Source organism: Impatiens glandulifera, chromosome 7, assembly GCF_907164915.1.
Source record: "Impatiens glandulifera chromosome 7, dImpGla2.1, whole genome shotgun sequence".
In the NCBI taxonomy this organism is placed as follows: Eukaryota; Viridiplantae; Streptophyta; class Magnoliopsida; order Ericales; family Balsaminaceae; genus Impatiens; species Impatiens glandulifera.
In genome coordinates this window covers 49,090,142-49,210,239 of record NC_061868.1, presented here as the reverse complement: position 1 = coordinate 49,210,239, position 120,098 = coordinate 49,090,142, and the positions used below count along the sequence as shown (strand labels likewise).

General features: G+C 30.6%; 17 protein-coding genes, 1 non-coding gene and 1 pseudogene across 18 annotated transcripts; 10 read left to right on the top strand and 9 right to left on the bottom strand.

The window, feature by feature from the left end:
• Positions 1–8,311: 8,311 nt before the first annotated feature.
• On the bottom strand, positions 8,312–9,716 carry LOC124910399 (pathogenesis-related genes transcriptional activator PTI6-like). The gene has a single exon (XM_047451031.1). It carries the CDS (start codon positions 9,294–9,296, stop codon positions 8,457–8,459), a length of 840 nt encoding a protein of 279 aa, XP_047306987.1. The 5' UTR covers positions 9,297–9,716; the 3' UTR covers positions 8,312–8,456.
• Positions 9,717–14,094: 4,378 nt separating this feature from the next.
• Positions 14,095–16,919, bottom strand: LOC124944430 (ubiquitin-conjugating enzyme E2 10-like). Its single transcript, XM_047484681.1, has 5 exons — positions 16,819–16,919; positions 16,639–16,731; positions 15,059–15,186; positions 14,599–14,703; positions 14,095–14,514 (listed from the first exon to the last, which is right to left on the bottom strand). The coding sequence occupies exons 2-5, from the start codon at positions 16,706–16,708 to the stop codon at positions 14,371–14,373; spliced, it is 447 nt and encodes a 148-aa protein (XP_047340637.1). The 5' UTR covers positions 16,709–16,731; positions 16,819–16,919; the 3' UTR covers positions 14,095–14,370.
• Positions 16,920–18,445: 1,526 nt separating this feature from the next.
• LOC124944429 (probable inactive receptor kinase At4g23740) lies at positions 18,446–20,866 on the bottom strand. Its single transcript, XM_047484680.1, has 2 exons — positions 19,346–20,866; positions 18,446–19,263 (listed from the first exon to the last, which is right to left on the bottom strand). The coding sequence occupies exons 1-2, from the start codon at positions 20,595–20,597 to the stop codon at positions 18,605–18,607; spliced, it is 1,911 nt and encodes a 636-aa protein (XP_047340636.1). The 5' UTR covers positions 20,598–20,866; the 3' UTR covers positions 18,446–18,604.
• Positions 20,867–25,252: 4,386 nt separating this feature from the next.
• Positions 25,253–27,403, top strand: LOC124910585 (V-type proton ATPase subunit E-like). Its single transcript, XM_047451256.1, has 6 exons — positions 25,253–25,483; positions 25,562–25,662; positions 26,362–26,518; positions 26,604–26,797; positions 26,882–26,981; positions 27,076–27,403. The coding sequence occupies exons 1-6, from the start codon at positions 25,382–25,384 to the stop codon at positions 27,109–27,111; spliced, it is 690 nt and encodes a 229-aa protein (XP_047307212.1). The 5' UTR covers positions 25,253–25,381; the 3' UTR covers positions 27,112–27,403.
• Positions 27,404–27,502: 99 nt separating this feature from the next.
• LOC124910135 lies at positions 27,503–28,407 on the bottom strand. The gene has a single exon (XM_047450751.1). The coding sequence runs from the start codon at positions 28,405–28,407 to the stop codon at positions 27,535–27,537; it is 873 nt and encodes a 290-aa protein (XP_047306707.1). The 3' UTR covers positions 27,503–27,534.
• An 833-nt stretch (positions 28,408–29,240) lies between these two features.
• LOC124945797 lies at positions 29,241–31,000 on the top strand. The gene is made up of 6 exons (XM_047486295.1): positions 29,241–29,579; positions 29,648–29,814; positions 29,885–30,104; positions 30,181–30,354; positions 30,431–30,554; positions 30,625–31,000. The coding sequence occupies exons 1-6, from the start codon at positions 29,304–29,306 to the stop codon at positions 30,747–30,749; spliced, it is 1,086 nt and encodes a 361-aa protein (XP_047342251.1). The 5' UTR covers positions 29,241–29,303; the 3' UTR covers positions 30,750–31,000.
• A 2,117-nt stretch (positions 31,001–33,117) lies between these two features.
• LOC124910366 (disease resistance response protein 206-like) lies at positions 33,118–33,840 on the top strand. The gene has a single exon (XM_047451000.1). The coding sequence runs from the start codon at positions 33,142–33,144 to the stop codon at positions 33,715–33,717; it is 576 nt and encodes a 191-aa protein (XP_047306956.1). The 5' UTR covers positions 33,118–33,141; the 3' UTR covers positions 33,718–33,840.
• Positions 33,841–40,880: 7,040 nt separating this feature from the next.
• LOC124945187 lies at positions 40,881–44,113 on the top strand. Its single transcript, XM_047485575.1, has 2 exons — positions 40,881–41,020; positions 41,767–44,113. Exon 2 carries the CDS (start codon positions 42,026–42,028, stop codon positions 43,787–43,789), a length of 1,764 nt encoding a protein of 587 aa, XP_047341531.1. The 5' UTR covers positions 40,881–41,020; positions 41,767–42,025; the 3' UTR covers positions 43,790–44,113.
• A 257-nt stretch (positions 44,114–44,370) lies between these two features.
• LOC124945188 (calcium-dependent protein kinase 1-like) lies at positions 44,371–46,578 on the top strand. Its single transcript, XM_047485576.1, has 6 exons — positions 44,371–45,090; positions 45,161–45,304; positions 45,387–45,539; positions 45,619–46,030; positions 46,112–46,211; positions 46,287–46,578. Exons 1-6 carry the CDS (start codon positions 44,412–44,414, stop codon positions 46,368–46,370), a joined length of 1,572 nt encoding a protein of 523 aa, XP_047341532.1. The 5' UTR covers positions 44,371–44,411; the 3' UTR covers positions 46,371–46,578.
• A 1,195-nt stretch (positions 46,579–47,773) lies between these two features.
• On the top strand, positions 47,774–51,778 carry LOC124944628 (peroxisomal biogenesis factor 6-like). Its single transcript, XM_047484929.1, has 16 exons — positions 47,774–47,898; positions 47,976–48,226; positions 48,313–48,434; positions 48,528–48,616; positions 48,695–48,730; positions 48,821–48,914; positions 48,998–49,040; positions 49,122–49,219; positions 49,294–49,358; positions 49,428–49,924; positions 50,004–50,079; positions 50,149–50,274; positions 50,378–50,943; positions 51,015–51,222; positions 51,286–51,393; positions 51,470–51,778. The coding sequence occupies exons 2-16, from the start codon at positions 48,009–48,011 to the stop codon at positions 51,581–51,583; spliced, it is 2,460 nt and encodes an 819-aa protein (XP_047340885.1). The 5' UTR covers positions 47,774–47,898; positions 47,976–48,008; the 3' UTR covers positions 51,584–51,778.
• A 316-nt stretch (positions 51,779–52,094) lies between these two features.
• LOC124944629 (reticulon-like protein B1) lies at positions 52,095–53,558 on the bottom strand. The gene is made up of 5 exons (XM_047484931.1): positions 53,267–53,558; positions 52,871–53,051; positions 52,646–52,787; positions 52,486–52,555; positions 52,095–52,413 (listed from the first exon to the last, which is right to left on the bottom strand). The coding sequence occupies exons 1-5, from the start codon at positions 53,436–53,438 to the stop codon at positions 52,244–52,246; spliced, it is 735 nt and encodes a 244-aa protein (XP_047340887.1). The 5' UTR covers positions 53,439–53,558; the 3' UTR covers positions 52,095–52,243.
• Positions 53,559–64,663: 11,105 nt separating this feature from the next.
• Positions 64,664–66,303, top strand: LOC124910134 (glycosyl hydrolase 5 family protein-like). The gene is made up of 2 exons (XM_047450750.1): positions 64,664–65,765; positions 65,861–66,303. Exons 1-2 carry the CDS (start codon positions 64,664–64,666, stop codon positions 66,301–66,303), a joined length of 1,545 nt encoding a protein of 514 aa, XP_047306706.1.
• A 2,962-nt stretch (positions 66,304–69,265) lies between these two features.
• Positions 69,266–71,475, top strand: LOC124945286 (alcohol dehydrogenase 2-like). The gene is made up of 10 exons (XM_047485687.1): positions 69,266–69,378; positions 69,472–69,608; positions 69,681–69,727; positions 69,810–70,135; positions 70,248–70,330; positions 70,404–70,479; positions 70,586–70,647; positions 70,716–70,811; positions 70,917–71,078; positions 71,175–71,475. The coding sequence occupies exons 1-10, from the start codon at positions 69,342–69,344 to the stop codon at positions 71,289–71,291; spliced, it is 1,143 nt and encodes a 380-aa protein (XP_047341643.1). The 5' UTR covers positions 69,266–69,341; the 3' UTR covers positions 71,292–71,475.
• Positions 71,476–75,525: 4,050 nt separating this feature from the next.
• On the top strand, positions 75,526–77,719 carry LOC124945437 (pentatricopeptide repeat-containing protein At1g60770). Its single transcript, XM_047485879.1, has 2 exons — positions 75,526–75,847; positions 76,192–77,719. Exons 1-2 carry the CDS (start codon positions 75,620–75,622, stop codon positions 77,434–77,436), a joined length of 1,473 nt encoding a protein of 490 aa, XP_047341835.1. The 5' UTR covers positions 75,526–75,619; the 3' UTR covers positions 77,437–77,719.
• A 673-nt stretch (positions 77,720–78,392) lies between these two features.
• Positions 78,393–82,803, bottom strand: LOC124945359 (transcription factor GTE1-like). Its single transcript, XM_047485781.1, has 9 exons — positions 82,675–82,803; positions 82,050–82,175; positions 81,548–81,763; positions 80,902–80,982; positions 80,155–80,379; positions 79,911–80,009; positions 79,508–79,566; positions 78,923–79,073; positions 78,393–78,843 (listed from the first exon to the last, which is right to left on the bottom strand). Exons 2-9 carry the CDS (start codon positions 82,164–82,166, stop codon positions 78,544–78,546), a joined length of 1,248 nt encoding a protein of 415 aa, XP_047341737.1. The 5' UTR covers positions 82,167–82,175; positions 82,675–82,803; the 3' UTR covers positions 78,393–78,543.
• A 2,541-nt stretch (positions 82,804–85,344) lies between these two features.
• On the top strand, positions 85,345–86,761 carry LOC124910133 (probable membrane-associated kinase regulator 2). The gene is made up of 2 exons (XM_047450748.1): positions 85,345–86,572; positions 86,652–86,761. Exons 1-2 carry the CDS (start codon positions 85,345–85,347, stop codon positions 86,759–86,761), a joined length of 1,338 nt encoding a protein of 445 aa, XP_047306704.1.
• A 953-nt stretch (positions 86,762–87,714) lies between these two features.
• On the bottom strand, positions 87,715–87,787 carry TRNAE-CUC. Its single transcript has one exon. It is a non-coding gene; the product is annotated as a tRNA-Glu (tRNA).
• A 1,273-nt stretch (positions 87,788–89,060) lies between these two features.
• Positions 89,061–93,749, bottom strand: LOC124945337 (annotated as a pseudogene).
• A 5,515-nt stretch (positions 93,750–99,264) lies between these two features.
• On the bottom strand, positions 99,265–100,022 carry LOC124910132 (probable WRKY transcription factor 24). Its single transcript, XM_047450747.1, has 2 exons — positions 99,529–100,022; positions 99,265–99,442 (listed from the first exon to the last, which is right to left on the bottom strand). The coding sequence occupies exons 1-2, from the start codon at positions 100,020–100,022 to the stop codon at positions 99,265–99,267; spliced, it is 672 nt and encodes a 223-aa protein (XP_047306703.1).
• Positions 100,023–120,098: the final 20,076 nt, after the last annotated feature.

Here is a 120,098-nt window from a genome sequence, read left to right as displayed (position 1 = left end):
TTAAATCGGGTTCGGGTCGGGTATGAGAGAAGGAAGAAGGTACCCGATCAGGTACGGAGTCGATGATAAGGAGTGTGTGAAACCCAAACCAATACCCGACTAAATTAATATTAATATATATATATTTTTTTTATTTATTTATTATTTTTGCTAAATATTAATGTGACCTTTCACATACTCATAATTAACTACATAATAATTACATAATTTATTTTGCTCGATACTTCACTCTTACTCACACATCTGGTTTACCCACACTTCATTTTTTGTTATGAAAAACTTATTTATCTTTAATCACTCTTTTATTTTAACTTCATCAAATATCAAAAAATTTCTTTCTATTTTCTTTTCAATTATAATAATAACGAAGTTGTTATGTTTTTCGACATCTATAACATACTTATATAGGTAAATAATGCTTATATTTTTTTTTATATTTCGATATTATTACTTTAAATTTATCTATTTTTTAGTTATTTTTCAATATATTTTTTTAAATTCTATAATCGGGTAATAGGATATCCGTCGGGGATCGGGTACCCGACGAATCGGGGATGGAGAAAAAATATAGATACCCGTCGGGTTCGAAGTCGAGTAATAAAATTAAAATCGGGTACGAGGATAAGTATTTCACTACTCGACGGGTTGATATCCTTATGTCTAACCTATATTTATTTTAGTTTATAAAATTAACATGTTGAATTAATTTATTTTTTCTAAATGAAAATAGAGCTTTAGAAAAAAAAATCATAAAACTTAGTCTTAAATCAATATTTTAGTAATATAATATATATATTTAAATTATTTTTATTATATATTTTTTTCAAATATAAAAATTAGAATGGTAATTCAATATGAATCTAGTAAGATTGGAACTATAATTCTGATGTAAAATCTATATATATAATGATGCTTAATTTTCAAAGTATCCGAATTGCCGGGTCGAGAGATGTGGTTAATTTCGATATATATGTGAGTAAATAGATATTTGGGTCGAATTGTGGATTGACCCGCCCATAAATTTAAAACGGTTAAAAATAAAATTAAAAATACTATGGGTATGTTTTGAACTTGTAATATAACAAAATAAGTACAACCCTTTAACCAACTAGACTGAGAAGACTTTATATTTTAAATTATACACCAAATTTGATTAACGCGGGACGTTTTAACAATATAAGTTCAACTTTTTTAATTAATTAATATATATATATATATATATAATTATACTTAATTTTAAAAGTGTCTGGATTGTCGGGTCAATAACTGTGGTTAATTTGGATATATATGTGAGAATAAATGAATATTTGGGTCGGATTGTGGGTTGACCTGCCCATAAATTTAAAACGATTAAAAATAAAATTAAAAATACTATGGGTATGTTTCGAACTTGTAACATAACAAAATAAGTACAACTCTTTAACCAACTAGACTAAGAAGACTTTATATTTTAAATTCTACACCAATTTTGATGAACGCGGGACGTTTTAACAATATAAGATCAACTTTTTAACTAACTAATATATATATATATATAATGATGCATAATTTTCAAAGTGTCTGGATTTCCGTGTTAAGAACTGTGGTTAATTTGAATATATATTTGAGAGTAATGAATATTTGGGTCGGATTGTGGGTTGACCCGCCCATAAATTTAAAACGGTTAAAAATAAAGCTAAAAATGTTATATGTATGTTTCGAGAGTAAATTAAAAATGCTATCACATTTTAACCGTAATTATTTTTTTCTCAATTTTTATATTATTAATCGTGGAAATGCACAGGCTAAATTATAATTCATTACAATTTCACTCGTCTATGAGACTTAAAAAGTCATTTAAAATGCTTTAAAAAAAGTATGGTTCATTAGTTTGAGGGTCAATTTAACTTTTTATATTATAAAAACAACACCAAAAAATCACTTTCAAATTTTTGGAAAAAAAGTTCCAAATAAATCAATAATTTTGTTGTGATGTAAAAAAAAAATAGAGAGAATATATTAAATTAAATATGCATACAAGTATAAAAAAATTAAAAATTATATAAGCAAAATGGATACTAATAATTTTTATTTATTTAGATAGCTAGCATGATTTCAATAACTTAAAATGTTACAAATGTAAATCAAATTTTTAATTTTTAATCTCTTAAACTTTTAAAAATGTTACAGTATCTAATTTTTAAAAATGTTTTCAAACTTGAATTTGTATTTCATTGATCCTTCATTCTTTTATCATACCAAACTTATTCGAAAAATCCTGCAAAAATAATTTCTCAATTTTTAAGTAATGTCCATCTGTGTCTTTCTAGATGGGCCTATATATATATATATCGGTCCTTTAGATCCGCTGAGCCAATGTCATCGGTTTGACATTATCTTAGTCAGAGTCTCAGACTATTCATCTTGAATGACCACTCATTAATTTTGCACAATTTTATGATACATATATAGGCTAAGATTTGTTTTACAAATTAAATGGACAATATTAATGAATATTGTCACACTATTTGTTATTCAAATTAAAAAATTACTTTTGTTTTTTTTTTAATTTAGAAAGTTAACACAATAGTTATAGTTTTTATCTCAATTCAATTTTAGACGTTCTAAAAATAACATTTGATCATTTAGTCACGATTTTTAATATTTGAGTTAACATGATAATGTTTTCCTCTCAACTAATCATACATGCCAAAGATTTGAGTGACCAATGAGAACCATAATTATCCATCCTTCCTATCTCAACAAGCCATATGTATTGAAATCTTCTTCAATACAAAATGATAAATTAAGCCCGACATGAAAACAAACAAAACAAGATCGTATATGTCCAGTCTATTCGAAAGAGCATCAAGAAAAAAAAAACAATGTGATCATAAGAATAAGCAACATCACTAGAATGAAGACAAGTTTAAACTAATTCAGTACAATATTATGATATGGTTGTTTGTTTAATTTCTAAGAAAGAAAGAAAAATATATTACTTCTAGTCTCCATTGGTCCTGTAATAATCCAAATTGAGATAATCATCCCTATTTAAATTCATAAAAATTTGTATTTGAACAACTCTTGACTTTCGATTTCTTAGAAACAACTTTGACCACTTAACCTCAGTGAATTCGTAAATTTATAAATTATTTAACGTTTCTCCTCATATTCAAAATCAACCAAAATTCAAATATAAATAGAAGTATTTTTAAATGTACCCAAATATAAATATTAATATAATAACATTAATTTTTAAATAAAATATTCATAAATATAGGTTCAAAAAAAGCTTGTAATTTGATTGGTGGCTAGAGATACTAGTGAGGCTTTTCTATTTTAAGCTATATATTGTTCCTTTTGGGCTTGAATCTGTGAAGTTCACAATTTTGGATGACATTAATTATAGAAAGATAGCATGTATAATTTATACATTATTGAATTTGATATCAATTAAGAATGGAATCTAGTATTTATTTAGTAATTAGTGGTATGTAATGTAAGAACAAATGAAATAGAATAATGGATGGAAATGATAATTAAATAAGATTGAATAATAATGAAAAGTATATAGTAAGGGTAGGTAGGGCAAGTGTTAGAGAATTCTATCCTTTATTTCCCGCCATAAATAAATGTAAATAATAAATAATGTCACGTACATCATCAGCCTTATCAAAAATCTTTGTTGTACGTTGCGCCTCTATCAACAGTACTATTGTCGGTAACTGAATAAGACATTCAGACAAAGAGAGATGCCTAATTTGCCCTAAATTAATATTTTATTTATAATTTATAGTTTTTTTCTATAAACAAATACTAGTTACAATGTACGGTTGAGTATAAAGATCTGGTTACATTCTACGGAAGGCGTTTTGTTGCCATTGCAAAGCCCTCAACAACTTACTCCGACATGGACTCCACAGAAAATTAAGTTCAATATGATTAACTAAATTAAAACGATTATTAAGAGAATAATGTCACGAGCTCGATTCTTACTTAAAACATGTTAAGTTGAAGTGAATCACAAATAAATATGTCAATTATAATATGAGCTGCAGTTTTTATTCGAATTATTCCGTTATGAGCGGTTTGTCTCTGGTCTAACATATAGTTGACCGGTGATAGGGCGAAGATAATATTTGTGTTTCTCATTTCGACTCTACTCCAATCTTACTCCGATTCTTTCCCGAATAACACTAGTAAATACAAATAAATATCTAACATTATTAATATATTATTTTTTTTTTACTTTTTTTTGTAGAATTTTAATTTATTACCATATATATATATATATATTAAAATTGTTGTTTATATAATTTTATCAATATTTTTTTAATATGATATAAAGTTACCCCACTAGAATTTTATAAATAAAAAAGGGATAGAGATGGAGAAAAAGAAAATTTCCGAAATAAAATGAGACGGAATAAATTATAGTAAACGCATTCTCCATCCCCGACCCCCAAATATTAGCGACGACTGCGTTTGTGGGCCCAGTCTGCATTCGGTGCGCCGGGGACCACCGTAACCTTTGCTTTCCCTCCGGCTCTTGTATAGCTAGCTGGCACTAGCATCTACTTTCTTTTTCTTTTCCATTTTTTTTCTTTTTTTTTTAGCTAAATATGATTGACAATTCAATCCGGATTTATCAAGTTAAATAACCATTTCTAAGAAAAACAATTGACCTCTAAAGCTTATATACAAGTACAAACAAATCTCTAAACTTTTAAAATATAAAAAGTAGTCCTTTTTAATTTACAACCTTGTTAAGCAAGCAGCCGAATTATATTTTATTTTAATCATCACCGTTTTAACTTAAAATAAATACTATTATGTGAATTCAAGGCTTAATAATTCCATTTGATTTTCTCATAATTGTACTTTCAATATGTTTTTAGGTAAAGGAATTTTCTTTTATTCATTCCAAACTCCAAAATATTGAATTACAAATCAGAGATCAAATTACACAACATCTCCCAATTATTACGGAAATTAAAATCTAAACAATTAGTAAAAATTCAGATAATAAAATAGATACCTACTTTTCTTTAAACAAAAATTAAGAAAGAAAATCAATTACAATAAAATTTTGTAAACTTAGAATTGGAAATGGGATCAATTTTAAGAATATTAGATTCTTTAATATTAAAAATTAAAATTCAATAGAAATTTTATAATCCTCAATTTCACTTATTTTAGTTCAAAATTTTAATTTCATTTTTTAACTTATTTTATAAAAAATTTAAACAAAATAACTTTTTATTATTTAAAACACAAATAAATCAATCATTTTCTCTTTTTAAATTTAGGACATTAAAATATCAAAAATATGTATTTTTTGTTTTTTTAATTTAGTAAGTTAACTTTTATATATATATATATATATATTTTATTTTTTTAATCTTTGAAGTTTATATGTTGAACTAATATTTTTTTAATGAAAATTGTAACTTAAAATAAATTTTTGACACTTAATATATCTTAATTGGTTGTAATTGTATACGTTTTTTCAAATATAGAAATTGAATTATTATTCAAATAACAATTTTTGTAAAATTGAAATTAGAATTTCATTTTCAATTTCAACGCAAATTACAATTCTAATTTCAATCATTTAAACGTACCCTTAAAGATATGAAACGTACCCTTAAAGATATGAAATGTACATTATTTGTTATAAGTTAATCCTGACGAAAAATAATTTAACTAAAAAAATATTACCTATGAATTAAATATTTCAGTTTCAATTATCGTTTAAAAAAATATTCAAATTAAACAGAGATTGTACAGTATAAATAATATAACCATTCATTAAATAAACTCATGTCACAATAAAAATAATACCTATATTCTTTAAAATGTAAATATAATTATAGTGTAGTTACAATTTTTATTGTAATTTTAATTAATTAAATTTTATTAAAAACAAACAAATTAGTAGTATTGTTTTAATAAGATATAATTAATAGCACTGTTATTTAATTATCAATATTATTTTATTTTTTTCTAAAATTGGTATAATATTAAAAATAATAAAATAGTGTATAAGTATAGCATTACCAATATTATTATATCAATTAAATAACGTCACTTAATGTAATAGACTTCTCTATCAAATAACACAGCTCTAGATATTTGTATATATATATGTTGTTCTTGGATAAGATATTTGATAAGGAAATAAGATATTTTTAAAATTTTTTCTTTTATAATATAATTAAAATTAAATATTATTCTATTAATTTTCTAGTTCAAATCACTTAATTTATTAATTAAACTTATAAAATAGATTATATCTAAAAATGAATTATTTTATAATTATATATTAATAATTTTTTAAATATTTTCAAATAAAGTTTTTTATTTATGAAAATCACAATAAAATCAATATTTTTAAATAATCCAAAAATCAAGTCAGCTATAATTTGCGCAGGTGCCACGTCAGGCAACAAAATAACATGTTTTGTATGACAGACATGATAACTAGGGACCTAAGAAGATTGAGAACATATATACTGTGAAAAGGATAGAAAAAGACCCCTCAAATTCTGTAGATTTGTCAAATTGAGCACCTACAACCCCAAATCCGAACAAAATCTTACTCATTAGCTGGCTGGCCTCATCCTAATTAATTGTTTTGTGGTAGGCCAGAAAACTTCATACCTCTCTAAAGGGCTAACAACCTCTCAAATTGTAATTCCCAGGATAGATTGTATTCGGTAGGGTAGTTTTATTTAACTTACTCGCTCCAATTTATTTGAATAGTTATCGTTTTTTCCAATATCAATGGTTATTGCACATAATTAATACCTAAATTTATTGATTTATACTTGAAAATTAATAAATTCATTTTGAAAAATAGATATTACCTACTTTTTTTTTACATGCATGCTCAGCAGCAGGGTGGGCCAATCATTTGTGTGTGACCTAAGTACTTTTACATGGAGAGCTAGCTTATAGTGTGCTCACTCTTGAGGAACAAATGGAAAAAGCTAAACTTTTTTTTTTTTCTCTTTAAGCTTAAAAAGGAAAAGGGTTCTAAAGGTGATAAATTTGTATAAGTTATTTGAGCATTTTTAATGCAGTTAAATAAATTATAAGAATGATTCTTCGATGGCTTGATAATCGTTGAAGACCTGGTTGTGGTTGGAACAACGAGGCAATAGTTTTTCTCGAGATAATTTGTTCGCGAAAACCGACCATATATATGTAAGATCATGATTTAGGAGGACCACTAGAATTATGAAAGAAGAATTGATTCATGAAGTTGCAGCATTGAGGCGAACCTTTTCATCACTAGCTCCTTCTTATTTCCCTTTATTCACACAACTTGCTTGATCCTTTTTTTTCAATCCTACAAGTTGAAATTATCAAATCATTCTGTACATTATATTTATTTATACAATTCTAAGATAATTTTATAAATTATATCAAAATCTAACTCTAAGAATATACTAATTAATATCTACCTATTATATTATTATTAGTGGATACAAAACTTTTAATGTAATATTCAAAGCTTATAAATATATATATATGTATCTGCTTTAAGAAATATTCAAATTTTAAGATTTGACAAATAAATTCCTAAAGTCCTTTAATTTCTTTTCCCTTTTTGTTCATATTTTAAATCTGGTACATTGTTATTATCTTTTGACGACTTATGCTCACATGGGTGAAATAAAAAAATTTATATATAATACATAGAAATAATTAGTTTTTAATTAAAACATCTCTTCAGCAAATTCAAACCAATTTAATAAATTTATTTATCTTTTTAACACTAAAAGTATCTATTTCGTCTCTAAACTTAGATTTATTTTATTTTATAGGTAGATTTGATGTTGATTTAATTAAAAAATTATTATTATTTAAATTAAATTAAAATATAATTAAACTTTAATATTATATCTTACTAATATTACCAAGATTTCAGAATTCAAAAATAACCATCTAATTTTTTTTTATATTGAAAGTTTTGTTATGATATATAGTAAAATTATTCAAAATATTTTAAATAAGAATCGAATTCTATCAATTTTTTTATCTCGAATTTATAATTTTTAATTTTCAGTGACCCAATTCGATTTAATTTGATATAGAATTTAGAACATTCTAAGTATGAATAGTCTAACCTTAGTTGGATTGAATTATTTTAAAAATCATTTCATACTTTTTATTCAAGTTTTATTAAATCACTTTTGACCTAAAATATTTAGTATTACATTTAATTTTAAAATAATTTTCTATTATAGAACAATCTGAATCCAACAAGAAAATGAATAAAATAAATTGAAAGAGAAAGGAACAAATATAGTAAAAACTGAAATTGGAAAGTTCAAACAGTAGTAATTGCATTGAAAATTACTACATTCTCGCAGGAATTTCTAACATTTTAGAACTGTAAAAAGTAACTAGTAAGCAGTAGTAGTAAAAAGTAAAAACAAAATTCCTCTACACACACAAACCATTGATTAGAAGATCAAATCACCAATATCTTCTTGAATCTCAAAATAATCGTCGTCAGGAAGACGAAACTCCAATTCCCCACCGCCATTAAAAGGAAACAACTGATCTTCACAATCTTCTTCTTCGAAAAAGAAAGAACAACCCGCTTTCTCTGTTGTTTCCCTAAACGGGTCACTAACATTCTGAACCGGGTACGGAAACTCAAAGATATCATCCGGTATCGCCAACAACGATGAAGTAAAAGTAGAAGTAGAAGGCAGCTCTGAATATGTCGCCGGAACTAATTTCCCGTCGCACCGCTCTGGTTCTTCTCCGACGTTGGGACCCCAACGGACCCGTAAAACGGATCTCGGTGAAGAAACGCGGTTGCTTAATGATTCGTCGGCGGAGGTATAAGGTTCGTCGATGGCGGCGGCCGTCGTTTTCGATTTGGGGGTTACGAAATTAGTTAAGGCGTTGGGTCCACGAAGTTTGATTGCGGCATTATCATAAACCATGGCAGCTTCTTCAGCCGTTTCGAATGTACCTAACCAAACCCTAACACGACGAAGTGGGTCTCTGATTTCCGCCGCCCATTTCCCCCATGGCCTCTGTCTAACTCCACGAAACTTCATCCCTTCCCCGGAATTTACAGGAATTTTCCCTCGTCCGTTGGACTTCTTTCGCCGGTTAACCGGCTTAGATATATTTCTTTCCTCTATTGTAACTTCATTAACAAATCTCTTCACCCCATTAACAACACGCTTGGAGAAACCGTTTCCCTCCTCGCCGGACGAGTCAGTCGCGTCGGCGTCAGTCACCGTTATCCGTACAACCCGCTTCGACGGCGGCGATGGCCTGAACATCGTTGTTACAGAGATTACGTGTGAAATTTCATGAAAAGGACAGATTCATCTGAGATATGAGAACTGTATGGGATACTTAAATGGTAGCTGCTGCTGCTCGTGAAAAGAGTTAATAATGAGAGAAATGAAAGGTCAAGTGGGTGGAGAAGGAAGGAAATCGGAAAGGCTTTTTTTGAAGAAGCTAGAAAAAAGGCAACAAGGAATTTCCTTGCCGGAAAAGGGAAAAAGAAGTACGGTTTTTTGTCCGGCGGCGGCCACCGATAACAGAAACTTCCTTTTGCTTCTTCTCCGACTGACAAATGTAAGTTTTTCAGAGAGACAGAGAAGAGAGAGAAAGAGAGAGAGAGAGAAAATGGAGTTTTTTTTAGAGTGAGAAAGGCGGTTGCGGTGCAGACAACGGTTATATACAATTCATAGCCGTAATCTCTCCCCAGCGGTTATATTTTTATATTCTCCACCCAGAAAATTTCATTTTTTCTTATTAATAATAATAATACATATTCTTTATTTTTCAAAATAAATTAGTACAAAACTTAATAAATGATGACTTTCTCCCCCGACAATATAAGCAAAATGAAAAGAGGGGAAGGGGGTCTAAGTTTAATTCATTTATGAAAACTTTAGTTTCACAGGCTGTCACAGGTTTTTTCATGACAAATATTTGTAGACCCAATATATAGAACATGGGTCACCTGTTATGGGGGCTGAATGAAATTCAAATATTATTTTTAAATAAAATGAATTTTTTTTTCTATATTATTTATCATAACAAAAGGAAATTGAAGTTAATTAATAATTTTATTGTTGTAATTTCATGATCATTAATCAGTACTAGGTAGATAGGATATACCACTATATAGCTAGCTATAGGTTGATTATTGAGTGGGTTATGTATCATTATTTCTATTGTGACATATATGTCCACCTTAGAATTGGTGGATTGAATTTTTGTAATTGCTTCTTATATATATTGACTTATAAATGAGTTTAAACAACTACCATTTGTGCAATTGGTAAGTGATGACGTATATATGACATAATAGTTATATGATTACATACATATTGGAACATTTTTTTATATTTTTTTTTAAATGATACATATAATAATATTATGAAATTTAAATCTAAAAAAACAACAAATATGGGGAGAAGTTAATGATGACAATGATCCTCAAGAGGGTAATAAGATCGAACCCTTCATATATTGTTAAGATAATAGTATTATTAATGACTCGTTATTCATCAGAAAATAATATAAGTATAGCCCAATTGTCTTACATCTGCAAATTTAGCCGTCCCAATCCACATATCTAACACATATCATTGATTCCCGGCATAACCTAATGGATGCTAGTAATGCGTCGTCTCAATTTTTTGAGGCACAAACAACATCGACTGACCAAGATAAATTCTTTGCTCATTCATCTATCATTCGTTAGAATCTCACTGTGAATTGCACTCCTTCCGAAAAAAGAGATCTTAATGAGAGACTCCCATAATTTTCCCAGCAAAAAAGTCGGAATAACTCTTTTGAAAAGAAAATAACAATGTCATACATGAAATTTATCAATATCCCTCCGCCACATATTGATTTAACTGAGACAACTTTTTTATATTTTTACAAATAAGAATAAAAACAAACACGGGAATTGTAATATATATAATATATATCAAACTTCAAAATAGAAAGAGAATGAAAGTTGTAATTATTAAGATTTGCAAATAATATAGTAATGACATCCGGATGAGTTACTTCTCACCACAAATGTTCTCTTGAATCTCATCTCCTTTAGATCAGGTTTGTTTTTTTTGTGTCAAAATTCCATGTTTGTGTCCCATTTCGAACTAATGGTATTAATATAATATATATGAATAATCAATTCATTAAATTTGATGTATATATTATGAATTTGTTCAAACTTTGATGTCATCACACAATTATCTATTCCAAATTAGATACCCTAATTAACTAGCTTATAATAATACCTCCTTAAAGTGCTAAATTGTCCCCATGCATGCAAATTAATCGACGTCCAATCACTCATTACGTTATTGGTGGATGTTGGACTCTAGTTAATTAATTAGCATCTGATTCATCAAACTAAACCAAATTAATAATATAATTATGATTTGGAAGTATTATAATAAGAATGAATTAATTCATTAATCTTCAAATCATAGGCACCAATATTTGTTGTTTTCATTGACAATTCGGATTATCTGTTGGCCGATATTTCGCATATTCCTTTCCTATATGCTCTTAATGTTACCACCATCCATATATATAATTATTCAAAGTTTCAATTAAACTTAACATCATAATTAATTAATGAATTTGTCCTTATTATGGAAATAGATCATATAATTAATTATTCAACTTCATGTTTGGAATTCAACTATGAATTCAATATTAATTTAACTGTTTTGAAAAAAAAGTCTCTTTATAATCATGGGTTAGCACAATTAATTCCCACAATAAAAATATTATTTCAACTTAATGCGTTTTTAATGAAAAATGAATATAAGATTATTTACCGGACATAATTTTTTTTTATATCTAAATTGATTAAATTGAATGCAGTTGGACAGAGGGGGCATTCAGTCAAGTTAATTTAGTATAGTCTCACTGGGAGGGTTTTTGTCTTTTGTCTTAACTTAGTATCCTCAGAAATTGTATTATATTTTTCCTTTCATTTTGGGTTGTTGCCTTATAGACTAGTGTTAATGTTTTGTTGTTTTATTCTATGTTTGGTATTTCCTATCAAAATCAAAATACTAGTTTGTTTTTTTCTGTAGATATTTTAAGTCTGAAGTCGATTTGGGCAATAAGAGTCTTGTGAATCCTTTTGGAAATTATTCAAGAGTCCATAATGCAACCGACCGATGCCATTGGTTTCATGTTTCCGTACTTTCGCCAAGATTGTGATCGGGGTTTGCCATGTTATTAAAACTCTCATATAATCATATTCAAAACTATATATATATATATATATATATATATATATATATTATTGAATCCTATATATGAAATGATATTAAGCCTATTTGAAAACGTTAAGGATGACATGCAAATCGATTGTCTTATATTCATTATTCATAAGCATTAATTACTTAATGAGAATAACAAAAATAAATTACATATAGCAAAAAGTGTAAATACCAAAAAAATAAAATCACATTTTTTATTAAATAAAATTAAGTAACACTTATCATACAAAATGTCAAAAAGTTATTTTATTTTGACAATTATGGAATATAAGTATGACTGACACAGAAAAAAATTGAAAGTAAAGTTGGATAATTTAATTATTATTATTATTATATATATGAGAGAAAATTTATTGAGACAAAGAGGGGGAGACCAGGGAAGAAAGTACATTAGAATCGACAAATCATCGGTAGGCTATGATTTGTACTTTATTAAATTAAATCATTATTATTAATAGTTAATTATTTAGCTCAACTTTATGTTAATTAAATAGTTATCATTTTTGTCTGTATCCACTATATAACAAGGCGCATATATATAAAAGGACAATATTTGTGTATCTATTATTTAATTTCATATGTAGTATATTTTAATTCCAACTTAAAAGTTGTATTGTTTGACGACTTTTTTTTATAGTGAATGATAGTTTGATATTATTTGTTGTATGATGCCAATCATCGGGATGAGAATATGTCTTAAATGCTTTCAGTTCTTTTTCATGCTAGTTTTTTATTTTATTTTATGGACTTTTACTTTTAACTTGTGAGATATTGCATAATATTGGTACGTAACCATAGTCGTCTACGTAGTAATAATATTGTGATTGATATTTCGTAATGACTTTCTTTAGAAACTAAAAATCTAAAAAAAAAACAAGATAAAACAAGCTCTAATAGGGTATTTTGACAAAAGATTAAAGAAAATCATTTACATTAATTTGGACTCTTCAATGTCCGGAAATTAAAATATGGGGTTTAAGGCAGCTAATCTGTGCTTTGACCTATTTAGCAAAAAGGTGATATCTATAAATTAATTAATTAACTAAATATTTTGGACTCCAAGAAATTTGATAAAACAATTAAGCAAAATTTGAATATATTTCTCATTAATTTATATGCATATATTTGTTTTTATTTTGAGTCTGGTTTGGTTTTTAAAAACAGACCTTCAAACTAAGATTAGTTTGATATTAGGTTTAAATGGGAGTAAGCTTGTTTTGTTCATTTATTCTAATTTATTGTTCAAACACAGTTTTTTTTTATAATTTATTTATTTAATTCATTATAATTATTTATATTATATATTTAACTATTTATATTTTAATATATATATTTATACATTTGAAAGAAAATAATAAAAAAAAAAACTGAACTTAATCGATTTATAAATAAATAACAAATTAAATTAGTTTGAAAAAGTTGAATCCATTACCTTCTGAACTCACCCCCATTTTATCCTAGAAAGGATTATAGATAAGGAATCCACAAAACTATCATTTTTTATTTTAAATATGAAAATATCTTCAATAATTATTTCAATCTCATATATTTAAAGGGTACAATAGTCATTAAACGTTAAAAAAACTAGTTTTATTTTTTTAATTAAGACGAACAAAAAATTTATCAAAAAATCTAGATAACACACACCACCCCCACCCCCAAAAAAAATAAAAAAAAATAAAAAAACTCAAGATCAAACAAGCTAAATGAACTTCTTTTATTTTCATTCTAAGATAGGAAATGAACTTTGTTAAATAAAAGGGTTGTGTAGTGAAAATCATTATTTGTGGCTCGAATAAGGACACAAGCAAAAACAAAAAGGAGGGCTATAGGATGGTGACAGTAGCATCATTTCTAGGCATTATCTAAAAAAAGGGTGAAATACGGTTATGTTCATCCCCCCTTTCTTTCTTTCTTTTCTTTATATATTTTTATAAATCCTGACTTATTAAATACTCGAATTCATGACCTGTTAAGACATAAATTCATACACTCTATTTTTTTTTATGCATAAAGCAGGTTTAGGACACTAGAATCCCCTTGACAAGTAAATTGAAAACACAAATAAAGTAAAACATTGACCTGTTTAGCCCATGGCATATTTCTGGGTCCAGCTCCTGGCCGCACTCTCGTACTTATTCCTGTCTGTCTTGTACATATGAGCAATCTCCGACACCAATGGGTCATCAGGGTTTGGGTCAGTCAGCATTGAACATATTGACAACAATACCTAAATCAATCTTCTTGTTTATTAATTACTTTCAAACAAATTAATGGTGCAATTCTTTTTTAAGGTTAAAAGTAAAAAAATAACCTTGGAAATAGTGAGAGCAGGGCTCCACTGTTCTTTCAGAATATCAAGGCATATGCTACCATTGCTGTTGATATTGGGATGGAAAACCTTTGTTCTGAATGCAACCTGCAAAAATCACCATACCAAGAAATATGTTTATTTCAAACCCAACCCAACTCCCTATTTTATTGTGACCCGGTCTCGATTAATGTGAACAAACTGTCTAGCAACACTACACTAGTTAGTTTGAGATTCAGCTTATTCATTTGATGATAGTCATCTCGAATAAAATGAATGAACAGAGATTATTATGATTGCCTTGCCCTAGAAAACAATAGCTTTGATCACTAATAATAAGCAAATATCATATTTCATTAAATAAGCTACAATTAGTTAAAACATTGAACTTTTTAACATTTTAAAACTTAGAATTTTCCATATTTAAGATTAATTCGTTATGAATAAAAGTAGTATGCATTACCTTAGGCGGTTTAAATGGATAATCTGGAGGGAAATGAATAGTAACCAGGAAAACTCCTTCAGCATAAGGACTGTCGGGAGGACCCATTATAGTTGCTTGCCAGTGGAACATGTTATCAGATACCGGACCTGTACTCAATGAAAAATGAATGACAGTAAAAACATTCATTTGAATTCCTCTTTGAAGTTCCTGATAGAAAATGTTAATAAATCTAAACTGTTACTGAGCATTTATCTCAAAATTCTCATGTAACCACAACAAATATTAATTAGGATTACAAACAAGTTTTATTCCAACATATCAGTTTTTTGTGTGAGACACCAAACATAGCAACTTCGAGTGAACAGTGGATTGAACAATAAACTAATTTAAGAAGAGAGTATAAGGAAAAACTATTTGTACCCTCAAATGAAGGCCCAGAAGCAAGTTCGAGGTCAAGGGTCTACAACTGTAAAGATCTGGAACATTGAGGGCATCTTGTAAGGAAGTTTTAAAGTGGTAAGGCATGCATTTCCCACAATTAAGAAGTCAGAATAAATTATTGATAAAGAGAATAAGCATAATGGTATAATAATACAGTACTGGTCAAAATTCAGAACACCCACTAAGAACACCAGAATACAGAAGTCACCACATAAGGAAAATTCACTATTGGAATCAATATCCTTTTCTTTCTTGAACCGATGATTAAGACACCATATAACTAATGTCAATCTTCATCCAATACAAAATGTGTACACCTATGCTATTGATATCCACATTATCATCTTGTAGAAAAGGATAGATACACACATGACAACCAAACAAAGATCTCATCCGAATGACTTAAAAGTAATGAGCACAAAGTCTATTCGCTCAAATAATCAGGGCTTATTTAAGTTTAAATTCTAGGACAGCCAAGCAGCAGTTGCCACAACAGTCTATTAGAGGAAGTAGGAACACAATTAAGAGATGAAACTCTTATGGAAACACCTAACTAAGAAAGTATTCACAACCTCAACGCCCTTTCAATAAAAACTGAGGGTGAAACGCAGTTTTACAAATGACGATAGCAAGGAAAGGAAGATGAAAGATTTTCAAAAGGCAACATTTTTTTTCATGATACAACTTCAGGTCATGTACTCAAGCCACCAATGTCTTCACCATCTACCATTTCATATTTCCCTTTCTCCCTTTTGTTCTCTCATCCATATTACTGCCAGACTACTCTCCTAAATCCAGGAGGCAATAATAATCACAGTGATCTCGTTTACCTGAAATTCCTAAATTGTTTTTTTTTCAGAATAATTAAGTTATCCAATGAGTTAATAGTCAAGGAAATCAAAACTACATATGAATCTATAAGCCTAATCAAACGTGTTTAATTTAACACAAGACATAGTTCTAGGTGAGACCTCCAATAACTCAAACATATCAATTAATGCAGATCATTCATTAATTATCCAAAAACTAGATAGCATGATCAATATAGACTACTAATCTGTGATCACAAGAAAAAGGAAACAGGACTAGCATGCAAATAGATTCATACAAAATATCAGACCTCGAAGATCCAAGAGAAGTGATTGAACCGTACGTACCTGCGCTGCATGAGGTAGGAGGATCTTTCTGGAGATCCTTGAGCTCTTTCAAGATACGCTTGGAAGCCATAACAAAGCCCTAGCTCTTTCTATCTATACACTGCAGAGATTAAGTTTCAATCGCGACATACATGACATGATAGAGAGATGAAAGACAACCGATGATATGGAAATTGTTACCTTTTGAGAGAACTCTTCACCTTCTTCTTCTTTGATCAGCAATGGATGAGAAGGAAGAATATCTTGTAAATGTGAGATATCGAAGAAGTATCCCATTTTAAGTAGAAGAAGCATCAGAGTGATAAAGATGGATTCACAACCGCTTACTCAACATACATCTAATAAGTAATTTAACCTTTTCGGTCCCACTTTTTTACGCGCCATTTTTACACGCTGAATTTTTTTATAAAAGTAAAACTAAAAAAAAAAACTAAAAAAAAAAATAAAGCAGTCATTCGAGGAACTCATTTGAGTTTTTAAATGATGACGATTGAATTAGAGGAGACCAAATAAATCTTTATCAAAACTTCTAAGAGACAATTAAAATTATCCGAGAGTGGGTAATAATGCAATAAAAGATCATGCCAAGTGAAAATGAATTATACACGTATATGACTGATATAATAAGAATTTCATACCAATAACTTTCTAGAGGTAGGTATATATTAGAGATGTTTAATATAAAAAATCAAATCGAGTAATTTTTATTGAAAAATGAAAAATAACTACAAATTCGATTATTTTGTTTTTCTGTTAAAATAAATGTACACAGACTCGAGAAATAATTATCAACACAATTAGAGGGTATGAGCAACAAAAGATCAACAAACTATAAAATTTGAGTCGAAAAAACCAATCCGACTAAATATGACGCTATAATGAATAAAATGTAATATCAACTCAAATCTTAATAATAAAAAATCTTAATAATAAAAAAAAGACTATACTACAAAATTATTTGGGATTAAGAAAAAATGACTTTCCTATTTATCTAGAGATCATTTTTTTTTTTTTTGTAGAGATAAAAGAGCAGGAAGAAAGATGATATATTTCAAACTATATTAAATGTAAAAATATATATAATTGTTATTATTATTTGATACCTTCTATTTTTATTTTATAATATTTTATACTCAAATAATTCAGCTAAAATAAGTATTAAATCCAAATATTGCTTGCTAAGAATCTATTTTTTTTGATTAAAAAAAACATATAATAGTTTTTTATATATTATTAAATTTATTCAGTGGAACATTTGATAAAATTAGAATTATTTAGGCTTGAGCAAAGTTAATATTGGATAAATTGTCTAATTTAAAATAAAAATAAAAATAAAAATAAAAATAAAAATAAAAATAAATGATAGTCTTTATCAATTAAGCATGAAAGGATTGCCCGACCCCTGTTACTTGTCTAGTGGTAGTACTAGTGGGTGTCTAATGGGTAGCCAATAATTTATTTATACTTTGGTGTGACCATTTTATTTAAACATGGATTATGGTTTCAAATTAATTTGGAATAAAATTATTATTTCAATAATATACCTTTCAATCAAATTATTAATTATAATACTAAATTATCTCTTTCTTCTTAAAAAAAAACTATTTAATTATGCATAAATTCTTATACATTTTTTTTTAAAATAATCCATAAAATATTACAAAATAAAAATTAACACAATCAAACGAAATATTATGTTACAATTTATCTTTATCTAGTCAATTTTGACTTTTCCCTAAAACATGATATTAAGAAGAAAACATGTATCTCCTAATTAATCTAATAAAGTGGCAATTAAAAACCCTTAAAGTGGAAATTAAAACTTACACAATAAGATAAAAATCAGAATATGTTGGGTTCAACCCTTAAGTGGAAATTAAGGAAGAATTGCATAAAATCAGATTATAATGAAACTCGGTTCACCGAGTCAGTGAAAACAAACAAACAACTCGACTCACTCACTAACTCACTCCGACGGCGACCACTGAGTTCTTCCCACATACGGCGTCGAGCTACCCGACTTCCCCTCGGAAGAAGGCCGGTTCTCATTCTGTATCCGCCGCACATTCTCAATCATACCAACAATCTCACCCATTTTAGGCCGTTGATCCGCCATTCTCGTCACACACGCCAATGCTATCTGCAACATCTCAACCATCTCCTCTTCAATATTACAACACTTGAGCAATTCAACATCGAAAACCTCCGCCGTCCATTCTTCTCGAACCACCGAGTGAACCCATCTAACCAAATGCACCACCTCATCCCCGCCCGCCGCATGAACCGGAGATTTCCCCGTCAGGAGTTCCAAAAGTAAAACACCGAAGCTGTACACATCCGACGGTTGTAACGCTTTCCGTGTATCTGTCACCTCCGGTGCTCGATACCCCGCCGCCCGAGCAATCGGAGAAGATAGCTGTCCCATTATGGCGGACAGGCCGAGGTCCGATACGACACCGTATCGTTCAGGGTTTAGGAAAATGTTAGATGATCTCACGTTGCCATGAACTAGCTTCCCGCCGTTGCCGTCGTGGATATGGGCAATCCCCCTCGCCGCACCGATCGCTACCCTCCATCGTGTTTCCCAATCTAACCCGGGTTTCACTTTTTCATCTCCTTTTTTTCCTGTAATAGAAAATCAACATTCATACAAGAATAAAGAATCAAGATACGTTTTTTATTGATTAAAGATGATTTTAGAGATTACCGTGTAGAATGGCGGCGACGCTACCCTCGCTATAGTAATCGTAAACCAAAAGCTTTTCGTCTTTGGAATAGTAATACGCCCTCAATTCGACCAAATTCTCGTGCTTAATATTCCCGACCAATTCCATATGCTGTTCGAATTCCCGTTTCCCAACTCCGACCTCCTTCAATCTCTTGACGACGACTGTATTTGCATCCTCTAGAATAGCTTTATAAGCCATACCAAAAGTCCCTTTTCCTAGTACCTCGGCGGAAGCTCTCAAAAGGTCCTCCAAATCAAATACATAGCTACAACCCTCGAAGAAGAACAGCCGGTTGTTCGCATCCTGCGACCTAGATATCACTTTCTCCGGCGACATTTCTCCCTTCTCCGTTTTCCCTGAGAATACATTCTCACCTCTCCTTCTCAAGTAGCAAACAACCAGCACAAAGGTAATGACAATTAATCCCAGAATAGAAGCAGCCACTATGATACCCAATAAGGCTGCTTCGCTTATTCTCCTGTCGGTCATGGGTTTTTTCCGGTTGGTACTATTTGAAGGAGAAGAAACAGGGGATTCTCCGGTTACAGGAAGAGATGAATTTCCTAAAGTTAAATTGTTGGACATAAACGCCGATTTGGGAAATTTTCTAAGTGAAGACGGCACATTACCGATGAACTGGTTGTTAGACAAATCTAACTGTTCTAAATTTGGTAAATAAACATCAGGAATTTCACCTGAAAGAGAGTTATTAGCTAGATTGAGAGCAGTAAGCTGAGTTAGATTCGAAATTGAAGCAGGTAAACTCCCATTAAATCCATTATTCGACAGATTAACAATTGTCAAATTCTTCCAAGCCGAAAATTCCGATGGCAAAGGACCTGAAAACTTGTTGAACTGAAGATAGAGATTCGACAAATTCTTGAGATTATACAAGTCCAGAGGAAAACTTCCATAAATACCATTAGATCGGAGACTCAAGATCTGCAACGCCGACAGTTTACCAAGAGTGTCGGCCGGGATAGGGCCATGAAATCCAACAGCCGGAAGGCGGACGGCGATAACCCGGTTCCCGTCCTGGCTGCATGTAACGCCGGTCCAGTGCTTGCAAACAGTGGAGCTCTCGTCCCAGTTGAGAGACCGAGAATGGGGAAGTCTGTTAACGAAATCGAGCAATGCTTGCTTGTCTTCATCGATTAGAGCAGCTCCCACGGGATAGTAAATAAGACCCACAAAGAAGAAGAGAGCAAGAAGAAGATGAAAAGAGTCCATTAACACTATCGAGTTGAAACTGGAAAGAAATTTAGTCTACATATCCCTCTGTTTTTGAGGTAGCAAATGAAAATAGAGAGGATTGTCGAAGAAAGGAAGGAGGGTATCTGCAAATTTGAAATGAGGTAAAGCTATACCCACCTTTCTGCGTGGCTATGTTCTATGCCAAAGCGAAGAATGTTCCCGAGAAAGGAGAGCTCTCTCTTTCTCTCTCTACAGTTGTTGCTTCTGCTACCTCGAATGGCGAGCTGGAAGGGAAGGGAGGGAATTGGGGAAGAAGAAGAAAGAAAAGAGGTCAACATATCTTTAAACTCGGACAGAGTCAACTCACAACTCGGCACTTTTCCCTCATTTCAAATAACCTAACATTTGTTTTCATTATTTTATAAATCACAATAATCGATTCATCCATTAAAATGTTTTTTTATATATTGTTTATCAAAATTATTTAAATAATTCTATATATTTTTTAAATAACCCAAATCAAAAAAACAAGGGCCTACATGTTTGCTGTAGGGAAAGTGGATTTTTGAATGATGGATTTTTGAATTGAAAGGTACTAATAAAATATTTTATTTAAATATCACATAATGGTCTTGTACAGTAATTTTATATTTTAAAAATAGTTGTCTATAATAAATCAGATATAAAAACAAACGGGACCATAAATAATGGGTTGGTAGTTGGTCTATTCATTTGGATTTGTTATATTAAAATTTTGAAGTCTCTCCTCTTCTTGAATCAAAATTAGGCTTTGCAAATTCATACAAATTGTATTTTATTTTAAACTGTTGTTTAAACCTCTCAAATTGTCTTTTTGAAAATTTATTGATAATTATATTATTAAAGTATTAAACATTTAGCACCATCTATATAGTCATAACAATGCGATGTTTTTTTTAATAGGAATTAAATTTAAAAAATATTAAATTTGAGTTATTATTTTGTGTTATCATTTTAAATTATTTAAAAATAATCTCAAACCAACTTTTAATCATTCATTAATCACATTATTTAAATTATCAACTTCATAAATAAACTAATTTTTTTTTTATAATATTATACCTAAATTATTTATTTTTTCGTAACTTTTTAAAATAATTATTAACTTTTATTAAAAAGTGCACAAAAAATTATCGTCCCGTACGAATCATATTTCCAGAATGAAACGAACGTATGTAATATTAATTTTTTGAGACGATCTTCTCATAATTTTTTCCTTCGAAAACTCTTCTCTTTATTTATTTTCAAATTCGTCGACTACATGACGAAAGAAATTAGTTTTTAGTCGTCTGCAATGTTGCTGTAAAAACTTCATTCAATCAATTTTATCTAGAAGTCGACGACATTTGTTGGTGTATTCCATTAAAAATTAAGGAGTTTATATATATATATATATATATATATATATATATATATATATATATATATATATATATATATATATATATATATATATATATATATATATAAGAGCACACATGATCTTGACAAAATCACAATGAAAAAAAATATGATCAATAATTTTTTTCTTTAGTCTTCAAATAAATGTTGTATCTAGATTAAATTATTGATTTTTCAGTTTGCTAGATGTCAAAACTCTTTTATATTCTTTTATTGATAGGTTTCAAAAAAAAATATTTTTAATGAAATTTTTTATTTTCCCACATATAAAAGGGATGAAATCCTCCTTGTAGTGACGCATGAATATAGCTAGTTTTGAAATCGCGAAATTCGGTGAGATAATTTATTTTTTCATAATTAAGAAAAGCACATGATTTGTTCTCATTTTTCTATTCTCCTGTTTCCTCTCACAGTGAGAACAAAATCGTAATAAATATTTTTTTAATTACGATTTTGTCCCTCCCTCTGAATAATAAAAAAGGAAGCATAGAGAAAATTATAGCGGGATCTGTCAAATAAAAAAAAATATGAGGTTGAGTTTAAACTTTTGAGCTATAATCAATCTAATCTCTATACACTTATTTTCTTAAAACTCAGATGGTTGGTAATATGTTTGAGTTTTAGGATAAAAACTAAATTTTATCCTAAAAACATTTTCATAAAAAAGGCCAATGAGTAATGTGGAATAGTAGGTATTATAAAACTTGAGTGTTGACATATTTAAATGGTAATTAATGAGCAGTACTTGTCCAACAACACTTTATAATTGACAATTGACATTTCTAAGAATTAACATGGAATGATTATCCATAAATACATACCACTACATTAATTAATTAATCATAGATATTCATTCATGCTGCTGGGTAGAGCATCTACAACGCATGACCTCTGCCCGCATGGGACAGTGTAGAAAAGGGCAGGTCATTGATTTTTTTCATTTTTTGCATTGGAGATAAAAGTAAAAAGAGGGCAGTGCCCTCTATGCCGGTCATGCCATCTTCTGACTTTTTCATGATTATATAATATAATATATTATATAATATAGGAATATTAATTATATATTTAATTATAATATTTTTCCTACTATTCTTAAGTAACATTATTATAATAACGTTAAATAAATATATATTCTAAAGTTTTACTATAAAATAGGAATATTAATTATATATCGAAAAAAATATTCAAATTCGTGACAAACAAAAATATCGTCAATTACAAACCGATTTGGTGGAGCATATTTCACAATTCCATAATGTCCGTCAAAATGTTTAAAATTTTATGTGTTTTATTGTAGTTCATTATTTTTGTAATATTTTTAATATTATAATATATTTTAAATTATAAAAATATTTTATATTTTCTATTAATTATATTAATATGTTTTAAGGGTGAAATTGTCAAATTCTCCTATAATATATATAATACAGGAATATTACTCATTTAATTAATAAATATAAATTTTAAATAAATTAATATATTTTTTTATTAATTATATTAACACGCGATTTTAAAATCTCAAATTCTCCTATAATATAAGAATATTAGTTATAATATTCTTGTATTATAAATTAGTTATTTATTTAAAATAGTATAAATAAAATTTATTATTTAGATAAGAGGGCGGGCAGAAGCATTGTAGTGTTTTGACCAAGTACAATGTGTGCCCGCTTTCTGCTGATGTGGAATATTGATTTCACAAAAAAAGAGGGCAGAGGTCTTGTGCGCTGCTATGCTCTTACACTCATCTTTAGTCACACCTCATATATATATATATATTTATTGTGACCATGCATTATTATTATTTATTATAATTTTATAATTATGTGTGTGTTTGTGTGTGTGAGAGAGGACCATTATGACATTTTTGAATTGGCTAGCAATTTTGCCATTTGTTTCTGGATGTCACGAATTTGCTAGGGAGATGGATGCGATTGGGTTGTGGGGGTCCATACAAATATATTCAGATTAAATTCAGAGGGTCTGATCTTTAGGCCAATTTGTCATAGAGCCTCTGTTCATTTGGGATAATGACGATCCTATCAGATCAGATCATTTGGGATATATATATTATAATAATTAAACAACCCTCGTGTCAATGAAACCACACATATATGGTCCATACTCCATACCTTTCTCGTCTCATCACTCTATTCCTCTGTCATTTTGCTAAACCCTAATTATATATCCAAATACAATCCAATTCCACATAACACATTAAATTCAACTCATTTTTTTGATTACACTCCTAGCTAGCTCACCTAGCTAGTATATATATTCCAAATATTTATAAGACATAATAAATTTGATTTAATGTCTTAAATATCCCGGTTTCATTCTTATTCTACTACAAACTTCTTTAGTTAGTTTATTAAATACTAAAATGATAAAGGTTACATTTAATTAATTGGCCAACTCTTAATCCATCATCATCCCATTATTGATTTATAATTAATTAGGTGTTATAACCTAATTATTATAAAACAATAATAGCTTGATAGTTGATTATATATAAATATATTCTTTCAAGAATATAGCAATGATGAAACTCACATGCATATCAATCGGTCTAGTTACAGGCGGCAGATAGACGACTGTTTGTTTTTACCTGTTAGGTTGACAACAATATTTATAATTAATATATTTGGCAGTATTTACCATTACCAAAATATTGGACTTTGGCCCAGTTTTGTTAGGGTTTCATTTGGGCCTCTTTTCATACTCATTAACAAATATAAACCTCTAAGTTTTTAAAAAAAAATTATTTTTTAATTTATTATTTATAAGAATTCAATCATTTACAAATAAAAAAAATGTAATTTATATCTAATAAGTGAAAACAATTTATTAATATTTGTTAAATTATATAAAAATATGTCTAGTACAGCCCTATATTAGAGCAATAAGGGTATATAACATATAAACACATATTTCATAAAATAATATATTTTCCTATAAAGTTTTTAATATTAAGAAATCTATAAATGTGAATGTGATAACAATTATTTAAGAGAGATTATATTTTAAAGTTTGTTAAATTAATCCCAAATAAACTAAAACGATCCGGGCCTATAATAAAATAAACAATACTAGAAGACCCAGAGAAAGACCAAGTTTGAAAAAGCCCAAATATTTTTCAAAAAACCAAATAATATAAACAATTTATAATAATAATAATAAAAAATAAAAGATATTGAATAATTGAGTCAATATGACTCCTGCAGTTTCTCATTTCGCAAGAATTTTGTCGGCTTATTAATAAAGATAGATAGAAGAATAGTAGAAGACTCCAGAGAGTCCATCCCTCCCGTATCGCTGTCGTCAATTCTTCTTACCAGATCTAGAATTTGAGATCTTCAACTACGAATCAATCATCGACAATGAACGACGCAGATGTCAGCCGGCAGATCCAGCAGATGGTCAGATTCATCCGCCAAGAGGCGGATGAGAAGTCCAATGAGATCTCCGTTTCCGCCGAGGAGGTAACTGTCCTAAACTATATCAATCTCTCATTTCTCTCATCATTACCCGATCAACTAGCATGTTTCATGTACATATAGGAATTCAACATTGAGAAATTGCAAATGGTAGAAGCAGAGAAGAAGAAGATCAGACAGGAGTATGAGCGTAAAGAGAAGCAAGTAGATATCCGCAGGAAAATGTAAATTCCTCACTCCTTTTCCATCACTGTTTAACGTTTCGTTTGGAATCTAACTATTAGATTTAGCAATAGAGCTGATTTTCAAAATCTTCGATAAGTCTTTGATTGAATCCAGTATATAAGTTACAGCTCAATTGGCATTGGCAATTTACTTATCTTTTGGATCTGTATTCATGATTCCATTTGGATATTTCATTCTATACCAATGATTAGGTGCTTCCGCTCAGCTGAGCGTTTAAATTCTCAACTATAGGTTTTAGTCTCCATTTGTATGAAAACTAGAAGCAATTCTAACACTTGCTAGTTAAAGAGAAGATTATGTGCTTGTATGTTGGAAATAAATCAATAATAGTATAAAGACTTCAGTTATTTGCTGTTTTCATGGAGTTTCATTAATAGTTCATCCTTTGAATGTAATAATGGGAAGGCACCAGATTTCATTCTTTGACAAGTCAGTGCCTCGACTAATTCATCTTGCATTCATGGATTTTCTTGTGCCTTTTATTAGGCAATGGGCTAAGCTTTTTGACATCATTTGGTGGTTGGTTAGGTTATTACAACTGTATACTGCTCAACTAAATCTGGCACATGTTTATCTTCTTCTTATTAATCTTGAATTAAGATATTTTATTTGTCACGTTAAGGATCCATATATATTTAAGAATAATTGCAGTTATAAAGCTGAATTTCTTCTTTCAGTGAGTACTCTATGCAGCTGAATGCTTCACGACTTAAGGTCCTCCAAGCTCAGGATGATGTTGTTAATTCCATGAAAGATGCTGCAGCAAAGGAACTATTGCTTGTGAGCCATAAACATCATGAATACCGAAGGCTTCTGAAAGGACTTATAGTTCAGGTATCTTATTGTTCTTTGGAAACTTTTATTTAACAGATTGATAGTTTGAGTACTTACTTCTTACCAATGCAATAATGGATTGCAGAGTTTGCTTAGGCTGAAGGAACCAGCTATCTTATTGCGCTGTCGTAAGGAAGACTTGCATCATCTGCATCATGCTTTAGAGTCAGCAATAGAGGAATATGCAGAGAAAGCTGTGGTTGATCAACCTGAGGTCATTGTCGACGATATCTACCTTCCTTCTGCTCCTTCCCATCATCATGATCATGGTCTTACTTGGTAATGCATGCCTATTTTATAATATGTAGTTGATCTTGTGATGCACTGAAAGTCATACAAAGCTAATGTCTTCTTCTTTTTCAGCTCGGGTGGTGTAGTGTTGGCTTCTCGAGATGGAAAAATTGTGTTTGAGAACTCCCTTGATGCCCGTTTGGATGTTGTATTCCGCAATAAGCTTCCTGAGGTAAATGACTTGTAGTTTTCTCAACAAGAGATTTGGTCAGGGTTTGGCAATTGAATTGAAACTTGATTTTTTATGCACTTTTGTCCCATTGTAGATCCGTAAGTGGCTATTTGGTCAAGTTGTTGCGTGATGGTCTCGTCTCGAGTTGCAGAAATTGCAATGCGGTTTGTTCACCTCTCCTCTGTTAAAATTATTCTTGTGATATTATTTGTCGGTTTTACTGCAGTTAAGTGAATCTCATCCCCTGCTAGTTTCTACTTCCTTTTACTGTATTTGGGAATGCTGTCGATTGGCTTAAGTAGTATTTAAACTATTGTCATTAATAAAGGTGAATTCATATATGTGAAAAAACACCTCGAATTTGTTTCAATTGATTGTATGATTTGGTGTTGTTCCATTTTTTAATTCAAGTTTTTTTACTAGTCATGCATGCAGCTTTTGAATTCAATTTTTATTTTTAAACATAGAGAAATATATACATTTGAATTTCGATTGGATCAATCATGGAAAAATATCGAATAACTTTAGACACAAACATCTGGTTGGTGAAAGCTCAAGGTGCATTTTCGAGAATAGGGTGAGTTCTTATATTCACGGCAGATGGCATTTTGCTTCCACCAATCCAAACAGTCCTTAGTACCAGTCCATCATCAGCCTCCTTTTCCATCTCATGTATTTTCTTTACCTTCACTATCCAAACTACCATCAACCCGCAAAAGCCAAATAACAGCAACCCGGCAAACCCAATCACCAACCCAACAACAACCCACAACCCGGAATCCACCGTACCTTTAGAAGGTACGACAAGGCAAAAATACCCATCTTTCCCATCACCATAGCACTCCCTTCCCGAGCCCACATCACTCAAATCAATATTCCCTTTCGACCCAAATTTTGCACATTTGATCTTCTTATTATTATCCTCTGAAACCTTGAAGCCCGATAACCGGACCATAATCTTCTGGGTCATGGTGTCGAGCCCCACCTTGGTCGGGCCATTACTAAAATTGGTCGCGTCGTAGGTCCTGAGGCTTACGACGGATGAGACCAACATGAAATCAGTCAAATTCAATTTGAAGAATTCGGATGATCTATTTCCGAAATCCTGGAAGGATATTAGGATTCTCCTGACGTATGGAAAAGGGAGAGTCCTTCTTGGGATGACGAAATCGCAAAAATTCGCCCCTTCACGCCACAATGTATTGCTTCTAAGACGAACCACGGATACCCTCACTCCGGCCAGGATGGAAGGGAGGCTGATATTGAAGAGCTCTCCTGTCATGGGGCGGTGTTGAGCTGCCCTGAATGCCCTGTCCTGGAGAAGAACATCAAGGAGTTGGGTGGTGGAGTTATGATCAGAGGCGACCGCCAAGGACAAGATATGGAGGATTGAGAAGAAGAAGAAGAAGGTTGGTTTGGATTCCATGGAGAAAAAGAGAGAGTGATCGGAGCTTCAAGAAGAAGAAGAAGAAGGCAAATATAATTATAGAGAAAGGCAAAGGAAAGGCATGGTTTGAAGTGGGGTCCGGTTAGAAGAGAAAAAGAAGGAAGCTTTATGGGAAGAACATGCAAATCAAACCCAACCCGTTGATGGCTCCTCTGCTTATGGAAATCTTTTCTCCCTGGAAAAAGGATGTTTGACCTAATACAATACACATCATAGTCATCATCATCGATCAGCTGTTTTGTACAATAAAAACTTTAATCAGAATTAAAAGTGAAGATTAATAATGATTAATCATGTTATAATAATATAAATGGTTTGATTTTCTGGGCGGGCCGTTGACAGCGGAAGCTGGTTGGCTGTCTGGTTTCATAAGCAGCATGTGTTATGTGTAGGCCCTCCTCATGTAAACAAAACGGTTCATAGAATCATTAATTTTCATGTTTTTTTATCTTCATTTTAACTTGTATCATCCTTCCACTTTAACTCTTTTCAAGTTACATAAAAACCAATATAAACATCATAAACAAACATAATTGACCTTATACTATGAACGTGAAAATAATATATCCCATTTGACTCGAAAAGACGGCAAATGAGTCAAGTTTGGTTCATTCATTTTCTATTAACTCGAGCTCAAACAAATTTGTAAATTTGAGTTCGAACTCGACAATTTAACACAAAAAAAAAAAATACCACTAAAAATACTTGAATGTTCGAACTATATGAGCTAAAGAAAAGAAAGAATAAGAATTAATATTTTAACGAAATTAATTTAAATTTCTAAATAGAGAGGATGATGATTGGTCCAAATTCCAATCCCATTGCAGAAAAGATAAAGAAATCAATTCAAACTTTCGTTATTCATTCATTCATTCATGGATATCGGTCTAAGCCGCCTTCCAATGTTCGAAATCGGACCCTGCGATAGCAGCTACCAAATGGGTTTTCAAATTGGCCAGAAATTCTCAAACCAGATCAAAAGCAGAATCGCCGCCGACCTTATCCTCCGCAACCAGCTCCTCCCATTCGCCCAATCCCCCATTTCTCGTCCCCTCATCGGAGCACTCTCCGATTCCAACCGCAAAAAGTTCCCCTCTTACTGGAACGAACTCCAAGGCACTGCCGACGGTAGCGGCGTCCCCATGCTTCATGTAAGTCTACTACCCTGCTACTAGACATTGATTATCTTCAAACCCTTTTTTGAAATTTGTGTTTTTAGTTGCTGTTGCTTAACTTTAGAAAGGAGATACTCCCGTTTGTGCCAAAGTCGAAGCTTTCCGATGAAATTGATTCAGTCGATGACTGCTCCGATGTTCTTGTTGTTAACGATTCCATGGCTGTTGCAGCTCACAATGAAGATGCCAATGTTGCCTTGATTGATCACACGTAATTATAATAGTTATAATATACTTTATCTAAATCAATTGATATGTTAATTTCTCTTTAACGATTACAGATATCTGATAAAATCAACTCTTCCAAGTGGTTTGAGTTTCACTGCTTATACATACGCTGGAGAACTCCCAAGCTGTGCATTTGGTTTCAACAGCCATGGACTTGCATTCACCCTGAACTCAGTTCCTCCATTGGAATCAGAGATTGATGCAGGTGGGATTGGCAGGAATTTCATTTCCCGTGATCTTCTTGAAGCTACAAGCTTGGAGGACGCCTTAGATGTAATTAAACCTGTTATCTTCTTCTTTAGATCAACAATTCATTCGTTGCTTAAAACGTTTTACGGATTTTCTTTAGAGGATTCATTCATCGGCAGCCTCTGTGGGGCACAGTTACAATCTGATCGATGTCAAAACAAGAAGGATTGTAAACGTGGAGACATCATCGAGAAACAGGGTGTCGGTTCATGAGATTGGAGCAGAGCCTTTCTTCCATGCAAATATGTATCTTCACCTTAAGGAGGTTCAGCAGGTAAGAGGGGGACACAAGCAAAAAGAAGATCGAATTTGGGTTTTATTTGAATTTTCTGATTGTTTGTTTGGTTTAGGCTGATGATGAGAGCTCGAAGAGAAGACAAAAGAGAGCAGCAGAGCTATCAAAAAGATGCAAACAAGATTTTCTATCAATACTTGGAGACATGAATGATGCAGAATATCCAATCTACATGACTGGTAATAAATTGTGTTTTTATCAAGCATATTCTTCATGATATGCTGATTGATAGATTGAGATTGATTTCAGGTCCAGTGCTTTACACATTATGTACAGCAGTCATAGATTTGGATGAAAGAACATTATCAATCATTGAAGGAAATCCTAAGAACAGCAATGGTCGAGTGTCATACGTTTTCTCTTTGTTGTCTTAGAAGAACAACAACAATCAAGGTTGAAGCTTTTATATGCTAATATCACTGTATGTTTTACAAGGAAGGGGGCTTTTCCTCTTACTTAAATTTCATTGTTGTTAATCCATTTGGAGCTGTCATAGGACAAGAGACTAAAGGTCTCAAGTTTGATTCAAACTAAAAACGTTTTGATTTAATTAGAGTTACTGTAATGAGGGGATCATGTTAGTTTTCTTGATAAAGATAAAAAATATTCATTGTTGTTTGGGTATTGACTTGTACTCATATGTTTAATCAAATCTTAAGGGGTTATATCACCACAAACCTTGGTGAATGATTGGACCAAAATGAATATATTTGATTCTATATTTAATATGGATTGATTTACAATCATTTCCCACAAGAATATATAAGATCATTCATTTTCTTTCTTATCTTTTTAAGTTTGAATCATTCTTTATTAACGCTGATCTTTAAGAGATTAAAAATCACATTTCGATTCTTATTTAAAACGAATTAAATTAAAGTGAATGTCATTACTACATTGAAGGGTGATACTAATCTCCAATAAAAAAAACATTTCTTAAATCATATTACATTTAGTTTTTACTTATTCTTTGTCTATTTAAATTTGTTTTCCATAATAATGATTGTTCATTTTTATTAATTTTATTTAATTTTGAAAGATCAAGATTGACAAATGCCATAAGATATTTGTTTATGTCTCACACTTAGTTGAAGAAATGGTAAATCAGGACTATGACATCTTAGAAGTAAAAAAAAAAGTCCAAAAAACCTAATATGTTTCTTAGATTATATTCCATTGAGTTTCTACTTATTCTTATGTCCCTATTTGAATATGTTTTTCAAAATAATGGTTGCTCATTTTTATTAATTTTATCTAATTTTGGAAGTTCAAGATTGGTAAACGTCATAAGATTTTTGTTTGTCTCATGCAATCATACTTAGTTGAAGAAATTAAGAGAAGATCATTATTTTCGTCTTACACTTTTTAGTTATACATGTTCAAAATAATGAGATGGATAACTATAGGTGACATGTTTACAATAAACGACTTACAATGAAATAAAAGAAGAATATATCAACATTATGGTTACTTTGTTGAATCATTCTCAACCAAAAATAAAATAAAAAATAAGGTATTGATTGACATATAATAAGTCAAAGGCTTCTTTTCGAACAAATCGAAGAATCAATCCACCACAAATTGTCCTTTTGTCCTTACAATTAAAAAAAAACTACTATTTTGTAAGTTTGTCTTTATGATTCATTGATGAGACAAAAGTTTTTAACATAGTCTAAGAAAATAATTATCATATTCTTAGTTTGTTGTGACATACTTAATTTATCAAATTTATTACAAATTTCAATATATATAATTATATAATGGTAAAAGTGCTGTCACTCTCAATCTTGAATTATTTTTATATGTGACTGTATTTTTGGTTGACTTTCTGTTTGCAGAAAGCAGTTCACCAATCAAGGTTGATTTTATGTCATCTATCCAATTATTATTTCAAAATAATATCTACTAGTTGTTAACCAATATTATTCTAGTGCTCAAATTGATTTTTGAATTAAAAAAATGGTTATATCAAGTGGTAATAGGCTGTAATTTAATTATAATATAAATAATAGGTCTACAATTTATTTGCATTTTTCTCACTAATGAGATGTAATTTGAATCATCGAAAGTTCAATAGCATCTTCAAGCTTTTCAAGCTTTTCAGACAACATTTACTATTTATATTTTTAAATTAATTTAGGAACTAACAAAACTATAATTATAATTTCTCCTTTTTTTTTTATTGAAAATCAAATTAGTGTCAATTCTTAAAATTTTAGGCATAAATATCTCTTTTTAAATATTCATTGAGTGTTATCAATTATTAATATATTATGGTAATTAGTTCTTCTAATCTGTATTAGATTATTGGGTAGTTATGAAATTAATGTCATTTTCAGTGTAGAAAGTCAAATTAGGACAACAACAAAACTTTTATTTTATAGCAATTTGCACATTTTATAGTTGTTCATAGTAGGTATATTTAAACTATAGTTATATATAATTATGGCTTATTTTATTTTAACTTTTTAACGGTGTTTTAAAAAGTATGTTACAACTAGTTAATTATATTATAATCTTACTTCAATCAAGATTCTTTATCATAACATGTTTGTTATAGATTCCTACAATTTTTAAATAGTTTCATTGAATTTTGTTATGTCTCATTATTTAATATACAAAAAAGTAAAGGAAAATAAAATAAAATAAAAAAGACCCACCCAATCCCTTTATGCCACTCTCTATATATATGGCCCTCAAAGACACGAGAAAAGTCACAAGAAGAAGTTTGATTAATTTTACAATCTCATTTCATTTAATAACACCATGACTAAATTTTTGTGCACCGCTTTTCTCCTCTTCTTATTCATGTTTTTATCGGTCTCCTTCGCTACAACATCGCCAAAAGCAAAACCCCGTAGCTACGAGCCATGCAAACGCTTGGTCTTATACTTCCATGATGTCATATACAACGGAAAGAATGCAATGAACGCGACCTCAACTATCGTGGCAGGCCCTGAAAACACCAACAAAACAATCTTGGCCGGAAATTTCCATTTTGGGAATATTGTTGTTTTTGATGATCCTATTACTCTCGATAACAATTTCCATTCCCCACCTGTGGGGCGAGCTCAAGGAATGTATATTTACGACACTAAAAACACTTTCACATCTTGGTTAGGGTTTTCCTTTTATCTCAACTCAACGGATTGTCATGGCACAATTAACTTTTTGGGAGCAGACCCTATCATGGTGAAACAAAGAGATATATCTGTGGTGGGAGGTACTGGCGATTTCTTCATGCATCGAGGAATTGCCACCATCATGACGGATGCATTTGAAGGGGAGGTTTATTTTCGCCTTCAAGTCGATATCAAATTCTACGAGTGCTGGGAAAATTGATAAATTAAGATTAAAACTTCTCATTTCACGCAAAATTAAATAATCTTGTATGTGGTCATAGTTTGGTCACATCTACTTGAATTCAATGTATGTTTTGCTCTTTGATGAAACTGTTTCATTTCAACTAGTGAATTTATTACATCACAATTTGTGACATGTGTGTCCATGATAAACTAACTACCAAAATCGCAACCTTTTTTAAAATATGTAATTTAAAATTTATACTTCTACTATTTGTGACTATTAAAATACAAATAACTAAAAAATGATAACCTAAAAATAAATGAAAGACATAACCTATCAGATAATTCAAGTGACAAGATCTTTGTCTTAAGTTGAGATACAAAATTATAATTGTGAATTAAAATTAGATAGAGATTAACTGATAGATTTTTTTTTTATTTGGACTCCAACAAGATTTTGTCATTATTTTCCATTAATTAAATCTTCTTTGACAATTTTGAATCCTATTTTGAACAAAGTATAAAATATTGATTATGGTGATTAAATTATAGGTTAATTCACAAATCAACTCAATATAATAAAAACTTACAAATCTCAACATTTAAAACCTTATAGACCCATCCTAATTAAAGATCTCATTAATTACAATGAAAGAAAAAAAATATAGAGGTTAATGATAATAGACAATTTTGTATATAGTTATCTCATATTGGATATACTTAAAAACAAATAAATTAATCTAAGGCTAAAGTTGTAAAATTGATGCTCTAAATTAAAATAGGGTATTCAGATAATAAACTCTTATTTAAAATAATAATAATAATCAACTAATGGATTAAATTGAATCATGAAAATTTAAATTTTCATAAAATAAGGAACTAGGCCCATCATCTAAACTAGTTGACCTACTGTAATTGGGTCAATTATTTGGGCCTAAAAGGCTGAAAAACAACAATAGTTATAAAACAAGAGAAGCCCATCTTAGAAAATCTTAAATTGTGACAGCTCATTATATTTTATCTTTATTAAATTTCATTTTAATAAATTAAATTTTGCTAAAAATATTATTTATATTAGAAAAAGAAAGGTATTGAATAAAAATAAAAATAAAAAGCAACAATCACAAATATAAAAGTCGGTACCACTTTTATAGTACGTTGTTTTGGGAGTTGTCGAATGGGACCCACCCCCAAGCACCACGAGCGGTGACGAGTCGCTTCCACACGTCATACGATACATCACATGGACGCGTTTGCATATTAGTTTGTCCCTCTCTTTCTTTTTTATTTTTATTTTTAATAATTAACATAAGATTAAATCATTTTTAATAAAAAATTTCACTAGTTATTTTAAAATAATTTATTAAAGCCATATACAAATTCAAAGCTTTCATTATGTTATTTAAATAACCAAAACAAAAAAACATCATTTCATCTTTCTTCTTATTTATCAATTCAAACAAATTTAAGAATTTTAATTATGTATAAGATCTAAACTAAAAATATATATAATAATTAATAAATAATAATAAAGTAAACCATTTTTTTTATTAAATAGAATAAACGACTTTATGATATTCATTCAGAAATTTCAAATCTTGTAAAATATATTACGTAGCTCGTCACCATTTTTTAGTTTGACGTGTCTTGTTTTGATTTTTTCTCTAGATTATTTTTAATGAAATTTTAGTTTTGATTAGTTATATTTAAACTAATCTCATTTTATAATATTGTATGAATGATTAAAAAAAATAGAATAAATATATTTCCTGTAAAACCACATTCCACTTTCAATTATTTTAAAGAATCTCTTTATATTTAAAATATGATCATCTGTTTTTCTAAAAATAAAAGGCATCTCATCTACAAGTTGACATATAATAAATAATTTTAACTATTTAAAAAAATTATTGAGAAGACAATCATTTGTAGTTTTGTACTATTTAGTCTTATTTTCACATTAAAGTATTATTATTATTTTAAATTTTTTTGTCTTAAATAATTTTTTATCTCAATAAAAACACAAAATTATTTTTATTTTATTTTATATAGTTTAAATATTAAATACAAAATAATATTTTAATCATTTAACTTAAATAATAAAAAATTCAATTAACTAAATATCAAACAAGCTCTTAATTTAAAAGAAAAAAGAAAGGCGGATAAAAGAAACCGCTTTGGTTTGGTTGGCAAGCCGCCATGGGATATAATCAGCAGCATGCTGGACCACCGCATCTTCCTAGTATGCCCCAAATTATGATGAATTCAGACATCTTATTGGTCTATGTTCAAACCCTAATCTCTCAAGCACTTTTGTTTATGAACCACACACGATCATTTTCCATGTGATTTATCTTTTCATTTGTCGGAAGCATATGCTTGAATTTATAGCTTTTTATTTATTTGAAAATTAGGTTAATTTTGTGATTCAATAATATAAATATTCGAAATAAATAAATAAATGTCATTCCAAAAAAAGAAAAAGCAAAGTCAAAATGGAATAAGGAAGGGACAAACACAAAGCATAAAAGGAGAGGACAACCAACTAAAATTGAACAAAATTGGCCCTAGTGCTATGGAAAGATTAATTCAATAATAATAATTAAATCCCAAATAATATAGTTTGATAAGGCCTTAGAATTTTTATTCTGATTTGAACGAATATCCATGTTAAACAACATATTAATCTAGATTTAGTAGTTCATATTTGCTTTTGTTTAGTACATAATTTGTGAATTTGTTTTATATTATATTAAAATAGATAATTATGAATGTATAATGAAATATATAATATACACTCATATTATTATGAAATAAGAACATATTTTTTTAAGGAAAAAAGCTCACTTAGACGTATGTACTTGTACAACTAGTTCATTTAGACGTATGTACTAATAAAAGGTCATTTAAACATATACTATAAAAAATTAGCTCATTTAGCCTTTTTTAATAACCATGGTTAACTTTTATTTTTAAATTTATATATTTATTAATTAAATATTAATATATTTTCTCTCTCTTTCTTTTTCATTAATTAAAGTAGGTAATTTATTTTATTCTTAAATTTTTTATTATTTTAATATTAATTTTTATTTTATATTTTATTTTTTTTTATTAGTTTTTATTTCTTATATTTCTTAAATTCTCATTTTTTTAAAAAAATTTAACAACTTATTTATGAATTTTATGTTTTATTGTAATATTTTTTTTGAAGGGTTTTTTTCTTATTTAATTTAATATAATAAAAATGAAAAAGGGTTTTTTCTTATTTAGTTTAATATAAATATAAATAAAAATAATAATTTTTTATTTAATTTTTATTCACGACTTATATTAATAAATGAATTGTTTTGTCTAATATTTGATTATTACTTTTTTGGTGTTTGATGAATGAATTTTTATTATTATTCAATTCTTAATTATTAATTAATTTATTTTTGTTTTGAAGGATTTTTATTGTTGAAAGAATTTTCATTGTTATATTCAATTATTGGGATAAACAAATTTAAAATAATTAATATAAATATAAAAATATATATATATATATATATATATATATATATATATATATATATATATATATATATATATATATATATATATAAAGAAAAAAAATATAGAGTTAAAATAATTAATGATGAAGGCTCATGTATATATATATAAAATAAAATTAAAATAATCAATCATAAATACTTATATAGAAATAATAAAAAATTATAAAAAATAAAAATAAAAATAAAAGGTTCATTTATTAGTAATAAATAAAATAATAAATGAAAAAAAAATATTAATATTTAATTAATAAATATATAAATTTAAAATAAAAGTTAACCAAGGTTACTAAAAGAGGATAAATGAGCCAATTTTTGAAAATACATATGTTTAAATGACCTTTTATTAGTACATACGTCTAAGTGCTAGTTGAGCTAGTTGTACAAATACATACGTCTAAGTGAGCTTTTTTTCCTTTTTTTAATATAAAAAAAATAGTATAATCATAAATCTGACCTCCACTTAACTTAAAAACATTATAAATAAAATGAATGTATAATAAAATAAAAAATAATATTATTATGAAATAAGAACAATAATATATATATATATAATATTTTTTTAAAAGTCCATAAATATTATAAATGAAAAAAAATCGTTTAAGCATGTAACGACAAAACATGACCTGAAAAAAAATAAAAATAAGAAAAAACCAGTACTCAATAAATTATCGAGGTCGTCGTAAATCATTGAAAATAACGATTAACTATCAAAGAAAACGTCGTAATAATAACATTATGAATGATACACATTGAACGATTACGATTATTGAAAGTTCGGCGTCAACTATGTAGACTTATCATATCAGCTGCATCAATCCAATATTCTCATAAATTATCCAAAGACTTGGGCATCACCCAATGAATCTAAATAATACTCCACAAGAGACTTCAAATACTAGTCACCACTCGACAATACAAAAATAAGTGAGTTGTTGATTCAATCTTTTCGTGACACATATGATTAACCATAATACAATTTTTTCATGCACATATCTTTTGTTAGAATTCCACCATTAAAAACGCTACACTCAAAGAACGAGATCTTAAATGGAATTTTTGACTCTTCAAATTTTTCCCAACAAAAAATATGAAATTATCTTAGCGAACAACTTGTAATAACTCTCACATGGAAACTAATCATATCTTGCAAACGCATAATATCTTGTTCAGATGATGACACTTGTTTGCGTTCTACCAAAAGTAAAACTCTATTATGGAACGAAGTCTCCATAATATTTAATCTTCTTCTATATCTAATTCAGTTAGCAAAACCACTAGATCGATGATCAAACATGTCCTTAAGTACTGTGACATTTCTACAATGGAAGCAATCTCATTATACGTCATAACTAGACTTTTGACTCGTCCCAAAATCTAATCAAATAACTATTCTCACAATGAATCTAGACTCAATCACAAAAAAAATCACATAAAATAAATTCCCACTATATACAACACCCCACTAAATATTTATTTATGTAAATCAACCAGACCAATCTTTACCGTCTTACATCTTATCGATGATTATCTATGTTCAAAAACTATTAAGCTCTATTGATAGAATATATGTTCAAAAACTATTAAGCTCTGTCTTCTAATATTAACTTATGTTTTCTCACTTGTTATATTTTACTTCTTCCTCTACATCTACCCTTCTAATTTTAAATTTCTCACATTTAAACCAATATTTTTTTAAAGGGGTTGTTTCTGTAAAAGAAATTACAAAATATCTCATATCAAAATTTATTAAACATTATACAATATATATATATATATATATATATATTAAAAAACTGATAAAATTGTATAAACACACATAAATAAAACATTAAATAAAAAAAGAAAACAATTTTTTATAAAATATAATAAATTATATAGAAAAAAAAAAAAGACCGCCTGATCAAAGAAACCTATGCATAAAAAAATTATCAAGCACATTAAAAATTTGAGGGTTGGAACTTTCCGTAAAAAGAAAAAGAAATAACACTCTAAATGTTTTTCAAGCTTACTAGCATAACTTGTCAATATTTGGTTTTAACTAAATATTCGACCGAATTTCTGAATTCACCGAATTCGAATTTTATTTTCGTTTTTTAATTAAAACAATTCGAATTCAAATTAGGTTTTCAATTTCGTTTTCGAGTTGGATCTCAACTCGAAAACCGAATTCATTTTCTATTATTTATTTAATTATATATTTAATTATATATTAATTTAGGTTAGTCGCTAGTTTGTATAATCTCTAAAACTCTAATCCTCACTCCAACCGGCCACTCTTGAGTCTTTACCTATCTCTTATTCTTTATCGTTGAAAACACTTATTACCATTATAAACACATCTTCACCATATATGGTCGTGATGACTGTTTTATTTTTACTTTCGTCGTTCAACTGTCAAACATTGACGGTGAATTATAGTTTGGATAATAACTCTTTTAAAAAAGTTTCTTTCATCTTATGAATATGGGGTGTTCAATATTTGGTCTCAACCGAATATCTAATCGAATTTGAATTCATTTAATTCAAATAAACCGAATTTAAATTTATTCAAATCGGTTCGATTTTAAAATTTATTTTAAAAATTAAATAAAAATTCAAAAAACTCTGACCAAAACCTGGAAAAACCCAAAAACACCCCCTACTCCTCACTTGTTATAATCTTGTCAATGGTTTCATTTTCCATAGTAAAATCATAATACAAAGTCTTAAAATTGATATTTTTTTACTACTATCATAATAAAAAAATTTACCGAGAAAGTTAAAAGTGAAACAATTTTGTTTATATTTAATTAAAAATATTATTAAAATAGATGAAAATTTTGTTAGGTGTAAAGTTGAAAAAACAAGTCAAAATTTAATTAAAAAATGAATATTTAATACATATTATATTGATTTTTGAAAAAGTGAGTTATTTAAAAATTAAAAAACTTAATTCTTAAGAAAGTGATTGCTTAAAAGTTCAAAATTTATAAATATTTAATTAAAAAAAGTAAAAAAATTATTTTAAAAATTAATTATTAATTTGAATAATTTTATCAATCAATTAAAGTTTGAGTTAACTTATTAATTTATGATTATTTTAAAAATATTTTATCATATTATCTCTCATTAAATTAATTAATAAAAAAAATTACTTTATTTTTTTAATTTAAAATTAAAATAATATTTTTTATTATCAAACACTACTACTTTTTATTTATTTATTAGAAAAAACAAATCATAGCAATCTGTAATATTTGAGTAATCCAAGCAATTCATAGTACATAGTGCTTGTTTGATTACACGAATAAAATATTAAAATAATTTAGAAGAATAAGTTAAATTAGATGAGTATTAGTAATAATTTTAATGAATAAATTAAATAAATTCGGTATCAATTAAAAAGATTAATAAAGCTAACGAGGAATAATAATCAAACTAAGCTAAACACATTGATTTGAACATGAGGTGATAATCCCAACCAGGAATGAGTTGGACTTTTTAATGACGTGGCAAGAAATAATTGGTTATTAATCTGCACTATCGAAGATTTAAGAAATAATGGTCCGCACTCCGCAGTATATAAACACACGCGACTCACTTTTAAGTTTATGCGCGTGTCTACAATCGCCAATTTTTTATTTATTTATTTTTTATTATTTTCTCTCTCTATCTCCACCCACCCATATATACTTCCTTCCTCCGCATTTTCTCTGCCGCTCTTCTCTGCATCATCTATCCGCCTCGTATCGCCTACGCCGCCGCCGCCGGCGCCTCAAAATTGAACATCTCTTCGTCAAAATCAAGGTAAATAATCAATCTCCAATTGTCGTGTTCGTAGAAACAGTTGAATTTGCTTTTACTTTAAGAACTATGCATCGGAAATTCATCAATTCGTTCCGATTACTCGATTTATCTGTTTTCATATTTCCTTTGCTGAATTTCTTTATCTTATTCGAGTCTTTGATTGTGCGTGCGTTTGCAGCAGCTTTTGTTTTTTAATTTCGTCTTTGGATCTGTTGTAGCATATCAGGTTTTTGTGGTGAGTAGCTTTTTATCTTTGATCTGAATCTAGGTTTTGTATATATCTATGTTTTCTGTTCTTGTTTCTTTTGTTAATTTGATGGTATATATGTGTGTGTTTTCTTTGATTTCATCTGGTTTCTTTCGGATAATTGCAAACTTGTTTTTATCGCATCTGTTAGGACTGTAGTTTAGGGATTGATTTGATGGATAAAACTATTTCAAAACTTAATTGATTTGAGTTTGATCCTAATTCATAAGCCCTAGCTATAACCAGTCGTGGTTTTATATAATCGTAACATTGGCATGGAGATGGAACCTTATTCAATCTGCTATTAGAATCTGAATTTCTTCTTCTTCTGGTAATTGGAAGTATAGGATGTATTGGTTTGGAGATGGAGAAATCTGTAATTCTATATAGGAGAAGAAGCTATCATCTTAACTGTGAATGCTGGGATTTATCTTAATGACAATCTGTTGAATCTTAAGATCTGTTGTAATTCTGATGTTTTTTGCACTGATGTATGCAGGATGATTAACACCTTGGTGAAGTTCAATTCTGGTGTTTCTTTATTTCTTTGGTGATATCAGCTGAAGTTGTGGTTTAAACATCTGTAACAAATGGATAGGTGTGATACTTCTGGATTCGTGAGTGGGGGTGGGGTGTCCTCTTTGGACCTCTAACCGTAGTTAGTTAGTTTTGTTTCAAGTTTAGTTCAACCCGGAAGTCAGGAAGGCTGTTCTTTTGGTAAAGATTTAAGATTGTTGCGTCGTCACTGTTTGTTTTATATGGATGCTAGACGTCTGAATTTAGGTTTTGCTGCAAACCCCACTCAAAATTCATTCATGAATGTGGACAATGATGGTCTCCGTTTAGGGGCTGGAGCTGATCAGTCAACCCTATTGAAGCTCGATTCAACAGGTTGTTCGCTTCCATTTTTTCTCTCCTCAAGAGGAATGAAACGAAAAAGGAACTTGATTGATGTATCGGTGGGACAGGATGTAGGATTATGCCTTGGACTGGGCAACAATTATTCTAGCTCTTCAGATAGTAAGGGCGGGAGTTCAGCAACTGCATGGTCTACCCTTTCTTCTGCAAAAGAAAACGAGGAAGAATCCTCAATGGAACTTGATCTTGATTTCTCTCTTCATCTAGGGAGCAGCAACAACAACAACGACAACACCACATTATCCAGTGCTCCAAAAAAGACGTTTATGCAGCCAATGGTTGATCTCAAGTTAAGTCTCTCCACTGGCACTGGAGTGTCTCATGAATCTGATATGAGTACTATGTGGACCCCGCAATTCTTGGAAGGGACGGTTTCGTCGTCACAATGGAAACCCGAAAGCTTCTTGTTCAATCCTCCACTGCTTCAGCCTGTCTCAGCAAGCGTCGTTGTTACGAAACCACCGCAAAGCTCAATCTCCTGTACTTCCGGGATCTCACAACTTCAACAAACTAATCAGCCGCCGCGTAGTAGTAATAATAATAATAGCAGTAGTACTAAGACATGTCAGTTCAACGGATGTGGAAAAGGAGCAAGAGGCGCCTCCGGTCTCTGCATTGCCCACGGTGGGGGCCGTAGGTGTCAGAAAGCCGGCTGTCAGAAAGGTGCTGAAGGCCGAACCGTCTTCTGCAAGGCCCATGGAGGCGGCAGGAGGTGCGAGTTCCTCGGCTGTACCAAAAGTGCGGAAGGCAGAACTGATTTCTGCATTGCCCACGGCGGCGGCAGAAGGTGCAGCCATGAGAGTTGCACTCGCGCCGCCCGAGGGAAATCCGGTCTATGCATCCGTCACGGGGGAGGGAAAAGATGCCAGAAGGAGAACTGCACTAAAAGTGCGGAAGGCCTCTCGGGTCTCTGCATATCGCACGGGGGAGGCCGTCGCTGTCAATTCATGGACTGCGCGAAAGGAGCTCAAGGCAGCACGATGTTCTGTAAGGCTCACGGCGGAGGGAAAAGATGCTCATTGGAAGGATGCACTCGGGGTGCGGAGGGCAGCACACCTTTCTGTAAAGGACATGGCGGAGGGAAAAGATGCACACACGTTCAGTGTCCTAAGAGCGTTCACGGAGGCACACTGTTTTGCGTTGCTCATGGTGGCGGGAAGAGGTGTGCGGTTCGCGAGTGTACAAAGAGTGCAAGGGGTCGGACAGAGTTTTGCGTTCGACACGGTGGAGGGAAACGTTGTAAGTCAGAAGGGTGCGGGAAGAGTGCGCAAGGGAGTACTGATTTCTGTAAGGCTCACGGTGGGGGTAAGAGGTGTTGTTGGGGACAGGTTGGGTCAGGATATGGGGAAGGAGATGCAGAAGGTTGTGTCTCGTTTGCTAGGAATAAGGCCGGTCTTTGTGCTTCTCACGGGGCTTTGGTGCAAGATAAGCGCGTTCACGGTGGGGCGACTCTCGGTTCTATTATGGTTCAGGATTCAAAAACCGACAACATGAATATTTGGGGAAAGCAGGCTGAAGTGGGTGGTTCGTCGGCTTTGGTTCCAGAAGGGAGGGTGCACGGGGGAAGGCTGATGGCGTTGCTGTCTAAGAATGGATCATCTTAGGGCTAGGGCTGCTGGTGATGCTGGTGGTGGTGCGCATGTTAAGGTCTATTACCTTAAACCATTTAACAAATTTATTATGTTATGTTTTGTGTGTTTTGTTGTTTGTTTGCAATTTGAAACTTATCGTGTCTAGTGGTTTGAGAAAAGTTGCTCCCATTGAATAATTTTATAATGGTGTGTTTGTTGTGAATAGAAGGGGACTTAATGGTTTTGGGGTATTTAAGAATAAGGTAAGAGAGAGTCTCTAGTGTAAGCTGTTAGGACAGCTCTCTCTTTTGTGTCTGTCTCAACTTTGCTCATTCATCTTGTATATATATTTAGACCAAGATAATGGTTTCATATTGGCTGCTGTTTGTAAATAATTTTCAAATAATTCACATCAAAAAAACATTATCTACAAACCAAACCCAAAGACCAGGCAAGGAGTTAGATCCTGCGTGGAAAATGTAAAGAAAGACCTTCTAATGTTCTTCGTCAACACCTTCTAATCAGATTCCAGAGGGCTTTTTTTGTCATTTCACATTTCAGATTCAGACCGGACCCATAATAAATATCTCTCTCTCTCTCTTATAACTGGCGGGCGGCTACCTTTACTTTCTCTCTCTCTCTCAATTGACTCAACATGGGTAACAGGAACGGCTTGCCCTCCGTCTTTCACCACCGCCATACCGCCGGAAACCCTTCATCGGAAAACAAGACTCATAGCACTACTCACTCCACCACCACCCCTTCCGATCATTCACAGCCGCCGCCTACAACCGCGCCACCAGTTCGCCGTGCTGTTTCCGGCACTGGAAAGGTTCTCGGCCGTGAGATGGAGGATGTCCGTGCCTCCCACACCTTCGGCCGAGAGCTCGGACGAGGTCAATTCGGCGTGACTTATCTCGTGACTAATAAAGTCACAGGCGAGAAATTAGCCTGCAAGTCAATCGCCACTCGGAAGCTCGTTAATGAAGACGACAGAGAGGATGTACGCAGGGAAGTTCAGATCATGCATCACTTAACCGGACATCGGAATATCGTGGAGCTAAAGGGTGCGTACGAGGATCGTTACTCTATCAATTTACTTATGGAGCTCTGCGAAGGAGGTGAGTTGTTCGATCGGATTATTGCTAAAGGGCACTATTCTGAACGAGCCGCCACAACACTTTTCCGACAGATCATTACGATCGTACATAATTGTCATTCCATGGGCGTGATTCATAGAGATCTGAAACCAGAGAATTTCTTGCTCTTGAATAAAGCCGAGGATTCCCCTCTTAAAGCAACTGATTTTGGTCTTTCAGTGTTCTTCAAACCAGGTAGCTATTCAATTATATAGATCACTTCCATTGAGGATCTGTAATTTGTATTTGTATCTGTTATTTGCAGGTGATGTTTTTAAGGACCTTGTTGGAAGTGCTTATTATGTAGCTCCAGAGGTTTTGCGTCGTAGCTATGGTCACGAATGTGATGTCTGGAGCGCCGGTGTCATGTTGTACATTCTTCTTAGCGGGGTTCCTCCGTTTTGGGGAGGTATATATATGGATCTTCATTTGATTTCCATTTTCTCTTTACAGTTTCAATCTTAAGTTTTCCCTATATATAATTAATGCAGAGAATGAACAGGGTATCTTTGATGCTATTTTGAGGGGACATCTTGATTTCTCAAGTGAACCATGGCCCTCTATATCAACTAGTGCAAAAGATCTTATTAAGAAGATGCTACAGTCTGATCCAAAGGAACGAATCTCTGCCATTGATGTTCTACGTAAGCCCAAACCCTAAGATTGTTGATTGAATATGGAGCTATTTGATTAGTTTTAACTAATGTGGGTCACTTGCTACAGATCATCCATGGATGAGAGAAGATGGTGATATATCAGATAAGCCGCTTGATGTGGCTGTGTTATCTAGAATGAAACAGTTTAGCGCGATGAACAAGCTGAAAAAAGTAGCTTTAAAGGTTATTGCAGAGAATCTATCTGAAGAAGAAATAGTTGGGTTGAAAGAAATGTTCAAATCTATGGACACAGATAATAATGGAACCATTACTTTTGAAGAGTTGAAAGTTGGTCTTCCTAAACTTGGAACTATTCTTTCCGAGTCTGAAGTTCGCCAGATTATGGAAGCTGCAGATGTAGATGGAAATGGAACCATCGATTATCTTGAATTTATCTCTGCTACTATGCATATGAATAGAATGGAAAGAGAGGATCATTTGTTCAAAGCCTTTGAATATTTTGACAAGGATAAGAGCGGGTCAGTTTACTTTCTCTATTCGATTTTCACTGAAAACACTTTGATCATTTAATAATCAATATCTATTGAAACTGTGGACAGGTATATTACGAATGAAGAACTGGAGCATGCTCTGATAAAATACAATATGGGTGATGAGAAATCGGTAAAGGAGATCATTGCAGAAGTTGATACAGACAGGGTGGGTAGTAGTTTGAATTGAATTTCATATTTGATTGAGCAAATGTAGTAATATATGGCATACCTAACATTGCAGGATGGAAGAATAAACTACGACGAGTTTGTCGCCATGATGAGAAAAGGAAACCCGGAGTTAGGCCCAAATAGACGTCGTAGATAAGTAGTCCTCGATTATGTATGTTTTGTTTCTCGCATTTCCTTATATTCTTGTGTGCATTTAAATACTTGGGGATTCTTTCTCCCCCATTGCGGCTGTTGTTCTATCTCAAGGTTTTTTTTTTTTCCTTTTATGTTGACTAAGCGTCAATTTTCATGACAATTCTAATGTACACCAAACTTTAATTTATTTAAGATGTTTGTTTGGTTAATTTGTTGGTATTGCCTTTTCTTTGGTTTTGGTGATTGACCAAAAATAAATAAATCGTTTTGTATGTACTATGTAGTAATAAAAAGTCTTTAATTTTATTTTTTACATCAATATTCTTATCTTATTTCTTTTCAATTATTTCATTTATTAATTAAATTATATTTTTATATTATCTCCCTTTAGTTTAAAACAATTTTAGAAAAATTTAACAAATAAAATTAAAATAAAGAATTTATTTAAAATTGTTATCTACTTTAAATTTGTATAAAATTATTATTATTTATATATAATTAAGTATCAACAAAACTATAAAATTAATTAATAATAATAAAATAATACTAAGAAAAATTTGTATTTACAAAATTAGTTATATTAATTCATTTATTTGAATAAATAATAAAATTTTAATTTTTGAATATAAATTCACTTCTTTTCTTGTAAAATAGCAAAATTTTATTATTGTTTAAGATCGTACAAAATTAAATTAATTTAAGATTTATACTTGTTCACTTTTTTTTTAAATCACATAAAATTTCAAAAGTTTTGTTGACCAAACGCTTCTCCCTTAAACTATTATAATATTATAATAATTTAGTTAATTAAAAATTGAATTAATAAACAAAATTGTTCAAAAAAAATTCAAATAACCCAACATCAAAACATAAAATTTAATATAAATTTTAAAAACTATGTTGAATTTAGCTTGAAAATATTTTTAACTAGGCTAATTGATTTATTTTTTATTTGTTTATATATTTTAAATTGAGATCAAATTTATTGTCTGGATTTGTATTCTTCAAGATGAATTGTTTCTAATTATACAAGCGACAATTGAGGAAAGTAGCCCTAATATATCTCCTCCTCCTCAATTGAGCCCATTTCTATTTATAGTTCTGACGATCATATGATCGGTCATCAATATTTGACCCAAAACAAAACATAAAAACACTTACAGTTTACTAAGGTCTTGTTTGTTTTCTTCACTCATTCTATACAAAACGACTCTTCCAAACTAATCCAAATCCAAACATCTTTTGATCGTACGGGATCAGTTTCCGCCCGCGCAACGACAACATATGTGGGTCCCATTTCCCTGTTTTAAATTTTTGTAAATGAAACAGACAAACTCCAAAAAAAAAACAAAAAAAAAAATTAGATAGAGATCGAAACAGCGGGAACTAACTAATTAATTTCCCTTTTCATTTCCCCCCACCGCCTCCAATAACACATCATTAACCACCGCCTCATGCGCTCGCCGCCGTCGCAAGGAGATAGAGATAGAGACCTGATAACGTTGTGTCGAATCCACCGCCGTGAAAAGGTGATCGAGGTTCATATAAATTTCTCATTTTTCTGATCATAATTTGAGATTTTGTTGATCTGGTTCTTCTGTTCTAGGAGAAGAATTATTTGAAAAAGTAAAAACAAGAAATGGAGCAGAAACATATTGTGATGTCAGCGGTGGGGATGGGAATAGGGGTCGGGGTTGGCCTCGGTTTGGCTTCTGGACAAACCCTAAGCAAATGGGTTGGTTCTGGTTCTACACCAAATTCAATTACACCGGAAAAGATGCAGCAGGAGATGTTTAGTCTGATTGTTGATGGTAGAGAAAGCAACGTCACGTTTGATTCATTTCCATACTACATCAAGTAATAATATCATCTATTCATATTTCCTTTCCTTTTTACAACTTACCCATTTTCGTGTTTTTTAAATCATCGTATAATGAAAACAGTGGTCATACGAGGATCTTGCTAACAAGTGCAGCCTATGTTCATTTGAAGAAATCTGATTTTTCGAAGCATACAAGGAATCTTGCACCTGCAAGTCGAACTATTTTGCTCTCTGGACCTACTGGTTTGTTTTTTTGTTTGTTTTTGCTTCTAATTGTGTTGAATATGTGTTCTTAGTTTAAACTTTTAATGTCTTGTTTTGTATCATCTCTTCAAGAACTTTACCATCAAATGCTTGCAAAGGCATTATCTCATTACTTTGAATCCAAACTGTTGTTGTTGGATGTTAACGATTTCGCATTAAAGGTGAGATTCTTAACACGTTTTGGTGATTCCCCTTCCCTTCAAACCTATCATATCTTTAATTATACTTCCTTTCTGCAGATGCAAAACAAATATGGAGCTTTCACCAAACCCTCTGTAAGTTTATCCCCTTTTTGTTTGTTTGTTTGTTTGTGTTGTTTTTTATTTTGTTTCCATCTGATTCTTAATCTCCAAATGTTTCTTTAGGGTCTGAAAAGGTCTATTTCAGAGGTAACCTTGGAGAAGATGTCAGGCTTGTTTGGATCAATTTCTATGCTTTCATCGGATCAAGAAGGCAAATGTAACGAAGAATATTATTTTGATTATTTATCTACATTTGATGTTTTATTCACTAATCAGGCATATGAATTATTTCCTTAACAGCTACTTTCAATAGGCAAAATACCAGCGTAGATATTGGATCAAGGTGCATTTTTGGTTTCCTTGAATAAAAATGGTCTAACTCAACCTGTTCATAAACTTACATTATTTCCTCTTGTTTCAACAGGGGAAGTGAAGCTTTTAGTGCAACAAGACATCGGAGAAACGCTTCCACTTCATCTGACTTGAGTGATCTAGGCTCCAGTAATACCAATCCAAATACAGGTTCAGATTAAAAGCTTTCTTATATAGCGGCTAGAATGTAAAATTGTCGCTAAAAAATTGTTTCCCATCTACAGCTTCTCTGAAAAGAACAAATAATTCAATATTTGATGAGAAGCTTCTGGTACACACACTTTACAAGGTATAATCTGTTTAATACATTTTGTTTTAAGATATGATTAGTTAATTAATTAATTTCTAAATTTGGCAGATTCTAGTTTCAGTGTCGAAAAAAGATCCAATTGTTCTGTATCTTAGGGATGTGGACAAGCTAGTATGTAGATCTCAGAGGCTTTACAACTTGTTCCAGAAAATGTTGGAGAAACTTTCAGGACCCGTACTGATCCTTGGTTCGCGAATTCAGGATTCAGCGAATGAATATAGAGAAATGGACGAGAGGATTACTTCTATCTTCCCTTATAATATTGAGATTAAGGCACCTGAAGATGAAACTCATCTTGTGAGCTGGAAGACACAGCTTCAAGAGGATATGAAGATGATCCAGTATCAGGACAACAAGAACCATATTGCTGAGGTCCTGTCGGCTAATGATCTTGATTGCGATGATTTGGGTTCAATCTGCTTGGCTGACACTATGGTTCTTGGTAACTATATCGAAGAAATCGTTGTGTCTGCAATCTCTTATCATTTGATGAAGAATAAAGATCCTCATTACAGAAATGGGAAGCTCGTTATTTCTTCAGACAGGTTACTTAGTTCAATTGATGGTGCAATATTGTTTATTATATTTTTTCTTAAATTTTCTCCATTTGTTTTTATGGAACAGTTTGTCTCATGGACTAAGCATATTTCAAGAAGGGGAATTCTCCGGAAATGACACACTCAAGCTTGAAGCACAACAGGTAGTTTTACAAACAAAAAAAGAAACTTTTTAATTTCATGGTTCATAATTTCTGGTGATGATTAAAAAGGATGAAGCTGGAGGGGTGAATCCAGAACCGAAGAACACACCGAGTGAGATCAAAATTGAAACAGAAGTTCCAGTTGCAGTTGCAGCAAAAGATGGCGATAATTCGGTGTCAGCAGCTAAAGTCCCAGTGAGCAGATTAACCATTTTTGGTGTTATTGTCTTTCTTTTTTGAGTTTTGAGCACTCATTAATTTGATTTGATTTTTGGTATTTTGCTTCTTCGATGATCAGGATATTCCGGACAATGAATTTGAGAAGAGGATTAGACCAGATGTGATACCCGCAAATGAGATAAATGTTTCATTCGAAGATATAGGTGCGATGGAAGAGATTAAAGAATCACTTCAAGAGCTAGTCATGTTACCTCTCCGAAGGCCAGACCTATTTGCAGGCGGTCTTCTAAAGCCATGCAGAGGAATACTGTTATTCGGCCCACCAGGAACCGGAAAGACTATGTTAGCCAAAGCCATTGCTAAAGAAGCCAATGCTAGCTTCTTTAACGTATCCATGTCTACAATCACATCTAAATGGTTTGGTGAAGACGAGAAGAATGTGCGAGCACTGTTTACACTTGCAGCCAAGGTCTCACCAACAATAATATTTGTGGATGAAGTCGATTCCATGCTTGGGCAGAGGTCTAAAGGAGGAGAACATGAAGCCATGAGGAAAATAAAGAACGAGTTCATGACTCATTGGGATGGGCTTTTGACGAAACCTGGCGAGAGGATTCTCGTGTTGGCAGCGACAAACAGGCCGTTTGATCTCGATGAGGCTATTATAAGACGTTTCGAGAGGAGGTAAAATACAATAATATTTCATTTCTCATTAGAAAAAGAAAATGGTATTGATAATTGTTGGTTGGTGTCAGGATTATGGTTGGACTACCATGTGTAGAGAACCGGGAGAAGATTATGAAGGCGTTGGTGTCGAAAGAAAGTGTTGATGAAGGATTAAACTTTAAGGAGCTTGCCACCATGACTGAAGGATATAGTGGAAGCGATCTGAAGAATCTTTGCACAACTGCTGCTTACAGACCAGTTCGAGAACTAATCAAGCAAGAGCGACTCAAGGATATGGTATGATCCTTTTTTGATTTTTGGATAGACTGACTGACATTATTGTGTATTCTCTTTTTGAAGGAGAAAAAAAAGAGAGAAGATGAAGGAGGAGAGGTGGAGACAGAAGAGAAGAGGTCGATCACGATCAGACCACTGAACATGGCGGATTTCAGGGAAGCGAGAACTCAGGTAATTAAAACAAAATTGATTCTGTGTCGGTACAAAGATATACAGATATATGATGTTGTCGTCGTTGTTATTGCAGGTAGCAGCAAGTTTTGCTGCAGAAGGAGCAATAATGAGTGAGCTGAAACAATGGAATAGTCTATATGGAGAAGGAGGATCCAGGAAAAAGGAACAGCTTACTTACTTCCTCTGACTCACTCAACAACATTACTCTCCACTCCACTTCACTTCATCCTATGTATGTATTATGTATGTTTTTACCAAAGTCTATGTTGTTTGTATAACAGTAAGTACTATCTATAGTTTTAGTTTGTGTTCTTCAGAGTACTAAACCACAAACCAAACCAAAAAACATGTGGTGGTTTTCAATAATATGTTTAATTTAGGACATATTGTAAATTCCTTTATAGTAGAATTACCATAATTTGTAATAATGATACAATAAATGTGGTATTCATTCCCCAAAACATTTTTATAACCCTTTCAAGATTCCATCACTATAATACAAAAGTGATCCTTGTTTTATATAATAAAGAAGTGCTATAAATACAACTTAAGTAACATTCTGATCAAGATTATAAAAATCACAAAATGCCATGCTGCATATATATATAATTATAATAATACCAGTCTTAGAGCACACGAGATGAATCTTCCCACAATTCTAGAAAACAAATATAAAAATTGGAAACCATTCATGTTCGTCACTTCAGAAACCCTAAAAAATTCATAAAAATAAACCAAAGGGTTCTTTGCTTGTTTGTTTGCAAGTGATAAGATTGAGAAATGATGAACAACAACAACTGGTGATCAACAAAACATTAGGTGCAAACTAAATAAATAATAAAACTTGTCACGCATTTTTCTTGCCTTTCATTGGTCCCCTTGGAATCTTACTTAACACCTTAGCATCGAAAACTTTGTAGTGTTTCTTGAGCTCAATCGTCGCCTTCTCCGATAAGGAATCCACCTGATCTTCGTATTTCTCATACAGCACAGGCAAAGTGTGGAGCAGAACAAAAGCTGCATGCATTTATTATCATTAATAAACAGAGATTCATAAAATCATCTCATGTTTCACAACAGATTCATTACCTATGTAGGCCAATGTCAAAAAATTGCAACAGCTCCCAAGAGATGAAAATACCCATAAACCAGCAATTATCTGATGATTATGATGATGAGAATTCATTATTACCCAAAATCAAATAGTTGTATGAAAGGAAGGATGACATGGGATTTCATTTCAACATACAATGATGAACTTCTTGAGGTCTCTTCCTGAAGCAATTTCCCTCAGGGTAGAAATTGCTTGGTTTATCTCCTGTGTAAGAGCAGATGCAAATTGCAATATTTGTTTCTCAGGAACTGAAACTTCTGGAATTCGAGGTGGAGACCTGATAAGAAACAAAACCAAATTAAATACCAACAAAGATAATAGATCTTCCTTATTTCTTAGTGCAATAATATCACTTATTACTTGTTAATAAATGTGCTTGCATTAGACCACAGGAATATCCCAGCCAGAGCCACAATTAATCCATGACAGATCAAGGTCAGCAAATGGTACTCAAGCAACTCAAACAATACCCATATGGAAGTCGCCACTCCCAAAGCTCCCGCAGATATCTTCTTGTTCCTCCACAAGAACACATCAGCAGCTACATCAAAGCATTAATTGAATTCATTTCTTATAATTAGAAGCTCTTTCAATACAGCGCCGATCTGGATGATCAAACTCAGTAATTACATATACAGATCAATTTAATATTCATCAATATCGTACAGATTGAATACAAAGATGTAAAGATCTAGCCAATACGAACATTTCTAAGATCTGCATGCACAATTACTAAGAATAAGAATTGAAACATACGTTTTCCACCGCCGAGGACCTGATGAACGGGCTTCTCCCTCCCAAAGAGACGAAATACCTTTGATTTCAACGACGATGATGGCTTATCGTTGTCTGAATCTGAGGATGATGAATCGTGACCGTGAAGCTTCTCGCTTATCTTCTCCATCAACGACTCCTCGTGATCTGCCATCAATCACTACTTCTTTCTTATTAGACTACAATCTAGCAGCTGATCGAAACCCTAACAATTGAAAAGTGATGATTCTGGAATCTCTCTTTCTCTCTCTTTCTCTCTCTCTAGACAATAGTATCTATAGAGGAGGAGGAGGCGATTGATCTTTATATGACATGTGTAGATCTGATGCAATCTAAACCGTCCATTTCGAATACATGTACCCGACATCCTGTGGCTCACATCAAACCCAATTACTTGTCCTTTACCTTTTGGAATATTTTTTATCTTTATTATTATATATAATTCAATATATAATGAAGATTATAAATAATAATTGTTATTTATTCCTGATTATACACGTGTACGGTGTCGGCAATGGACACGTAATTGCGTATTATATAGGCCGAACAACTTTGGGCCACGTGGAGTTAGTAGACCGGTTGTATACAAATTAATTGATAGACCTATAATTAAATAAAAGGTTAATAATATTAAATTTGTATTTTTTATTTAAAATCTTTTAACTTAATATAAATGAAATATGATTATAATCTATTTAATTTACTTTGTTCGTTCTTCTTTTAATATAGTCTTACTAGTTGGGGGCAGGTAAGAGAATGGTCATCAGGGATTTAATTATATAACTTGGTAATTAAGAAAGTGAGGATTTATTAATTATTATACATGGAAGCCTTCATGGCTAAGATATAAATGGTTGGACTGAGTTATTGCTTACAAAAATATGATTTTATTTATTTTTTCAAATACACAAGCATTTATTTAATAAATAAAAAATCAAACATTACAACAAAATTAATAAATTTATTTTTATTTTTTATTTTAAAAAGCTATCTGACCTTAAAATCATGCTCAACTTTCATTTAAGATAATTACTTATTTAAATGAATATTTTTTTTGTTCTAAGAAAGATTCTTAATATTTGAATTATATAAATAAGTTTAACTGTTTTATAATATTATTTAAAATTTTTGTTTGTTTGTTAAACTAAAAAATATATTTTTTCTGTTAATGGACTGTAATCCCATACAAATTAAATAAAGATAATACTTTTTGATTTTTTTGATTTTTTTTAGCTGAAGTCACTTTCTAAGATTACAATGACAAAAATAAAGACAATGAGAGAACATGAATTATAAAAACAAAACAAAAAAATGCATTAAAGTCTAGTGTAGTAAATCTTCATGAAATGTTAAAAGTTTAATTCTAAGTAAACACTTCACGGATGTAAATGTATCATGCTAAATTAATAAACACTTCATACTCTTCTTTTTTCTTTTTTCTTTTTCTTTTTCTTTTTTAATAAATTTTGTTGAAAATATCATAAATGAAAGGTCACTCCAAATGTGGTACATGTGGTTTTCAAATTATTTTTGTTTCACATTCAACTGCCTAATTTTTTTATTTTTTTTTATATTTCAACAATTAAAACTTATTATTTTTCTAAAACAATTAATATATATATATATATATATTTAAACTATTATGTTTTTAAATTTGATTATTTTTATTTTTATATATATATTTAAATTATTATTTTTCTAAATTTGAATTATTTATATTTTAATATATATATATATACATATTTTTTAAACTTTTTTTATACATTTTTTTATTTAAGAAAAAAATAATGCAATAAAATAGTTTAAACATAACTATAAAAACATTAAAAAAAATATGAGTCTCCAAAGTGTCACCAAACACAATAATAATACAAGAAAATTAACCATTTATGAAACAATAAAAACATAAAGAAACAATGTTCATCAATCAAGAAACCTAACATAAAATTTAACATTAATAAATAATTTTGTCGAGAAATGATTAAGGAATGAAATTTGGGAGAGAGTTCTGAAATCTGATTGGCTAACAAATTTTCACTCTCTTCTTTCTCATCACTTTTTATCATTTTTTCAGTTATTGGTGTAGTGACACATTATTCTCTCCTCATTCATTCTTCCAAATTCTCTCATTTATTACTCCTCATTTTTTTTTATTATTGTTTCACAAATAGTTAATCTCGTTCTATTATTGTTTGGTGACACTTTAAACACTTGTGTTTTTATCGTTTTGTGTAGACGATTGTTATTTATATAATATTACATTATATAATCTCGTTCTATTATGTTTGGTGACACTTTAAACACTTGTGTTTTTATCGTTTTGTGTAGACAATTGTTATTTATATAATATTGCATTACTTATTTTTTACAAACTAAAAGATTATATAAAAAATAATTATAATATATATATATATATTAAAATATAAATTAATTAAATTTATATAAAAATAGCTATAATATATATATATATATCAAAAATAAATAAAATTTAAAAAACAATAATTTAAATATATATATATATATTTAATAATGAGTTTTACTGGTTTAAATGTAAATAAAATAAAAATTTTAAGACTGTATAAGAAACTGAATTTGAACAGAAAATTAGATTAATTTAAGAACAAATAATTAAAATAGGTTAATTTTGACAATTAAACATTAAACCATGTTAATTTGGAAAACATTTATGAGTGATAAATCATAATCCTATTTCTATAAAAAAATAAAAATCACAAAAATAATAAAATTACAGACGGTTTCAATAATAGAATTCTTAACCACCACTAATAATATATTTTATTGTTTGAGGGGTAGAAGATGGCCCCTCACTTGATGATTGCCAATATCTATTTCCAACATCTTGTCTAATGCTTAGATTATAATACTTGAAGAACATATGTTCACTCAATATGAAAGTTATTACCGTCGCAATGTGTTACGACTTGTTTCGTAAGATGTGTTTTAGGTTCAAGAATCAAATTCTTGATCTATAAGACCGGTGGAAATTCTACAATTAAAGGGAAGCGGAAGGTTTTCGATAGAGAATTTTGGGGGAAGGAATAGAAGAATCAAGGGTGCGAAGAGAATTACTGTTAGTCTATACCAAACAGTCCATAATAATAATAGACGAATAGGGCGAAGTCACATCTTCATCATTCTATTCATGGGTCCTTGGGGAAGAAAGATCATCCTTATATAGGTGATGTCTTGCCCCATAATATTCGGTTACAACAAATACTAGAAAATAACAGAATTCAGTTTGTAAAGTAGAAAAGGAAATCAAAACAAAATAATAAAACAACAAAACAGAAATCTGGCCCATGTGCACCATAGGACCGAGACCGGGTGTCGAGAAAGGTTGCTGTAATTTATTCTAGGACCGAGGCCTTGATTTTAGACCCTAACATTATCTCCCCCTTCAAAATTCGTCGCCCTCGACGAAATAAGACCGTGGTCTGCCGAGTCTGCCGAGCCTCTAATGCGCATGCTCAATATTTCAAAAAATTCGGTCGGACTTCAGCAAGTCCAGCAAGTGTCGGAGTCTAGGACCGCATTTCTTAGAAGTCTTCGGTCTTCCTGCTCCACGGCCAGTCCTTCCTTCGGCCCAGCACGCCAAGTGCAGCAAAAGGGTCATCTTTCTTCCGGGCATACTCTAGAATGTCTTCAAACAACCAAGTCCAGTCCTTTATCCAGACCAGCAACACATGCGCAACAACATAGCCATGTCTTCCGACTACCTTCCTGGCTGGTGTTCGGTTGTTGAGTTGCTGGGTGAGCCCTTTGATTATTTTTTGGAAATTTTCAGGAGCGTCTTCCAAAACAAGTGAAACAGTTTGGCATTCGTTTTTGCTCTTTATTTGTACCGTGGCAGCAACATTATGATTTTCCAAGGCCTTTTCTAGCTGGCTGCCTTGTATTATGTTGACCCGCGACCGAGGGGCACCTTGCTGGACCGAGAAAGTGTGCAAGATAATGACACGTCCGTCCCTTGTCTCAAGCACCAAAGGTGGGTCATAAAAATCTGATTCTTGGACGGGTTCTTGAACGCGTTCTTGGACTTCTTGATGATTAACCGGGGTCATGAACAATCTGGATTTGCACCTATAATTGGGCTCCCAATTATCATTGCAAGTGTAGCGCTGGTCTTCCTTGGGATCGGTCGTCCGGTTTGTGCTCGGCCAGACCGTATTAACAATGCAAGGCGTGGGCAGCAGCGGCGGTTTGGCATTGTACAAGGTCCTGCGACCGAATTGCAGCAAGAAATCTTTCTTGAATTTATGCCACGTCAATGCTTCCATATGGTTGCGATTCCGTAAATATGATTCATGCCACGTTCTTGCCTCTTTTGAGAAGTGAGTGCGGACAATGTCCAGCTTTGTGGCATCATTCGTCTTGCTTTCCCTAAAGATTTGCTCGGCAAATAAGAGTCAGCCCTCCAAATCAGTCCCATCAAATTCAGGAATATTAACATTTGTGAGCCGGGTTGGAGGAATGTAGTAAGAAGCAATATTATAGGGTCGGGTGCCGGGATATTGGCCATTATTAAACGCACCTTTTTCAATGGCTGTCAGGCTTTTTCCAGCAGCATACCTTCTGTTCATATTTGACAGAAAAGCATTGTGCAAGGCAGCCTGTTCGGTCATATGTTGTTGCAGGGCAGCATTCATGGAGGCATATAGTTGGGTCAACCCTTCGAGTAGGGTCTTAAGATCATCCATCTTTGCTGCTATCTGGTTTCTTTCATTTGAGAATCGTCTTGCTCTGATACCAAGAATGTTACGACTTGTTTCATAAGATGTGTTTTGGGTTCAAGAATCAAGTTCTTGATCTATAAGACCGGTGGAAATTCTACAATCAAAGGGCAGCGGAAGGTTTTCGATAGAGAATTTGGGGGGGAAGGGATAGAAGAATCAAGGGTGCGAAGAGAATTACTGTTGGTCTATACCAAACAGTCCATAATAATAATAGACGAATAGGGCGAAGTCACATCTTCATCATTCTATTCATGGGTCCTTGGGGAAGAAAAATCATCCTTATATAGGTGATGTCTTGCCCCATAATATTCGGTTACAACAAATACTAGAAAATAACAGAATTCAGTTTGTAAAATAGAAAAGGAAAGCAAAACAAAATAATAAAACAACAAAACAGAAATCTGGCCCATGTGCACTATAGGACCGAGACCGGGTGTCGAGAAAGGTTGCTGTAATTTATTCTAGGACCGAGACCTTGATTTTAGACCCTAACACAATGATACTAGTGTATTGATATATGTGATATATGTGATTCCTTAATGATTGACTTCAGTTATTTTAAATTGGGTTTAAAGACGTAATTAGAAATTAGTATAAGAAAAAATACTCAATTGAGTTAGGAGTCCATGATAGTAAGTATTTGAAATCCAAATCCAATACCAAACTATACTAATATTAAATATAATTTTTTTTATTAAGACTTAATATGACCTTTCAAATATATGACAAACATTATCTTAAATATATCATTTATTTTGTTTTTAAAAACACTCCACTTCAACTTTATTTTTTAATATTTTGAAAACAGAGTAAAATTATTTTTTCTTTGCTACATTTTATATTAATATTTTTAATAACAAAATATTATTTTTCTTTCCATACCTTTTATTTTTATTATAACATTTTTTTAAACTCTAGTAATAAAATTTTTACTTTTTACATATCTATAACATAGATATATGTAGGTAAATAATATTTTATTTGTTTTGTAAATATTTTGATATTAAATTTTTTAAAATTATTTATTATTTAATGAAGTTATAGTTTTGTTTTCAATGTTTATAATTTTACAAGTATTTAATTGTATAGTGGTGTCGTATTTGGAATAAGTAGTTTAGACACCTAAATTTTAGGTGTCCAATTTAAATAACATTATAAATAAAATAATTTCTAGATATTTAAAATTAAATAAAAAAACAAAATAAATATAAAATTAAAATTTAAAAAATACAATAGATTATATATATCGAAATATAAATAATCAAATTAATAATTTAAATATATATATATATATATATCAAAATTTAATAATTTAATTAATATTTTGATAAAAATAATAATTTAAATATATATATATATTTAATAATGAATTTAAATATAAATAAAATTAAATTAAAAAAAATAAGAAACTGAGTTTAAAAAAAAAACTGAGTTAGATCGAGAATAAATAAACAAAAAAAAAAAACCGTTAAAAAAAAGTTTAATTTGAGAAACTATATATACATGACTATCATAATCCTATTTAAATAAAAATAATAAAATCACGGAAGTTTCAATAATAAAATTCTTAACCCCACAAATAATATATTTTATTTTTTGAGTGGCAAAGGATGACCCTCACTTGATGATTGCCAAAATCTCCTTCCAACATCTTCTTTTATGTTTGGATTACAATATTTGAAGAAAATATAATCAAACAATATTATGTTATGGATATACGTGAGTATTTAATGGTTTAGTTCCAATATTTTATATTGGGTTTGGAGTTTCGGGGTTAGAATTGAGTATGGAAAAAATACTCGATTAATTTAAAATTAGAATATTAAGTGTGCGAAACTCAAACTCGATATCCGACTATATTAATATTAAAAATAAAATATTTTTTCATTAAGACTTCACCTGACCTTTCAAATATATCATCTGTTTTATTTTTATAAACACTCCACTTCAACTTTATATTTTTTAAGAAAAATCATTATTTTCTCTTGTTACTATTTATCTTCAATATTTTTTTAATAACAAAATGATGTTTTTCTCTCACACATTTTATCTTTAATCTTTATTCTAATATTTTTTTAACTCTCGTAACAAAATGGTTGTTTCTTAACATAGATAGGCAGGTAAATAATATTTTTTTTAAATATTTTGATATTAATAATTTAAAGTTATTTATTATTTAATAAAGTTATTTTTTTTAAAATCTATATTCTTATAAGTATTTAATCATCGGGATCATAGATATTGACACTAATTTAATTTATATTTATTTTAGTCGTGTAGAAATTATATAATATATATATATATATATATAAAAGTTAAAAAAAAACAAACATAAAGGATAACGATACATGGGCTGATGAAAAGTCGGTCGATCAATGTCGGTTTAATTTAACTATTTAATGGAGGTCGCCTGCGTGAAGGTCTGTGTGATTAATATAAGAAGGTAGAGAGGGATTAATGAATAGGAGAAAGAGAAATATGTTTTGATCTTTGATTATAATATTTGATAAAAACAACAAATTACCACTCTTACGAAAATATAACTTTTCAATTTTCTCTTCTTTACTTTTTACTTATTCTAAATATAGAACTCGGTTTTGACCATCTTGAAAGACAAACAGATAATGCTACGTCCGTTTGAAGCAAGCACAAAACAATTCTTCTGCCTAACAAAAGAAAGATCTAGAAAGTGTACGGAGATAGAAGGACTTGTTTGATCGTTGGGTTTTGTTTGAATTCTCTTACATACAAAACAAAAACAAGACAAGATAATTAATAATTTAATTTCATATTCAATTATATTACACATGGTACGACTTAATTTTTAAAATTTTAATATTTACAATAATAAGTATTTAAATTATTATTAAATAAGAAGTAAAAACAATAAAATTTAAAATTGATCAAAATTTTGAGATAAAGCCCGTCATAGAGAAGTAAACGCGATACCTCTTTCTCGAGTGTATAGAAAATTCTGAACCAAAATAAAATCTCCAAAAACGTGTTGTTTACGCAAAATATTTTTCGTAATTTTTTAAAAATTAGGTGACGACTCTATAATATTAAAGTCAATTGCTGATTTATTCGAAATATTTAAAAATATTTTCTAAAATTAATTCGAGAATTAAAAAAAAAGAAAATAAATTTAAGGGTAGTAAAATGAAAATTATATTCAGAAATAAACCACGATAATCGTCTCGTTCATTTTGGGGCCTTGAGCGATCTAAGATTTGGGGCATAAATTTTGAATTCAAAAATAATATTTAATAAGAAAAAAATATGATTCTTATAATATCAAAAAGAGAGAGAAAGAGTCAATAGAAAAAAATATAAAACTTAATTTATTTTTTATAATAGTGTATAAAATTTATTTTTAGGCCTTCTTAATTTTGAGCCTCTGGGGCGGTAACCCATCTTGTCCTCCCTAATAGTCGGCGGGCCTGACGATGACTAACAGATCCTGTCTCATTAATAGTCGGACATTTCAATAATAGAGATTTTGACCACTCCCAATAATAAATTTTATTTGTTGAGAGGTGGAGAGGCTGGCTAACTAGAGGGCTTACCGTAGGGGCTAGCATGGCTAGGGAAGGCCGCTCACTTGATGATTGCCAAAATCTACTCCGCAACATCTTGTTTGATGTTTGGATTACAATCAGGCCGTCCTAAAAATTTGGGGCCTATACAAATTTAAATTTTAGGTCCTTTAAAATAGTAAAAAAAATTAAAATTTTAATTAATAAAATAAAATATAAATAATTAATATATTATAATACGAGACTAAAAAGGAAATAAAAAAATTGTTTTTATAATATATATTTAATATTAAAGGAGAAAAAAAGGAAAATTAATATAATTAAAATAATATTATTAAATATAAAAAAATGAGGTTCCTATAAAAGTGGGGGCCTATGCAAGTGCATTGGTTGTCTTACCAGGGCCAACCCCGATTACAATATAGAAGAACATCTTGATCACACAATATGAACGTTATTTTTTTGGATGAATTGACAACTATACTCGTATATTCAATAGATGTGAATACTTGAGGATTGAGTTTAGGTATTTTAAATTAGGTTTGGAGTTGAGATTGGGAACGAGTATGGGAAAAGTACTCGATCGAGTTCAAAATCGGGATAGAGAATGTACAAAATCTAAACCCAATTATATTAATATTGAAAATAGAATATTTTCTTATTAAAGTTTAATATCACTTTTCAAATATCACATAATCACAATTCACAAATATTATCATGAATATACCATTTATATTAATTTTATCAAAACACTCCGTTTCAACTTTAATTTTTAATATTTTAAAAAAAAAAAAATACTTTATCTTCATTATTCTCTATCTTTGTTTATTTAATAACAAAATGTTATTTATCTATCTTCTTTTTCATCTTCAATCTTCATTCTAACTTTTTTTTTTGAATACTAAGAATAAAATTGTTATTTTCTACACCATAGATATGTAAATAAATAATGTTTTTTATTTATTTTTTATACATTTTGATATTAATAATTTTAAAGTTATTTATTATTTAATGAACTTATTTTTTTTTTTTTTTTTGATATTTATAGTCTTATATCGGGTAATTGACCTGTCGGGATTGAAGATAGAGGTAGAAATAATTAGATTCGAGAAATAAACCACTTGAATTTCCATAATCCTAATTCAATAAAAAAAAATAAAAATAAAAATCATACAAATAATAAAATCGCGGACATTTTAATAATAGAATTCTTAATCACCACTAATAATATATTTTATTTTTTTGAAAGGTGGAAGCTGCATAACTAGAGGGCTTACCCTAGTGGCTAGGGAAGGCCCCTCACTTAAATGATTGTCAAAATCTAATTGGATTATAATATTTGTAGAATATATTATCACATATTAATTATTATGACAATGGTATTATATCCGATGTAGTTAGTATTTAATGTTGACTTAAGCTATTTTAAATCGGTTCCGAGGCAAAAATCGGGCATGAGTTAGGAAAATACTCGACCGGCTGTCGAGGTTAGAAAGTGTGCATAACTCAAATACGGTATCTAACTATATTAATATTAAAATAAAATATTTTTTTATTAGGATTTAATGTGAACTTTCAAATATCTCCGTATTGACAAACATTATCACAAAAATATCATTATTTTATTTTTTATCAACACTCCACTTCACTTTATTTTTAATATTTAAAAAAAAATAATTATCTTCTCTTCATTACTTTTTATCTTCAATTTTTTTATAAATAAAATGTTATTTTTCTCTACACTTTTTATCTTTAATCTTTTTTCTAACTTCTTTCTTCAACTCAAATAAACAAAATTGTTATTTTCTACCGCATACATATACATATGTAAGTAAATAATATTTTTATTTGTTTTTTAAATATTTAGATATTAATAATTTTAAAGTTATTTATTATTTAATTAAATTATATTTATATTTTTCGACCACTATAATCTTTTAAGTATTTAATCAGGTAATAAATCCCTGAGATAGAGATAAAATATAAATAATTGTCAAAATCGGATAATAAAATAATAACTGATTTCGAAAATAGATATTTCACTGACTGCCTAGGGTAGGAATTAAGTTATTAATGGAGTCATCTAAGGGAGATTAATTGTTATATTATATTCTCTAAATTAGAAAAGTTAATTATGTTGTTTCTACCAAAAATAAAAAACAAGAAATAAAAATTCTATAATAATTAAAATGGATGAAAATTTTTAAATTGAATTTCTGGCTTAATAATAAGACATACAAATAATAAAAGAAAAACTCCCAATTACTTTATTAATCTATCCCAAAACAACACAATTGGCAAAACAAAAAGCCAAGCTCTGAATAAGAACACTCCCAAACAGGGCAACAAATATCTATTTTACCCTAATTAGTAAGGACTTTTTTCAAATTTATTTTTTTTCAGAATTTTTGTTTAGATTTTGTCAAAAATAATAACAAAATCTTGTTTGATTAAAAAGTATTATCTTGAGTTTTAATTTTTTAAATTATTTTTATATTTAATTTTTTTAAGGATAAAATAAAAAGGTATTTTAATTGATAAATAAGTAATTTGACAACTAGAATGTTAGGAATATGATAGAGATAATTTATAAAAAAAATTGAATAAAATTTAAAAAAAATCTCAATAAAACTAATCAGACTAGTTTTTAAGTTATTTCAAAAATATTTGACTCCAGATCATATATATGCACCATGAAATTTGTTCAATCCATCTCAAATTATAATAATCATTTTCAATTACAAATTTTCCATGTAATCTAAATTAAAAAATCAGCATTATTACATGATAAATAAAATAAAAAAATAAATATATTGCATGCTGTAAATTAGATGTGAGACGTGCTATTACAACAGAGTATCAAAAACACTTGTCATTGTATTACTCAGCCCCGTCTTCTCCTTTTACTTTTCACTCGGCGCATTTCAATGCAATTCAATGCATGAAAACCATAAATAAGATTAATAAATATAAAATATACAAATATAAATTTTTATCATAATATCTTTTCAAACCTCCAACTCTCTCCAATGGCGATGTCGACCTGTTTAATTAGCATAATTTTATTTTTAAGCTTCACTCATCAAACAATGGCGATCACTCTTTCCACCAACTCAAGATGGATTGTTGATCCGTCTGGAAACCGGTTCAAGCTCAGATGCACCAATTGGGCCGGTCATCTCCACATTATGGTGCCCGAAGGCTTGGAAAAGCAGCCATTGTCGCACATTGCGGCCAATGTGGCTTCCATGGGTTTCAACTGCGTCCGACTCTTGTGGGCAACTTTTATGTACACTAGACACGAGTATTCTAGCCTAACTGTCGCCCAATCACTCGACAAGTTTGACCTGAAAGATGCAAAGGAAGGATTCGCCATTAACAATCCTAAACTCCTTAACCTGACCGGTGAGAATGTTCACCTGGCTGTGGTTAACGAACTCGGGTTAAATAATGTGGTTGTAATCTTGGATAATCATATTAGTCTTCCTCAATGGTGCTGTGGAGAAACAGATGGAAATGGGTTCTTTGGTGATGAGAATTTCGATGTTACTGAATGGGGTATGGGCTTAACTATGGTCGCCAGGAAATACAAAGGCAATCCAACGGTGGTCGGAATGAGCATGAGGAATGAGCTTCGTGGGTCTAGACAGAACGAGAACGATTGGTATGATTACATGCAGCAAGGCGCAAACGCGATCCATTATGTGAATCCGGATATGCTGATAATCGTGTCCGGTTTACAATACAATTCGAATCTTGAGTTTCTTAAAGGTAGACCATTCGGTGCGAACGTTGACAAGAAATTGGTGTTCGAGGCTCATTGGTACCCGTTTGGGGAATCTCAAGAAAGCTGGTTGAACAAAACGAACGAGTTTTGTGGGTCGAAAATCGGGTTGTTTTTTAGTAAGTCGGGTTTCTTGTTAGACAATGGAATTCCCTTGTTTTTGAGTGAATTTGGAACCGATCAGAGAGGTGGGGATGAAATGGGTAACCGGTATTTGAATTGCTTGATTTCGGTTTTAGCTGAGAAAGATCTGGATTGGGGTTGGTGGGCATTACAGGGAAGTTACATGTTAAGGGAAGGGGTAACTAATATGGAAGAGTCTTACGGCATGATGGATTTGAATTGGACCCGACCCAGAAATATAACTGTACAAAGAAAGCTACAATTTTTACAGCAAATTTCTCAGGGTACGTATTATTTTTGTTAATAATCAATTAATTTATTATCTGATTAATAATTAATTCGATGTTGTTTTTGATGGGTCATGGGTGGGCGTGGGCAGATCCGAATTCAAATAAGACAAAATCCAACATTCTTTATCACCCACAAAGTGGGCAATGTGTTAACCTACTAGACAAAGATGTTATAGCATTAGGAAACTGCAATAGCTCTATTTCAACAAGATGGGACCAAGATCAAGATGGGTCGGCGATCAAGTTGGCTGGTACCGACCGGTGTTTGTCGATCGTGGAGGAAGGAGAGGCGGTAGGAATCTCCGGTGACTGTGGAAGCCCGAGGGCTAAGTGGAGGAAGGTTTCCGGGTCGGGTCTTCATTTGGCAGGAAAAAGGGAGGAAGGAGGAGGGGATTTGTGTTTGGATGGGAGTTCTTCAATGGTGTTTACTAACAAATGTCTTTGTGTGGGATCGGATTCTTTAGATCTTCCTTTTTGTGATCAAGACCCACAAATCCAATGGTTTAAACTTGTTCCTATTAATGTATACTAATTTTGTTTTGTTTTTGTTTTTGAATAATAATTAGGGATCCATTTAAACAAATACGCAAGAAATGTTTTTGTTTAGGAACCTGAAATGAAATGAAATGGTTAAAGCTTGTTCTTATTAGTGTATAACAGTGTTATTTTTTTTGGTTAATTTATAATAATTTAGGGATCATTTAAACAAATCATGAAGAAATGACTTTGCATCCTGTGATAAATACCTTCAAAATTCAATGATTTAAGCTTCTCTTATTGATGTATAATACTTTTTTTTTTATTTTTTTTTTTGTTAATGTACATAATAACTTAGGAATCCATTTAAAAAAATTGTCATTATATATCAAAAAAAAATGTCTCTAGATCTTCTTATCTTTGATAAAGACCCTCGAATCCAATGGTTATTCCTATTAATGTATAATAATTTTAGGGATTCTTTTAAAAAAATTATCAAATATATTACCAAAAATGATTTTGCTTAATGAATTTTCGAAATATTTTTACAAGTGGGTAAAGTTGCACCAATACCCAACCAAAGAAAAAACATCGATGTCGAGATCAAAATGGGTCACTCGGGTGACATGATTAATTACCACTATACCACAACTATATGGTGCTACATGAACCTATCATGTTTTTTTTTTTATCTTACTAATTCAGGAGTCAATCGGTGCACAAGTACATACAGGCCAACCCTCAAATCCAATTGTTTAAGCTTTGTTCATATTAATGTATAATATTTTTATTTATTTTAGGTTAATTTAGGGATCCATTTGAAAAAATTATTAATATATATTATGAAGAAATGTATTGGCTGGGAATGGATTCTCAATATTTTTCTATATGTGATAAAAATCCTAAAATCCAATGGTTTAAGCTTGTTACTATTATTTTATAGCTTATTTTGATATTTACATTTGATTTTTCTTAACAGGTAAAATGATTTTGAGACTTCGTTCTCAATCAAAGGTATAATTCGTAATATATATTGATTATTACTTTAAATGGATCCTAAAATTATTATACATTAAGACTATTCACAGCAGAGTGTCAAATAAGGTATCAAATGGGTGTTAAAATAATATCAAATGGTGCAACAGAGTATCAAAATTAAGTGTTAAAATATGAGTATCAAATTTTGATACGGGACCAAATTTGATGTGGCCCAATCACAGCATGCCAAGTGACAGTGCTGGTGGTTACTTTTTTTTTTTCTTTTTTAAATACACTTTTGCATAATAATTGATCAAAAAATATATATATATTATTATTTTTTATTTTTCGAGATCTATAAATAGAGACTTAGTTTGTGTCATTTAACACCAAAAAATTTCTGAAATTTTCCACCATATTATCATCCTTGTTTATATCACATTTTTTTTGAAATCTCCAAACTCTTTTAATGGATCCTTCACAAAACTACAACTTCTTTTCAAATTACTTCCCAAATCAAACTCAAAACCCAAATATACAACATTCGAACCAAAACATGATGAATTACCCATGATTAAAAAAAATGAAATTATGTATAAATGATGTGGAAGTGAGAGAAAGTGAAAAAGTAATTTTGATACCTTAAATAACACTCTGTTATAGGATATGCTAAAAAGTGGGTGTTAAAATAGGTGTTAAGTTGACGGTATTAAATGAAGATATGCTAAAAAAGTGGGTGTTAAAATAGGTGTTAAAATGACGTGGCAGGGTATTAAATGAAAAAAATTGATATTTGCGGTGGATAGTGGGTCGTATTTCATGATCATCTATAAACACACAATTCCATTTCCATCTCCTTAATTACTTTACTTGCCAAAATTATGTTGTAACTTGTAACGTAAAAATATTGCTAAATTTATTGTAGAATGCTTTTTGAAACGTTTTGTCGATTCAATTTTTTCACTAGAATTGGTTTTCCACCTGTATGAAAGGTACTTTCAGTTTCTAACTTACTTATATATATAGTAAATTCAAATTTAATGGGTTAATCTTTCTCTTTCAAATTTAATACACCTTTCAAATTTAATACAACTTTTTTTTTTTATAAATAAAGTAAAAGTTGAAATCAGTATCAAAATGACAATAATACAATGTCAATCCCTTTCACAAAGTTAGCAAAATTTTCAAATAATTATTTCTTCCTTGACAGATCATCATAAGTCTAAATCTAAATCTAAATCCAACTCTGAATCTGGATGTTTTCAAATTTGACTAATAAGTTAAGTTGAAGTTATTATAATAAATAAAATAAAATTTCAAATTAAATATTTTCTTCCCGAAAACCAGAATCTGAAAACAAAAAACAACCACCTCGTATTACCACCGTTGGACGTGGTTTTTGGAATCAAACGTAGGACTCGGTCAAATATTGGTGCATAAAAATAATAATTTGACCATCTTCGCCAATGGGCTAAAAAGGCACCAACTGCAACATATATATATATTATACCCAATCACAATACAGGTCATATTCTTTATTTCAAAAAAATTTCTATTTTCTTTTTCTAGTATGAATTATATCATAACTTTTATTTTTTATTTTAAGTTCTTGTGTTAATTTAGATTTATTTAAATAATTAAACTTTATTTCATTCATAAGCATCATTATTTAATATATTATTTTTTTTAATTTAAATTATTATTTTATCATTATATATTAAAATCATTTAATTTTTTTATAAAAAAAATATACTTTTCAAAATTATCATCAACAATATATTTTTAAATAATTTCATGTTATTTAAATAACTCAATACCAAACTCACCATTAGATACTGAGATATTTGAAATTTTAAAAGAAATAATGAGATAAACATCTTTTTTAATTATAAAATATCAAAATACTTTTATTTTTTATAAATATAAATTCTAAAGAAAAACCAGCAAAGGTAAAAACTATCGCACCGAGCGGTTTTGAAATCCGTCGCCTACTGAATTGCAAAGTGATGATCGATTCCATTTCCACACTATTTAAATCCACCGAAACCTCCATCATCATCAAAACAACTAAAGATCAGTCTCATTAAGCTTAGTTAAGATCATCCTCTTCAAGATATGTCGACTACTACTGGTCAAGTCATCCGCTGCAAAGGTATGTATGTATGCATACTAGTTTCTTGATCAACCGAGTTTGAGTTCAATGATTTATTTATTTATTTATTATCGATCGATCGATCCCTCGCAGCTGCTATAGCATGGGAAGCAGGACAGCCATTGAAGATAGAAGAGGTGGAGGTTTCGCCTCCACAGAAAATGGAAGTCCGCGTCAAGATCCTTTACGCATCTCTCTGCCACACCGATGTTTACTTTTGGGAGGCCAAGGTACGCATATATAATTTGCTTTAATTAATAACTTATATATTCCATTAACTAATTCATTCATTCTCTCCACAGGGTCAGAACCCTGTCTTCCCTCGTATCCTTGGTCATGAAGCAGCAGGGTAATATTATTATTATTAATAACAAGAAGGTCTTTTGATCATTTTGATATTGATTTGGATTCTGTTGTTTGTATTGATTCAGGATTGTTGAAAGTGTTGGTGAGGGAGTGAGTGATCTTGCTCCAGGTGACCATGTCCTCCCTGTCTTCACCGGAGAATGCGGAGAATGTGTTCATTGTAAATCAGAAGAGAGTAACATGTGTACTCTACTCAGGATCAACACAGACAGGAAAGTTATGATTCACGATCAACAGTCTCGTTTCACCATCAATGGTCAGCCCATTTACCATTTCCTTGGTACCTCCACTTTCAGCGAGTACACCGTCATCCACTCTGGTTGTCTCGTTAAGATCAACCCTCAAGCACCTCTTGACAAAGTTTGCATCCTCAGCTGTGGCTTCTGTACAGGTCCATATTTCTCTTTCATTTATTAATTATGCAATTCAAGAATCAAGATGATGAATTGATGATGATAAACTAAATTAATTAATATCAATTTCTTCTTCTTCTTACTTATCAGGATTCGGTGCTACTGTTAATGTTGCAAAACCTAAAAAGGGTTCATCTGTTGCCATTTTCGGACTTGGAGCAGTTGGCCTTGCTGTAAGTGTTTTCATTAACTAGCTAGCTAGCTAGCAGCTACTTCATATATGAATATATTATATATATGCTTCAGGCGGCTGAAGGAGCAAGGGTTGCTGGAGCTTCAAGGATTATTGGTGTGGACATAAATTCTAGTAGATTCGAGCTGGGTAAGTAATGAATACAGAAATAAATAAATAAATTGTTAATTAATTATGAATCCAATGAATTGAATGACGAACTAACTTGTAATGAAAACAAATCTAATTGTTACAGCAAAGAAATTTGGAGTAACTGAATTCGTGAACTCGAAAGAATGTGGAAAACCTGTGCAAGAGGTATATATTAGTTGATTTTTGCTATTGTTAGATCGAAATTACTGAATTTGTTGCTGCTGCATTATTAGGTGATTGCTGAAATGACGGATGGAGGAGTGGACAGGAGTGTGGAGTGCACCGGAAACATCAACGCCATGATTTCTGCTTTCGAATGCGTCCACGACGTAAGTAGCTAGCTAGCTAGCTAATGAATGAATCTAAGGATAATGAATGATTCGCCATTATTGTTTTTTGAGATTTAAGAAAATAATGAATAATTCATGACACAGGGATGGGGAGTTGCAGTACTGGTGGGAGTTCCTCATAAGGATGCAGTATTCCAGACTCATCCAGTGAACTTCCTTAATGAGAGGACTCTTAAAGGAACCTTCTTCGGAAACTACAAACCAAGAACCGACATTCCCTCTGTGGTCGAACGCTACATGAACAAGGTAATCTAAATAAATATCTGATTATTTCGTTGTTTTTGAGTTTGTGATGGATGAATGGATGGATAGATGAATTTGGATTTGCATGTATGTATGTAGGAGCTAGAGCTGGAGAAGTTTATAACTCATGAGGTTTCGTTCTCGGAGATTAACAAGGCCTTTGATTACATGCTCAAAGGAGAAAGCCTTCGTTGCATAATCAGTTTCGACCATTAAAGAAGTTTCGACAATTGATCTCAGTTCAACCTCTTAAAGAAGTTTGTTTGTTTGTTTGTTTGTTTTTTTATGTACTTTGTTACTCCACCCCACTCCACTCCACCTACCTATTAATGTTTAATGTATCATCATCATCATCATGTTGTGTTTTGCTTGGACTCGTAATTCTATGTTTCTTAATTCATCAATAAGATGCATAAACAGTATATGATGATATATATATTATGGAGCAATGAGAATTAAAGTTTTTGTTTTTTTAATTGGTTTGCAAATGAGCTATTATTAAATACATATCACTTCCAAATTATATATATACCCTATCTATTTCTAAAGACAGACAGAATCTTGTTACACTAATTTATTTTATCTCTCCTTCTTCTTCTTCTTCTTGTGTGGAAATTATCTACAGGCCATGGATTGGATTGCTCTTCTTCCTCCGAACTCTTGGAATCGCCGGAGTGTGCCTACAAGCTTCTTTCTATTCAAGGCCGCCTCTTTCATACCCAAATCGCATTACGCTTGTTTTCTTCTCTTCTCTTCTCTTTTGTCGTATACATCTACAATTTCCTTGACTTTCATTTTTTTGAGGATGCATTTAATGGGTTCCGTGGATCGCCGGCCGGCCGGTTTCGCTTACTTATACAACCCTTCATCCAAGATTTACCAGGACGTTCGTTGTATCCAAGTGCCGGTAACTATGGCTTTGGATTGGTTGCTGAAATCTGATGGTAACTTCCTACCTTTCTTCTCTTTGATTTCAATTGTTGTTCCTTTTTGTTTGAAAATAGGATTGGGATGCTTAGAATATGTGTCAATTCTCAACATGTGATCTCTCTGAATTTGATTGAGACTGTCTTGTAATCATTCCTCTATTCAAGTAGACTAAATCTGTAGTGTTAAATGGGTCCTATCTTTGACAAACTTTTGGATTAGTGTTGCTTTAATTATATGTTTTAAGGGTATGATTCCGATATTTATATAATTTGTTTCAAATCCAACCGTTTAAGTTTGTTCTTATTAATGTCTAATAAGTTCGATTTAGGGATCCATTTAGATAAATCATGATCAATATATATTACGAGCAAATACCTTTGCTTAAGAATGAATTCTCAAGATCTTATCCTATTAACCTATTTGGTTAATAGGGATCCATTTAAACAAATATATATATTACGAAATATTGCCTTTGCTTGAGTACGGATTCTCAAAATCTTCCTACATGGAGACCCTAAAGTCCAATGGTTTAAGTTTGTTCCTATTAGGTGTGCCTGTGCCGTTTGTTACATGTTAATACTTATAAAAGGATGAATATATTATATAACTATTAAAATGTATAAATTATATAAATTATATAATTTTGTGTTCGATAATATAAAAAATAGTAAAAATAGTAAAATATTTTAATATTTAATTTTATTTAATTTTTATTATTAATTATATTTAAACTAATAAACATATATTTAATTATTATATAAATATTTTTAAAAATAAATAATAATGCTATATGATTATATAATTTCTATAAATATATGATTTATTATATTTAAATTTCTATAATTAAATAAATATTTATCAATAATTAATATTAATAAATATATAATAATAAAATCATAAATTAATTAATGAAAATGAATCATTTGTTTAAGCCTTTCATTTTTTTATTTCTTTTTTTGAGAGATACTACTATAAAAAAAACTATTTTAAAATAAATAATAATTATTATTTCATAATTTAGTTTAAAATATGAAAGATAATAATTTTTAAAATTATTAAACTAATAAGTATTTAATATAAGAGATAATAATTATAATTAATAATAATATTATTATTATTTTTTATATTACTAATTATAAAACAAACATTAACATTCATTTTTAAAATAAATAAATTTTAAAAAAAAATCAATTTTTAAAAAATATAGTAAATAATAAATACTCAAATTAAAAAATATTTTAAACTTAATAATTAAAATTTAATAAGAGATTAAATTATAAACTAATAAGGTTAATTTAAAAAAAAATATATGATTAAAGAAATTAAAATTTTAATGCTTGTTATAACATGTATAGGATTGTACTAATTTATACCTCTTTGAAGGTATAAGTTATACAAATAATTTCACTATTAGTATAAAACTAATACAACCAAACATCTATATAATTTTACAATTAGGATAATTATATCATTCCAACAGGTAATACTTATTACCAAACACCACCTTAATGTATAATATTTTTTATTTTAATGTATAATAATTTAGAGATCCATTTAAATAAATCATTAATAATTACAAAGAAATGTCTTTGTTTTGTTTGAGAATGAATTCTCAAGATCTTCCTATTGTGATAAAGACCTTTAAATTCAAAAGAAATGTCTTCATATGAGAATGAATTCTCAAGATCCTCCTATTTGTGATAAATACCTTAAAATTAAAAGGTTTAAATTCAAGATTTTTTTATTTGGGAAAGAATCTTCTAACTCATCGTTTTGTCATCTAGTTAGTTGAGATAATGTTAAATGTTTTACAGATCAAGGAGGTTTAGATATTCGAGATCTTATTTTTTTTAATAAGGATCTTCTATCAAAATGGCGTAGTAGATTTGTAACGGAGTCAGATAGTTTTTGGACATCGATAATAAGATGTAAGTATGACAATGATTGATCTGGTTGGTTTACCAAATTGTCTAATTATCCAACAAGGTGTAACATTTGGAGGAGAATTTATTTTATGTGGAAAAGTTTTCGTGAGTAGTTTAGAGTCATTGTGGGAGGGTTCTTCGATTAGATTTTGGGACGACATTTGGTGTAGTGTCAAAAGTATAACTACGACGTATCCTGAACTTGTTTCCATTGCTATATGTAGAAATGTCACAATTAAGAACATGTTTGATCATCGATCTAGTGATTTTGCTAGCCGAATTAGATATATATAGAAGAAGAGAGACGGATCTATGTAGGGGCTCGGGTGGACTGAAGCCCACCCTGGAAAAAAAATTAAGGTGAAAATGTGACATTGCCCCCTAATTTTAAAAAAAAAATCAATATAATTCACTATTTGTTTATCTAATTATTAAAGAAATTGTAAGACTTACCTCTATCCACTCGTTTTATCTAAATTTTACTCACTATTTATTAAGTTCACCCCAAAATTTTTTCAAGCCCACCCCAACCCAAGATCTTGGGTCCGTCCCTATTGATTAAACATTATGAAGACTTCGTCCCATAATAAAATTTTACTTTTGGTATAACGCAAACAAGTGTTCCCATAATGCGTTGACAATATATAAATAGTTTTTATGTGGGGCATTGCTACAAATTGTTTGATAAGATGATTCCATATAAATTTTATTGGAAAAATTTTAAGAGTAAAAGATTTCATCCAATATCTCGTTCTTTGGATGATATATGCATGAAAAAATAAATTGTATTATGACTAGTCGTATGTGTCACAAAAAAGTTGAATCGACAACTCACTTAATGTTGGATTGTCGAGGGTGACTAATATTTGAAATATTTTGTTGAGTATTATTGACATTAATTGAGTGATGTCCGAGTTTTTAGTTAGTTGCTGGAAAGTTTAGATTAATGTAACTAATATGTCAGACTTACATATTTGAGATGTTAGCATTACCTCATATTCATGACATCTACTTCAACCTAAAGCGTTCTAAGTATGAATGACAATTGGACAGTTCAAGACAAAAAATGCATTAACATCCCCGTCCCATTCGATTTCGAGAAATCTTCGCAAGTCACGGTTTATACCATATTCAAAAAAAAAATTACATAAACATAATTTTTTTAATATATTAAAAAATTATATTATTATAAAAAAATAAACTTCAAATTTTTATAAAATATAATGAATAAATATATTAGTTATTATTATATATATATATATATATATATATATATATATATATATATATATATATATATATATATATATATATATATATATATATATCTTAGTTCTAAGTGTGGATGGTTATCGGTAGGATTTCGGATCTTCCCATGAAAACAACTTCTAATCAGATCATAGTTCTTCTGAGTGTGAATGGTTATTGGTAGTATTTCGGATCTGCCCATAAAAACAATTTCTAATCGATCATAATCTAATCAAAACTTAATATTAATTATTATTTTGTATAATTTCTTAATTAATTAACAAAATACCCCCGCATTTTATTTGTATTATTCAATTATTATTATTATTAAACCTAAAAGACCTTCCTCCTTCCATCAACAGCCGCCATTTCATTTCTCTCTTCCATTTTTTCTTTGATCAGAGCTTTCAGTAGCAGGGTTTGATCAATAGGTCAAGCGCAATGTCGTTTATGCAACAGTTTAGGGTTAAGCAGAGCGTGGTCAAGCGCTCGAAGAAATACCTCGAAGAAGCTCTTTACCGCCGCCTCTTTAAGGATGGTGGATCCAAGGTTTCCGTCCGTTACCAGCTTCATAAGTTCCTCAAGACTAGGAAAAGGGTCTATAAATGGGAGGTCGGCCACACCATCAAGATCCTCCGCCAACGCCGCCGTTTCTTCCCCGCCCTAAGGGTACTGCCTCTTTTCTTCTCCAATTAGTTTTCAAATTAAGCTCGTAGTAGAATTTTTAGAATTAAAACACTAAGTGCTCACTAATGAGACCAGACGAATGATCTTCCTTTTACACTGTCAATGTAGTTTAGGGATTGAAGATTGAAATGCATAAAATATGTAGTATTATGCAAGATCTATGCTAATTGAGGAAGGGTTTTGATTTAGTAGTAGTATTAGTAATTCTTTTCACTAAGAAGTCCTAACCCATCCATTTAGGCTTGTTTATGCATTCTTTAGTTTTTGGTATATTTTCTTGATTCTTTCATCAAGCAATGTTTTGCATTGTTCTTTTTTACATACAGCTTTCGCAAACTATGGAGAAGAGGGGGATGAACAAGACAGTCAGCGATCAAGCTATGCATCTAGATATTGTTGCCAAATCATTAGGAATCGATGCCGCAGAAGATTATTTTATTGGCCTGCCAGAAGCATCAAAAAATCATCTGACATACGGTGCTCTTTTGAATTGTTACTGCAAGGAATTAATGTCTGAAAAGGCAGAGGATTTATTTAAAAAGATGAAAGAACTGGAATTCAGTTTGAACGCCATGCCTTATAACAGCATGATGACCCTCTACACAAAAACAGGTCAGCTTCAAAAGATCCTATCTATGATCGAAGAAATGAAAGCCAATGACATAACGCCCGATATATTTACTTACAACGTCTGGATGAGAGGTCTTGCTGCCGATAATGATATATCTGGCGTTGAGAGGGTAATTGATGAGATGAAGAGAGACAATAGGGTGGAGGCTGATTGGACAACTTATAGCAATTTAGCGTCGATCTATATAAATGCTGATTTGTTTGAGAAAGGAGAGAAAGCTCTCAAGGAGCTGGAGAAGAAAAATGCACGTCGCGACCTTTCTGCTTACCAGTTTCTGATCACACTGTACGGTCGAACTGGTAATTTGCTAGAAGTTTATAGGGTTTGGCGATCATTGAGGCTGGCTTTTCCGAAAACTGCAAACATTAGTTATCTGAACATGATTAAGGTGTTGGTTAACCTTAAAGATCTTCCAGGTGCGGAAAAATGTTTCAGGGAATGGGAGTCGAGTTGCTCGGTTTTTGATATTAGGATTGCGAATATCCTTATAGGTTCTTATGTGAAAGGAGGAGAGATAGCGAAAGCTGAAGAGCTCAAAGAGAGGATGAAAAGAAGAGGGTGTAATCCCAATGCTAAAACATGGGAAATCTTGACGGATTATTATTTGGAGAAAGGGAATACTGAAACTGCTGTGGGTTGTATTGGGAAAGGGATTATGGCAAGTCGAGGGGAAGGTGGCAAGTGGGTTCCATCCGGTGAAACAGTCGAAAGGGTGATGGGGCAATTTGAGGAAAAGAAGGATGTGAATGGGGCAGAAGGGTTTTTGCAGATTCTGGAAAAGGAAAATGAGAAGATGGAGGAGAAGGTTTTCGAGACACTGTTGAGAATATATGCAGGGGCTGGTAAGAAGAACCCTACTTTGCGCAGGAGAATGAAGATGGAGAAACTGCAACTAAACGAGGAAGCTATGAAGCTGCTGGACTCTGTCTGTGTTGAATGATCTCGGAATTCTGCAAAAGAATGTATGGAAAATAAAAGAGAGTTGTCCCTTCAATTCATTCCATTATAAATGGTCTAGATTGTTCACTAGAGATATTTGAAGGTTGATGGGATTCTCTGATTTTTATTCCTCTTGGGGGTACAATGGTTTATCATGTTTAAAAATTCAAAGGAATGGTACTAATTCCTAAGTTCACTTAATGTAGATTTTGATTTAATGACATTTTCTTTTTAGAAAACATAAATTTTTAGTTATTTTTATAAAATCTTACATTTCAATTTCATATGACCCTAACTAGATATTAACTGCATAACTCAATGGTTCAATTAAAGCTCCTTTTTCTCAAAAGATACTTTCGATTACAACGAATGATGATGACTACCATCACAGAAAATTGATATTTCTTGTGTTTTTGAAAAGTATCCCTTGAAGTTGAATTTGAGTCAAACTGTTGCAATTCAAGATAGAGATGCAGAACTGTTTGAGAAACCTTAGTCTTTTTCAAATGATCTAAATACCAATACAAAAGTAAATGATAACATTTGGAATGGGTAAAAGATAGTAGTAGCTTAGCAAGGATATCAATAAAAGAGCTATAAACTGAGCAAATTCAAAGTTGAGGTTCTGTAATTTGAGTGTTCAATGTGATGAAAACGCAGTTTCAATTCAGACTTTGAATTAGGAGAAATGAAAGTTTACTATGCAAGTGAAATGGAACCAAAGTGCATTCTCCACATTAAGAAATCTTTGTTTTGGGTTGTATGGAAAATATAGCACACAGAATATCCTATCTCCATTTTTTTTTATAGAAAAATATTTACACTTTGAAAAACAATTAATGTATAATGAGTTAATGAATACGAATATTGATAAATCTAATAAACCTGAAACCGCCTTAGAATCTCTAACTCAATGCAAACTGTTGTTTGGCCTGTGGAAACCCAAAACAATAGATGCACAGCAAACACTACAACCATTTGGCATTTTTGATAACCGAAATTACAGTAATTTGACAAGAACAAAGTAATGCCAACACATAGTCTTAACTAAAAAAACAACAAGACAAGTCCACTACTCCTTGGTGAAAATACTAAGCTTGTTTATTAACTACTTTCTAGGATTATGGACTTGCAGAGAAGTAGTCTCCTTAGCCCTTTTCTGCAAATTCTGGGCAATTGCATCACAAATCTCCCTTTTCCTTTTGTTCATATTATTATGGTTGTTCTTAGCTGCTAATGGCTTACTATTGATATTGTTGTTGTAGTTGTTGTTGTTGGTATTTGTGCTATTGTCATTATTATTATGGTTGGAATTATCTTTCCTACCAGCAGCAGCAGCCGCCGCCATCGCCTGCTCCTGCAGCTTATCTTTCAAGAAAAACTTCAGCTTCCATAACGTCAATTCTCCCTGCAAATCAACCACATATGAGATATATATAAGAAAAAAAGACTAAACTATGTGCATTTTCAAACATGAGATATAAAACCTGAGAATCAATGTCGAGATCCACTTCAGTCGCGGTTGGTTGAAAACAAGGGTTATCCTCTGCTACAATCAGCAGTGCTTCATTCAGATCCTCCGCAGGTAATCTGGTCAGAGTTGTAGCCAGTCTCCTTTTTTCTTCAGTCGTCATCTTCCTGAAATTAAAATAATATATAATCAATTTCAAATTATACTTCTCTACACATAATTAGGAGATTGTTTGAATAACCATGTTGTTATCTCAAAATAATTTTTTGATGTAGGTGAAATTTGGGTAAAAAGACATTATAGAATATTGTTTTTTTGTTTGTTTACATAGAGTATTGTGAATGAGAATAGATTGTTAATTAGATGGTAAAATAATTGAATTTAATCTTAAAAAAACCCATATCAAACAAAATAAAGCTAATCATATCAGCCATCAAATCATTACAAAGAATCCTGCATAAATCATGAGGAATATGACCAGATGGTGTCCCTAATTATTCCTTTTTGAAATAAGCTGTTTTATTTTTTGAAAAAACCCAAGATCAAACAAGCTCTAAGTTGTTGGGTGAGAATAATTGTTACAGTTGAGACTTTGTACTACCTGTAGTTCTGAAGGACTAGGCCTTTGAGTTCTTCCAGATGCATATCAAGCTCGTCAAGCTGAATAATTTCAATAACAGTTGAAATGTCAGCATGCTTAAAGCCATAATCCATAACAATGGTACGGCCAATTTGAAAACAATTTCTTATTTGGATCCGGATCTAGATAATAAACCGTCAATAAATTTTAGTCATTGGATCCGGATCTAATGACTATATTTCTGTTTCCAACATGACAAAAAAAAAGCGTTTCAAAATAAATTTATTTACGGTTTCTCATCTAGATCCAAAAATTGTGTGGACCTATATCCTATGATGACATTTAAAAAAATAAGACATTAGTCCTGCAAAATGGCTTCAAGATATATTTGAAAGGGAAAGATGGCTTCCAGATTTTAAACAACCTCATTGCTCAAATCGCGAGTCATTTTGGCATGAGCAACTTCCTGAGTCAGTCGCATATCTAACAGCTTCTGAGCTTCCTCTTCTTTCAGTCGTGCATCCTACAACCATGTATATCTGGAGGGTAGGTCATATGATAAAACCAGATATTTTGACTCATTATATCTTCTCCATCATTCAACATGACTAGGCGACAACTCTATCAAGTTATATTTGAGGTAAAAAAGCCAATGGTTGTAACATTACCTCTTCAGCAACCTTCGGAAATAGGTCCAGCCACCTGTCTTCAAATTTCGATAACAAATACCTTGCCATCTCATGCACATCGTGTTTTTCATCATTGTATTTCATGGCATTCTTAAATACCAACCTCACATCAGCCCATATCTCCCTCACGTGCTTGTAACCTGAACCATCTTTACAGTCCATTCTTTTCTTTATTGTACTGAAGTCCATAGGCTTCTCTATAACCTAGAAGCCGTTCAGCAAAAGGATTAGTGGAGAAATAAAAAATATTAAGAAAATAAAATAATATAAATAAATAACAAACAAGTCGCTAGTCTTCACATCTGTAATCTCAAGAAAGTGAGTTGTATTAGCATGTATGTATACACAAGCTGATGTTTCGTCATGCTAGGATGCAGATGATAAGTATTACCAGATAATAAGCAGCAAACCCGAGCAAAATTCAGATACATTAATAGATTATTGACGACGAAAGTAAAATAAGTGGAGAATAAAAAATTTATTTGAAAGAATAAGATCAATTTGTATTTTCATAACCAGTTAAATATCATCTACCACAAATATACTCTGGATCACAACCTTAATGACTCTCATACCATGTAGAAATGCAAAGAAGTATTACGTTCAAATATATACCTAAATCGTTGGAATATTATATTATCTAATATTTTAGCAAGCAAGGATTGTGAAAACATCACTGAGGGTTTTGTTATGGGTAAAAATATTTAAGTAAAACACAAAGGATACCTTGTAGTAATCATGCAAGCCAAGACCCACAACATCTACAGGTTTCATAAATGGTATTGCCCACTTGTGTTGGGAGGTGACCTGCAAATGGTAAAGAAAGGAACACCGTTTCAGAGGTGACTCTTAGAAATAAAAAACACCATTTTTTGCACTTCTAAATACTAACTCCAAGCCTAATTCATATTGCAATTCATAACCAATTAGGGTAACTTAAGTGGAAATAGTCTTGTCTAAGATATTAAAAGTCCCAAGTTCGATTCCCACTAAAAACGTCATAAGTTGAAGTGGGAGCCCATGAAATTCAGAAAGGAAAAACAACATTACAATTCATAACCTGTGTACACTTAGGACACCATTTGGAAACACTTGGATACAAAAAGCGTATCAACTAGATCATACAACATTATATGGATGAAATTATGTTTGGAAACAAAATTTAGTCATACAAATTGAGAAATTGATGTGTTGTTTATCAACTGGATCCCTGAGCATAAGGTTATCCAAAAGGGGCCTATATAATTGCTAAGAGGAAACCTTTACACAAGATTTTCCTCAACATGCCGCTACAGTACTGAAAAGAAATTATCATTTATTTGAATTCAAGACCAATAATACACAAAAGAACAAACAAGAATCTATTAATTGCCTGGGAGATTATTGTGTTGAATTGGCGCATAAGAGCCATCATTCTCTTTGTTGCTGCTTCTTCCTTATGAGGTGCATCCTGCTGTCGTTTCTTTAAGTTCGCAATGAGTTTATCCTTGTCTTTATCCTTGAGAATAGAGTTAATTTTGGAAGTGTTTTGTTCCTTTTTATTTGTTGCGGAGTAGAACTGTTCTACCTCTTTGAGCTTTTGAGCAATCTGTAAAAGTTAAGAGCCATAAAACTGAGGAAAACACGAGTGCAAAGAACTGAGAAGATTCAAACATTATGAACACAACTTATTAGTTGCTGAATAAGACAGCAGATTCAAGCCAATAGCAACTGACATGGTTCAACCAAGAAGTAACATAGGATGTACGGAATGCTAAATCTCAAGTACAAATAAGAATAAACAATAACTGACTATGGATAACATAGATCACAAAAGAAAAAATTTATGACCACTAAACAATGCCATAATTCTATTATCAAGAAAAGGAACTTACATCATCAACCTTGATCACAATTTCATCAACCTGAGAGTGATATTCCTCCAGTTCACTAGAATCTACTTGAGCATCTCCATGCAAAGCGAAACTGACATATGGAACGAAAGGATCCATTGCTTCTATCTGGACATACAACAAAAATTGGTGGAAGATTTATGAGAATTGACTATTAGGTTTACATAAGATCTCATAGAACAGTTAACACTTAATGTAAATAGTAAAAAAAATGAACTAATCCTAGAAAGAGCGAAAACTTGAAATAGCAGTGAAGTTCAATTTCTTGAAAGCATGTAACAATGTTCTTTATGTTATTTTTAATACCCACAATTCAAATCAATTCCCAGTCAAAATTCTTCATACCCATTATGTAATTTTCATCTAACCTCTATTTAAAGCTATATAACGAATTCAGTCAAAGAGTAACAGTCTTCTTTAAGTCGTCAAACAACACAAAATGCACAGCCCAGTTACAAAAACTGTGTTAATTATCTTTGCCACGGGCACCCTTCGCCACAAGCTTGAATCTTGAATAAGAAATGAAAAGTTGTAGACGCGGAAAAGTACTGATTGCTGGTTCAAATAGATTAAACATGTATTAGAATGCAAAATTCTGTCAACAAACCTGATCGAAGTGGAGAGAGTTTAAGAAAGCTTGAATTTCGACAGTTGAAAGGCCTGGGTTTGGATGTTGGCGCCTGCCTGGCGGTGAAGAAGAAGGGCAAAGGAATTGATGTCTGCTGAGGGTTTCATACTATTTCCCAAATTGTTTTATTTATTTATTTATTTTTTTGTATGACTAACCAAATATTTATTTTTATTTTATTTTTTCAATTTTGTAAAATAAATAAATATATAGGATTAGAAGTTACAGTTCTTCTAACTTCATTAATTGTATATTATCATTGTTCTATTTTTGTGCTTTACCATATAATTGTGTCTTCAAAATCCATTTAAAAACTCTATTTCCTTATAAATCATCAAATGTATAACATGTATCAATAATTTTATTAAAATGTTTATTTTGTTAAATAATTTATCAAACAAAATATATGTAAAATTTGATTTAAAAAATTATAAAAAAAATACATCCACTTTTTACCTAAAAGATTTAATCTAATTTAATAAAATCTTTTGTGTAAAATAAAAATAAAATAACTTTCTGCTTCTACTTTAATAATTTTAAAAAGTGAAGGTTGTAATAAAATTATAATTTTTGAATAACTAATTACACAAATTACATATATATTTTAATAATTACTCTTTTATACACAAAGTTATAAAACAATATAATTTTATATAATAAATAAATTTTTGGATTTCATTACCTCCATAGTTGTTTGAGGCCATAAATATGGCTCGAATTTTGAAGGATTATATGATCTTCCAACTATAAATTTTGTAGTTATTTTAATTTTTTAAAATTTACAAAAGGTCCATCATAATATTTATTTTTTAATTAATTTATAATGTTTTTAAATTAAATAATATTTAGAGACATTTTAGAGTTATTTTTTTAATAATCAAATATTATTTTTGAGATTTACACATGGAAGACTTAAAAATGCGTAATCTAAATAATAATAATATATCATTTTAAATTATTTATATAACTGTAAAACTAATTAACAATATTTTTCGAAAAGTTAATTAATAAAAAAGTACACATATTTTAATTATTTGAATACTAAGTAATTTTACAATAAAAATTATATTTAAAAAAATATATACTATTTTTTATTATAATTAATATGTCTAGAAGTCTATAATGTGTTGAACAATTAGATGATAAAATAATATTAGTTATGTACACATATTTTAATTATTTGAATACTAAATAGTTTTACAATAAATATTATATTTAAAAAAGTATATACTAATTTTTATTTATTTATTTAAATAACATTAGTTGGATCATGGATGAATGATAATAATATTAATTTTTAGTTTGTTTAAATGTTATAAATTAACATCCATTTCAACTTAAGATATATTTACATTTAAATAATTATTTTTTATAAGCAAAATTAATAATAATAATAATCAATTTTAAAAATTAAAAAATAAAAGAAAGAAAGTGATTTAAACAATCATCTCTTAATTTAATGTTTTATCTATTTATTAAAAACCTAAAAAAGAACTAGATTCAATGTACTAGATAGTGGTGTTAATAAATTAGATAGTTGGTTTATAAAACAAATAAATGTCATCTATCTATCTATGTTGTCTTTACCAAAGTTGGGTGCTTGAGATTTGCAGTATGTTGTGGGTAAGTCCAACAAATCTTGGGGCTAAGTTAGGCCCACTCCTTTTCATAACAAAATTGTATCAACTAAGTAATATTAAAATTTTAATCTAAACAATCAATTTTCTTCAAAAACAAAAAAAAATTGCTTTCATATCAAATAACCTTCAATGTCTTAACTTATAAATGTATAATAAAAGAAATATAATGTAATTTGAATAACTTGATTTAAAAATTAAAAAAGATAATAATTGAATTTATAGAAAAAATGTAGAATAGGTAAGAATATTTTTGAAATCATATATACAAGCTCTCACTCATATGATATAGTCGTCGTCGTGTCATTCGTCAATTACTTGTGGTTTTCTCCTGAAATCACGCATCATGCATGTGATGACATATAATGTACATTAAATAATTTATGAATCATTTAATGGATATACTTGTTAATTAATTATTAACAAGTATATAGTGATTAAAATATATTAATTGAATATGTGAATCTGACAGAAACATACGGACTGGGCTCTCTCACTCACATGACTAATCACTGCACTTCTGGTTTCATTACCCACTCCATCACTCAACTCCTCCAATACTCTTCTTCTTCTTCTTTTGAAGGCTTTGTTTGTTTCGTTGCTTCCCAATTCTATAACCTTATTAATAATAAATACATACACCACAACATCAATCAAACAAACCCTAATCACCTTGTTTGATTCTAAGTTCTTTTAAATAAAAACTTATCATATTATATAAATAATATTAAACTAATTGTTGTTTAAGTCTCAAATATGGATTATTTTCATTAAATAAGTCTAAAATTTTGAAGTTTTATATATGACAAAACTTTGGCCTTTCATATTTTAAGGTTAGAAATTTTTACTTTTTTTTTTTTTTTCACTTTTTACTTTTTTTCTCCTAGTCTAATAAAATAAAGAGAGAGTAGAGTAGAGTAATAAAGTTGGGGGTAGGGGTAGTAGAGTAATAATATATGATTGTGATAAAAACAAAAACTTTTTTCTCTGATCCTGGCTGGCTATCCCAACAATGGAAGCGTTTAGCTTGCTCAACTACTGGCGAAATACTAATGGTGGTGTTGCTCGTGCTGCTGCTTCTGGTGGTGGGGGACCATTACCAACCCTCATCCTTCACGCCGCCGCCGCCCCCCCTGAAACTACAACTATCGCCGCCGCCTCTGTCACTCACCACGACCAAGACGGAGGCCCATTCTTCGACCTCGAGTTCTCACTTCCAGACGAACATGGACTAAACAACAACAGACAAACTCGTCATCATATTATCCAGGAGGACCACCAACACAAGATCGAAGAAGATGAAGATGAAGAAGAAGAAGAAGAAGAGGAAGAGTGTGATTCCGACGAATCAGACGGTGAGAACGAGAAAGATGGAGAGTTAATTGAATTCGCCCTTTCTTCCTGTTCAAGCGGCGGCGGCGGTGGTGGTAACATGACAGACCCTTCCGACGATCTTTTCTTTAAAGGACGACTTGTTTCAGTCGATACTACAACAACAACGAACGCCTCCTCCGAACAACATCATGCTGCTGCCAAGTCTCAATTTCTGCAAAAATCCGCCACCAAGTTCCGGGTTCTCATGTTGAAGTTGAAGAAATCTAAATGCAATGCTGATGCCGCCGCCGCCGATGGCTCTGCTACCACCGCCAATCAACAACAGCAGCCTGCTAGCAAGTTTCTCACCGTCAAATTTAAAGTCGAAGATGTTCCAATTATGTCTCTATTTTTCAGAGACAGCAGCAGCAGCAGCAGCAGCAAGTCTCAAAAGCAGATAGCCCACCGAGAAATCCCACCTTCGGATTCATCTTCTACTGATGAGAAGCGATTCTCCAAAGATTTGATGCAAAAGTATCTCAACAAAGTCAAACCACTCTACGTTCGTGTCTCCAAACGATACGCAGATAATAATAAACCCAAGTTCCCTGAACAACAACAACAGCAACAACTCACCTTGGTCGGATCACCAAAAACGCAGAAACCAGAGACGACAGAAGTTTTGTCAGAAACCGTCGAGGAAACTCCGGTGCAACAGGGGAATTCGAAAGGTCAAAAACAGGGGAACCTGCAAGCAGGTTTGCGAGTGGTATATAAGCATTTGGGAAAGAGCCGGTCGGCTTCGTCGGCGGCTACGCCGTTGGATGCGGTAACCTCAAGACGACGGGATGATTCTCTGTTGGAACAACAAGACGGTATTCAAGGAGCCATTCTTCATTGCAAGAGATCGTTTAATGCATCCCGAGGTAATCAATTAATAAATCAATAAATTAGGGTTTATTCTTTCTTTAATGCTATTGAATTATTTATCATTTTCCTTTGTAGATTCGGCTTCTTCTTCTTCGTCCATCTTCGACCGGAATGTGAGCTTCCCGGCAATGGCACCGGAGGAATTAGAAAAGCTAGAGTTAGAGGGTTTCATTTTCAACCAGTAGTAATTGTTTAGGTAGGTAACTATTAACTTATTTTGTTACCTTGTCTGGTTCATTTTATGTACATAAGAAGAACAACAACAAGATGAAGATGATGATCGTCCTTTTTTGTCTTCAGATGTTTCAGCCTTTATTATTATTATTATTATTATTATTATATGGATTTCTGAGTCTAACTGGGCGTAACTGCAAAGCTGATAAATAAAAAATAAATTAAATAATCTATCAACATTATTACTTTTAAAATAATATTGTTCCAAATGAATTGCTTAAAAATAATATCTAACTTTGAAAGATAAAACACTTGGGAAAGGTAGATTCATAATTTATTCTTTATTTAATTTTCTAGAAGATATATTTACAAATAAACTTGGGGATTTTCGCTTTTACTTTTTGGGCTTTTAGACCCATGAAAGACAAAAAAGAGATGCTCCTTTGTATAACTTAAAACCCTTTTGTAACAGTAGAAAGGAAAAGATTGACCCCTTTTCCCCTCTTCTCTCTTAAAAGAAGAGACTCTATGTTCTTAATAAATAAATAAAATTTATACTTTGGTTGATTATAAATTTTCTATAGCTAATTTTTAAAGTAATCAATAGAGTTTGCCAAGATTTACAATCCTTTCAAAGTCGCATATACTTATCAGCATTTTGTTCATTCTCCTTTTATATTGATTTGTTTACTAAAATGTCAAAAAAATAAAAGTTAAAATAAAAAAACCTTTAAAATCAAATATAAATTTTGAGGGTCATAGTCTTATTAGCATTTTGTCCATTCTTCTTTTCTTTTATATTATTGATTTGTTTGCTAAAATGTCAATAAAATAAAACCCTGTAAAATCATTCTCCTTTTATATTGATTTGTTCACTAAAATGTAAAAGAAATGAAAGGTAAAATAAAAAACCCTTTAAAATCACATATAAACTTGAGATTGTATAAAAAATGTAGAAAAAGAATTCCGTTGCCGGGAATCGAACCCGGGTCTTTCGGGTGAGAGCCGAATATCCTAACCAACTAGACTACAACGGATTTGTTAAGAGAATCTAATATTTCTGTAGTAAACTTAAAGCAATTTTTGCAAAATTCTTTTCAGATGGATTGTATTCAAGCACATGGAAGAGAATTTGGAGTAAATAATTTCATATGGAACAACAAACTTCCCACAGCTGATAATTTGTCCAAAAAGAAAATCATATAGTTTCCTCTATGCCCAATGTGTTATAAAGATGAGAAAACTATACAGCACGTTGCTTCAATTGTTGAAGCAAGAAGATTTGGGAAAATATATGGAAGATGGTGTTTGGGTTTAGGGTTCATATGTTGAAATCATTAAAAATGTAGGTATTATTAGGCAATCTCTTTATAGGATAAGTATATTCTCAACAAGATGAGAAAGGATCTAACAAAACAGAAACAAAATTAAAGATGAATTGAATCCCACTTGAACCTGGATGGACTAATAATATAAGATGAATAACACAAGTGCAACTTCATTTGGGAGTGTGAATAAGAAATAATACATTCATGCCATCCATCACAACCTTAATTAGCTCTGAAAGGTGTGATTCTTTGTCAGACTGTAATAAAGATATCCAACTCTTCTCTTCAATGCTGACATTCTATGACTTATTTTTTTAATGTTAAAGAGAACAAGATCATCTTGTTAATCTTAATTATTTGGTATAGGTTTCATTGCTCTAATAGAATACCATTACTCTAATTGTAACCTTAGATATACTAAAATGATTGAAATAGAGCATAAAGAAAAAGAAACTCATTGAAATATGCAAATACAAGTTGGAATTAAGTAATAAATTTGATATGAAATCATACAAGAGTATCTTCTATAGCTACATGTATATACATAATATAGTATATATATACTACTAATACTAGATACAATTAGAATAAAAATGAAATTATATGCATAAAACAAAAAGAAAAAAAGAAGAGTGATTTGGTAACAGTAAGTGTCCTTTATATCCCACCAACTCTTCCTGATGCATAGAAACTAATCCCAATGCTTTTTTTGTTAGTCAAAGCAATTTAGCTTTTAACATTTCATTTTCAGTGCTTGGTTCCATTAAGGTAAGTGGGCCAACAGCATGAAACCTCTTCAATTTTGCAATTGTGTCTGTCTCTCTTCTTTACAACCCACCACCCTTTACCACACCAAACTCTCACAAGCCCATCATTTTTTTACTCTCTTCTATTCTCTTCTACTTTTACATGTTAATGGCCATCACATTAATCTGTTTTCACTTTAGTGGGGAGGGAGCATGATAAATCTTTTGTTTGGATTTGGGTTCAATATTAGAGAGCAGGTGCATACATATTATATATATATAGTAGTAGATGAACCTGGAAAGTGATTTCTTGCATCTCCTTTTTCTTCTTCCATTAATTTAGAAATGTTCTTTGTGAAATTCAAACTTAGTGGCTCCTTTCTGATTGAACTCGTAACACAGCTTTGAAAGCTCTTTACCCAATACTGGTGCACCGCAGTAAAACACTCCTGCAACAGTAAAACATCACATCTACTTTACTTTTCATTTTATTATTATTGTTGTTGTTTTCACCATGAAAAATGGACCACCTCCTTACCTATTCTTGCGTTGGAGGAGTGCTTCGTGCTTATTCTTGAGAGGACCTTTTTCCAATTAGGCCGGGCAAAATGAGTTCTCACCTGTAATGATTTGATTTCATTGGATTGGATTGGGTGAGAATTACAAAAAATTATTTTTACAAAAGATTTTCAGATTATTATAATTCATGGATGACTTATAAGTCTTACAGTTGTTCCAGATACAATGTCAACCCCGTTCTTAGCATGGTTAAGTTGTTGGACCATGGTGATGAGTGCTGATCTTGCATCTCCTTCCTCATACACACTTGTCAAGTAGTTATGCATTTCAATTACGCCCTGTAATTGAGTGAGGTGATCATCAGATAGATAGATAGATATTCAGATACATACCACCAAGGAAATATATAATAATTATTCATTCAAAACACAACAATCAAATTTAAACCTTCTTTCTTACTTACCCTTTGATCAATTTCTGCTACTTCATTCATCACTCCCTTGAACCAATCGAATGACCCTTGTTCCCTTGTTACCCAATAGAAGTAGGCATTTGTCGTCTTAACAGGTTCCTTTCTCTTAGTAGCACCAGTAGTAGAAGGATGACCATTATTATTATTATTTGAAGAAGAAGAAGAAGGAGAGTCCATATCCAAGGCCATGAGATCTGATAGTTTGTGAATCTCCGTGACAGACTCCTGTAACAATATAATATGAATCCGTTCAATGAAAGAGTCACGATCATCCATCATATATAATTATTTACATACCGCCTGCTCCTCCATCTTGAGAATGTTGTTGAGCAAGTCTTTCAATATGCTGATAAAAGGTGTTGCTCCAATACCAAGACCCACAAGCAGTAGCACGTCGTACTTCCTATAATCCTGTGCCGGAGCTCCATATGGCCCGTCTATTAAGAGCTTTGGCACACTGTTTGTTTGTTTGTTTCGCCAACAATTTCACACATAAGCATTAAAATCTGATTTGATTACATTATTTTCAAAAAAGAAAAGAAAAAGTCACCTCTTCTTCGTAGTTTCATCAGCACGAAGTAGACCACTTTTTCCTCCAACGGGAAGCTCACAGGCTTCAGAAAAAACCCTTTTAAGATCTTGTGTCCAATCACCTAGCTGTCGGACATGAACACTAAGGAAGTCATCGCCTGGGGCTGATGTTATGGAAAATGGATGCCTGCAGGAGGCAGTTTTAGTTTAAGAAATTCAAGACCTTGAGTCATTAAAAATATTAGACAATATATACATTACGTACCACTCAAATTGGGAAATGGCAGGGCATTGAACAAACATGTACTGCCCACTTTTGTATCGAAATTTTGGAGGTTTAGACATTTGCAGTGTCAAAACATTACCAGGATATATGGCAACCTGAAATGCAATGATTAGTTATTATGGTCATCAAAGTCACCTAATTAAAAGTGCATTGAATTGGAGGGAGATTGATATACTAGTAACCTTCAGAATTCGAACACTTGAAAATCCAGATCTAAAGAATCTCAGGGATCTTTCCCCTGCATAGAGCAGAACAGGAACAGCTAGATACATCCAAGTCTGCCTCCACAAGTATATATATTATGTATTCCAGGTTAGACTAAAACAGAATCTGTAATGTAATCCAAAACAAAAAAGAGAATAGAAGGATTACCGTCTTGAGGTACCATTTATGGACTAGATATAGATCCAAACCATGAACGATGAGGAGGATGTAGACAATGGCGAAAAGGTGGTGAGAGTACCAAAAGGCATTAAAGCCGGTGAATCTATCAAAAGGTTTAGGTAGCTTAATAAGGCTCCTTCTGAACCATCTTGTTGCCAGAGTGAATGCAATTACAACACATATTACCATCAAAACTCCGGTTACACCCTCAACACCTCTAACCAGATCTATATAAGTGGGTTTTTCAACACCAAAATCATTGGATAAATATTTATTGTAGTCATTCTGGGATGAATGAATCAGCCTGGGAAAGTCACAAGCTAGGTGGTTTCCGGCATGAAGTATGATACCAACCACTATGGCTGCTGCAATTACCTGAAAATAGAGATAGCTTAGTTATAATTATGAAATTAAGTTTAAGCATAGAATTAAACAAACAGTAGTAAACTACCTACCTTGTGAAAGTTGATGTTATCATCAAAAGGAATGAAATAAGCCAGCCTAGTGGACCTCAGCCATGTAATAGAATTCCTGCATACAGGCAATAAGATAAGGGCCATATTGAACTTAAGAGTCTCTGCAGCACCCTTAGCCGTGAGAAGGCAGTAATGCATGACCTTGAATGCACTCTTTTGCTTATACTGCATGAACTTCCACGTGAATAATCCAGCCATTATAAGGATCCACAATCCCAGAACCCATATCCTTCTCCAGTTTTCTTGCAAGTAGTACACAAATTTCGAGCTTACCCTCCTTATTGTCCCTCCTTTTCTCATCCCTTGAAGATTCTGGCTTAAGGCTTGACTCGTGCTGCTAAGAGCTTGACTGTAATTTACGTAAGTGTCTTTCTGAAGCAACAGAGTCTCCAGTTGCCATAACTGTATTAATTAAATTGCAATAACTCAAAATTATGATGAATTATTGTAGTTCCTGCGTAATAAACAAATTTGTGGGTAGCCCTACCTCAATGTAACCAAGTCTTTCCGGATCTAACTCTTCCATGATTAGAGCTGCGTATTCCTCTGCTTGTTCTTTCAATCTTGATAACTTGTTTGCTGAAGCACTCAGCATTATAATCTATGTAAAATATTAAGCAATTATACCCATAATCAATTAATCATCATATAAAGTCTTAAATGTAATTAAAAAACAAATAAAGAAAATTAATTGGTTAGTTCTAGAGATTCTTCTTATCTAAAAATGAAACGTACGTCAGAGAGCAATTAATTATAAATTGGAGTAGTTGATACTTGGAAAATTTCCAATAACAGAACCTGCCTAACCCAAACCGGCCTCCTTATATTATTATTATTTTGATTAACTCATCCAACAACCCTCTTGAATCCAATAGTAATTCAAACATCTATAGAAACAATTAATTTCATTTTGTGACATTATTTGCTAATAATAATAATATACACATGCAGTATCATATAATGTTATTGGGGATTTGCTTTGCGGCGGCGGAATTATTTAATTCCATAATATCTGACAGGCTGTTAATTGGTTTCATGCTTTGTTAGTGGTACGTTGAGTTAGTTAATGAAAAGAGACGTGGGAATAGTGTTTTACAGACAGAAATAATAATATTTTATTTTCATCAATAATAATATTTAATTATTTAATTACCTACCTCCTTCACTTCCTCTTCGCACATCCTCCCATCTTCATTTTTATCAACCCTAAATAATATTAAACAAAATTCAACTTTACCAATAATAATATAAATAATTAAATGTTTAACCGTCCAAAAGACCACTTTGTCCTTTATATTTTTAATAATAAAACTGAAATGGAAAAAAGGAAGAGGAAGAGATTTATTTACATGTCGAAGAAGATCTGCAATCGAGAATCAAAGCTGTCATCAGTGATCTGAGACCAGTAATCGTAAAGCTCATCCATGGCGATCTTCTCAACCTTCATTCTTCTTCGTCTGCTCAAAGCATCGAATACACCTTCTGCAAATTCTATGGAATCTTTCATTCCTGCATTATTATTATTATTATTATTATTAAGCAGTTATGATTGTGAGTGTATGTGTGTGTGAGAGAAAATTATAAATTAAAGACCTATGCATTGTGCGAATTCTTCCCGATAAAGATAACCGTCTCTGGCGAGTTTGTTAAAGTTGTTTTGTACCTCATTCCAAGCATCCACGCCGTTAGTTTTACGGTTACTAATGAATCTGAGACCTCGAAGTGCCTTCTGAGCACCGGAGCGAGTCCGATCAAGGCGAGCTCGTTGTTGACGTAGCGCTCTCGCGGCCAAGGCTGAATCCAGACCTCCGGCGGCAACCGTGGGTAAAGAAGAAGGATTAGATGAAACTATACGCGTTGCGTTCCCTTGGCCCCACGTGAATCTCTTAAGCTCCTGAGAAAACTGTTTCGCTTTAGCAACCGCTTCCGTCTTCAGCTCGTGTGAAAATTGCCGAAGACGACTCGATGAGCTTCGTCTCATCGTCGGCGATCTTGATGTTGATGTAACCGATAACGGAGTTTCCTCTCCTAAGAGTACGATCTCTCGATCGAAGTTGATGATTGCTGCTGGCTCCACCTGTTCAACGCTGCGTACTACAATTGTGTCGTCCTCTTGGAGATCGAGAATCACTTCGACAAACTCTTCCTCCATGGCGGTCGCCATTGACATAGAATCTGTTCCAGGCGAAGATCCACCGCTGACATCCGTTTTGGCGGAAAGCGAATCTGATCCCCATTTTCTGTGCAATCCCCTCATTGACCTATCAAAAAAGGGAAGCCTCTCTGAGGACTTGTTGAGAGAGAAAGGAAGTTGGAGAAAACGATAATAATATAAAGAGAGAAAGGAGAAGAGAGCTGGCGGAGGACTAAGCACGACCTAAAATGTTAAATCCAGGGGTAAGTTAGGTATCACAATGTTTTGTATTTTTCATGTTATTATTTTAAGTTCTAGTGACGAGGATATTGTTTGGAGTAAACTTTTTAAATTAAAATTAGAAGAATTTGAACTTTAATTACGTTGAATTTATGGTAATATTATAAAATTAGTGGGGTTGAGTAAACCGATCAAATCGTTCAAATCGAAACGATACCCGCTCAAACAAAATTGATTATCAAATTAAATCGGCCAAACCAAATTTCATTTTACCAAACCAATCTCAACGACTCGGATTGTCGGTTAAAAGTCACTGAAACCGCTCAAATCGTTCAAATTGACCAAATATTTAAATAAGATAGAAAAAAATTTAAACCTTAAAAAGACAAAATAAGTATATATTATAACTATTCATCTAATAATAATAAGTAGGGCGGTGCAAAAAAAATAATAATTGAAAACCGATAACTCCACCAAACCGATAGTCTATCGATTTACTGGTCAACCAGTTCTATCGGTTCGGTTAACCATTTTTTTACAGATTAAACGGTTCGATATTCGATTAAACTATTTTTCTAATGTTTTAAATGGTAAACCAATAATAGTTTAATTATATATTTATTTTATAAATATTAAATATATTATAAATAATATTTAATAATATATATTAATTATTTTTAAATTTTAAATTATAATTTGTATAAAATTATTTAAAAAAAATCTAATTTATATAGCTATTAATTTAAAATTGAAGACTTTTTGAAATATATTATAACATATTTCTAAATATATCTACAAAATATTATTATAATATATTATATTATAATAATAATATAATATATTATAATATAGATAAAAAAAATTGAGAATAAGTACAGCGCAAATAAATATTTTGAAAAAAAATATCATTTAATAAATTTAATATTTAATTTAAAATTTTATCAGATTCACGGTTAAACCGTTTAACCGACCGGAACCAATAGAACTGTAAAACCTATATTATTACTAAATAATAATTTGGGGCCGAGGGCGAGCTCAGATCATAAAGCGAATCTATGTGGCATTGCCACGCTGGATTTTTTGAATTAAAAAAAATAATTAAATAGCTTTAATCTGTTATTACTGGTCGGTTAACTAATTAGTAAAATAATAGGTAAAACTAGACTTAACCGAAATCATTTAACCGATTAATCACACCCCTAATAATAAGTGAATATCGTGAACTTGTTTATAGATTATAAAAATGAACTATTATTAATAGGATACCAATTTAATTTTAAAATTGTTGATTCAATTCTAGTGTAACGTTTAGTTTAAAAAATAATAATGCAGTGTAATTGTATTTTTTAAAGTATGATACTTATTTCATTAATTATGGTATTGAATTTTATTCATAATATTTATATATTTTATATACATGAAAATATGTTTGGACTCTTATTGATATGTCTATTTGAACAAACTAAATCGATCATTTAACAATACTATAATCAAACCGACAGTTTAAAATTTAATAAACTGATGTTAACGATTTAGATGTGCATTTTTGTCAATAAACTGATCAAAATAACTGCTTATACTCTTAAAATTAGTCTAATATTATTCATTCAACTATTTGTTGGTTTTTTCTTTGTCAAGGTGTTTTGTGGGCTCTCTCATTTATAAAACTGGAATTTTAAATGATCCAACTAACTTAAGACTACAGGTAAATAATCCAACTAACTTAAGACTTCAGGTGAATTCATTAGTCAAAACCTTTTCCATTGAATTAGTTGGGTAAGTATCATACATTGAAGAAAGTTATAACAATCTTTCTTTGGTTGAACAAAGTTGATTTCAATTTATTCAAAATGGTCATTTAAGCCACCAATGACATTTAATATGTATTAAGTATAATACAAATTATTAATAAAAATAAATAATAAGAATGATATGATTTTTTCTTTTTATAGACTATAACTAAGACATCCGTACACCTGAACACAATATATATTTAACAACGTTGCGGTCAACATGATTATTGAAATGTTATAAGAAACATATCGCTAATTTCTACGTTGTGAGAAAGAAGCTTACCAACTTTTTACCTACTTTAAAAAAATGAAAATGAATGTTTTATTGAGAAGTTTTAGATTCAAATGGACTTAATTGATCATAAAAGTCTTTATACTTGAAAATTAAGATTTGAGTCTCTATTAGTTCATTAAACTCTATTTAGTTTCTTGTTAACTTAGATAACCCATTACAAATTAGGTAATGACTTGATTTTAATAATTTTTAGATAATATTTATATCTATCTAACCATGCATGGCTGCTTTAATTTTGTGTCAACTATAAAATAATAAAAATGTTTTATCAAAGTTAAAAAATTGCTTCTCTCTTCAACTATATATATTAATACATTTTAATGATGCAATATATAATACCAAAACAACCTTTATAATCTATCTTGCTAAAGATAGATAGCCTTTAATAAGAGATCTATTTTGATATATAATTAAGTTTATCTATTTTAATATATATTATAAAATAATAAAAAAAAACAAGCTCTTATGATTTAACAATTAACACCTTCTCTCTTTCCCCAACCAACTTCATCACAAAATAAAATATATTAAACCATTTAAAGTACTTGGATGTATTCATTATTTAAAATTGATCTATAATTGACTTTTATTGTGCATATGATTAGATTATCAATTTTAATATATATAGTATGTACTTTGTTTGATAATTGCAAAGATTAATAAATGTAATTTTATTATAGAAAAAATACATCTTAATTAATGTATTAGATTACTATAATTACTGTAATCAAATTAGTTTGTTCATTTAATATATATATATATATATATATATATATATATATATATATATATATATATATATATATATATATATATATATATATATATATATATATATATATATATATATATATATATAAGTGTTTAATTTACATGGTGTGCAACGCAATTATAATACTTACGTTTTGAACCTAATTTGTCTTTCCAAGACAACACTACCTAACTTTTTTTAGCACATATTTGTTTGTTTGATGTTGCTTTTTAAAGGTTTTTTTATTAGCTTTTTTTTAATAAAACATTGTTTGATACAAAAAAAAAGTAGTTATTTAGAATTTTTGTAAGATTAAATATTAATAATGTTTTTTTATATTTAACATTTAATAAAAGTTAAATAATAATATTTTAATTAATAAATTAAGTAATTTAATAATTAGAATAATAATAAAGTCTAGATTTTTTTAACCTAAAAGATCTAAAAAATACTAATTTTTTAAAAATATTTTATTTATATTAAAAATGATAAAAATTGTTTAAGCACAATATTAAAAATAAAATAAAAAAAAATAAAAAAGAAAAAAAAAGAAGAATAAAATACAACAACCACGTTGCAATAAAAACGATTAATTTCTCAATCGAATATATCATTTTTCGGAACGAAAAAAGTTATAATTTTATTTATTTATTTATTTACTGTGAGTGTAATAAACCTGCAAATCTCAGTCAAATGAATTTTCAAGACATTCACAATTCCTTATATTTTTATACACCATGTTTTCTAACAAAGATATTTATACTAATTAATTAAACCCACTTTCTTAATTAATTACATATTTGAATAAAAATAAAATAAAAAAGTCATCAATGGTCTGGAACTCTGGTGAAAACAAAAGGCTACCTACCTACCCTCCCTCCCTGATGGCTGATACAAACAATTGGGACCCGCAGTTATGGTACTGATGTAATAAACTCCGACCATTGACCGCCTTACTCCGCCGCCGGCGCCGCCACTAACGCCGCCGCTTCATAGATGTTCAAACGTACTTTTGTCACGTTGTTATCAGTAGTTAGCTAATTTTTTGTCTCAACTCTTTCTAGAAGGATTAGGTTTTTTGTTGTTGTACTTATATTAACCCATGCTTCTTTGTCTACTAAAGTTCTTATCCATAAATAAATTCATATTTATTTTATTAAATAAAAACAAATCTAAGCTTTAAATAAGGAAAAATTAAATAAAAATACTTACAACAATATTTTTTTAAAATATTTTAATATTCATATTTATGTGAAAAAATGTTGAGTTATTTAAAATTAAAAATTATTTAAATTAAGAAAAGGGCAATCTATTAATTTTGATTTTGAAAATAATATGATTTTTGGAAAATGTATAGCTAAAGGTCCAGCTTTGATTTTTATTTTTAAAAAATAAAATAAACCTATATATCTTCAAACAATAAACATAATTATGTTAAATAGAACTTAAGATATATATACATATTGATCCAACTTACCGTTATCATGAAAGTTAACATGTATCATATTACCATAGTTTATAGATTTTCATTAATCTTATTATTCTCTTCAAAATTCCAGATAAATTATTCGAAATTTAAAACAGCCTGTTTTTTTTTTTTATTATAAATAAATATTAACTTACAGCTATATAAGACATTCATGAGTTGTGTGGGTGAGTTTGAAAATGTAATCCGATGACTAAATTCTTTTATTTATTAATTTTTTTTTGTGTATAAGAAAAATGTACATTGAAAATGAAAGAAAAGTTCAAAAAAAATAACAAGTACAAGTGTATTTGTTTTTTTTATTCAAATACAAGTGTAAAAATATACGTTTTTTTTGTTATGACTAATGGTCTACTTTGACATAGTCCCAACTTGTTTCTTTGCTAAACAAATAAAAACAAGGCCCATTGGATCACTACCAAAAAGGCAGAATAGCCCAAGAGTTTTTTCAAACTATATATGTTGCATTTTCTATCTATGAGAAAAATATATAAAATGACTAATTGGAACTCAGAGTCTTAGAGAACTACTTTCAAAAGAAAAAGAATAATTGGAATATTACACACAAGTTAAATATTGACATTAGTATTTTTCTGGTGAGAATTATTTGAGATTGTGCCCAGCTATTAACTGGTTATTTTTTCTCATTAAATATGACATGGATTATCATGACTAATGTCATTTATTTCATTTAATCTAATCCAGTAAAAAATTGAAAAAATGAATTACAATTAAGCAAAAACAAAAGGAGTTGGTGATTAACCCAAACAAAACTTGAAATTTTTTATTATTGAAGTTATAGAATATTCAAAAAATACAGATTGACTTTATAAAACAGAACTATCGGACCTAATAAGTTAGAAAATACAAGATTATGAAGAAGATTATTTTTAGAATGAAACTAGAAAGATGAAGAAAAATAAAATAAAAATTATAAAATACAATTACAGGAAGATAGAGGAGAAAGATGATCATTAATTAATTAATCACAATTTTTTTTGGAAATGGTAATTAGATGCATATATATTAATTACACATGATTTAGTTTAATTAATTAAGAAAAAACATTGAGATTAGAATCTAGAGAGAAAGTGAAGTTGTTTGAGAAGAGGAGTTAATGTCTCCATAAGTTTCTCACAAGGATGATTATGTATTCCCTCATATGTTGTCACTACTATGCTCGTATCCTTTGCTAGCCGTTGGATCTGTTTCTTCACATTGCATGTGTGATGAGTGCATCTATAATAACTCCTATATATATATAATTAAATTTAGTATGTAATAAAACAAACAAATTAATTAATTACTTACTTATAATAAGGTATACATATACATACCTGGGATGGACGCTATTTTTAACAGCTTTCTGTCCGTATTTTCTCCAACGGTAACCGTCATCAAGAACATCCTCGGAGCTCCTAGTTTGGAATGCAACCCTACGTGGCACGACCCTCTTGTTTCTTCTACCTATCCTCCCCTTCGCGCTCAAGCCGCCGCCTGTATTTGGCGGCGGCAGAGACGTCGATCCGCACAAGAGCGACGGATTATGTGTTGTTGTTGAGGACGACGAGGGGAAGACGTTACTAAACCAGGTTCCAATATCGGGAGGAATAAGAAGCTGCGCATTTAACAAGCTTTCATGATTAGGGTTTTGTGCAACCATTGGTAGCGGGGGTAGATATTGGTAGTTGTGATGATCATGCTGCATGGAGAGAAACGGAGGATTAATAATTAGGTCATGATGATCGGCCACGTAGTCGTTGTTATCCATAGCCATAGAAATGATAGAATGATCGTGATCGTGATCATGCGGCGGCGTCGGTCCATCCATGCATATACGATCGATCGATCTCGATTAGATATTAGAAGAGAATATTATGGAGATGGAAATTAATGGCGGATTTATTGATGTGGATTTACTTATTTGGTTTGCGTAATTTGAAGGAAATTAATCCAACAACACTTCACCTACTTATTAGCTTCTTCTGTTCAACTGCATGTCTTATATACTACTACTCTTACTACTAATACTATATACGTACATGTTATATTTGTACATAGATTAATTGTTCAATAAAACCAAATATATATCAAATTCAATTATTTTTAAAGTTTATAATTAAAGGGTCTCTATTAAATCCTCGTTACGATAGAAGTAATATATCCTTAATTACTCGGTCGACTCTATCTTGTCTTATTAATGATTATGTTTAGAAACAGCGCGTCAGATGGGAAACATGTTCTTTACGTAAGCCATACGGGTATGAATTATATTTATGGTATTATAATAATAATAATAATAATTAATTACTTTAATTAGGACATAGCTTAAAAACACTAGTCTTATGTCGTTGGGAGTGGGTTAGAAAATGTACCACGTTTACAAGAGTCATTTATATAATTTATGTAAAATAAGAGACAAGAAAAAGTAATAATAATAATAAACTAATTAAACAAAACTATATAATATATATAGTATAATAAAAAGCATGCATATATAGTAAAACAATTTGACATCCCAATTATATACCCATTACATGATCAACATTTGCATAAATTTATTCTGAAATTAATATCTACTTTTATTATTTGAAACATTTTAAAAATAAGACTAAAACTAATATTTATATGAACAACATCAAACAAGTCCTAATTAACATTTTGCCAAACAAACAAGGTAGTTTTCAAATAATTGTATTTAGTCAAAATAATAAAACAATATATTTCCAAATAATTGTATTAATTTATTCGTTTGAATAAAAAACCAACTAATGAATTGATCAAAAGTTATTTTTTTCTTAAATGATTTTTTCCCATTAAATCCACATTACTGCAAATTAAAGTCAAGTGCCGGGCTGCCCCCAAGACTAAACCTTATTTTTATTCAATCTTATTCGAGAAAGAGAATGAAAGGAGGAGGAAAAAAGAAACAGAAAAAACATTTTATTTTTTTAATTAGGTCATTGGACTATCATAATTGTCTGCCCTAACCTATGATGAGCCCATGACTCGTTGGGCCGTATTGCCAAGGATTTAACAACAATTAATAATATATATATATATATATCACACACAAACGGTTTATCTTCGTGGGCTTATTGTATGGATTGATTTTTTTTGGTTGGATTAATAAATAAGTTTTTTAAGTTTTTTATTTGTTAAATTATTATAATGTTTTTTTTTATATTTAAAATTTATAAAATAAAAATAAAAGTATTTTAGCTGATAAAATAAGTTATTTATAAGAATAATAGTGATGTGATAGAAATAATTTATAAAAATCTGACAAAATCCTGAAAAATTTCAATTTTTTTTATAAGATAATAGTAAAATATGTTTCTATATTATTTTCAAAAATTACTAAAATCAAAATTCAAAATATAAAATTTGCATAGCTCCATCTATATTCAACCGTAAGGGGCCGGCCTGATTAAGGCATATCCAAATTTCAAAGATATATCTTTAGTTTTGAAAAGTCTATATATAAATTAATATATTTATATATATATAGTCTTTCTGGGTGGTTATCATTAATTTATTTTTAATATCAATGAATCATTTTTAAAAATAAAATAAAAATATTAATCAAACTGCAGCAGCTAGAAGTGCATGACCAGAACTAGTAGGAAAAAATGGAGATGCAGATACAACAACTCTCCCTCGCCAGCCAACGCTATAATCTCGCTTTTGGACAGTTATTATAAATGAAAAATGCATAGTTGTCAAAGTACTTAGAAGCTTAAAATCGGTTGATATTGTTCTACAACTAATATGTTGAATCGAACATTAGATCGTGATTATAATTTATTCTTTTTGTTTGATCATTGAGGGAACTATTTTGTGTTATACTTTTTTAAATGTTTTTCTTTCAATTTTTTAATGTTTTTGTCGTTAAGCTTAAACGACTATCATTTATATCATTTTGCATGTATCATTAAAAAAAAAAAAAATCGTGATTATAATAAATTAAAAGTATTTCTTCTTAATACTGATTTAAAATAATGATTAATATGTTTCTCATTCAAAAATAATAATTTTAATTTAATCCACATCAAACAAGTCTTAACATTACTTTTTTTCTTTCAAAAAAAGGTATTTTCAAATATTGTATATAGTAAAATTAATCCTACAAACAAATTATTTTCAAAGAATTGTATTTAGAGTTGGTTTGATTTGAGGATATTTGAATATAGTATCAAGATCTAGAATTCAACTTTTTTTAAAAATAATTTTTTTTTTTTTATAAATACACATTATCATAAAATTGTAAATAGACGTGGAAAAATCTATATTAATATAAAACAAATTATTATATTATTTATTATAAGTAAATCAAAATAATTCAAATGAAACTTCAATACATGCATAATTTAAAAAAAAACATAAATCATAAAGTATCAAAAATACAAATCAGTCTTCACCAAAACCGGAATCCTTAGTCCTGATTATGAATTAAAATGATTATTTGTAATTAAGAATTTAATATTTAATCAATACATTAAATATTTTAATTGTTAAAAATAAAAATATGTGAACTAAATCAAAATAAAACAATGTGAAACAAAATAGCTATAGTCAAAATAATACTACTATACAATCAGACCAAACACACAGGAGGCTGTTTATCACCATGACAAGAAATGTCTTACAAGACTTCCATGCCCCTTTTTTATTTATTTATTTATTTTTATTTTTATAAATCCTTTATATAATTTCTTAAACAAGATTCTTAACCCCTAAAATTATTTTAATGAGTTTTTTTTACATTTTAATTGGCATGTACAATACTATAGGAAAATTTCTTTGTATATTAATTTAAAAGTATAAATTTGATTTGTTTCATACACACCCAATATATATATTAAGACCATATATATATATTATCTATATTTATATAACTTTTAGATATGTAATATTAATAATAATTTAGAATGTTTGGCCCTTAATTAGACCAAGTATGTATATGATAGCCATGAGTGTATTAATTATTAATGTATAGGTATGAATGAAAATTTTAAAGTCGTGTTTGGTGTGCTCATAGTTATCCTTTTGGTAATGACTCTTTAATTAATTAACTTGGCTATTTATACTTTCATGCTACAATCATTTCAGGGCAACCAAACTCAATCACACTACTACTAATTAATTAAGAAATAATTTAAGCATGACTGATTGCCAAGGTACTGCCTTTCATTTTAATTTCTTTTAAATGATCCGGAGCCTGAAGATTCGAACAACTCGTAAGTTGATTTGTTTGAGTATATATAATAAATGCAGGTAAGAGTATTTGGCCAGAACTAGTAGGAGAAAATGGAGATGTAGCTGCAGCAATAATAAAAAGGGAGAATCCTCTGGTGAACACTATCATCTTGCTCGAGGGCTCGGACGTCACAGGGGATTTCAGGTGCGACCGAGTCAGGGTTTTTGTCAATACATCCAACATTGTCGTCCAAGTACCTAGAATCACTTAATTCTATTTATATATCAATAATTCATGCGGTAAGTTATGTCTTAATTTACATATCAATAATGTTCATGTTTATAAGTTCAAATGAGCTTTAAGCTCATTATTATTATCATTATATATAATCAAATAAAGTCAGGTCAAGTCTTTGGTCTGATCCTCTTCTTATTATTAATACTGATTGACAATTATTTATATAAATTATAATGATTAGTTTGAATAAAAAAGGAGAACATAAATATAAGATTGTGTTATCCCAAAAGATAACTCAATTTGAAATGTTTTGGGTAATGTTTTTTTTTTCTCTAGCTAACCTTTTAATTCAAAGATAACATTAGTTATGAATTCTTTCAAGCAATTCGAAATAAAATAGGTCATTTACTATATATTTCTATTTGAGTTTTTCAAAATGATTTCTTTTTTTTTTTTTGGTTGTTTTTGTTGTTGTAAACGAGTTAGGTAAAAAATAATATGGCTTATTATAATATAATTTTTTTCATAATACATAAAAATCCCATGAGATACTGCTATAAAATTAAGAGCCTCCATCCACATAATCACCAATTATATAAATTCTTTAAATTCATTAATCCATCTTTTGAATTTGAGTATCACAAAAACAATATATGCTACAACTAAGATTTTCAATAGTAACTTAATAACGACTCTATTCACAACATCAATATTGATTTCATAAATGTTACAAACAATCATTTTTAAGCATTGATGAAATCTAATCGGCTTGGAGACAATTTTTTTTTGGAAAACGCTTAATGTCATTTCATTAAAGAAATATAAAAGTGAGGGAGAATCCAAAATGAGTCAAGATCAAAATTAGACAAGCCCTTTTGCATATAACCATGCGACACATCGTTTAATTTATTCAGCTGACAACGTTGGTAATTGTTTGATGAAGAAGAGCTTGGATGGAAAATATAAAAAAAAAGGATGTGATCTCGTGTACATATGGGCAACACTTTAATCTATAATTCAAAGACCTTGAGGGAGTTGTTTTCATTCAACGTAATATTATGTGTCGAGAATTCTATTAAAATTCTCATTGACATCATAATATGGCTCAGAATCTACCAATTTCTCATTGGACACATCGTTAATGAGAAATGACAATTCATTATTTTAATTTCATAATAAATGATTCTAGTAGGGTGGCTTGCATTATGTCTTCCATATGTGACCAACATCTATTTTCTACATGATTAATCGTTTCTTGTTTGAACAACAAATCCAAAATATGAGTGGTTGATGCCCTCTGCTTTTGACACTCCGTCACCTGCCCACACTCTCCTTTTTTTTACATTCAGGGTGGCATTTGTGAAGATAGACACTCGACCTCAGCCTCACAAAAACTTATCGACTCATTTAATTCCTCATCAGTCTACACGACATTCCTCATGCTCATATCAATTATCTCTTAATTTGTCATCTCAATAACTAGCCTTTCAACATCCACAAAACTAACTATACATATCCGATCAACGTAAAATGGGGTTATCACTAATACTAGTGGATTCGATGTGTTTATTCCCGATGAAGGAGACACGACAATAAAACGTTTATGTCATACTATCACCTTATACATACATCTGCGTTCCATTATCAACACATATGGATTATGGGTAACGAATATTATTAGAGTGATGCACCTTCATTCTAAATTAATTGGTCTCTTCCAATAATTGAGTGTTCTTATCGAGCTCAATAAATTCCCCAAGGTCATTATCGCCCGACTAAGAAGAGTATGATTCAACATATTCGTTAGCATTCCAAACAATTGAATCCATGTACCATTCCTATCTACGTGGGGTATTATGATGTGTTCGGGAGCAACAATCTATGGATTCTCAATATTAATCGACCGACCATTAATGAGGTGTCGGAATCCTTCCTCATTGAACGGTCTAATTAATACACATATCGATTTGCATGATAAATGTTGTTTTAAATTCATTCCATAGAGAAACATATATTTTTCGAGAATTGAAGCCATATCAAAAGATGCCCTGATCAGGGTTGAGCCCGAGACACCCTCTATTTCAAAGTCGACGTCTAATGAGCCCAACGTAAAAGATTTAATTGGATCAAATCTACCTGAATCGTTCTTCATTTTTCGTTCTTTATTTCTGAGATACCTACAAATCTGGGACGAACCTCCAACGTTTGAAATTTAAAAGATTTGGGCCGACATGAACATTATTCGTTTAGTCTACCCAAACAACATATCTCATGGTGCCTACCACTACTACAAATGTATAAGCTTTGGCCGCACGAAGTTCTGGTTGCACAACTCCGGGCCGAGTTTGTTGTAAGTTGTGTGTCAACCGAAGACCTATCCCTACTTTGGTTGTAGAAGAGTGAAGTCAAGAACCGACCCATTTTTGGATCCCTTCCTCTGTACCAATAATATTCGTAGTACAACGCATAGCCTCCCCGGACCCAGACACATGAGGCACCCTTAGATGGTGTTGAGAAAGTCGACTAAAGACCGATGACCGGTGTGACCCTACGACTCTCCGTTCTTCTCACGATGTTTTACGTTGTTTTACCCTTAAAACTCAATTGAGGTTGTCCGTCCATCAATCAGATTGCACGACCCTGCCTGCTCACCAAAAACTAGTCTTGCTTAGAAATAGTAAGTGCATTGAAGATAGACCTCCAATAACTATTTTGAGGGTGTGACTTTACACCTCCCACCCCATCTCTTTGTGCAAATTTTTTAATTTTAAAATTAGATTTTTATGTGTAGATAATGAACCTAATTATATTGAGACGAAACTTATATATTGTGTTCACTATCTTTACTTTTTTTTTTTTTTCTACATTTTCTCTTTTGTGTTTAATTGCCCTGATTGATATTTAATTTTTTTTTTACTAAATACAAAAGTATTTATAACATTGAGCTAGCGTTAACACTGAGTCACATGTTCATTCAGTTTGAATTCTTCTTTTCTTTGTCTATTAGAGAATATATAAAAACAACGTCCTGCAAAAAGACAATTCATCCACAGTTTTGCTGGTTCCTTATACTTGGAGTATATCGATCTCCCTTGTAGAGAGTCATGCATGATGCCAAGTGTTTATGTGTTTGGCGCCTCATCATTGGACCGACAGACTACATGCACCAACCCAGCCTCCTATTTAAACTTGCATCCTAGCTACATGATCATCAATTCATTAATCCACTTATTAAACTCTTATAAGAGAAACAAATTAACAAAGAGCGAGCTAGCTAGATATGTCGACAACCATGTCACGAAACTGCCCAGGTAACTAAGTAGCTAGCTATATAGTTCATAATTAATTGTTGATATATATATACATATATTATATTTCAAAACATATATATTAATTGTTATTGGTTATAGGTAAGAATGTTTGGCCAGAACTTGTTGGAAAAAATGCAGATGCAGCAGCAGCAACTATAGAGAAGGAAAATCCAAACGTCAAAACTATAATCTTGCCCCAGGGCTCGGGCACCACTAGGGATTTCAGGTGCAATCGCGTCTGGGTTTTTGTCGATGATCACCACAGAGTTGTCGAAGTTCCTAGAATCACTTGATCTTCTTATATATATATATCCTTCTATCAATAATAAATTAATGTTATCATCAATAATAATGAGCTAGCTCATAATCCATGATTATAATAAAATAAAGACAGACCACATGCATGTCTTTGATCTAATCCTCCTCTTATTATTATTATTATTATTATTATTATTATCATCGATTAAATAGAATTATATATATATATATATATATATATATATATATATATATATATATATATATATATATATATATATATATATATATATATTAATGATTATTTTAATATGATATAAGTAATTAATATATTTCAAAGAGGGCTGGATGGTCTCTAATTAAAGTTCATAACAAAAATCCATATAAGATTCTCTCTCTATATATGGAATATTTCTTGTATGTGTTTCCAATCTTTCATTTAGTTTTTTTATTTTATTTGAAAAATGTCCTAAATGAAAAAAATAAAATAAGAAAAAACGATACGAAAAAATGATACCAGAACGGCTTCGGATTGTATTTATAAAATTACTAAAATTGTTTCCTTCAACTCTATCCAATGCGGCCGTGATTCAAAAATATCTTTAGTTTGAAAAGTCTATATATATATATAATATATAGTTACAATAACTTTTCAACAAATATGAGTATATATTCTTTAAGACAAAATGATAAACTCCCACCAATATTCCTGACTATCTTAATTTGTAAAGTCCAATATCCATCGATCTCCTATTTATATATACATCCATTCCAGGGCATGCATCAACCAACACTAATTATTAACAAAGAAAGGGATGTCAAATTGCCCAACAGGTACTGATCATCAATTTATACTGCTTTAATTTCATCTTCTGGATCGGTTAATATATATATATATATATATACTCATCATACTAATAATAATAATAATTGCAGGTAAGAGTGCTTGGCCAGAACTAGTTGGAACAAATGGAGATGCAGCAGCAACAACTATAGAGAGGGAGAATCCTCTCGTCGACGCTATAATCTCGCCCTTCGACAATAATAGAACAACTGATTTCGATTGCGCTCGCGTCTGGGTTCTTGTAAATGACAATCACATAGTCGTCCAAGTACCTATAATCGGTTGATAAGAAGATCATGTCTATGTATAATTATATAGCAAGTATCAAGAATGTTATGTGTGTTATTTATGTCCTTACACATCTAAATAATGTTCATTTTATATGTTGAATTGAGTGTTACCCCGTGATTATAATAATATAAAGGTATTTCTTCTTAATACTGATTGAAAATTATTTATATACGGTTGAAATTAAACTATATAATATATATTATTAGTGTCCAAAAACTAAATAAACATTAAATACACCCAAAACATAATGATATTTAACCATTTAAAAATAACAATAAAATAATATAAACAAATTTTTTTTACCAACAAACAAACCTTTGAGATTTAAAAAATGATGAAGTTATAATTTTTAACATTGACAAAATTTTGACTATCGCCGAGAGGTATTATCCCGAGAATTTCACCGAACAAGAAATGCATCATTTGAGGAGTCAACTACAACATTTTGAGATTGTTGATCCGTTTAATTTTAACAACTCTGTGTATTTCCTGAGTTTTTTAATAAATAAAAAATTCATTGTTCAAACAAAGTGTCTCTAACACTAAGATTTTTTTTTTTTAAATTAATACATGTTGATGTATATATGTGTACCATAAAATATTGAGTTAAATTATTTGTAATTATTAATTATTTAACATTTAAAATAAGAAAAAACAATTAATATATTTAAGTAATAAATTAAATAATTTAATTATTAAAAATATAAAACAATGTGAAAAAAACTAGCTATAGCCTATAGTCAAAATAATACTATACAAACAAACCAAACACATGAGGGAGATTTATCACCATGACAAGAAATTAAGAAAATGTCTTACACAGACTTTCCTGACTTTAATTGTTTTTTTAGCTTCACTTTATTAATTAAATTTAAGATATTCAATCTTTTACACAATTTTTACACCTATTTTAATGAGTTTTTCTACATTTTAATTTGGATGTACAGTGTAGGAATATTCTAAAATATTATATATTTGTACAAAGTATAAATTTAATTTGTTTCATACACACAAGTTTTATTTAAACATTTGTGATTTCAATTAATAAAATTGTAAGTTGAAATTCATGACTTTATCTCTATAATTTATATAACTTTAGATACGTACAGAGTATATACATATTATTATTATTATTATTATTATTATTATTATTATTAATTTACAATGTTTGGTGCTAATTAGACCGAGTATAAATATATATATATATATAGATGATAGGTATGAATGAAATTTTAAAGTCGTGTTTGGCATGCGCATAGTTATCCTTTTGTAAATGATTCTCTAATTAACTTTGGCTTATTTATACTTACAGGCTACAGCCATTCCAGGGCATCCAAACTCAATCAATACTGTTAATTAAGAAAGAAATCAAGCCATGTCTGATGATTGTCAAGGTATTGTCTCTCATTTAATTTCTTCTACTAATTTTGTTTTTAAATGATTCGGGCGCGAATATTCGAACTCGTAATTAAGTTTGTGTAGTTTGAATTATTAATAACAAATGTAGGTAAGAGTGTTTGGCCAGAATTAGTTGGAGAAAATGGAGATGTAGCAGCAGCAATAATAGAGAGGGAGAATCCTTTGGTGAACACTATCGTCTTGCTCGAGGGCTCGGAGACCACAAAGGATTTCAGGTGTGACCGAGTCTGGGTATTTGTCAATGAATCCAACATAGTTGTTGAAGTGCCCAGAATCACTTAATTCTATTTATATATCAATAATTCATGTTATAACTTATGTCTTAATTTACATATCAATAATGTTGTTCATGTTTATAAGTTCAAATGAGCTCTAATTAGCTCATTATTATTATATATAATCAAATAAAGTCAGGCCAAGTCATCGGTCTGATTCTCTTCTTATTATTAATACTGATTGACAAATATTTATATAATGATATTAAGAATGTGATATATCCCAAAAATAACCCAAAGAAATGTTTGTGGGTAATTTTTTTTCTCTATAGTTAACCTTTAAATTCAAAGATAACATTAATAATGATTTTTTTCAAGCAATTTGAAATAAATAGGTTATTTACTATTTCATTCTATTTGTATTTTTCAAAATGTGTTTGTTTTCGTTAGCAAGTTAGGTCAAAAACAATATTAAGTTATTTAGTAAACATAAAAAAAATTTAGTCAAAAGAAATTAGAAAAAATAAAAAATTAATTCAAACATTTCACAAACTAATGTCGACATCTTCTTAACGAGCTCCATACTTAAACATTTCTTTTCGTGACTTTTGTGTTTTCTCGCACTAAGCTTTTAATTTACACTAATGATAACATTCTCAAATCGTCTTAAGCTTTTAATTTACACTAATGATAACATTCTCAAATCGTCTTAATTTCATTTTGAAGTATACAAACGAAAATTAACCATGCACGGTAATCGCATTTTACTTATTTATCTCAAATTTATTAGCAAGTCCATAAACAAAATTAATATTAGTAATCAGAGTTCTAAACTTAGGTAATCAGGTTGCTTGGACAATTATTTATTTTATTTTATTTTATTTTATTTTTATTTTAATTTTAATTTTTTAATAATTCATTGTTTTGTTTATTTAATTATTTAAAAAAATGGTAAAACTTATGTTTATTCGATCGTTTTATCTAAAATTTTATCGTTATTTGTTTAAGTCAGTCTAAAAAAATTTCAAAAGCCAACCCATCTCTAAATCGTGGATCCTATACTTTCCCGTGGCCTAACTGCCCCCAACTACTCAATCTACAACGTGTGGTTCTGACGAAGACCCCGATATACTGTACTAATATGTGTATGTCCCGTAATTCAATTCGAGTGAGATTGTCTTTGCACAAAAGCAGATATTAGTAGAAACTAATCGAGCTTAGTTTGATCTCCCAGAAGCTAGCTGAACCAGATGCGGAATGCAATCCTTAATAATTCATTGTTGGCGAAAGCCAATGTCCCGGGACTCATTTTGATTGAAACAATGGCCGAGTTTTTACCAACTTTTAATATTCTATTTTTGGGAGAGAAAACAAGGCGAGAAAACCCATAGATAACTTTTAAAATTCAATTTTTTTGAAACAAAAAAGACGAACGCACAAAGCACAAAGCACAAAGCACAAAGCACAAAGCCCAAAGGTAGAGCCTTATTTCAAACTCTTTTCAAGTCCATATATATATACTAGTCTATTATCCCTCGAAAAATCACATCTCAATCACATTTGGTTAAAGGTTGTACTTGTTTTGTTAGGTTGCAAGTTCGAAACCTATAAATAATATTTTTAAATTTATTTTTAACCGTTTTAAGTTTATGGGCGGGTCAACCCACAATCCGACCCAAGTATCCATTTACTCACACATAAATATCCAAATTAACCACAACTCTCGACCTGGCAATTAGGACACTTTAAAAATTAAGCATCATTATATATATATATAGATTAGTTAGTTAAAAATTTGAACTTTTATTGTTAAAATGTCTCGCGTTCATCAAATTTGGTGTTGAAACTTAAATATAAAGTGTTGTTAGCCTAATTGGTTAAAGGGTTGTACTTGTTTTTGTTAGGTTGCAAGTTAGAAACCCAAAAAAAAAACATTTTTAAATTTATTTTTAACCGTTTTAAGTTTATGAGCGGGTCAACCCACAATCCGACCCAAAGATCCAATTACTCTCACATAAATATCCAAATTAATCACAGCTCTCGACCCGGCAATCCAGACACTTTAAAAATTAAGCATCATTATATATATATAGATTAGTTTGTTAAAAATTTAAACTTTTATTGTTAAAAAGTCCCGCGTTCATCAAATTTGGTGTTAAATTTTAAATATAAAGTGTTGTTAGCATAGTTGGTTAAAAGTAGTTTATGGGCGGGTCAACCCACAATTCGACCAAAGTATCTATTTACTCTCACATAAATATCCAAATTAACCACAACTTTCGACCCAGCAATCCGGATACTTTAAAAATTAAGCATCATTATATATATATATATATATATATAAATTTTAAATATAAAGTGTTGTTAGCATAGTTGGTTAAAGGTAGTTTATGGGTGGGTCAACCCACAATTCGACCAAAGTATCTATTTACTCTCACATAAATATCCAAATTAACCACCGTTCTCGACCCAGCAATCCGGATACTTTAAAAATTAAGTATTATTATTATTATATATATATATATATATATATATATATATATATATATATATATATATATATATATATATATATATATATATATATATATATATATATATATCAGTTCATAGATTCTCACGTTTTTTTTAATTCTCTTTAATATTTTATTTTAGTTTTATGATTCATAATTCATAGTATCATGATCTATTTGAATCATGTAATTAATGAGTTAAATTATTTGTAATTATTTGTAATTATTAATAATTTATTATTTAATTAAGAAATAATTATTTTAATTGTTAAAAATATAAATAATAATACAAATATGTGAACTATAGTCAAAATAATACTATACAAACAAACGGCTGCCGAGACTGTTTATCATCGTGAAAAGAAAAGGTCTTACACAGACTTTCCTGCCCTGTTATTATTTAAATTTATTTTTTAGCTTGATTTTATTGAATCAAATTAGAAATGTTTAATCTCTTAAACAAAATTCTTAATATTTAAATTACTTTAATGTCTTCTTGACATTTTAATTGGGATATACAATACTTTTGGAAATTTTCTAAAATATTATATTTGTATATTAATTTCAAAGGATAAATTTAATTTGTTTCACACACACAAGTTTCTTTCAACATCCATGATTTAAGTTTTCAAGATTGTAAATTAAAATTCTTGATATATATATATATATATAAAATTAAATAAATAAAGTGTTAATTCTCATTAATTAAAATAAAAATTTACATCTAAAATATTAATTTACAAATAATACAAAATAACATCTAAAAAATCAAAACAACTAAATTAGAATTTAGATATTAAATATTAAGACAAAATTGTAAAAATTAAAATTTCAATGGAGAAATACAACAAAAATGTATTTTTTTTAGGATGCCTTAAAATAAGAACTCATTTGATTTGAGTTCCATATATAACGATGAAAGAAGAAGTAGAGCATATTAAACCAAATAATTAATTCCTCATTTATTATTTAAAAACTTTTCGTATTTCTAGCTTTTCATATTCTTAGCTTTTCATAGTCTTAGACTTTTCATTTTCCCATTTCATGTATATATATATGTCTATTGTTTATCAATAATATACACAATATCAATTCTAATCTTCTCTCTATCTTATCTTCTTACTATCTTTCTTCTTGGTATCAGAGCTTCTGATTAATTTCTTTTTCGATCCTAAGTAATGGCTGAGAGTAAAAATATTCCTCTATTAGCTTCTTCTTTCCTCCAGCCTATTTCTGTGAAACTGAATCAACAAAATTTCGTACTCTGGCGATCTCAAGTTATTCCCGTTTTAAAGGGGAATCGTCTTTTTTCTTATGTCAACGGAACTCTTCTTGCCCCGAGCCCAACTCTTGCTCCGGCAGAAGAAACTTCAGAAGCAGTCATGATCGTCAATCCTGCTTTCGAATCATGGGAAGAACAAGATCAACGTATCATAAGTTGGCTTCTCTCCACCCTCACCGAACCTATATTGGCTCAAGTTGTTGGTGATGCTTGTGAAACGTCATTTCGACTATGGACGGCCTTGGAGAAAATGTTTGCAACTCAATCTAGGGCACGGTTAGTTCAGTTACGACTTCTTATTCAAACTCAAAAGAAAGGAACAAAAAGTATGACTGATTATCTGCAATCTGTAAAATCTATTGCCGATTCACTTGCCTCTATCGGCGAAAAAGTCTCTGATTTGGATCTCCTTACCTACGTTCTTAGTGGCCTCGGCCCTGAATATGATTCCCTTGTTGTTGCTGTAACAACACGAGTTGAACCAGTGAGCATTGAAGATCTCACGGGGCTTCTTCTAAATCAAGAACAACGTCTCGAACTCTCTCATTCTAACGTCTCAAATAGATCAGCGAATGTTGTTATTAAAGAAAACAGTCGCGGATGGAACTCGAAAGGGCAATCACGAGGCTTTTCATCTTCTTTCAGAAACCATCAATATTCCTCTTCTAATGGACATGGTGGATCTAACGAACAAAGCATTCTTGGGTCTGGCGTTGATAGGTCAAGCATGATTGGGCTGAAAAATAATAGGTCCAACAATGGTTATAATGGGCCTAGCAAACAGTCCTATAATGGACACAATAATTTTTCTGGGAATCGTCAAAATTTTGAAAATCGTAACGCAGGAAATAATAGACCAAAATGCAATACATGTGATAAAACTGGTCACACTTCCAACAATTGTCGTGCTCATATACAATGTCAATTATGTAACATTTTTGGGCATTCAGTCACCAATTGTCGTCGTCGATTTGATCAGAATTTTATGCCTAGTAATCCTCATACAGCAATGATGGCATCAACAACGGTTATCTCCGACCCCGCTTGGTACGCCGATTCGGGTGCATCAGATCATATTACTTCTGATCTGGAAAACCTTCATACTCATTCTCCTTATCAAGGTAATGAAAAAATAATTGTTGGTAATGGTGAGTCTTTGTCAATTTCTAATATTGGCAACTCCAAGATTAATTCTGTGCCAAAACCACTACATTTACGAAATATTTTGCATGTACCTCACATATCGAAAAATCTTTTGAGCATTGCTCGTTTTACTGCCGATAATAACGTCTTCTTTGAATTTCATCCATCATATTGTTCGGTAAAGGACCGCAATACGAAGATAGAGGTACTTCGGGGCAAACTTAAAGACGGGCTATATTATCTTTCTCCGGCACCTACAAATAAACAAGCTCTTATTGGCACCCGATCATCAGCAACAACATGGCATCATCGTTTGGGGCATCCATCAGCTTCAACCACATCATTTCTTATTTCACGTTTCATGTTACCAATAATTGGAAATAAAAATGTTCCATTTTGTGAAGCTTGTCAGTTAGGGAAAGCACATAAATTGCCTTTCAATGTCTCATCGTCACGAACTAATGCTCCACTTGATTTAATTTATTCTGATGTATGGGGTCCATCTCCGGTTTTTTCAAACTCAGGTTGCCGCTACTTTGTTCATTTTGTTGATGACTTTAGCCGCTTCACATGGGTTTATCCCATCCAAAAGAAATCCGATGTTTTAATTACATTTACGAAATTCAAAGCTTTGGTAGAAAATCAGTTCAACAAGAAGATCAAAATACTCCAAACTGACGGGGGTGGTGAATACCGTAATTTTGGATCCTTAACTGAACTCAATGGAATTCAACATCGTCTTTCTTGTCCATACACAAGCGAACAGAATGGTGTTGCTGAACGGAAAATCCGTCATCTAACTGAGATATATCAAGTATTAATAGCTCAATCATCCATGCCATATGAATATTGGGATGATGCTTGTCTCACTGCTGCTTTTCTCATCAACCGACTTCCTACACCCGTCTTGAGGAATAAGTCTCCATATGAATGTTTGTATAAACGAACACCTGATTATGCATTTATGAAGGTTTTCGGATGTGCATGTTATCCTCTAATGAGACCATACAATCAACACAAAATGGACTTTAAATCCATTCGGTGCACGTTTATTGGCTACAGTCCCGATCATAAAGGATATCGATGTCTACATATTCCTACTGGCCGTATCTACATTTCACGGCATGTTACTTTTGATGAGCAAACATTCCCTTTTTCAACTTTATCAAACCAAACCAATCCTCCATCTGAACCACCATCACCAATATCATTCATAAATATACCTATCCCCACATCTCAAACAACCATCCCATCATCTCCATTACCTACTTCTACTTCTCCCCAAATCACCCTATCTAATTCACCAATTAATGAAACACCATCATCATCTCATTCCTCTTCATATGAACCCTCAACCTCATCTAATTCCTCATCATATGAACCCCCACCATCACCAACCACCAATAATCTACCTTCACTAGACAACTCACCTAACTCACCCATTCATACACGTGGGCTCTCCACCGCCATTCATGCTCCGGAATGCTCTTCTCATCATATGATCACACGTGCTAAAACTCGTGCTCTTCATAATGCAAATCTTGCCACAATCTCCATCTCTCCACCAACATGTTTTTCCGCTGCCAACAAAGATCCCCAATGGCGTTCTGCTATGGCAAATGAGTTTAATGCCCTCATTCAAAACAAGACGTGGACTCTTGTTCCTCAATCCTCTCAGAATATTGTGGGGTGCAAATGGATTTTTAAAGTCAAACAAAAAGCTGATGGTTCCATTGAACGACACAAAGCTCGGTTAGTTGCAAAAGGTTTTCATCAACAAGAAGGCATTGATTATCTAGAGACTTTTAGCCCGGTTGTAAAACATACTACTATCCGGACTATCTTATCTCTTGCTGTCACTCAACAATGGCCAATTCATCAACTTGATGTCAGTAATGCCTTTTTACACGGAACTCTCAAGGAAGAAGTGTTTATGTCTCAACCGCCTGGTTTTATTCATCCTGATTATCCTAACCATGTGTGCAAACTTCACAAAGCCCTCTATGGTCTCAAACAAGCCCCTCGTGAATGGCATACTACTCTGAAAACTGCTCTTCTTTCCCTTGGTTTTCATGAATCCAAAAACGATACATCTTTATTCATTCATCACTCTCCCAATACTACATCATTTTTTCTTGTTTACGTGGATGATATCATCTTTACTAGCAACTCCTCTTCTCACATCTCCTCCATTATCTCTCAACTCAACAATCTTTTTCCCATCAAAGATTTGGGACCACTACACTACTTTCTTGGTTTTGAAGTTCATCGTTCTACCTCTGGTATTTTTCTATCTCAATCCAAATATATTAAAGACATTCTCCTTCGAGCCAATATGAGTGACTCAAAACCTCTTCATACCCCAATATCTTCTGGGTCATCCTTATCTCGACATGATGGTGACATTCTCCCTGATCCATTTCTCTATCGCAGTACTGTTGGAGCTTTACAATATTTAACTAATACTCGACCAGATATTTCATTTGCTGTTAATCGTGCTTGTCAATTTATGCAGTCACCTACTACCACTCATTGGACTGCTGTAAAAAGAATTCTTCGTTATCTTCGTAACACGTCTCATCATGGACTTCTTATTCGTCCATCATCATCAATTGAACTTTCTGCCTTTTCTGACTCTGATTGGGCTGGTTGTCCTGACGACCGGCGTTCTACAACAGGTTATTGCATATTTTTGGGTGATAATATTATCTCGTGGAATTCCAAGAAACAACAGGTTGTTGCTCGATCTAGCACAGAATCTGAATACCGAGCTCTAGCCCATGCCACTGCTGAACTCATTTGGCTTCAATCTCTACTACAAGAACTTCGTGTCTCTCTCATTCAACCTCCCACTCTCTGGTGTGATAATATTGGTGCTGCCTTTCTCACCGCCAATCCTGTCTTCCATGCTCGTACAAAACATATAGAGATTGATTTTCACTTTGTCCGTGAACGTGTTGCTCAATAATACAACAAAAATGTATTTTTTTTAGGATGCCTTAAAATAAGAACTCATTTGATTTGAGTTCCATATATAACGATGAAAGAAGAAGTAGAGCAAATCAAGCAAATCAATCATGCGGTGACGGAAAAATTAGATTACCTTATAATTTCTTAATTTTTTAAAATTTAATTTATTACTTACTTCTCTAATTATTAAAATTATTTTTTCAATCACTTTCTTTAAGTCTACCAAACTGATCAAATTCATGTATATGTTCCATTTGTAAAAAATAAAAATTATATATATATATATATATACTTTTATTAATAATTTAAAATATTTGACGCCTACTTAGACCGAGTATATATATATATAGAGAGAGATGATACGTATGAATGAAATTTTAAAAGTCGTGTTTGGTGTGCTCATAGTTATCCTTTAGTAAATGACTCTAATTAACTTGGCCTATTTATACTTACAGGCTACAGCCATTTCAGGGCACCCAAACTCAATAACACTAGCAATTAATTAAGAAAGAAAAATTAAGCCATGTCTAATTGCCAAGGTATTGTCTTTCATTTAATTTCTTCTACTATTTTTTTTTAAATCATTGGAAGTGAAAGTTCGAATAATTTAGTGAAATAATATATATAATAAATGTAGGTAAAAGTATTTGGCCAGAACTAGTGGGAGAAAATGGAGATTTGGCCGCAGCAATAATAGAAAGGGAGAATCCTCTAGTGAACACTATCATCTTGCTCGAGGGCACGCCGACCACAGAGGATTTGAGGTGTGACCGAGTCAGGGTTTTTGTCAATATATCCAACATTGTAGTCGAAATACCTAGAATCACTTAATTCTATTTATATATCAATAATTCATGTTCTAAGTTATTTCTTAATTTACATATCAATAATGTTCATCTTTATAAGTTCAAATGAGTTTTACCTCATTATTATTATATATTATCAAATAAAGTCAGGCCAAGTCTTTGGTCTGATCCTCTTCTTATTATTAATACTGATTGGCATATAAACATGATATAAATTAGTGTGAATAAAAAAGGAGAACATAAATATAAGAATGTGCTATATATACTATTTTATTTTATTTTTATTTTGGGCTCATATTTTATTAAAATTTATTTTTTTAAGTTTTTCATTAGTCAAGGAGTAATAGTTTAATCTTACATTTTTTTTATGCACTCCTATAAATAAAGAATGGATGATTAGACAATTGTTCAATATAAATTTATAGAATGGATGATTTACCATAGATTTAAACATTTGTTGGTAGATTCTTATATTTTACCTCTGTCTATATCTTCTCTATCATGTTTATTTATTTTTTCTCTACTTTTAACATTTTAATAATCCTTAAGAAATTGCACTGATTGATATATTTAAAAAAAAAAAATACTATATGCAGAAAGATTTTTAACATTGAGATAACATAACTCTGAATCACATACACAAATTTCATTTAGTTTGAATTCTTATTTGCATACGTTTAGATGAGTGGATTGGAAATTTCAATCTATGAGAATTGACATTAAATTATAATTCAATTCTTATGAAAATTGTAATTAATCTCAATTCCTACTTTTGTAAAAAATAATATAATAAAATAATTTTTAATATATATTATTTATTTTATTAAAATATTGGTTTGACATAACAAATTAGAATAATTCAAGTGTCAAAGAATTTTTTTTTTAAAATTTGATTTTCATTAAAAAAAAATTACCGGTTCAACATTTTAACGTCATGCATTAAAAAAAATATATCATTTAACGTTTTCACTTCCTAAATTCAAAAACAAAATTTCAGTTCAACATGTTAACTTCTTAAATTAATATATATATATATATATATATATATATATATATATTAGTTCAAAATTTTAATTTACTAAATTAAAAAAAAAATATTGATTCGATATTTTAACATCTTAAATTTTAAAAAATATCGATTAAAAAACTTTAATCATATTTTAAATATAGAATAATAAGTTATTTTGTTTAAAAAACATTAAAAAAAATAATTTAAAATTACAAATCCTACATAGAGTAGAATTTAGAATTATAAAATTACACTATATTGAATTCTATTATAATTATAATTTTAATTCAAATTTTTAATATTAAACGATGTACCAAATACACCTCACCTTAAGAATTGAAATTGAATCCTACAATTTCAATTTTAATTTCAGGGTTACCAAACAAAACAGAGAATTGATTGTTCCACC

What these genes read in the sequence shown, in the direction of transcription:
- LOC124910399 (XM_047451031.1), bottom strand. Translation starts at nt 9,296, where the DNA reads ATGTTCAGGCCATCGCCGCCGTCGAAGCGGGTTGTACGGATAACGGTG.
- LOC124944430 (XM_047484681.1), bottom strand. Translation starts at nt 16,708, where the DNA reads ATGGCTTCCAAGCGTATCTTGAAAGAGCTCAAGGATCTCCAGAAAGAT. An exon ending in ATCCATTTAAACCGCCTAAG is followed by an intron (nt 14,704 to 15,058) that starts GTAATGCATACT and finishes TGATTTTTGCAG; the next exon opens with GTTGCATTCAGAACAAAGGT. An exon ending in CTGCTCTCACTATTTCCAAG is followed by an intron (nt 14,515 to 14,598) that starts GTTATTTTTTTA and finishes AGATTGATTTAG; the next exon opens with GTATTGTTGTCAATATGTTC.
- LOC124944429 (XM_047484680.1), bottom strand. Translation starts at nt 20,597, where the DNA reads ATGGACTCTTTTCATCTTCTTCTTGCTCTCTTCTTCTTTGTGGGTCTT. An exon ending in CGTCGCCGCCATTCTACACG is followed by an intron (nt 19,264 to 19,345) that starts GTAATCTCTAAA and finishes TTTCTATTACAG; the next exon opens with GAAAAAAAGGAGATGAAAAA.
- LOC124910585 (XM_047451256.1), top strand. Translation starts at nt 25,382, where the DNA reads ATGAACGACGCAGATGTCAGCCGGCAGATCCAGCAGATGGTCAGATTC. An exon ending in TCTCCGTTTCCGCCGAGGAG is followed by an intron (nt 25,484 to 25,561) that starts GTAACTGTCCTA and finishes ATGTACATATAG; the next exon opens with GAATTCAACATTGAGAAATT. An exon ending in TGAAAGGACTTATAGTTCAG is followed by an intron (nt 26,519 to 26,603) that starts GTATCTTATTGT and finishes AATGGATTGCAG; the next exon opens with AGTTTGCTTAGGCTGAAGGA.
- LOC124910135 (XM_047450751.1), bottom strand. Translation starts at nt 28,407, where the DNA reads ATGGAATCCAAACCAACCTTCTTCTTCTTCTTCTCAATCCTCCATATC.
- LOC124945797 (XM_047486295.1), top strand. Translation starts at nt 29,304, where the DNA reads ATGGATATCGGTCTAAGCCGCCTTCCAATGTTCGAAATCGGACCCTGC. An exon ending in GCTTGGAGGACGCCTTAGAT is followed by an intron (nt 30,105 to 30,180) that starts GTAATTAAACCT and finishes GATTTTCTTTAG; the next exon opens with AGGATTCATTCATCGGCAGC. An exon ending in ATATCCAATCTACATGACTG is followed by an intron (nt 30,555 to 30,624) that starts GTAATAAATTGT and finishes GATTGATTTCAG; the next exon opens with GTCCAGTGCTTTACACATTA.
- LOC124910366 (XM_047451000.1), top strand. Translation starts at nt 33,142, where the DNA reads ATGACTAAATTTTTGTGCACCGCTTTTCTCCTCTTCTTATTCATGTTT.
- LOC124945187 (XM_047485575.1), top strand. Translation starts at nt 42,026, where the DNA reads ATGGATGCTAGACGTCTGAATTTAGGTTTTGCTGCAAACCCCACTCAA.
- LOC124945188 (XM_047485576.1), top strand. Translation starts at nt 44,412, where the DNA reads ATGGGTAACAGGAACGGCTTGCCCTCCGTCTTTCACCACCGCCATACC. An exon ending in GGTTCCTCCGTTTTGGGGAG is followed by an intron (nt 45,305 to 45,386) that starts GTATATATATGG and finishes TAATTAATGCAG; the next exon opens with AGAATGAACAGGGTATCTTT. An exon ending in CAGAAGTTGATACAGACAGG is followed by an intron (nt 46,212 to 46,286) that starts GTGGGTAGTAGT and finishes CTAACATTGCAG; the next exon opens with GATGGAAGAATAAACTACGA.
- LOC124944628 (XM_047484929.1), top strand. Translation starts at nt 48,009, where the DNA reads ATGGAGCAGAAACATATTGTGATGTCAGCGGTGGGGATGGGAATAGGG. An exon ending in TGGTACACACACTTTACAAG is followed by an intron (nt 49,359 to 49,427) that starts GTATAATCTGTT and finishes TAAATTTGGCAG; the next exon opens with ATTCTAGTTTCAGTGTCGAA. An exon ending in CTCGTTATTTCTTCAGACAG is followed by an intron (nt 49,925 to 50,003) that starts GTTACTTAGTTC and finishes TTTATGGAACAG; the next exon opens with TTTGTCTCATGGACTAAGCA.
- LOC124944629 (XM_047484931.1), bottom strand. Translation starts at nt 53,438, where the DNA reads ATGGCAGATCACGAGGAGTCGTTGATGGAGAAGATAAGCGAGAAGCTT. An exon ending in GGTCCTCGGCGGTGGAAAAC is followed by an intron (nt 53,052 to 53,266) that starts GTATGTTTCAAT and finishes GCTTTGATGTAG; the next exon opens with CTGCTGATGTGTTCTTGTGG. An exon ending in TTTGACATTGGCCTACATAG is followed by an intron (nt 52,414 to 52,485) that starts GTAATGAATCTG and finishes AAATGCATGCAG; the next exon opens with CTTTTGTTCTGCTCCACACT.
- LOC124910134 (XM_047450750.1), top strand. Translation starts at nt 64,664, where the DNA reads ATGGCGATCACTCTTTCCACCAACTCAAGATGGATTGTTGATCCGTCT. An exon ending in TTTACAGCAAATTTCTCAGG is followed by an intron (nt 65,766 to 65,860) that starts GTACGTATTATT and finishes GGGCGTGGGCAG; the next exon opens with ATCCGAATTCAAATAAGACA.
- LOC124945286 (XM_047485687.1), top strand. Translation starts at nt 69,342, where the DNA reads ATGTCGACTACTACTGGTCAAGTCATCCGCTGCAAAG. An exon ending in GTGGAAAACCTGTGCAAGAG is followed by an intron (nt 70,648 to 70,715) that starts GTATATATTAGT and finishes CTGCATTATTAG; the next exon opens with GTGATTGCTGAAATGACGGA. An exon ending in TCGAACGCTACATGAACAAG is followed by an intron (nt 71,079 to 71,174) that starts GTAATCTAAATA and finishes GTATGTATGTAG; the next exon opens with GAGCTAGAGCTGGAGAAGTT.
- LOC124945437 (XM_047485879.1), top strand. Translation starts at nt 75,620, where the DNA reads ATGTCGTTTATGCAACAGTTTAGGGTTAAGCAGAGCGTGGTCAAGCGC. An exon ending in GTTTCTTCCCCGCCCTAAGG is followed by an intron (nt 75,848 to 76,191) that starts GTACTGCCTCTT and finishes TTTTACATACAG; the next exon opens with CTTTCGCAAACTATGGAGAA.
- LOC124945359 (XM_047485781.1), bottom strand. Translation starts at nt 82,166, where the DNA reads ATGGATCCTTTCGTTCCATATGTCAGTTTCGCTTTGCATGGAGATGCT. An exon ending in TTCCGAAGGTTGCTGAAGAG is followed by an intron (nt 80,010 to 80,154) that starts GTAATGTTACAA and finishes ACATGGTTGTAG; the next exon opens with GATGCACGACTGAAAGAAGA. An exon ending in ATCTCGACATTGATTCTCAG is followed by an intron (nt 78,844 to 78,922) that starts GTTTTATATCTC and finishes GTTGATTTGCAG; the next exon opens with GGAGAATTGACGTTATGGAA.
- LOC124910133 (XM_047450748.1), top strand. Translation starts at nt 85,345, where the DNA reads ATGGAAGCGTTTAGCTTGCTCAACTACTGGCGAAATACTAATGGTGGT. An exon ending in ATCGTTTAATGCATCCCGAG is followed by an intron (nt 86,573 to 86,651) that starts GTAATCAATTAA and finishes TTTCCTTTGTAG; the next exon opens with ATTCGGCTTCTTCTTCTTCG.
- LOC124910132 (XM_047450747.1), bottom strand. Translation starts at nt 100,022, where the DNA reads ATGGATGGACCGACGCCGCCGCATGATCACGATCACGATCATTCTATC. An exon ending in AAAAATAGCGTCCATCCCAG is followed by an intron (nt 99,443 to 99,528) that starts GTATGTATATGT and finishes ATATATATATAG; the next exon opens with GAGTTATTATAGATGCACTC.